Consider the following 109,955-nt stretch of genomic DNA (forward strand, 5'->3'; position numbering starts at 1 on the left):
TGGAAATTATTTTTTAGTTTTATAGTAAAAATATAATACGTATAATAATATTATTGAATCAGCTTAATCAGGTTAAGGTTTGTTTGTAGTAATTTTTTACAGACTGATTCCAAACATTCAAGGAAAAGTAAAATTTTCAAACATGTACTAAGTGTTATATTATGTGTTTTAAAATGTTTCAAGTTAATATTTTAGTAATGCCATAGAAGTATAATCCCTAACGTAGGGAGAAACTTTAAAGCATTAAATTTTTAGTGAATTTTAACAAGATGGACGATATTTTAATAGAATTCCTTGTTGAAAAGTTTACTTGCGACATGGACATGAACATGAAAACACATGAATTTGCTCGTTACCGAGGTTAGATGTTTAATCATCACTGTCACGTACTGAAAGACTAGCTCACTTTTTTTTATTTTTTACAGATATGCTCATCTGTATTTTTTCTTTCTATATACCTGCTTGCAACAACTTGCTTTGAATACCATTGATATTCCTGTTAAAACTTTAGTGACGTTTGACAGATCAAAGACTTTTCAACGTATCACATTAAACACATTAAACCTGTAGATGTTGAAAAATTTTTATTAGGAAAATTAAAAAGGATTTTAGAACTGAAACTTATTTGGTTTAGGGGCAATGTTTCTGACTACGTAATGGTTTAATGATATTGATTTATTTTATAAAAATGAATTTTATTTTTTTATTTTTTTAGATGTCAAAATTCTCACGATTTTGAAAATTTTGAACAGTTGTGAACTTAAAAATTTTTACTAAAGAAGGCTACAAGTTAACAGTTTATAACTTAAATATAAAATATGACTTGGAATGGGATGAATTCCCTTCAGTGTACAGACACACCTTGATCAAAAAGTTCTACTCCATTATTTCTTACTTAAAAAAAATATGATGAGAATTTTTGTATTTGTTTGTTGATGCTAGAAGAAAACATGCATCAATTTTCATTTTAAAAAAATCATAATTAGTGATTTTCCAACAATGATATGAGTTTGCATGTATATGTTAAGACACAACTGTTATAAAAAGAACCTTATTTTCTAGACTTTGTATTACTCGTTGAGAATATTCACTACCCTAGCAAATTCAATGTAATATTAATTATGAAATCTAGATAGATGATTTATCCTGGCAAAATGAATTAGTAAATCTTGCTGCACTGCCTTTCTCATGTAGCCTTAAGCATTCTCAACATCACACAAGGAGTCGGATGTAAAAATAGCAGACAGAATACAAGCAGGAAATAAGAAAAACTTTACACAACAGCAAACATTACACAATGTGCATGACTATTTCAGCATCATATGCAACCAGAGACATTACAAGATGACGACTATTAATAAAACTTACTAAAATATTAAAACTTAGCAACATCAGAAAAAGAAATTCATGGTTACTGATTACTCTTTCGTTAAGTCCATTAGTAGCAGAGCTTATGATAGCTATTCATTATAGGCAATAAATCCAAAAAGTAACACCATACAAACATTTTGAACATATGTATTATAGTTAATTCTTCACTGTGTAGTACACATTATCAGAATTTTTTCAACCCCTTTTATATGGAATTAGCGATGCGGAGAATGACACAAGCACTAGAAGCGGAATCTTGTCGAGACTCCCTCTGTCGGCAGGTGGTTGTGTTCGCCACGGACGTTAATCACCACCCCTTTCACGGTGGTCAGGCGGCCCTTGCAACCCCCCTTGTCGTAGTGCGTGCAACGCCAATACACCAAGTCCTTGTGGCGATTGCTAACGTAGTGCACGTAGCCACCGAGAACAAGATGTTCATGGCCGTTCCTGCTGCGGATAAACCTTACGCCTCCTGGAAACCAAATCATGCATATGTAGACACAAGACCTTATGGTTTTATTTTCAAGACAATTTTGTTTTTAAAACAGGTAATTTAGGTATTTATTTTTAAATATTTTTTTTTAAAAATTATTTTGAAACAAATAATACACCAAAATATTTCTAACACCAATTTCACAAAAACCGTGTTATTTTGACTGATGCATGAGGCACTTTTATGATGTAATAGTTGCAATAAGATTGCAATATTCAGAATAAAAATAAATCTGCAAGTGTTTCTTCATTCTGACAAAATTAAATACATTATAAACAACTTTTCAAAAAAACACAAAAGTAACATTAAGTTCACTAAAAAACAAAAAAATAAATATTTCTTACACCAAATTAATACTTACTTTTTTTTTTTTCATTAAGTGTGATTAGGAAATTATTGTTTATTATGTAACTATAATTTGTTTTATAATTTTGAAGTCGGTGCCAAGTAAAATAACAGAGTCCGAGTTACTCTGTACAGGTGATAGAAGTGAAACTTCCCTGGCATTTCAAACCTCAACTAATTATGTATACTAGTTCATCTTCATATCTCTTTGGCCAAATACCTTTTCTCTGCTCTGTTTGCGTCAGAAATGTTTCACAAAATAATTTACGAAAATGTTGCATTAAATATTGGCATTGAAGTTTTAATCTCATCGCGCCCAAAGAAGTTTCAATTCAAAAGTACAATATAATTGTTATTGATAGTCACTAATTTTCAACGACTGGTTAAAATCAGCTTTAAAGCTAGTTAGGAAACAACTGTCGCTAGGAGTGCGGGCGCAGTGGTTGCCATCATTTCCAGACAGTGTACGGTATTTAGCTCTGTAGTCATACATTGCTTCAAGTCTTTATTTATGTTGGTTGTGAGTGTTTGCAATGAATCATGGATGCTATATATAAAAAATATTATACAAGGTATATAATTTTATGTTATACTAGGCACCAACTTCAAAATTATAAAACAATTAATAATTACATAATAAGCAATAGGTTCCTCATTACAATAAAAAAAAATTATGTATAAATTTGGTGTATATTTTTTTGTTTTTTAGTTAACTTATGTTACTTTTGTGTATTTTGAAGTCTTTTTACATAAGTTGTTAATTTTTCAAATTTTAATGATGGGTAGACCTTGTAAAGACAGTTTTCAAATGAGGAAACGATGGCTAGTTGAAACTAAAGATGAAAGATGGAAACGATTACAAAAAAAAACAGAAATATTAAAAAAGATATAAGAGTAGAAAGTACACAGGAGCGAGAAAATTAGATTGTCGGGTGTGAAAGTTTATGTGTTAAAATAAATTACGAAACAGCAGTGAAGATTGAGACCATTGCTTTACCATGATACGTGATAATTTAACCAATGCAGATGTTCAACACCGTGCTCATCAACTTAGTTTAATTCGCAGGTGACTGGTCAATGAAAGAGGAAGAATGTGCTCATCGGCCTAGTCAAATAGCGAGGATTTTTTTAACAAATCAGAGAAAGAACATGCTCATCATTAAATTTGATTCATGAGAGGCTAGCTAATGAATCTGATAAACAGCGATTACAACAATTAAGTGCATTACGTAATTATTTCTCACACAGGGTGCTTAGTGAAACTTCAGAAGAAAGGACAGTCAATTATACAATTAAAACAAGCAGCACACAGTTCAAGAAATATATTAGGAGTTGAACAATTTTGAACAGCCATTGAAGGTTTTGAATATGTACCGTACTTAATCGGCAAGAGCGTGTTAATTTGCCTCCAGAATTAGTTTCGGTCAATAGGATAGTGACGTGTTCTTGATGCTTAAATACTATCTTAAAAAACAATAATAATTTCATGGTTTGAGTTGATTGCAGTGCTTTATGGTGTATTAACTTGCATTTCAGTGTTACATGGTGAATCCCAACTGTTGGTTGGCATGATACGAACTGATAAATAAATAAATAAAAAAAATATTATTTGTTTCATAATCCCAAAAAATGTAAATGTTAGTAGACAAAACCATCAGCAGCTATGCACTATTTCCAATCGGCTGTGATTATGAACTGCCAAATAAACAAAAAGAATTTGGAAAATTCTAGATAAAGTCAAAATATTAAGTATGCTTGGAGGAAATTAATCATATTGGCAACCATTTTACTAAAAACCAACCTTCTTTAGCTAAGCAATCTAGTCACTTCATCTATTTCATTGTGCCACACAAATGAATATACAAACACTCAAAGAAAATATTACTTAGCACTGGATAAGAGTGACCTTCTATACACAAGTTGTGTGTTAATGATAATGAACATGAGTTCAACATGATTTAAGTTCAGTATAAATAAACCAACAATAAAAATTCAAACAAATTTGAACAAATCAAAAACCCGTGTAAGCTACATTTTGCAAATGTAGCACTAATAAACTATCCAACATCAAGCATTTCTTAACAGTAAATAATTTTTATTACAAGCTTTTATTAAATATAATACAATTTAATGTATCAGAGTTGCCAAAGTTGAGAATTTACATGTATTGTTTATCATTATTATTTTCATTAACTTGAACCGCTACAACAAAATATTAGTCAGAAAGTAAACTTTCAAAAAATTTTATCTCAACTACACAAAATTTTAATCAAGGTTTAATTTTAAGAAATTTTTGTTTTTAAGAAGCTATTTATCTAAATACTATTTTATTTGTAATTGTGTTGTGAAATAAGTGTTTGTAATGCAAAATTAGTTTTTGTTTTCTTTTTTTTAATCAATTACAGCAATAGAAGATTATTTTTAACATTTTTATATAAGAAGATAAAACTACCTCCATTTTTGTAAAATAATCATAACGATTAGAAATAACAGTATTACTTCCAAATTCAAGATTGTGGGGTTAACATACTGACACCAACCTTTGTAATCCCTTTGGTTTCACTAAGGCCATTAGAATGTCCACGCTAATTCAATGTTCACATGATCCTAAATTTATTTTTGGAAACTATGATAGAAGAGAAGGAACTGAACTCTAACAAATACTAAAATCTGAAAATATAAAAATATTTTGAAACAGGAAAAAAGATAACTATTTAGGCAACAAGATGCGATAAGAAATAAAAATATATTTCTTAGCAAATGGTTAACATATGAATAGCCCCAGAACATAGAATTGTATGTCAAATATTTTGCAGCTTTGAGCCAGCTACATAATTTTACTCTGAAACATTCAAATTATTATTCAGTACGGCAAACTTACAGCGGCTAAATTCTTGACTAAAACCACTACTTTCTGGAGCCCATCAAATGTTTCCCACAATCATGACAGTGGATACTTCTCGAAGCTTCACTTTTTATGTTGCTGTCTTAACTCTAGTCAGGTGACCCATTCTACAACACTGAACTATATTCAAACTATAGTAAATCCTTAAGAAATTACAAAATTATTAAAAGGAAAAATGTTATTAAAAGGAAAAAATTGTATGTATTATAGGTCCAGTGCTAAACTTTTAAAACTTACTATGCAGGAAGCTATTTCTAAGTGGAATTTTCTTAGGAGTGTTTAACACTAACACTTCTATTTGAATACCATTATGATCTTTGTTGTTTGCATCACTTAAATAACTCACTATCACCTGAGCTGAATGTGGTGTAAGTGGAAGCTCATTACAAACAATCTTACTTGAAGCTATTTCTATTTTATTATGCATTTAAATACATATCTTTAAATTTTTACAAGACTATTTAGATTTCATTCCAATATTTAAATAACTTATATTATTCAAATTTAACTTCACTATAAATTATTTTGTTTTAAAGCAATTTTTACAGACGTTTAGCATCACAAATTAATTTTTTTGTTGTTAATTTTTACACTTTATTTCTTTTTGTAACAAAACAGGCCAATTTTCAATACATTTTAAATTTTTGCATAAATAATTGCTTCATGGTCACTCACTAGAAGTGTATTTTCCACGTTTCCATGGCTGGATAAAAACAAAATTTTGACTTGTAGAGATAAACTTTCAAAATAGCTCTTTGTAAATAACTCAAACGAGCAAGACGGGTGAAGCACAGAGGTCTCTCCAGGTTCACCACGGACCACTGGCGCGTCATATGAAAGGCAGCTTCACAATGGCATCAACGTGCGAGTGGTGGTTGTGCTGGACCCGGATGGGCAGGATGCGGTACCCGGCAGCGGCAGCCGGTCTTGTAGGAACCCCGTGCACGCCCAGAACACCTTGTCCCCGCTGGCCTTGTGCATCTTGTACAAGCAGTTGTCTACCACGAGCCGAGGGTGGCCCTTCCGGCTCGTCATGAACCTGACGAGACCTGCGAGGCACGCGACAACACGTGCTTGCTGGACGGTCGCACGCCTCTAGCACTGGGGAACTGTCCTATACAAGTGTGGTCCGTCACGCATAGTTATAATTTTTTTTCAATTCAATCTTTGGTCTAGTGCTATGTTGGCCAAGAAGTTGTCCTTTTTAATAATAATATAACTTATAAAATCATGTTTTAATCATTTTTTAATAAAATTATTTATGTTTGCATACACAGACACACACACTATGAAACGTTCACTTAAAAAATCCTGTCTTTAGGAGAAGAAAATATTTTAATTTTTTTTTATGCAGACATACTTCAAAGAAGACGAGTAGCAATTCTTTCCTGACGACAACTACGATTCACGGAGTCCACGGGCACACGGAACACCGGTGCGCTGCGCTACGGACAGTGGTTGTGGAAGCCTCTGACGAAGACGACCCTTTCACCCATCGTGACCAGGCGTGCCCGGCAGCAGCGAATCGTGTCGTAGCTGGTGCACTTCCAGAAGGTCCTGTCGGCGCTCGCCCTGTGCACGTTGTACGCGTAGCCTTCCAGCAGCGCGAGCGGGTTGCCGCGCTTGCTGCGCGCGTACTGCACCAGCCTCCCTGCGGGAAACAACACTCCATGGCAGGGGTCTTCGTGAGGCAGGACACCTTTATTCCTCCCTAAGAAGGAGTTAGCTCATTATGTCCTCTGCTTCCCTAACTTTGAGGCTCAGGCAAGAAACATGGCTTTATTCCTAGTTTCTACATTGGAATTATCGCACCTTTTCCAACTGTTTCTCACTCAATTCCTGAAAGTACAACTTAAGTGTGCAGCAATTGTTTTATTTCAGCATTTAGCAATTTACTTATTTACATAATGTCCGGGAAAATTAAATTATCAAATAAAACCAGTGTTACCATCCCCTGTGCTGAAAAAGACGTGAGCGCTAGTTTATACAAAAGAAACTAATAGGAAAGGGTAGCTTGCTGCCTTTTTTTCTATTCTGGAAGAGGCCTGGTTAAATCCCCTTTCAGTTTGCATGTCCTACCACATCAAAGAGCACCACATAAAACTAATTACAATTAATATTAGTAACACAATAGTCACCTCTCGATTCTACAATCCTTCATGGTTCCCAACAACATAATTGGAAAGATTAGCAATTGAAATATTAGCATATTATTTCAGGTTCATTACCCAGTCTCCGCAGTAGGCTTGAGCAAATACTACACTCAGCTTCACAAAAATCGCACCTATTAAAAAATCTTATTCAAAGTTTGAAAGGTGATTAAATCAACTTAATAAATAAATGGTATGCTTTTAAGTTTATCAGTGTTTAAAAAAGGGTTGAGGTCTGGACTTCTTGCCGGCAACTGCATATCAGTAATCCCAACCTCTTTCAGATAATTCCTTACAATTAATGTGGTGTGGGAACGAGCATTGTCGTGCATTAATGTGAAACCATCATCAACAAAACCCGCATATGGATGGGACCACATGCTTGTGCAGAATCGCTGTGATGTATCGATGAGCAGTCAGCGATCCTTGTCCGCGAGCAACACCAGTCCGGGAAACGCACACAAACTCGGTCTTGCCGTCGATGGACATGCTGCCCAGAAAATGCATGTGCCTGCCACCTCCATATTTCACTCACTGTCTCCTGAATACAGGCTTGTGCAAACCGTTCGCCCTGCCTTCGGTATATTCTCCTTCGCCTGTCGTTGCAGAAGAGGCACACCCTCTATCTTATCTTATCAGGCATTAGAGTCCAATTAACGTGCTCACGGGCGAACTGCAACCGTTCCTTGCGATGCTATGCAGTCCATTTCAGGCCGGCAGCAGGTTTTCGGGCCACATTTTCTTTTCTCGCGAACTTCTTCAAGCCATAGACAGGCTTACTGTTGTCCTGCAAGCTGCATACAGCTGCGGTCGCAGCTCAACAGCATTGGAGAACCAACTGCACAAAGAAGTTGAGACAATAAAGCGATCATCTCTTTTGGATGTGCAGCATTGTCCTGATCTACGCCTCCAAATGATGCAAACCACCAGTCTCTTGAAACCATTGGAAAATTCGTTTGCGTTAGATGTACTGGCTCAAAGAAACTTATGCTTGCGGTCTTTCCTCACTGTTTACTTCTACTGAAGTAAAGCCAAGTCCAAATAGCTATTATAGTATTTGCGATATTTCCGCTTTTTTTGCTCTCCCATTGTTGATAGTTGATAACTGTAACTTAAACTACTGACTTGCATATTTAAAAAAAAAATATTTCCATTTTGCAACAAAATTTTTACAAAAACACAAAGCGACACAATTAAAGCAACGCAACCGACATTCGCATGCTAGTAGGTTGGCACTCCTACTTAACTAATAGCCCGTGTGTTCAGTCAAATTAAGTAATAGGACAATATAGGAAATTGGTAAAGAAAACACGAGTCAAGTAATGTCAGCGAACTTGGCGGCATGGAGTATCTTTCAAGTGTGCGAACTAGTCAGTAGTAGCATCTAGCGGCGTGGTGTGGAAAATAGCTAGAAAGCAATGCAGTAATGTGTTGTATTGTATATACATGTGTGTGTATACTTTCAAATGTATAGATATTATTAAATATATTGCAATTACATAAAAACTCTCAATAACTAAATAGAAGTGATAATTACTGGCTCAAAAGATTCTCTATGGTTATGCAGTGGTAAATAAACACAACTCAAAATAAAATATAACTTTTCTGGCTGTATTTAACTAATTGAATTTACAAGACACAAATAGAACTTATTATATTTTAACGAAACACCAAATTATTACTCCACAGATTAACTAAAGACCATTCCACCACTTTGTCCAATAAAATGTAAGAAAATGTCCTAATCTAGCATTGCCAGATATGATGCACATGATTGTGCAACAGTTCATTCAATGTTCACAATTAATGATATAGATTTATTTTGATTTGCTGGCTATTCAGGTTGGGAGCAAAAAAAAAATTCTCTATAGACTACCGGACTTGGTTGTTATTATTGTATTTTAAATAAAACTTGTAAAAATGTGTGTTATTTTACTTTTAAGTCTCTCGGGGATTAAATAAATAAAGGTTATGAGTGGCATTAGTTACTATGAGTCAACAAAGTGTTTCTTAGTATCATTGACACAGGCACACTATTATTTATGCCAAAATACCACCTTGGTGGTGATTCACATCACAAATCTTGTTAATTAGGTAGGCCACACTGTGCATATGTGTTGACGTATAATTTATGCCTGAGCATGGATTTTACACCACGTTTGTTTCTCTGGGACAAGTCCCAACAGAGAAACCCAGCATTCATAAGCTGGACCCCAAAAACCTTATTTTTCCCAGAATCCTCAGCGCCTCCAACCACAAAGGTTTGAAACAGCCATGCTGCTACGAAACTCCGGCCAATTACAAATGGCTGTTTCAAAACAGTCTTTAAAAATTCAAAATAAAAGTTTGTTATTGAAAAAGTTCACTGGCAATGTCTTGAAATGTGTGCTGAATAATATATAATAGACATAAACATATACAAGTTATTGTTTTGTTAACTGTAAACACCAAAACCGAAGCCGCAATTTAGCTAATGACAGTCTCGGCAAAACGTAAACAAACCAGCGGTAATAAAAATTTCAGCAGCTCTGTACCACTGCACCAGTACAGTGTCTCACACTTCGCCAACGCTAATTGGCCCGAGTTTCCCATATTGTTGTATTAAGATATTTGGTTCAGCGCATGTAAACATTGTAAATCAGCTGATCAGAGATCACAGTTTTTATAGCACAAGTTGCAAGGCTCCAGGCCTCGTATCCACATCAGCTGATTTACATGTTTACTTCTGCTGAATGCACTGGCCATTAGTTAAGTAGAGCGTGATCCTACAAACTGTGATGTGCAATCTCATTTACGAATACAACCAGAGTGTGAGTACCGGCGAACGCAACGAGTGAATAATGCAACCTACGCGATTTGAATTGTTTGTTGCGAATATAAGTTAAGTTCCCAGAGAAGAGAGAAAAGGAGCACCTCACGATGCCCCTGTTTACTCCCCATGGCTCCCCAGGGCACTGTGGCACACACTTGAGAGCCTCTGTAGTAACCAATTCTTTCTTCTCTTCTGTTAAATAAACCTTTTATACACATGGATCTAACAGAATGTATAGCATAAATTTGAGCTTATGACTGAAAAGCAGTGAATCTTAGACTTTCAATTTTTTAAAGCTTTGCAACAAACGCAAAGCTTCACATTAGCATCATATTTGAAGCTTCAAATAAAACAAATAGAAAATTTCTGGCAAAGCCAAATGTATTACAATAAATAGTTTTAACTGATTCACTTAGTCGAAGATGGGTGAACCATTAAAAGTTAATAAAATATTTACTAAATGCCTCCATAAAACCAAAAATCATTGTATATGCTCTCCTTTAAAAAATATTTTTTGATCAAAACTGAAATACAGTAGTTAGAAGTACACAAATATTTTTATTCATTTTATAATTAAAACAGCGCTTAACTTAACAAATATGGACACAATGTTTACATGTTTAACCACAACTTCTCACCAACCAAATTAGTTTTTCATGCAATGAATGTCAGACAAGTGCTATTACCAAAACAAACCCTTATACACCCACACTTCAACACTGCTGAAAAGCATTACATCCCATAATTTAAAGACTTTTAAGGGAAAAAAAATGCTTATCACCACAAGAACTGTGGTTTGGTGGCCCTCCATTTGCTAGTGGTAAAACTTACATATTTTAATAGATATATGTATCAACAAGTGAAGAAAAAGGTTTTTAATAACCATATGATTATGAGTATTATGAAAAAAAATTTTTTTTGCCTTGGACCAAAAACTTTAACTTGAAAATGCCACTGACTCACAACTAGCAATCAAACACACACAACAAGTTTGCATGTTGCACACACACACACAGAAAGCACAATCAATGTTTGCAAGTTCTACCGGCAGATAAAAGAAAACTGCTCGGCTCAGCTGATATTTTGATGTGCTTCCAGGGAGAGTGAGAGGCTCAGAACAGGGCCTGGTCTCGCAGTCTGTCGAGGATCTTGCCCGTGTGAGGCGCGTGGTTGTGCTCCCGGCAGACGGGGATCACAGCGTCCCCCATGCTGGCGACGGTCGCCACGCGGGCACGGCACCTCGTGCTGTGGTAGTCGATGCACACCCAGAACGTCTTCACCGCGCCCACCTCGTTCCGCTTGTAGATATAGTTGTCCAGCACCAGCTGGCGGTTGCCCCGACGGCTCATGACGTACATGGCCGTGCCTGCGCCAACCAGAACCACCGTGTGGTTTCAGACTTCGCCAAATACATGTTCTATTCCATGCAGAACTTTCATTCCTTTTTTTTTGTGCTACAGATAGTAACAAATTTACAAAATAATATATACAAAATGATTTTTGAACATTGACATAAATCTTCTATTAGCACTTAACAGCCTCGTCTACGAGGACACACATGTGGTGTGCAGAGCTTCAAGAAAAACAACACAATTTGAAAAATACTCGAGATATCCGATTGAGGTCTGTTTACAAAAATACATTTAAGAATTCTTGAATGCCGAAAAGTTTTGCTTTCCGTATTAAGTTTTTAAACTGTGTTTTCAGAAGAGTGAAAACGGCTAAAAGGCAAGTTTTCAGAATAATTTTTAAGCATAAAACAACCACTACAGATTCTTGAAAGCACTTAATATACTATAATATTACTTATACGGTCACCGCTAAAATTTCATATTTATCCTATGCACAATGAGAAGACTGCGTGCCAGTTCAGAGCCTTGCACTTAGAGGAGATATCGCACTAGAAGCATCAGCGAGTGTCGCGCCTATCACCCTGCCTCACTGACAAAAATACAGCCCTGACGAGGCGGGCCCCTAAAGTTTTATGGACATAAAATACATCCAAAATGCACAAAAATATTACAGTTTAAATGAAAATGTGTTCAATATAACTATGTATTTCACACCTTTGAAAAAAGTTTAAAAAATATGGATGCAATGCACATTAATTAAACTATTTAAGTTTTTTTTTAACGTGCAACTGCAAATAACAAGTGTTTAACAGGAAAAAAAAATAAAGGGAACACAACTATAAAGAATCCCTTTTCTAAAAAATAAACTTAGTGACTACACAAAGGCACTCTATTTTCATCATCCACTTACCATAGTTCCAACACATGTTCCGTGCTAGACTACACAGAACGGTTGAAAACACATGCTCAAAGCTGCAACAATCTTGCGGGATTAAAATTTTATATTTCTTCTCCCTGTCCACTGGCTCAAGGTGAGAGCTAACACACCGCATTCAATAACCTCAGCTGTACTTTCAATTTAAAAAAAAAAAAGAGAGCTCTTACATGCTGCTGTTATTGACAGGAAACTATGTTACTTTGTCTCCCATCATTTCTGCAAAATAATTTTCTAATTATCATTTCATCACAAAATGCAACACTCAAATGTGAGACAAGTTACGTGGCACAGACTATATCAGTGAATAATAATGGCCAGATTTCTCTGGCTCTCAGAATATTTCACCAAGGAGGTGTTACGTTTCGATTTTGATGCAAATTGTGTTGCAGTAAAGTTATTCCTTCATGCTTGGTTTGCCATACCACTGTACCACGTACGTTACTTGACCTTGCTAGTCATGGAGTTAGGAACTGTCAGGAGACGGCATGCTGTGACGTAGTTGAAGTCACATTTTATCCTCGCCATCGCCATATAGTTCCACCCAAAACATTGCGGAAAACGTGATTGATAACGTTTGATGATGCTTAGTGGAGAGATAGGCCCTGTATGTACATATCCAACTTGTTTACCCAATTAGATGTGCAACCCTTTACTGTACATTTCTGACGTACCTTCAAGCAATTGGAGTGATACAAGAGTATGGAAACATGGAAACCTTTTCTGTCGTGCGCACACTTGGCTGACGGGAAGGAGCAGTGGCAGCTACCGAAGCTCATGAATGATTGAAGGAAGCCATGAGGGGAAGGAGGGATCAGACACCAATGTCCAAGCAGGATTCTCCCCAGTGCAGTGGAGGGAGTGCTGTGGAGGGAGGAGGCACTAAATGCACCTTAAAACACTTCAAGTCACTCCCTCCTTGCTTGCCTGAATCCACAACTGCATTAAAGAGTCAAAGGACTGAATTAGGCCCGCTAAGACGCAGCTTTGTAACTTTACTTTCTGCATTTCCATCAGTGGTAGATCCAGGAATTTGGTTCGGGAAGGAAGAGGGGGGACGTCTTATAAAAATTTAAAATTGAAAACATACTATACCTACTTAAAATCAATTAAGTAATAGTGATAACAATTGTACTGTAGGTAGTGTAGTACTAATAAAGCAGGATAATATCAAATTTAATATCAAATTTAATTACAGATGCTTTTGGGGGGAGGGGGGAGGCTTGAGCCCCTTAGCCCTCCCCCCATCCCTTCCGGAATGTGCCAATGATTTCCATGGAATATTAAAGGTGAATAAACAATGACCAACAACATGTGAGCAAATAAGCAAAATGCACGAGGCCAAAAATCAAGCAGACACAAGTCAGCAGTCATGATGAGCAAGCCAATTAACCAGTCAAGAATTTACTTAACTGTGAGTTCATGTAACTTGCATGGTTCTTCTCTCTTCTTCTTCTGAATGAACTTTCATAAGTGTGGATGGTCAGAGGAACTAAATAAATTGATGTATGTAGTAACTTAAAAGTATACTATTTAATTAAAATCACTTCATTCAGAACCATAATATTTGATTTATTTTGCTCTCTTTTGAAGGCAACATTAAAGGATGCATGTTATATCAATCAACAACCTTTTTTTTTTTAACCTTAATATTCCTTATAAACACATTTTATACAACATTATGATTTAACAACATTATCAAAAAAATAATCCACAACACAAATAAGAATTCCGTTACTAAAACACTAATTTCAAAACTTAATAACTATTGTCAAGAATCGTCACCAACACCCACAATTTGCTTGGTTGATTGACTGTTTTTTGTTAACACTGACTTAATCATATAACAATATTCCAAAATCCAAAAACAAGAAAAAATACATTATATGTTAAATAATTTTTTTGAACAATCGTTTTTAAGTTTCTCTTACGAATTTTATTTAAATACAGGGCCTTGCTCCTTGTTTTATTTATTTTATCACTTCGGAAAGGCCCTGATATTGCTGATAATAATGCATGCTTCTCAAGATTTGACCACATACAGCGAGTGCTATGCTTGCTATTTTCGTTACGTGAGTAAAATCTAGTCTGCTGCATCTCAGGTGTCACCAGACACACCAAGTTGTGTTTGCTATGTTGGTGAACCTGGCGAAGTCGACGGGTGTTTGGTTCTCTGCTATTTTTCTAAATGTCCCTGACTTTGCACATGCGCAGATAATAAAACAAACACATGTTTACATGTGGAATTGAGTTGTACTTCTGCCTTTGCTTTTTATAAAGTTTTGTATCTCTCAGTATAGTGCTTCAAATAGACATGTTGACGCAAAAATTCATTGAAGTATGGAAATATTGATTTATGGAATAAATCGACGGATGAATACAGAACGCAGGATATGCAGGACAATGCCTGGGATTTGATTTCAAAGGAATGCTATCAAACCGAGTCGTATTTGTTCTGAAATAATCCATAAATTTGGCTTCGTCCTGACAAGCAACCGCTTTATTATGATGAATTTATTTTATTTTTTGATTAACTTCATGAATCCATTTCTGTTTATGTTTACATACTGTGAGAGCCAGCAAAAAATCATAATCGTTGGAATCATCACTCAACTCCCAAGGCATGAGTCTCCGACATCGCAAACTAGACTGATCTGTCTGGCCACCTGACGCAGCAAAAATAGCATACATAGCAAATATAGAGAAAACTGTGTACATAGCCTAGCTTTCTGTGTGACCTCATCTTCATTGTGACACATTTGCAGTCATTAGAGAGCCATTCCAAAAACAAAGCTCTGTCATATCCATTGCGTCACTATCTAGAACGATGATGTGCTCAAACTATGAACATTTACTTATAATACACACACACACACACTTACCCCAAAAAATATATTTACACAAATAGCAAAAAAAAATCTTTTTTATTCCTTATCCTATTTTGGATAAAGGAAAAAAAAATTGTTTAGACGTCAAGTGCAAAATAAACCACTGTTGTTACTCATAACACTGCAGACATTCTGTACTCAAACAACAAAATATATTAATAATTTTTTTTTCCTGTTATTCTTATTACATTTTAGCTGAAGTACCTCAAGGTTATCACAGGGTTACTGGGATTTTTTTATTTTTAATCATATGTACAGAAAATATTTTTTTTAATTTTAAAGTCCAAAGTGCAAACTTTATCAAGAGTTGTACAATTCTGATTGAAGGGGTGTATGGGGGGAAGGGGGGGAGGGAGAATGAGAGAGGGGGAAGGTAGAGTGGGAAGGAGAGGGGGAGGGAGAGAGCTAGAAAGCGAGAGATGGAGTACCATAATACTGCTTTAGGTGTAGTAAGGTAAATTATGGGGTGGTTTTTCTAAGGGGGGGAAAGAGGGGGAGGGAGAGGGGGAGGGAGAGAGAAAGGGGGGAGATATATAGAGTGAGAGATGGAGTACCATAATACTGCTTTAGGCATAGTAAGGTTAATTATGGGGTGGTTTTTCTAAGGGGGGAAGGGAAGAGGGGGAGGGGGAGGGGAATGGAGAGGGGGAGGGGGAGGGAGAGAGAAAGGGAGGAAATATATAGAGCGAGTGGAGTACCATAATACTGATTTAGGCATAGTAAGGTTAATTATGGGGTGGTTTTTCTAAGGGGGGAAGGGAAGAGGGGGAGGGGGAGGGGAATGGAGAGGGGGAGGGGGAGGGAGAGAGAAAGGGAGGAAATATATAGAGCGAGTGGAGTACCATAATACTGATTTAGGCATAGTAAGGTTAATTATGGGGTGGTTTTTCTAAGGGGGGGAAAGAGGGGGAGGGAGAGGGGGAGGGAGAGGGGGAGGGAGAGGGAAGGGAAGTGATAGGGGGATGGGGAGGGGGAGAGGGGGAGAGGGGGGGAGAGGGGGAGAGAGGTGGGAGGGAGAGAGAAAGGGAAGAAATATATAGAGCGAGTGGAGTACCATAATACTGCTTTAGGCATAGTAAGGTTAATTATGGGGTGGTTTTTCTAAGGGGGGAAGGGAAGAGGGGGAGGGGGAGGGGAATGGAGAGGGGGAGGGGGAGGGAGAGAGAAAGGGAGGAAATATATAGAGCGAGTGGAGTACCATAATACTGATTTAGGCATAGTAAGGTTAATTATGGGGTGGTTTTTCTAAGGGGGGGAAAGAGGGGGAGGGAGAGGGGGAGGGAGAGGGGGAGGGAGAGAGAAAGGGGGGAGATATATAGAGTGAGAGATGGAGTACCATAATACTGCTTTAGGCATAGTAAGGTTAATTATGTGGTGTTTTTTCTAAGGGGGAGGGGAAAAGAGGGGGAGGGAGAGGGGGAGGGAGCAAGAAAGGGAGATGTATAGAGCGAGTGGAGTACCATAATACTGCTTTAGGCATAGTAAGGTTAATTATGGGGTGGTTTTTTCTAACTCTCAAGTAGACAGGGGGACGGGAGAATATTTTTAAAACGAAGATAATTTTAATGCCCAGTGTGCAAAATTTCATCAAAAAGGAACACAAATTTTGTTTTAGGGGATGGAAAGGGAGGTAGTTCCACAATGAGTGACCTACCTCTTTTTTAGAATTAAATTATAGAATGTAATTTCCTCTTATTTTGAATGCAAAGTGAAGAAAATTTCATCATAAAGTTCTGTTTTAAGGGGAGGGAATGGGGGTGGTTTATCAAAATCTCATGTAGGCAGTGGCCTCACACATTTTTTTCTAAATAATTGTTAAACAGTAATTTTCTACTTTGAATGTCATGTGTCCAACTTTTCATCAAGACGTACTAAATTTCTGCCTTAAGGGGTGGGAAAGGGGATGGTAGTGGTTTTTCACTATTCCCTTTTAAATCAATTGAAGACAGTAATTTCCTCCTTAATTTAAAAGCGAGTCTGCTCAATTTCATCAAAAAGTACAAAAAATCTGGTTTTAAGAGTTGGGCATAGGGGATAAGGGTGGTTTTTCGAAATCTTTTCTAGACAGTGATCTTCCTTGTGTTTCAAAGGTCAAGTGTGCAGAATTTCATGGAGATCAGATTAATAGTTTAGGAATGCATACGGGATAAACAAAAAAAAGAAAGAAATATTCATTTTCACATATATAGATTAGATAATTTACTCAAAGGAATGACTGAAAAAATAAATATAAGCGGTCCTATTTTTAAATTTGTAAATTGCATTACATACCATTTTAAAAACTACCTATATCAGGCATGGAAGTGACTGTTGAAATAATTAGGTAATTAATTCTGGTCAATTTGGACAATAAGGTACAACTATGTTGCAAACTATATGCATGCCCAGTCAACATTTTTTTTAAATTTCTGTTTTCTTATCTCTCTTTAAAAAAAAATATGGCATCACATTCAGTAAACTTTTGCAAGTAAAATTTAGAACAGTAATACAATAGTGCAAATGCCAAACAAAAATAACATTACTGACACCATGAAAATATTAATTACATCAAGCACCCCATCAAATATTGATGGTTTGTTTAATCAACAAACCCACTTCAAAATGAAAGGCAGCAATGTTTATGGAACCAACAAATTAACATTCTCAAATATTCTGTAAAGTCAGGAAAAATCAGGGAAAAGTCAGGGAAGTTGTACTGGGACTTACTAGAAATCTTGGAAAAGTCATGTAGTTTGAGGGGAAAATGTCATGATCCAGTCTGCCATCACACAGACTGTGACACCATTTTTTTTTCTCGGATGGTGTTCTTAAAGCACATCTTACACACTATAAAAAGGTACCTATCTGCAATGTTCTCTTTGAAACAAAGAAAGAGGGAAGAGAACTAGACCAGCTGTGAGATGGAAAATAAATTATACAGTTTGTCCATGAAAGAATATCCCAGTATAAAATTTAATTGTATCAATATTCTAAGTGTTTTTAGTGTGGTGGTTTGAGATCGCAATTTAAGAGTAAGGGTTATTACGATTGTCCGCACACATTTAAGTTATACTTCTATGGCAAAGCCAAAATATTAACCTGCACAATTTTTAAATACATATTATAACACTAAGTACACGTTTGTATATTTATTTTTCCTTAAACGACTGAAATCAGTCTGTAAACACTTCCTACAAACAAACCTTAACTTTATTGAGCAGATTCAAAATTATTATTACATTATATTATATTATGTTATTAAAAAAAAGCAAAAACAATTTCAGTGGAGAAGTTTGAACTAGTATGTCAAAAATTCCCCTTTGAGCTTTAAAAGTGCACATTCCACTGCTGTGCTACCAGCCTGTAGGACTTAGCAAGGAAAATATGTATTATAATCATAGTAAAGCCAGTTTTCTTAGGTATTTTTAAACTTTTAATTACTTTTTACTAAGAATTTTAGTTTACCAAATATTTTTCAGGGTAGTTTCACTATAAAAGTTTCATTTTGCACACCAATACGTTGGCACGCCCCATAATGTTTACGAAATTGACTATATACGGGTATATGTTACTATACGTGGGTCTGCTACCTTGACGACTTCAACGCTGCGGTTACACATTTACGTTCGTACAACTTCTGTTCGATTTACGAAATTACTCCTACTACATGCAGTATACTGAGAGATAAGATGTTTACTTATCAAAAATTTGCAGTATATTAAGTAGATTTACTGCCAACAAAATTGAAAACAACAAATCTTTTTGACACTTGTTTACGCATCCACCCATCAATAACACTAACACCTTTGGCATTATATATTTTTTATATATATATATATAAAAAGAGAGAGAGAGTTATTTATAATGTCTATGAAACAGACAGTCTGTGGGTTTTATTTCTTTATATTTATCTACAGTAAAACCTTTTTGTTGCAACCCCATTTATTGCGACCACCTCTATTACAATCCAATTTCGAGGAACCATGAAAAAATTGCCGAAAATCTGAATAAAATCTGACAGAAAATAAGTTTCTTGTGGTGAGTGGCGTGTTACTGCGTTCCTCTTGCCCAGTGCTGTACTGCCGTAGCAGCGCATGCCTAAAAATAGATACCACTTCCTGTCGACCAATGTCAGCGCTTGACAATCCCCATTCCACGTCCCTTTGCCGGCAGGGTGCAGATAAAGGTTTTTGTGGCAACGTGTTTACGTTTAGCTTTTTGCAAGTGTCTAGTGTGGTATGCAGTTAAGGCAAAGCTACCTGCTGGATTTCTCTCGATTTTGATTACTATTGGTTAACAATGTTTGCTTAGTTTTTGAAGTCCGATTTGGTATATTTTCTGGCTTGAATTTGTGAACTATTGTTGATGACTTATGCAGGTTTTTTCTTTTTTTTTTTTCTTTTCCGATTTTGTGTATTATGACTTAATAAATAAAATACCATTAAATATTAATTACTAATAATACAACGCAGGAAAAACCCTCCGGCCGCAGCGAGTGAACACCAGCAAATTGATAAAAGCTTTATGTGTCCCCAAAACAGGGCACAACACTGGCCCACCAGTTGTTTTCATTCAAAACGTGGCTAAAGAACTTGCATGGATCAGGCTGAAAACATCCGGCAATGCGTGTAGGTTATAAGGAATCTTGTTATGAATTGAGATGTTTTGTTTTTTGAGTAGATATACACAGCAACTGACTGGATGCACGCCCGCCTCGACCTGTTTTAACTGCCGCAGCGATGTTTATTTTGACAGCTCAAGCAATTATCTTTTCCCGTGGGTTGACAGAAAAAGGTCGCTTCACCCAGCATAAAAATAAAAAAAGCTACGCCACTTACTCCCCACGCAGGAAACACACTGGCTGCCGTCTGTCTCCCCCGCATTTATCTTTCTTCTAACATTCCACGTCTCGCCTCTCGCGCGAACAATAACGAAGCGACCACGCATTGGGCCGTTTTATGCTTGGTTTGGTGACAGTAGCTTGATTTTATTCAGTATATTCCTTTTCATAGGACCCTTGCTATTAAAATACATTTATATTTAAGTTTGAAAGCTTTTAAATTCCTTGCCAGAGATGACTGAACTCGAACTTGGTGTGAAAAGTGACATATTTTGACATAGTACTTTCTTTGGGTGTGTTTGTTGGGGAGGGAGGGGTCAGAAAATATTTACAACGCTCTTACCCCTCCCTCACCGCTTAGTACCCCATTCATAAAAGCCAAGGGAGGGTGAAAAGATAATTTTCTCACTGAAGGTTTTTCAAAGGGGAGCGAAGTTGGGGTGTTATAAGGGAGGACACTAGATGGTTTGTGTGTCTGGGAGGGATGAGCTAGCCTTGAAGAATGTTACCGAGGGGAGGGAGGGGTGAGCTTATGCGTCATGAAGCCGCTGCCGCCAGCCAGCTGAGCGAGCTTCTTGTGCGCCCACTCATGTTGCAGAACCTACAGCTGCCATATTTTTAAAGTAAATGACCCTTTTTTTTTTTTGTTATTCTTACATGAACATTATTGGAAGTATTAAAGCTGACACAAAAATATGCTGTCTGTTAAAATTAACAGATTTTAATATTTCATTACTTTTTTTTTTTAATTTTTTTCTGTTTTTCACATTTTGGTCAAAATGTCCAATTTTTTGACGGTTCCCGAGAATGTATTCGTAAAATTACTGCTTCGTTTAATCTGGGTTTCGTGACATCGGGGTTCTAGTGTATTTAACTACGGCAAGCAAGAAATCGTACATGTAAACTAACCAGTAAAAATAAACTGTCTTTTGACATATTTTCTTTAGAGGTGGCCTGTAGGGCGAAGGGCGACGGACTTGTCATGAAGGTTAAAGTGGGTTTAAAGCAAAGCCGTCTAGCATTGTGAGTGACAGTATCCTGCCATTGTACGGCTGGTTTCTTAGCGAGTAGCGGTTTGGGAGGGAGGGGGGTTGAAATCAACTGAAAATTTCGGAAAACATTTATTACTACCTCCTCTCTATTACGACCCTATTCCTGGGAACCGTGAGTGGTCGTTTCAGAGAGGTTTGACTGTACATTTATATTCAGAGCTTGATGAAATTTTGCACACTTGACATTCAAAATAAGAGGAAAATTATTGTCTACAACTTATTGCAAAAAAAAAACCCTACCCCCATCCCTCTAAACGAAGCCTCTTCACTCTGCATAAAGCCCAGACCATGCCAGGTACTTTAGCTAGTATCATCTGAAATCGAATTAAAGTGCGATTGTACTTCACTTGGAGGGACGCAGCAGCGCACATGGCACAGAGTGACCGAACGCATCGGATCATCCTCGGAAGTCACTTGGCGCCGGCTCTCTTCCGCAACTCGTCCAGGATCCTGGCCGTGTGCGGAGCGTGGTTGTGCCCTCGGAAGACGGAGTACACGGAGTCTCCCACCGTGCCGACGCGGGCGCGGCACCCGTTCCTGCGGTAGTCCTGACATATCCAGTACGTCTTCGTCGCGTTCACCTCGTTCCGCGTGAAGATGTAATCGTCCAGCACCAGCTGCCGGCTGCCCCGGCGACCCGTGATGTACATCACCGAGCCTGCAGCCAAAGAGAACCATGGTTCGGTTCGAAACTGAGCCGCATTTGTATCCCACTGTAACAACTTGATTTGTGATGTCAGGAATAGCAAACAGAATGGACCTGTATACCGTTATTGTAAAAAAAAAAAATAACCACGTAGGCATGTAATTAACCAAGGTAAAACTTTTTCAGTGGTTTAACTTTTATTAAATGAAAAGATACATATTATATACGTTTTGCATATTAAATGTTGAAGTTACATAATTAACATTTCTGAGGTGTACAAATAAAGAGTAATCAACTGTATTACAGAACTTAAATTTTTTTTCTCTTTAAAAACAATGCTACTGGCAACTTCCATGATATGGTTTAAATACTTTAAATTCCTCCCAGAAAAATGTTATTTTATTTTACTTTGCGGTCAAATTCCTCACAAATTTGAGAATCTTTGTTGCACGCTTTTTTCATATTTAGCTGCCAAGATCACATTTTTCTTACTTTTGGACATTAATGTAAAAACTAAGTGATACTACAGACATCAAACTTAATAACTTTTAATTGCATTGCTACGGGCAAATAATGCAGTTTAATTTATTTGAGGGGAAAATTTTCAAACTATATCATGAAGTATGCAGTTTACATTTACATTTCAACAATTTGTGAAAATAATACACAAAACTTATTTTATTATAATTAATTTTTTCTAAAAATAAAATCTATACAAGTTTTGTTTCACAAAAATATTGAATAAAAAGCTTAAAGGCCACAAACAACCTTAGTTCCAACATTTTATAAAATGGTTATTCTGCCACAACTTACTATTAGAGGCAAAATTATAAGGTGAACCATAATTATATTAAAATACCACCTACACTGAAGTCAATACACAGCGTAACACCCAAATTCCAGGCAAAACATAAAATCTAATGAAATTAAATTGTTTTTCCTAATTTTATTTATTAAGTAATATTTAATTTAATTTCAGCTTTTATTTAAAATCCCAAATATAGTTTCAGTTTAGTTTCAGCTTTTATTTAAAATCCCAAATAATTATTTACTAAGTACAAAACACTTTTAAGTTATTACGTATGGTTTTTTTATATGTTTAATATGGAAAAGGAACATAAATAAATATGAAAAAGAATTATTAAAAATTTCACTACTAGTAAAAATAATTAAATTTTGTCTTTAGATATTGCATTAAAAATATGTTTAGCTTTACTTTTTATTTTCAATTATTTAGACTTTCTCCTGGACTAATAAAATTACAAAAGAATATAAAGTGTTAGTGTTACAAAGTAGTTGTTCAACGCAATTGTCCTTGATATGTACATATAATTACATGTGTTTTACTTTTAAGCGACAAAGACAAAATCCACTAATTTAGACTAAATTTGATTTTTAACCCGTGGTGCAAAAAGAGGGATGTTATAAAAAAAGTCTTAAGCCTTCGTCAATGGTATTGCAGCTACCAAACTGATGGAAAGATTTCAATTTTTTTTACATAGGCTGGTCTTTCTCTTTTAAACACTTTTGTGTTTGGTAGCATTGAGGTAAAAAAAAAATAACATCTCTTATGTTTCTGAACACACACCGACACATAGTAAACATAAAAAAAAAGAATACGGTTACAACTCTGAGTTAGTTGTAATGCCCTACGGAAATAAATATTATGGAGAGAAAACGTTAAGATCACAACTAAATAAAGACTTTATATCCTGGGGTTACTATCTGTGTGCGAGTTTCAAGTCATTAGCATCGGCAGTTTTTTTTTTTAAGAGTTCATTTTGTTGTGATACTGAAGAATCAGGTGGAAAAAGGGTCTAACTAGAATGCAAAATACTTTCAATGAATAACGTTTTTGCTGTACCAATGAGGAGGCTCAGAACATGGACTGCTCCCTCAGCCTCTGGAGGATCTTGCCCGTGTGGGGCGCGTGGTTGTGCTCCCGGCAGACGGGGATCACAGCGTCCCCCATGCTGGCGACGGTGGCCACGCGAGCACGACACCTCGTCACTGGGTAGCTGGTGCAAATCCAGAACGTCTTCACCGCGCTCACCTCGTTCCGCTTGTAGATGTAATTGTCCAGCACCAGCTGCCGGTTGCCCCGACGGCTCATGACGTACATGGCCGAGCCTGTGCCAAACAGAACTGCCGTTTGAGACTGCACCGACGCTCATTCCACAACAGGAGCTAGGCTACTTCCGTCGAATGTCCCGCCTGACCACAGACCTGGCTCTGGGAGAGGGTTTTACTTTTTACTTGTTATAACACCACTCCAACTACCAATACAAATCTCCAACAGATCTGATAACCGATACAAACCCGATTCATTACATTTTTGTAAATAATTTACAGTGCAGGTCTCCAGAAAATCAATATTTGTAATTAATAAGTCAGTATCTTAGTAAAATTCTTTACCAAAAGAGTTTTTGGTAGATGACACAAAAGTATTTTACTGCATAAAATACAACCATGGCACAATACACATTATGCCTTTGACTAACTAACAAACATAACATTCAAATAGTCTTAATTTCAAAAAGTTGGATTAATACACACATTCAAAACTATAAACAGGAAAAGAAAATATGGGTGACACCAAAATTTATGAAGTTATTGTACTTTTTCCATCAATATCTTTTTTCCCCAGAAAACTGGGAATATTGGCCGATACCAATTACATTGGTACATAAATATTAACTATTGCTAACACACAATAACACATTTTTCGCTATATCATTTTCAAACAAAAATCACACTGTGCACGGTATGAAAAAGTGATTGTAGGTATATTTCCTGAACGTTTTTAGAGTAATTAAATGTTTTTTTTTGCAATTTAAAAAAAAAATTAAAAACATTTTTTGTAATTTTTCTGTTATGTTTTTCTCTTTGCTATGCACAGTATGGTTTTCATTTTTACAAAGTTATATTGTGAAAAAATTGCAGAATCACACCCAATAATATTTATCATATAAAACCCAAGACACTTAGAAAGGTATTTTTTGTGATACATAATGGAAAAAAAAATCAAAAATAAATGTCAATAATTCTGTACACACTTTATTGCCAACAAAAAATATATTAACCTTTAAAGTGTTCAGAAACACTTTCAACGGTTGATCACACTTGAACACTGGCACTGAATAAGAAACTGTTCGGTGGGTGCGCAGCTGGCCTCAGTGGTGCAGTCGACAGCACCCTGAGGTCCAACTCGGCTCGTAAGGCGTGAGGCTCGGGCGCTAATGTCCGAGAAGCAGGTTGTGAAAGTTGCCTGCTCCTGCATCAATCAAACCCTGTCCCCTCCCTCTCACAGAGCAGGCTGCCAACCCCAGACAGGGTGCCTGAACACACAGGGATGAGAAAATATCTAGCCTATTTACTTTATTTCTGAGACGAGTTCACAATTTTTCGTCCACACAAAAAAAAATTAAGTTCTGCAACAACTTCAAATTTTCTTGGAAACCACAACTTTTTAAACTTTTCTCATAAAAACAGGTAAATACCCCACAATTCTTTCAATCATGGGTCTAAATTAATTCACAAAATAATGTGGCCTAAAATGTAACACTTCCAATGTCAGCTTACTATACTAGTCTGGCAGAAAAAAATCAAAGAAAGAAATGATAATGATATAAAAGAAACATTAATTTGGATATCTACTATCTATTTACTAGCTGATAGTGATTTCAGATGCATGCTACCAGAATTTTCATGTGTGACTGTTCTCACATTTATGCAGTAAAAACTCATCTAGCCAGGATTGACGTGGATGAGATGAGGCTAGTTCTTGGTTCAGACAGCTGCACAATTCAAGTGACTGACTTCATCTACAACCAGCCTCTCTCGTAGACATCAGGGTCATTCTATTAGACAACCGATTGCCTTGGCGAGCCTGAAGAATTGAAGTACCGAGCGAGGTAAAATTAATTTAGTGAAATTAATCAAAACGTTATTGTAACCAATATATCTTCATAAACATTTGAGCAAAATATTTCACTTCAGCGCTGTACACATTTGGGCCCCAAGTGGGAAGAGCACATAGTTAAAATAATGCAGAAGAGTGGAGAAGAATGGAACAGAGTCAAGGAGGAGAAATGGTGGAGAGACAGTAAGATGGAAGCAATTTACTTTGCTGACTTGGCCACAGGCTGGAACCAGTTGGTGGTGATGATAATGTACACATTTAGTTTTTATAGTACACTAATTGATTTGTCAGGACTTCTAACACACTATTTAAATGGTTTCAATTTTCTATTTAAATGTTCCCAATATAACTTTTTATTCCCAATAGTGATTCAATACATTTTTGCGAGAAAAGTATTCATGTTCTTAAAACAACTGTTTTTTTTTCTCTAAATATTCATAATATATTCTGTATATATATACTATTTGAAAATTGGGGAAGAAACAGGAAAAAAACAACTTTTGTTAGTATTATCAAAAATGATTCTTACTCTGAGCTGTTAGACTTGTCAATGACAAACAGTAATATGTTTTGCAAAAAAAAAAAATGTGCACCAAAAATATGAATAACTAAATATACCAACATTTATTTGCTCAAATTTCATGTTACACTATTTCATAATAGACATACATACCCTTTATATAACAACTTATGCAATTTTCCCCTCTAATGTTTACAAGTGAAAAAGGTATCTTCATATTCATTAAATTATTTTTTTTCAGTTGAATTGCTCTGCGTAAACTGAGCTGCTGAACAATCCCCAGCCAGCTCCGGCCCGCGGCTAGTGCGAGTGCGGAGAGCCACTCTTGATCACTGCCCCCTCCAAGGTGATGAGGCGCGCACGGCACTTCAGCCTCCTGGCGTTGGCGCACTTCCAGTAGATGCGCCTGCCTCGCATGTAGTCCACGCTGTGCGCATAGCCGTCAACCAGCATTATTGGCGCGCCCTTCGAGTTCTCCAGCATCCGCACGTGCAACGAACCTGCAAAGAAAAAGAGCAACACCATCACATGATCGTCAGTTCAAGGTTACCAATTTAAAATACATTCCGTATAAGGAAGTACCATTTTACTGTGCTCAACGTGCTCAACGTGCTCAGCAGCAGGTCGTTTAGAAACGATGAAATACGACGACAGACCAGGGATGATAGGAAAGAAACTGGCCACTGCATGCAGTAAGGTGAGGAAAGATTCAGTTTAATGAAGCCCAAGTAAATCTTTTCTGTGTTTAGTGACCTTTTTCTCGGAAAAGAGTATTCGCTAAGTAAGCTTCTTGAAACAACCTTCAACGAAGCAATTCACAATATTGTTACTGAGAAACGATACTCTTGGCAGGCTTGAATAATTCTCCTAACACAAACAGCCGTAACCACAGCTCCTTTTTTTTGAGCAAGATACTTACCCACACGACACAACTGCTCTGCACGTTGCCTTCAGTTACAACCATATGTAAAATGCCATTTTTAAGCAAATTTTATCTTGGAGTGTTTCCAGGAAACAATAGGAACAAATGAAATAAGGAAGGTTGGACCTGAATTATAACCCCGGTTCTCTGGAACAAGAATCAAGTGCCATCTCGCTCCATAAGGAAGCATAAGTCTTAACAGCTGCAGAAAGTTGATGTGAAACATGTACTGCAATCTTACACCATATTTTTAAACATAAACATTAAATAAGAGAAATGATAATAAATTAGAGACAAAAGGTAATAAATATTATGAAGCACAGTGGTAGCAACTTGGATTTAAAATAGGGGTTAAAAAAAATATATGCTTTGGAATAGACATAATAAAAAAAATTTTGATTCGGCACATTGAAAGAGAACTAATACAGACCCAGGAAAATTGTTTGAGTTGAAACATATTAATAAGGTCCTAAAGGTGGGGGAAGAAAGAGATGAGGAGGAGTGTGAGCAAATACACGGTGAGATAGCTTACTTACTATGTTCACCTCACCACAGCACAAACTGGATTTAAATGCAAATGACAACACTCACACTTTTAATTACTGTAGTACATAAGAACTCAAACCAACAGGATATACATGACCAAAATAAAACAACAATTTGTTTTTTCAATGTCTGTAGTACTTCTTGTTCTATTTGTCATTTGACCCAAAAATTCCAGCTGTCTAGGTTCTTGAATTTTTACAATTAACTTAACTTACTGTTTGAACCCTAAATTTCATATTAAAATCTTATCATAAACCAAAACTTATCTTAAATCATTAATAACAGGAGAATTTTTTGAAATTTTGCCACTAAACTTTAAATGCTTATAATTTACAGGAGACATTAAAAAGACTATAAACTGTTTTGATACAAACAATTATAAATGCAAACATTATCAACAACACAAAGAATGTAGCAGACAATTGATTATTGTAACATGCCGATGGCCAAGTACAGTAACAGTGAAAGAACCTTCGACAAACAATCTTACAATTTTATCTATGAGAGATGATTCCACAACATGCTGCTAGTTTGCAATCAAAAAATTATTAGACGAATGAAAAAAGTTCATCATACACTTGAGAGTTATGAGTTCAACCATCTCATAAAATTAACTTAAAAACCTTCAGGCAAATGGCTTTCGGTGATTATCACATACAAAAAAAAAGATTCTAGGGACAAATGTACGTTGAAAACATTTTCTGAAAACAATTAGCTAAGCATTTTTTAAAGTCTGGATTAGTATGAAAATGGAATTGACATTATTTTGCAGTATTTTCAATTTTAAATTGTTATACGAAGTTATTTTTTAGCAAGACATGGCATAAATAATATATTCCCTACTTTTTCACAGTTTTTATGCAAAATCCAACCTGAAACCATCACAATGGCAAATGCATATCTCATACTACTTGTGCTAGAGCATAGACACAACTTCAAAGACTGTTAAAATTAGGTCCCATGTCCTTTCTGCTGTACACCTAATAGCACTGTCACCAGCCTGGTGGCAAAAGGGTCTAGCAATGCGAAACTGTTGTGTTGCTGAAACAATACAAATGCTGATATCACACCAAATCTTATTCTAATGAAAATAAAAATTACAAAATTTGAAAAAGCCAGTAGTTTCAAACACAATTTTTTGAATCGAGCAGCAAGTGTTTTCGACGGCTGGTTTCAAAAATTTTCAGATAATCCTAAATTGACTGAACCCATTTCAGAAACTTTTTCGGAAACTTTTCTTGAAATTTTTTACAATTTTTTACATCACAGGTTCTTAATTACATATAATAAACACAATTTAACATAATCTGAAATAGATATATTATTCGCAGGAATGTGACAGAAAGATAAAAATTTTCCACAGATTATTTCTACAAGTCTATAATTTATAATTATTTTATACCGTATTTACCTGAAAAAAAAATGAGACTAAATATAATGCGACCCCAAACTTTTTGATTATGAGTTTATGAAAAAGACTTTATGGATTGGAAATCGCAATTAAAATACATAGCACTTGAAAATTATTTAAATTTTTTAATTTATTACATTTTTACTAGACACTTTCTAGTGCTACTTTCATCGATAGAGTGATTTACATGGTCTCTTGAAACACTAAGCTGCAGTTAGAAAAACCAAATTGTGTTTTATGATTAGTTCAAAAGCAGTGGTGTTCAGAAAGCAAAGAATGTGGTGATATACAGCAGATGTGCCTTCACCAGTAGCCACAGTGAAGAGAAGCAGAAAGGACCCTATGACAAACTCCATTTGCAACCTCCCTCTCATCCTGCTTTAGAAGAGTTATCCTCTCTCATCTGTCATGCCTTGCAGAGGTTCAGGAAGCCCCGGACTAAAGTGGCATAAGTGATGCAGTTTACAGGCAGAGCATGTAGTTTATCAACTAAATGGAGATTCAGGAGGAGGTAATTAACAGGGGTCTAAAGTGGCAAAAGTGACACATTTAAGAGTCAGAGCCTGTAGTTCTTCAACTAAGCTGTTCCCAATGTAAAATGTTACAAGTTTTCGACTATAATACAACCAATACAACCCCCACTTTAAGTTTCCACAGTTTTGCTAAAAAAAAAAAAAAAAAAACATAGCATTATACTCAGGTAAATATGGTACAATAAAAGGGGTGAATAGAATCAGTCGGGTGAATAGGATCAAAAGTTTGTAACATATTTTGACACATAATATAGCAGAAAATAATTATACATATAACTATGTATTAGAACTATCATTAGAACTATTAGAACAATCTAAATTATTTTCTGCTAAATTATGTTTCAAAATATGAAACCCCTCTGATCCTATTCACCCCAGTTAATGGTATTTAACGTGCAACTGCAAACTGAAGTAAAGCATCAAAAAACCAAATGCAAGCTAGCATTTCATGACTTCCAGCACTGTTACTGTTTATTCAGGGATGTTCTCGTGAATTTTGTGACCAGTACTCGATATTTCTTACTTTTTTATGCCTTGTGGATGCAGTGTGTGCACAGGTTGATAGGAATTAATGTCAGAAGTTAATTTCAAAATGTTAAAATTACTAGAATGCTTTAAAAGTTTGTGTGTTATGTTGCATAGCAGGCAACGCAAGCTTGGTCACCGAAGTGAGAGATAGCCATGAATGGAGAGGGGAATATGAGACAAGTCACTGTTTCTGGCGAGTATTTGCACAACAGGCGGATGGGCAGCGACAGAAAGTGCTTGTTTTGTGTCTTCCCTCATATGAACACACAATAGAGGAAATAATAGATAGTTCCCAAAACATCAAAGTTTTTTATTCTTTATTAATAACAGATTTGTTTTCAACTGAGAGTTTAATAGTGTGCTTCACCACAAAATCACTTTATTGAGTCATCACCCAAGTGGTGGTAATATTACTGTTATAAACACCTCACATAAACAGTATGTCAACAGTGGAGCTCAACTCAGGTGAGTCATTCATGGTATCAGTATACTATTTTTATCAAAATGACATAATCTAAAAATATGAAGGGAAAAAAATGTAAAAAAATTCCCCCAACCACCTAATTATATAACATTTTAAGAAAAACTCTTTGTAGCTAGCATATATGTGCATTTTGTAACACAAATTATAAAATAAAGTAGATAAGTCACATTCATTTATTTAATATTTCTTTTTTACACTGAAAAATTTTTATTTCCAAAAATGCTTGGATCAAAAGCTATGCGGAATTCAATACAAAAACAATGCTAATTATTGAGAAATGTCCAGACCCTTTAAGTACCACTATCTACAGAGAAATTGGTGATGGCGGAGTATAGAGGTTGCAGGTCCAAGCCAAACAACTGGCGCAAATGATGTACATAATTAAATGAAACCAGCAGGGTATGAGTTTCATCATTCTAACAGTCTTAAAGGCACTGCCAACCTGGAGACCTGCTGAGTGCCAAGATAGGGTTTTACATGTTAAATGCTGTTGACTGTAGTTCACCAAGTTTTCACAATATTCCTTTCTAACAAGAACCACACTGTGTACTGTTAAGAGTAGAACATGGTTATATACAGAATGTCCACACAAAGCTATAATCTAATTTCCCTGTTGTTCGCTGACAAAAATTTCTAATTTTTTTAACTAATTTTTTTTATTAATTTACCATTATTTAATTTTCTGAAAAAAATAAAGAAAATCCAGACTCTACCATACCTATTGCTGGCTTAGATCTCTCTCCACTACCTTTATTTCTTTTTATATTTAACAGAACCTTAGAAATACCATTTTATAGTGTGTACAACAATGCACTTAAACCCCACCTTCAAAAACAAATGCTTTTTGTTAATCTGGGCGATTGTAGACTGGAGAATGGCATTTTCAGCACAAATTACTATCAGTGAGTAATTTCTATGCCTTCTCTAGAATTTAAAGTAAATTTTATGACTTTCCCTAACCTATTCCAACTTCCTTGACTTTCCAAAATGTACACACGCAGTATACAAAAAAAAAAAGAAATTGTTATTTTTTGTATATGTTCATCTTAGTTGTTAACTTGTCTAAATTTTTAAAATTTAGTGGTAACTTTTCCTTAAGTTTTATTTTATAGCAATAATCTTCTCTTTGTAACTCACAGGGCAGTTTTTGCTTAAAAATAACAACTGTAAAACATGGCAGAATCATGCTAAATAGTATTTACCCAGAAAAACCCTATTCCAGTGAATGGCTGGGTCTCCAGGAAGACAGGGCTCCTTAAATAACTACTTAACTCAAGTGCTGGCAACGTCAAACTTGGCAAAGTAGGGGACAATCCTCACACTTAAGAGAATAGCAATCAAGGTTGACCGCTAGCTCGATCTGACGAGGCAGACTACTCATGATTGTGGAAGCCGCTCAGGGACACGACGAATCCATCGAGCAAGGTGACTCTGCCGCGGCAGCCCTTGGAGTAGTACTGCTTGCACCGCCAGAACGTCTTGCCCGAGCGAGAGCCGACGCCCTCGTACACCGCTCCGCCCAAAACCAGCTGGCGTCTGCCCTTCTTGCTCAGGACGTACTCTGCAACACACACTGCAACAAGAAACAGCAGGCTGTAGACGCACGCACCGCCTCGCGCCGACTGCCGCTTACATCTTCACATCCATTCCGCGTTTTTAACACACGTGAAAACGTAACAAGTGGAAGCTGGAAAAAATTAAACATGTATCAGACAACCAATCATCAACTAGGCAACATTCCCCTTCTTTTACTGTTTTGCTTTTGTTTCACCGATATTTATCATTCACTTTTTAATATTTATAACATATATGTATAGCACTTTATAATTAATGTCTCCACTCTGAAATGTGACGTTCTTTAGTTGATCCAATTTGTAATCCAGCACCAATCGAGCAGCTTGCATTCGGATATTTTAGGCATGATATATTAGAGATTTTTTTTAAGCAATAATGCTCATGAGTATTTTTTCTTGCCACTCATTTTAAATATACTGTACTGTGTATTAATTTTTTTCTTTGATATTCACAAAAATATCAAGTAGTTCAATGATCTTTTACTTTATTTAAAAAAATATTATATCTCTGATTACTATAAGATTTTTTCCAGCGTGGTTTTATTATTCAGAGTTTAGAATTGGTGACGTCCTACCACTGACAACTGTTACAAATAACATGGTATTTTTGTGTTGGCTGAGTGTTGGGTTCTTACACTGAGCCTTACATCTGTAAATCAATGTGATTGACTGGCTCGACCAACAATTGCACGAGTCTGATTTCTTCAAGTGAGCTCTAACTAGACTTAGTCAAGCACATAAACTTGATTGAGGAGTGGATTGCGATACAGTTATCTTTGTCACCGCGTTTTCTTAAAATGATAAATTAAATGTCACCAAGTGACAAAATCCAGATCCAAAATGGCATACCACAAACTATCTCTGCTGTTTACAAAACCAATAACTGCAAACCATCATAGCCAACAATAAATTTTCAGGAAAACTTAATGTATCAGTTTGACATGCCAAATGAACCTAAGAATTGGGATTGACTTCCCTAGTTTAGATGTGGCTTTGTTGATTCATTATTCTTCTTCGTCCACCTAAACAGAGCAAGCCTGCTCAAAATTAAACCATTCACTAGCTGCTGGTGCCTAACCACCGGCAGTGCATGCCCGTAGCTTGCACTATCAAACCAAAATACGCCAGAAAAATATTGTACACTACACTTGCTCAACACATCTGGTGGCTTGGCAACACATACAGTGGTAAAAGTTGCCACATGAAACACTAAATTTTAAATATGCAAACAACATTGAATATATTAAGCAGATCTTAAACCACATAACTAACTTGTGTACATATATCCCCTGAGCTTATAACTGGATAAAAAGGAAATTGTGTGCATGTATGTACCTATGTGAATGTGTGTAAATTCATGTGTGTATACACATACATATCCCTGTACTGCATATGTTATGTAACCATGTACAAGTGCACATGAACATAGGTACACAAAAATATAACAGAAAAGGTTCAAATATATTGCAACAAAGAACATTTATTTACAAGGAAGTATTTACATGAGTTGTGACAAATTTTATACATGCAATAAGTACTTCTAACTTATTCACAAACCCTTAAATATAAAACTAACTTAGCCAATAACTACAGCTTTTATTTGGTGAGGGAATAAACCAAAAATATATTATATTCATTCACATATTATTGAAAGAACAACCAAATACCATTTCTTATAGTAATGCAAACCATAAAATGTTTATACTAGAACACCAAACCACATAGAAGTACTGAAAATATAAATAAAATATTGACCCTTCACATAGGAACACTGTTTACGAACTGTCACAAAAATATTGAGAGGACTCTCGTTATTGTCAAAGAAACATCACACAAGAGATATGGAAACAGAAGCAGCATAGTAGCACAAATGGTCACAAGCCTGTCGAATCAAATGAACAATATTACAGCTGAAATGACGAAAGACCCAGTGTGCAGCCTCAGAGCGTGGAAATGGTAATCCCTGCAAACGCCGGGGGGCAGAGCAGTTACGAGAGCTTTACTCGGTCCCAGGGCGCGGCCTGAACCTGTGCGGTCCGTGGTTGTGGCCTTCGCCGTGCGTGAACACCCGGCCGTCGCCCGAGATGAGGCGCGCCCGGCAGTTGGTGCTGTCGTGGTCAATGCAGCGCCAGTACACTTTGAACTTGCGCACGCAGTCCCGCTTGTACACAAAGTCATTGATCACCAGGTGTGACTTGCCCTCGGGCCCGTGCGCCAGCTGCACGCCAACTGGAAAGAGAAGCCACCCTGTGGTTGCCGCTTAACCATCCGTGACCCAACACAACCACTCCATACGCTCACTCTGTGGTCATGATATTTATCTGAATTTTAAAAAACCACATTTGGTCGAGAACCTTACTAACTCTTTCGCAAGTGAGAACACAGTGAGAATAGGGTACATATTGCTACTAAAATACAAAGAAGATTAACATAATTACATATAAAAATAAATTTAAACTACTTATTTCACTATTTTGTCATAACCCTTAAAAATAAAAATAAAATCTATGGTTAAGGATAATATTAATAGTCATTATGAAGTCAAATCTAAAAACCTTTTATTTAATACAAATTGCATAATACAAAAGACAATAAGAAAACTAATAATCTAATGTTGAATACAAAAAGAATCGTTTAAACTGAACACTCACATTATCTCCAGCTATCAACATACTAAATAGTTCTTATTTACGTATCATAGATTCACACTATTTTCACTACACAGCAGATTAATTACAATGTATAGTTGACAACTGTAACACAGAAAACAGATGCAAACCTTATACTTTGATCACAGTTCCCAGCAAGCACTGCACTGCCAGACTAAAACAACAGAGCGTTCTGATACTGGATCTTGCGAGTGTGGGGCTCGTGGTTATGCACGGCACACGCAGACACCAGCTGGTTCCTCACGGTCGTGACACGCCCACGACAGTTCAGATCGTGGTAGTTGGAACACTTCCAGTGCACCTTGTCCCTTATCACCTTCTCCTTCAGGTAGACGAAGTCGTCCAACACCAGCTGTGGATGGCCCCTCTGACTGGTGATGAACTGCAGCAAGGCTGCAAAAACAACAAAACAACCATGCACATCACGTGCTGCCTTCTAGCACTCAAACACATCAATACACCACTTGAAATTACAGCCAACACAAGGCTGTGACAGGTGTACCAAGTAACTTCAGTGAGAACTTTACTAAAAAAAATGCAACAATCCCACAAAACAGTAGCTGAGTCTTACAAAAAAATTTATTACGATAAAATCTTTTTTTTTCCGGATCTTCCAGTCTTGAGTCTGCTGTGAATCACATCTTTAATAAAGAACATTCAGAGCTGACAATTATCACATTGTATGAAAAACATTCACAGCAAAAATTATGATATAAGTAACTCAAATCAAATTATTTGATACTCAATATTCTAGGTTGAGTCACAAAATAATCAACACTGATTCTTTGAGTGCACATACCATCCCTCAAGAAACAAAGCAAAACTTTACGTTGTAGTACAACTGTCATCGTACACACGCTCAAGTTGAAACACTGTAAAGACAGTTCAAGGTCCCCAAAACTTGATGTGTTTTGTGATATATGAGTAAATTAAGAAATTGTTTGTCAAAATATAAATCATGGATTTAAGAACATTGTACCATTTGAATCTAGGGCCGTGCCAACACGAGGGGGTGAGGTGGGAGAAGTAGCAAAATTTGTTTCTTCCCTCCCTCCTCATTCCACACATTTATACTTATATCAAATAAATACTGTTATGGTTACAAAATCAACAATTGTTGCTTAAATAACAGTAACTCATTACCATTTTGTGCATTCTCAAAATAATGTATGGAAGCAATGAAGAAACAGCGTGGCTTTTCCTGGAACAGACCTGTCTCACAAATCCACTCCTCACCCATGCCAATGGCAGCACACAGCTTTTCCCTACTTTTTCTTTTGTTTCACTTTCCCTCCTGCACTTCATACCCCTAAAGTGCAGAAACAGACAAACCTGATTGTTGCTTTAGTCTTCAAATGTAGTGTGTTGTGGTGGAAGTGTTCAAGCAATAGGCATTATGCTGTCTGCAACTACAAGAACACATCCCTGAAAAAGTTGGTACTCAATATAATAGCTACAGTAACACTACCGTTACAACAAAACAGCAGCAGACCAATTACTGATCACATTTGCTCCATTATAACGATAGGGCATCAGTTACGATGTCGAACAACAAAATGTGACTACCCATCCATGGCATCTTAAAATTATGGCATGGGCATCAAGTATCCCAAATCCGGCCATTGTAAAAGTTGGGAGAAATAGTTCTGAAAATTATTTGCCCCATCATAACGATAGGGCGTCATAGTTACGATGTTGTACAACAAAATGTGACAACTACACTTCAATGGCGCTTTATTATTATGGAATGGGCATCAATAATACGTATCCCAAATCTCGCCATTGTAAAAGTTGGGAGAAATAGTTCTGAAAATGATGGCTGACATGTTGACTGATCATCACTTCAATCGTCTAAGCAAAAATTCCAAAGAAATTGCAAAATTATATATATATATATATATATATATATATATATATATATATATCAAACATAGTGTTAACTGGGCCACATTTTTGGAGACACATATCACAAAATTTATACAATATTGACTTTCAGTATTATCATAGAGTAATATTGTATTCCATAGAAGAATGATTATGATTAGCCTATGAATGAAACCATGCCCTTTGTAAATTATAGTTAGTAGTGTAGGATAGCCGCTCCGAGCCCTGGGTTCTGGATGTGGTACCGGAGCCGGGGTTCCAGCTGTGTCGCCGGTGGTGCGGGTCAATGACCGACCACCGCTGACGTCACCACAGCCATCTTGGATGACCTTGAACCTGGCGGCCATTTTGTATCCGTCATCTTGGATCCGCCATATTAAAATTGAGTGCGCCGCTCACTAATGCTGCACTTTTCGTTATGCCCGCCATCTTGGATGTGAATAACATCATAGGATTTTGAACATTATTTATTAAATAAGTATTTTTGACGATTAAATTAAATATTTTTTCATCAACCAGGGATTGAACCAAGGACAAGAACTAATCTAATCAATCAGTATATTAATTGCAAATTTATTTAATGAATTATGGAATTTTTCCCAAATTTCTGGCTAAATAATTTCAAATTTACAAAATGGCATCCAAATTTCAAGATGGCGGACGCCACAGTACTAATAAATAATTAATACATTCTAGAGGACAAAGAAAACTAATATGATGGTAGTGCACTCTAGCAGATGGCATGAGTACTACATGACGTAAGCGCTCCTTGTATCGATTGATGAAAACAAGATGGCGACAGCACTCCCTAGCAGACGCCATGTGTTAACTAGCGCTCCTAGTAGCAAGTACTGAAAACAAGATGGCAGTTCTGTCTCAAACACACGATGCTATTATTCCTTCAAATTAAAAAAATTACAAGTCCGAATATGTATGTTATTTTTATATACCTTATTTAATTCTCAGCCTGGTAAATGTCTCGTTGGCCATGTGGTTAAAGGTGTATGTTTTTCTACCTAGAGGTCAGAGCTGTGATGGTTTGGATCACAGCGCTCCCAATGTATTTTGTAAAAAAAAAAAATTAATATGTCCAGAAGGGCCATAATAGATATAGTAGGTAATGGAACACAACCTTATATGATGAGATTGAGCTGCTGGCGCTCTCTAGGAGTAAACAGAGGAAACAAAGACGAAGGTATCCAATATGGCAGCCTCCATCGGAACATAAAAAAACCAAGATGGTGGACGTGTCATCTAATATGGTGGCCACCAGCAGACGAAAACAAAATGGCGGATACATCAAAATCGATAAAAATGGTTTTGAAATCAAATCCAACATTGTGGACATGTTATTAGAATTCAATATGGCGGCCGTACCGAAATTTGCAATGTACTTGAATTCAAGATGGCGACCATAACGAAAATTGCAACATACATGAATCCAAGATGGCGGCCATAACGAAAATACAACGGTGGTGTCATACACATCCAAAATGGCGGGCGTAACGAAAAGTGCAGCATTAGTGAGCAGGGCGCTTGATTTAAAGATGGTAGATCCAAGATGACAAATCCAAAATGGCCGCCGGGCTCAAGGTCATCCAGAATGGCCACTGTGACGTCGGAGATGGTCAGTCATTGACCAGCACCACCGGCGACACAGCTGGAACCCCGGCTCCGGCACTGGCAACACACCCAGAACCCAGGGCTCGGAGTGGCTACACTACTATAGTTATACCTCGGAGTGGCTACACTACTATAGTTATACCTATCCATGCTTCTGATGACACAAATTGATCCAGTGCATTACGAGGAATCCATAAAAAATTTAATTTAATATCAACTAAAAAAAAAAATTATAAAATCTAAAAAACACGCTTCCTTTTATAATCATGTTTTATCTATTATGCATATAATGTACTTTGTTTATGCTAATTAATTAATAATAGGTGTTAATTTTGGTTAGGTTTTACATAAGTAGTAGTTTTTTTCTGTTACTAATTGTTTGATTTGTTAAATTAACTTGTGTGTTAATTACTTTTGGATATTTTCTGGTTTACTTCAAAATTTTAGAAGGTAATATTTCAAAAAGAAAGGAGTGCAACACCTTGGCACCCTAAGTTAATTTTATCTCAAAGAAATGAGTTGTTGGGAAAACCATAATGTGTGTGACTGCGCAGTAATGTAGTAGGATGTTCACTGGGCGTGATTTATACAGTCAATCAGGACTGTGGGGTGATATGACGCTCCAGAATTGTATGGAACATTATTCATATCCATATATAGTAATGCGTATTGTGATTGGCTGGTTGGCCCACGGGGCTGCATCTCTTTGTTTATACCTTTGTAAGGGTAGGTAGCTGTGTCTTTTAACCAGTTGTGTCGCTCTATTGCTTTCCCTCGCAATAGCATCATTGGCAACTGACGAAAATTCTCGTGTGAAGGCGCGATGGAAAACTTAATGCCTCCTGGTCAGGGCCAAGCCAATTATTAAATTTTTTTTCTTTGTATTGGGCAAATAGTAAGTGGAAATTTTGACCCCAGGCATCAGCGTTGGCCCAGGAGGACCGTGATCACCCCCAGGACATGGGAGTCTCGTATCATGTACTCAAGTTAAAAAAACTTTAACTGAAGGATTTTTTTTTTTTTAATTGAGCGACGAAGTTAGTGTGAAACGAAGTTATTGGAAACTGGAACTGTAATTGGTATGTGAGTTTTGATTTAAAATGTGTGGATAGTAAAACATAAAACAATGTTGATCTTAACTTTGGGTGAAAGACTAACCCAAAAATTTTTCATAGTCATTATATATAAACAGGATTAAATTTTCAAGTATCAGGAAATTGTTCTGGTCGGACCAACCTGGAATGTAACCAGTACAGACATAGATTCGCTATGTTTCTTCAGTTGAAAGTGGCTGTTTATTGTCTATTCACTTTGAATTTACTGTTTCTAGTATCCTACTAACATCATTTAAATTTCATGTCATTAGTGTGCTTTGGAATTGCCAAATGTATTTCTAATTCTAGCTATTTAAAATTAATGAATCAATATGTTTCTATTATGACCTTTTTTAATGTATGTGTGTGACTGCAGTTTGTCTTTTATATTACATTTTGCATTCACTTTAGCAAAGCCATCAGAATAAATTTGTTAGTGTTTCTTTTATATAAGATATAAATCTTTGAAGTCCTTGGAAAACTCACCAATTAAGACATCTGGGTAAGTTATAACAAACTCCAAAATAAATCTCTGTTTGTATATTTCTTTCAGTACGAACTGCATGATCAATATCTGCTAACATAATCCAGGGCATATTTCATAACACTTTACAATTTTAATAGGTAATATGTGATTTAACAGCCTCTAATTTAATGACGTACTGTGTATGGGTCTTTGGCTTATGTCTGACACCACCAGAGTAAACTCTGAAATGAAGGGAGTGGGGAAGGAGGGGGAATGAGGTTGGGGAAGGTCAGTATTATATTGGGTGGAATTTGGATCTCTGGATCCTCTCCCTCATTGGTTAAGGATTTGCCTTAGTATGGGGAGTTGTGATATACTCTCAAAAACTAGTTCATGCCTGTTCAGTTCCATAAACACGCTATTTATAGACACAGATGTGCTCTTTACAGCTTCTGTCACTGTATGCTTCCACACACTCTAGCATCGAACTGGATACATATAATGTGTGTGACCTGAGTGCAGTACCTACTGAGACTATCAGGTAGGCAACCCGCTATACTTGTTGATAACTATCATTCTACTATAAAAGTACATTTTAAGCACGTCTGGTACAACTATCATTACTCTTGCTCTAGTTAAAACATTAGCTCCATCTGCACCACATCCAACGGTAAGTCAGTTAGTGACCTCTCGTCGTTGTACCACTAGGAGTGCCTGCAAGTTGCAAGTCACTGAGATTCCTGCACAGTGGCCTGTAGGTGCTGTCTGTCATAACAGCTCTTGCGGCGGAAGGCCAGGGCGACGAACTCTGAGCAGGACGAGGCAAATACACACACTTTTGCACTGCGGACTACCTTAATAATTCCAATATTAATTTCCCTTACAGTGACAGGAAATTTTCCAACATGATTAAATACACATAAATCTGTGTTTCATATAACCTTAAGGGGATTGGTGCAGGACAAAAAACAGTCATTCGTCAGAATTTGTTGGAAATGAGCTTAAGTGTTTCATAAATGCTTGTTTATTACTACTGTACGGCCAGCCAGCACGTATATAAGCTAGCGGGTGAGATTTGGCAAGTTAGTGGCGAGAGAGCTTCAGTGAGGGGAGGTTGTCGAAGGTTGCAGCTCTGAGGCCTGCCATCTAGCGGGAATCTTTCGAAGGTCTTCCCCAATATCGCCTTTCTCTCTCTCTCTCTCTCTCTCTCTCTCTCTCTCCAACACGGACACCCAACCAGCTCTTATCTTCGCTTCCCATCTCACCCTATCCTTCATTCTCGGATCAGGTAGCCGCCCTTCCCCGCGTAGACTTTCGTGTTACTCCAGCAAACCAAGACAACCTGTGAAAAATTTGTCCAAAGCTGAATTTTTGTATTGTGGTAGAGTTGACTATGCTTAATAACATACTGAAAGTTTACCGCTGTAGACCTTGTGCGTTATCACCGAAAATTTGCATTTAAGTCCTAGGTGACAGCAACTTGCATCAGTCCATTAAAATGCTACCCATTTATACAGTTTTTAATTTTGACTGTCCGTAAACTTACCAAAATAATCTAGAAACTGTAATACACCCATTAATGTTAGAAGAAATTTAAATTTTTAATATTTAATATATGACACAAAGCGATTAATTCACGACATATATATTTTTTATCTTTGCCACCCAGATAAAAATACGATTTACACCGATTTGAAGAGCCCAATGCGAAAAAATGTCTAAATAAATGTTTTTAATTATACTTTTAGCTTTAAGATAGTATCTTTATAAAGAGTCTAGCATAATTAGATGCCTCATTAAAGCTGCCCGAGCGTTGCAGTGTACTGCGGCCGTACTGATCTTTCACGGCCAGCGGGCTTTGAAACACGCTGAGTACTGCGACACTCAATAAACTTGGTCTTATTTAGGGATTACTTAAAATATATTTAATGCATATGATAGGGTGTATTCATGTTTCATCTACTGATATATACATATTTTTTCTTATATGAATGATTTTTGATACAATGAAATTAACAATAAACAATTTCTGCTTGGAACTTGTAAATCAAAATTCTAGAGGACCTCTGGTTTTATATATGTGTGTTCGTATTTTGTTACAAAAATTTTATTATTAAAAATTATGTTAATACCAAAATATATAATTTTTTATTTCTAATACATTATATTATTTTAGATCAGAACTGTGCAAAATTTTAATGTAGCATATATATATATATATATATATATATATATATATATATATATATATATATATATATATATATATATATATATATATATATATATATATATATATATATATATATATATATATATATATATATATATATATATATATATATATATATATATATATATATATATATATATATATATATATATATATATATATATATATATATATATATATATATATAATTGTATGAAATTAGTTTACTACATAACAATTGAAGAAAACGATACACTGTAAATGTGCTTATTGAGTTTTGTCACTTTTATAACATAATTTGTATGATTTTTTTTTTTTTCAGAAAATAAATAAAACGTAAGTTGTGTTGTAAAATGTATTGATAGAATTACATATTTAGTATTTTTTTCTAAGTTAATTCATTGGAGTGCTGCGCCTAGCACTACGCAGCTAGAAATACATCAGTGGTCAGACTATTGTACCAGACACTCAAAATATACACATTTAAACCTTTTTAAAAAAAAAAAAAAAAAAAACAGACAATATTTATGAAGTGATTTTGACGTTACGCTCAACATATTTATGTAATATGTAGTCAAATTTCTATAAAAAAAATTTTTTTCTTACCTTTTATGATTAAAATTACCAATTTAATAATAGGACGTTTAAACTTTGAGGTGTTTATCACAGTTACCATGTAGGAAATTATTTTATATTATTTTGGTGCCATAATGAGAACCGACTTAAAAAACTATTAAAGTTATTAAATTTACAAATCATTTTTGTGGATCATTGTAGAAATTATCGTTAAGGACTCGACTGCTCATTATTGGTGTGATCACAAGGTTTGATCGGTAAACTTTTGACGTGTTACTAAGAAATGTTCATTCTACTACTGTACAAAATTTTTGCTTTGGGATAATTTTCCATGTATTAAAAATTTTTGTTTCTTAACAGCGAAATTCGTCTCGACCCGAGCCTACTTCGACAACCTCGCAGTAGTATACACTACGAAGCTCGGGTCGCTTTAGTGGTCAGACTAATTGTATGAGACACTTAAAAAATATACCAATTTAAAGATGAATAAATATGCAACAACGTTTACTTTAAGCGATTTCCACGTTGGGCTCTTTAAGTTTATGTAAGATGTATTTATATTTCCTTAAAATTGAATGAAAGTGAATTCGTTAACTTTAATGATTTAAAAGGTCTATTTTATAGAAACATGTTTAAACTTTGTGCTTTTTATCACTTGTTTTGTTAGTGTATTATGATGTATTTTATTTATAATGTTACTGACAAAACCTGGACATATGTACTGTCAAATATAGGACGCTAATAAATGAAATGAAATGAAATGAAATCCTCAGATAGGGCAATGTTTCTAGATTATTTTGGGTTCCATACTGACGGGCTACTCCATAAACTGCATTTGCAATATCCATTATTGTGGATCGTTGCAAAAAATTGTCATTTTGGACTGAACTGCTCGTTTTTGGTGTGACGCACAAGGTTTGCGGCAGTACTTAAACTTTTGACGTGTTACTAAGAAATGTTCATTCTACTACTGTACAAATTTTCGGCTTTGGGATAGTTTTCCATGTATTAAAAACCTTTGTTTCTTCACAGCGAAATTCATCCCGACCAGAGCCTACTTCGGCAACCTCGCAGTAGTATACACTACGCGGTTCGGATCGCTTTAGTGGTCAGACACATTGTACCAGACTCTCAACAAATAAACTAATTTAAAATTTAAGAACTAAATCGTGATCGTAAAATGGCCGCCATGATGATTTGCGAATTTATTGAGAAATAAAAGCAGTTAAAATCTTATGTAGTTTCCAAGAGACATTATTACATCACCAATCATCTAAAGTAACAGGTTTACAAAATTTCAACATATTCAGTAACTAGTCAGTTTTTTCACATGTGTTAGTATTAACAATCTGGACCATATCTAGTCGGTGAGGTCTGTATTGTTACAGACTATCTGTATTCTGGTATTTGGAATTTGAAGCTACTTAATGATTCGCTTTCAATGTCTATTAAAATAAACCTAATGCTAATTGCAGGAATATTTCTACTCGATTTCAAAATTATAATTCCTGAACATTTGTAGCGGACACATTTCAATGTAACACTGACTGATTTTCGAGTTGTGTTGAGGTTTCACATGCCACTTCGTGTACACGAGATGGCCCCTGCTCTGGTAACAATGAGTCATCACAACCGGTGCCGTCTGTACGAGCGTCTTCACAAGTTATCCTGAAATATGTTCTTAAATATTAATTCAAGTGAATTCTTAAAATCCTACACACCTTATCTTAAGTGTCGTAAATGAATCGTTATATTTTGTAAATCCATATAATAGGAGCCAATATGGCGCGAAGCGATGGACGTGATACGAATAATATTTTTTTTACGAACCACTACATCAGTAAATATTTGTGGTTTCCATTCACTATGAATTCAAGCATGTAACATGTGTACTGCTTCTTCAATTCGGCCACAGTTAAATGGGAGGCTCTGAATCACTGAAAACTCCTCAACAAAATCAACGATGAATCACAGGCATTACAACAAACAGTTGTCACAAGTCAAGTAGCCAATGAGCAGGTGACATTTTTCGAGTCCGTAGAGGATTGTTGAGACTATCCTACAGGTCAATGGCAACGCGCCCTTACGCGCATGGTTAATACCCCGCATGAGTAGAGTGTAAAGGCGTAAGCCTGAGACACATCTAGGTCCTCATCTAACCGCGCACACTTATATTTAACTCAGGATAGGGTGAAAAATGTTTACTAATTTTGCAGTTCTAACAGTCACCAACGAAACGCCAGCAAAATAAATAAATAAGCTCACGAATATTGTTCGTGAATGAAGGCGAAGCTGATACTTTGGAAACGTTACCAGCAGATATTAAATACTTTTTAACTATTATTTACTTAGCTTACTTCTTAAAACTGCATTCATGTAAACTGATTTTGTGTGAGACTATGTTAAGTGTTTTCTGCTACACTTATTTTTCTGAAAAAAGTCTATTGTGGCTTAATAAACTTGTTAACATTGATGCCTGTCATTAAAAAAATTCAAACGTAATTATACGGATATATGTTGAGTATAGTTTATGAATGGTTCACGCATTTCTGGAAAAAAAAAAAGATGTTTACAATTTTACACATCTTTTTGTTGTCGCATCGCGTCCATCGCGTTGTACATACGCAACTCTGAAAAATAAATGTATGGTAAAAAAAGCTATAATAAAATAATCTCTTATCTTTCTTTATTCTTTTTTCTAAGCGCTCTAATGGCTTTCGATAGTTTTGTTCTTTTGTGTACTCTGCTTGGTGGAGGTTTCTTCGGCATTTTATTCCTGAATAAATCTCACGCTTACAACAAAAAATATCTAGCTAAATCACTGTGCTAAATAATAACAGAGAATAACCATTCAATTATACGCCGAGCTAGACCAAACGCGTTCTCTTATCTACTGAAAATGAATACGTTGACCTTCATATCAGTTTCGCGCGAAATCCCGTCTCCCCTTCGTAAACAGCAGACAGCTGTGGCAGGGTGGGAACCAGAGAAATCACTGGCTGCAAAAAGTTGGGGAAACTGTCGCAAGGTGTCACTACTGTCCAGCGCGCTCCATAATTTCTCGTATCCGAGCTTGCACGCTGCTCAAACTTCTACAGCTACGTTTTTACTTTAGGTCTGACTGCAATAAGCTAAAGACTAAAATAAAGTCAATCATTCAGCCGACAGATATGTTGGCGTTTCAATTACAAATGAAAACGCGAATGTTATTAAATTCGCAAATGAATATCACGCAATTTCGTAGCAGCTCATTTATTAAAATTCAAACTGTAAATACGTTAAATTAATAATGATTACAGATAAAATAATGGTCACAGTCATGTCTCCCGTGTCTGAAAATTTATCTGCGAAAGTTTTACCACTGAATTCTTTATAGTTTTTTAATAAAGCTTGAATTTAAAAAATTCCCGAAAACCAGCAATAACTTGATTAAAATAAAAAATAAATTTTACACCAGAATGGTTCAAATCTTCTCTAGCAGCTGAATCATTATTAAATATATTGTTTTTTATAATACGATGCTGGTGCACCAATCCCCTTAAAACTTCAAGATCACAAAATTTGCATGAAAATTATGGATTTTTTACTAGAGTTATTTTACAAGAACTTATTTCATAACATTTTTGATATGACAGATAAAAAAAACATATAAGTTGGGCCAATCTTAACATACATATTGTTATATGAAACATACATGTCACTGTTGACGTGTTAAAATTTTCTCCAATCATAAAAAAAAATGTAGAAAGGTAGGTAGGTAGGTAGGTAGGTAGGTAGGTAGGTAGGTAGGTAGGTCTGCATTTATAACCAATTTTTGGAGCATGTAATTGTAACTTGGAAGATTATTTATATGGATTTGAGATGGTGTATTTTTTATTCATGTTGATAACAACAGTAGTCAGTCTCATGAAAGAAAAAGAATTGAAATTGAGTTTTCAGGCAACTGATTTGAAACCGGATCTCAATCTTAAAATTGATTATAGCATGCATACTTAACAGCCATCTAAGTACTTTGTAACAACTGTAGCTGATTAGATTACACTTTGACTGATTACTGTCACGTCCTGAATTTTTTTTTAAGTCTGACAATTCAAAATAGGTAACCCATCTTGTAATGGAAAATTTTATTATTTATGGAACATGTACATTTTATGACACATTGATATGTTGGTTTATACTGACATATTTGCATGTGTCGAACCTTATGAGTTCTGCTAAATAGGCTCTGGCCGCTATTCACAGAGAAAGTTGTAATTTTTAGGTGCCTGACCTAGTCAAATAGAGTGCAGTAGCCTTGTAACAGCACTGCTGGTCCACCTGTTATCCTGGGTGCCATCTTGTATATTGATATAAGCAATGCAGAACTAATATTGAGTGTCAGATTTTCATAGTATTTTAGAATTTTCTATTAGAGAATGTATAGGGGTTTCTGTAGCTGTAATCCATTATTTTTTGACGTGATGTCTAATAAATCGATGAATGCCGGCTGCACGCACGAAAAAGTGTCCTGTTACGCACATTGCCCCGTTACTGTGTCCCGTTACGCTCATTGTACGCTTGCACCGCATCTATCTCTCTTCCACTCGATTGGAACAACCATCGATTTGACTTTTTCGAGGCAAATTAAACTTGAAACACTCCCATTCGTTTCCTACTTTTCCTATCATTGTCCTATCCTTAACAGAATAACACAGATTGGAAGAAGTTAAATAGCAAACATGTATAAAAGTTATAGTTAAAATAATCTCTTCGTTAAAGTAATAAACATATTTGAATTAATGAGTGCTAATAAATGTAAATTTATCAATTAAATTGTAGATTTCATTTCACTCATTCTTTGTATCCATACAAAATAGTGATAATTCAATAAAAATGATTCAATTTTATTAATAAAAGTATGCAATCATTTCATCAATGTTTTGTTATGGCGTCACGTTAGACTATCGTCCGTAAACCGACTTTACAGACAACCAATATTTTTTAACTAAAAGGGTTGGTAATTTTTCCTTTGTACAGATTTTGACATGGTTTTTCTGCTGATTTTGTTGAACTGATCTAGCTCCTACATTTTTGTTGGGCTTTAGGATTTAGTGGAAGCTGATTTTTCCTTTCCTTTTTTACTTACACACCTTCCAAAGAACACACATTTTTGTATGTGCACATTCATACATGGCTGCATATGAGAAAACTTATTTTATTATGATAGAGTTAAAAAATTCAGACATAATATTTTTTTTAAACAAATTGAAATGTGTATAGTATATTATTTGTACATGAACATTTGAAAAACTGTGTAGATGCACCAAAAAGGACAGTTTCCAAGTACTAGTATGGATAGTGACAGTGTGATGTGTGTACCAATAGTAAAAAAAAAAAAATATGTAGTTGGATACAACAAGGGACAAATTAATTGTGAGTGTGTAGACCATGTGCAGGTATTTAAACTTAACACTAAGAAAAAACCTTTTTGAAGGAATTTTTGTGAAAGTTTTTTCTTTCTTTATGGCTTAAAAGATTTTGTCATCATTGCAATACAATGTCCAAATGTTCTCATATTTTATTACATATTTCCTACTTTTTTCGTATTGATAGTGCCTTTTATGATTGTTACCAAATGTCTTGGTGGGGGAAAATTCCTGGCATGTAACTTTTACCATTGTAGGAAACATTAGTAGTAATCTATATACAAATTTTTTGTAACAGTCTATACAGCCAATCCATCATGAATGTAAGCTTACTGATATGTGCCTTTCCTAGGACCAATGTGCAGGCAACTATAGTCTGTTTCAGGATTGGATTGCCTTAAGAAGTAAATGGTGAACACTGTTGCCAGAAATATTAAAGGACATCGATAATTGTTAACAAAATCAGTTTAAATGTAAATGGCATCTTTCAATTATACCTTTGAAATAAAAATTAATTTTAATCGGATGCATGCTTTCTTAGTGAAATACAACTGGAAAATGCATTTCCAAAATTATCATTCCAAATTTTTTTTTGTACAAAATACAATGTTTATGATTTATTAAAAAAATTTTCATTAGATTTCAAAGTTGTGTCTAAAACTTTGATGCTCTCTAGCGTATATCTGGCAACAGAGCACACTGAAACAAGGACAGCGGTAATGGCAGAAATAGTGCATACGAAAAAGAGTAAATGCCCGTTTAAATTCACACTGCAGTCTAACCTCCAAGATAGTGGTTTGGGCAGGGACTATCAACTATTCTGAGTTTTGGGGAGGGGTGTGAGGGCAAAATAAACTGTGATCTCTCTGAATAATGTTGATTAGTGGAGTGAGATTTTGAATGTTATATTATAGGCATTGCTATAGAAAAGGTTTCCAATGATACAAAAAATTTTTAAAATAACCATGACAAAAAACTGGAACCGTGTTAAAAAAAAACAGTCTCCTACAGTGTTTTTCTTAATGAAAAAGGTTTTTTTTGCTCTTGTTTTATTCATATATTTCACGTACGAAATGGAACCAAGAATGAAAAACTTGTATTCAGCAGACTTAATTGCTCTAAACAGATACAATATCACGTAATGGTATTGTACAATTTTAGCATTGCACACGCAATCATGCTGGCAACAATATTTTATAAATGAATGGACATCATTTTTCTGCAATTTTTATTTCTAGGAAAAAATCCCAATACATTATAACTAGTTTATGGGATATGTAGATGTAGAAACAAATACATGAATACTAAATTCCCTTCTGTTCAGCTAATTCAATTATATGACTATCGTGGAGTAGAAGCCGTATGGATTAATATTAAAATTGCCTTTAATAAGTACTTAACATTGGGTAATATTTATCTTCCTCCAACTACATCACCTAATCTATTCACATTGTATTTTGAAGCTCTTGAACAAAAACTCGTTAATTCTCATGATAATGTGATTATCTTAGGTGACTTCAATGTACCTGGGATAGATTGGAAAGGAAATCACTATTTCAATATTGCCCGTGCACATGTCAGATCCAAGGCTCAGTGCCTGCTTGATTTCATATCTAATTTGGATTTATTTCAGCACAACCTAATACAATCTTCCAATAATCTTCTAGATCTTTGTATTTCTAATCTATCCCATTGTGTGGTTGAAAAAGCTGTTGAATCTCTGGTCAAAGAGGATATCTATCATCCTACCCTACTTATTAAACTACTTATTGAGGCGACCTCACACAATTTTACTCCAGATTCTATTTTCAGAAACTACAAAGCTGGTGATTACTTAAGCCTTTATAACTCTCTAAAAACCCACAATTGGGATGAATATTATAACACCACTGATGTAGATGCTCTTGTAGATCAACTTACATCTTGTATCTGTGATAAAATCAATACTCACATTCCATTATCCACACGTAAGGCCTCTAAACATCCTTATTGGTTCTCTGGTGAATTAATTCATGCCTTAAAATCTAAAAAACACTTTCATAAACTCTATAAAAGAAACAATAATACTCAGTATTACCTTCTTTTCTCTAAATATAGAGCACTAGTTAAAAATCTTATTAAGCGTGATAAAACTAATTGGAATCGTAGTATCAATAATAAGGTTAAGAATAACCCTAAAAAATTCTGGAGATATGTCAATGTTATGAAAAATGGTTATAGTGAATCCCATTCTCTTAATGTCAATGGTGATATCTGTAATGATCCTGGTATTCTTTCTAATGTCTTTGCTAAGTACTTTGCTAGTGTATATGTACCATCCACCAACCACCCTCGTATCATTGATCCCGATATTATTCACGATTCAATTCCTGTATCATTCTTATCAGAAAGCCAGGTCTTATGGGGAATTAAATCATTAAAACCAACTATGTCTACTGGTCCTGACGGTATACCAAATTTCATTATTAAAGGCTGCTCTTTTATTCTAATGCCTCTATTGTTGCATCTATTTAATACAAGTCTAAAATCACAAGTATTTCCCACTAAATGGAAAATAGCTAAGGTTATTCCCATACATAAAAAGGGTAGTAAACTCAGTGTATTTAATTATAGGCCTATATCATTATTAAATGGCTTTACTAAAATCTTTGAAAAAATAATATTTAAACATATTAACTTTCCAATAAACAACAGATTAGCTCCTAATCAGCATGGCTTTAGAAATAGTATGACAACTTCTACTAATCTTCTCTCATTTATTAATCCTATATACAATAAAGTTACAACAAGGGGGCAGGTTGATGCATGTTATTTTGATCTGGCTAAAGCCTTTGATACTGTCAATCACTCCATTTTACTAGCTAAACTTTCTAACTTCGGTCTCTGTAATAATTATATAACCTGGTTTACTAGTTACCTTAAAGATAGATGTTTCTTTGTTTCACTTAATAAAAAAACTTCTACTTTATATCATGCTACTTCTGGTGTGCCTCAAGGGGGTACTTTATCTCCCTTATTATTCAATATTTATATCAATGATATTTTTAAAGTTCTTCATCATACTACTGGTTTTCTGTTTGCTGATGATCTTAAAATATCCAGAGAAATTTCCTCCTTAAATGACTGTCTGCTTCTTCAATCTGATATTACTGAAATTGATAATTGGTGCAAAATGAATTTAGTTTCACTTAACAAAGATAAAACAAAAATTATTTCTTTCACAAGGAAAATTCATCCAGTTAAATATGATTATTTTCTTGACAACTCAAAAATTTCCAAATCTCTTAGTATAAAAGATCTTGGTGTTATTCTTGATTCCAAACTATTCTTTCATCAACATGTTAATTCTTTAGTATCCTTTTCCCGTAGAACCTTATATTTAATAAATTATATAACTTACTATGCATCTAATATTGAATCCATTCTTACTCTTTATTTGTCCTTAGTTAGAAGTAAACTCGAATATTGCTCAGTTATCTGGAACAGTATTAACACCACCGACAGTGACAATATTGAATCCATACAAAATAAATTTTTCAAAATAATTAGTTCTAGACACCATCAATTACCCAAATTAGAATCTCTTTCAAATCGTCGCATCCATCTGGATGCCCTGTTTGTGTTTAAGTGCTATAGTTCAAAAATTAATTGCTTATACTTACTTGATAACTCTGGTATTCGAGTCCCGCAGTTCAAAAGCCGCCTTCGATCCCTATTATGTTCCTTACACAATAATAATGATTTAATTTACAGACTTATCTCAAATTTCAATAAATATGAAAATTTTATTAAAAACTTCAAATTTTAATTTTTATGATTACCCTAATATTCTGAGTAATTTTATAATCCTGTTTATTCTTCCAATTTTAGATCAATTAGTTAAAATTATCTCAGTTGCTGTTTTGTTTTGTTTTGTTTGTTATTGTGTCGTCCTTTATTTTCCTGTGTAGGTTGTATTTATTCGCTTGTATGTGTCGTCTTTTATTATCCTGTTTATGTTGTATTTATTCGTTTGTATGTGTCGTGTTTGTATTACTTGTTCTGTGCACACCTCTAAAGCTTCGGCTGTTGGTGTGCATGTCACAAATTTTAATAAATAATAAATAAATAATAAATTACTATATGCATACATGTATATAACACTTTAACACATTTAACAGTATACAGTTTTGTATGGCCTTGAAAGGAAATGATTTCAGCATGCTGCACACCAATAAATTGTCTAATTGAAAACCATAAACATCATCTTTATTAATCATGAAACTGTACACTAATTGATTATTCAGTTAATGAACTCACAAACATGTTTCTGTCTCATGCTATGTCACATACTCGCATGCAAAGCGTTCTTGTTCATCAAGGAATCTAGGGAACTTATCAGACTAATCTTCAAAACATCATAATATACTGTCCCAATGGCCCAGGAGTAGAAAGTTGCGCACCAATAAAACGTCTCGACTAACAATGCCTGATGCAATTTCGTAATGTCCCAGTGCCCCAGAAGTAACAAGTTCTTGCACCAATAATAAAGTCAGCTAAGTATGTTTTAAAAAAAAACTTCTTTATTAGTTACTAAACTATACTTAAAACAAATACTTATGCTTAATACACCCACAACAATTTCTAATTTATGGTTTATTCACACACCTGTCTCTTATGCACAAAAAAAATTTGCAGAGGATGCATTTTCTTATTCATAGCTGCCTAACAACTTCTTACATTATCTGAAAAATCTTCAACTTACCCGTTTACATTCCAGGAACTTCTCATTTCAAGTCTTATAATAGTCTATTACGCATCAATTACAAAGCAATCCTATTCACTGTGGTGCTCCTCCAATAGGCTGCTTGCAGGAAACACACTGGGTTTGCATGAGCTGTCTACAGTCACAGCGGAGACGTCAGTAAGCCTTAAATATTGTGCTTTTATTAGTGATTTAATGACTCCAGGGATTTGACCTCAATGTCAACTCAATAAATTTTAAAAAAATTCCATTCACTGTGTACCTATTTATTGTATTGAAAATAATTAGAACACATGCATGTTTTAATATGCCAGTGATATTGTTTCCTTGAAGGATATAGTGTTACTGTTCATATTTTAAAGTGACATAATATGTTGCTGATATACTATATTAACTAGTAACAGATCTAATAACACTATTGAACACTAGCAGACTCATTCAGGGCATTTCGTAAATAAAAATTTTAATACCTTAATTTGTTAAAATTGTTATGATTTACTGGTGAGAATTGCTACTTAGGGCTATAGACTATGAATGGTAGGCATGGTTACTTCATTCTTTTAAGACAGTTCACTGTTGTGATTTCATTCAATTATGAAAACTCATTTACACTGTAACAATTTCAAATGAAAATTTGCATTGTTTTTAAAATCATGCTGAGCTACAATTGTCATGTTGGCTTTTCATTTGTTGCAGTTAGCGAAATATGTAAACAAAAAAAAAGATCTGGTAACATCTACATCATCAATTTGTTTCTTACAAAGTCATTTGTCAAAAATTCCTCTCAGACTTGCTAAAAAAAATAATAATCTCACACTACATAATTACTAAAAAAAGTTAACTTTCAGAAATACATATATTTTATTAGCTCAAAAATATACACAGTCTATACAGCCAATCCATCATGAATGTAATCTTACTGATAAATGCCTATCCTAGGACCAATGTGCAGGCAACTATAGTCTGTTTCAGGCTTGGATTGCCTTACGGAGTAAATGAAAAACACTGTTGCCACAAATATTAAAGCACATCAATAATTAACAAAATCAGTTTAAATTATAATACACACACACATACACACACAAAAGGGGGAGTTGACTTCAGGCAAATTTCCCTCCATGCACGGACATACAAAAAGCATGGTTATTGCCCATAGCATGAAAAGTAATGGTTTTTGACCCCTATGTCCCTCCCCGACCCTTCTCTCTTCTGGTCAAAGTCATGAAATTATTATATTGTCATCGGGATTACATAAACTAGCAAAGTTTCAAATCGAAATGACAATTAGAAGTAAGTTAAAATTGACTTTCAAGATCTGATTACATAGTTACAAGTTAAGCTAATAAAAGCGTGTTAAAAAACTGATAAATACAATCAGTTTAACTCTAATATGATTGGAAGTTTTAAAGTAGGTATTACTCATGCTTTGATTTTAGGATTCATTTAAACTATTAATTTTTTTTATTAATAATCAGAGATATAATCATGTTTTTTAAGAAACAAAACAGAAAAATTTAATAAATCATTATTGCACTTACATTCAAATAATGTAATTCATTAAGTATTTATATATACATATATATTTTTTTAATAAAAATTTGTATCCCTCAAAAATAGTTACATACACTGCTGAAAAATGTTTTGAGTAAGAAAAACTAAAAAAAATTTTAAAATCTGAAATTTTATAACAGGAAATAATATGAAAGTTGGTATTTTACATATTTGCCAAACAGTTTTTTAAGAAAAATGAGACTATTATATTTAAAATTGAGTGGAGAAAGGTGTAGCATTGTAGCCCTTACTCTCTGCATATAAAAATCGGCATAAAAGGCTGGCCCAAACTACGGACTTGCTACTGTAGATATTCTCTTCCTTCGTGCCAGAGCCACAGCTTAGCCTACTGGACAGCCTCGGTTCTGGCAACATGTACAGCAGCGGTAGGCACGGCAAGCCTTGTCAGCGGGTAAACCCAATGATTCACCAGCACAAGTGCCTAGCTCCAATGGCCAAGAGCACGAATGCTCTGAAGTGGGCAGACAAGCCAGTAAATAGGCTCCAATTGCGGGTGCATGAGGTTCCAGGCAGTCCAGCGATGCTCCATCTTCTAGTCAACAGCCAGCTACCTTTTGTGCCAGGGTGGGGGAGGGAAACGACTTCTCGGTTCCTCTAACTCCTCAAGTCGGTTGACTGCACGCCGCTCAGGACTACCACTGCCAGCCATACAGTGGCCCCAGCTGTCTTCCTTCAGAGTTCCGACACTATTCAGCTCCGTTGCGCGCGCAGCATTCTGCAGCTCTGCAAGTTCGAGCCCACAGTTCGCTACACTTCGCATCCAGGGCACATCAAGATCCCCTGCAGTGCCTTTGCCGATAAAACTACTTTCTGCTGCACGCCAATCTATTTACAAGCTGCCTTTCACCGCCGATTGCCAAATACCCCACCAAGCCAGGCAGTGGTCAGCGGACTGCTATTAGTTATTATTGTCACCCCAGCAAGGTTACAAATCTCGCTGGAATCCTCTGCCACCGTGGAATGGGTTGGTAGCAGATGGCAATGCTTGTCACCCTCGGTTAGCTCACAAAGCCAGCCTTTGGCAACCCAAAATGTCGCAGGGCATATTCTGGCCTACAACCCGCAGGAGCGATGCTTACACCCCGAGAGACTACAGCCAACCTAGAGGACACTGGAAAACAAGTGGTTTATATACCTTCGACCTCCTATTCTGGTGTAGCCAATGACAAGAAAACGTCCTCTGATTTTCTGTGCACCTTATAACTGATGCTATTGGCTGATGTCTTGCTGCAAGGGTAGTTAGTTTGCAATTGTGTTTTATGGTAAATAAGTTTCATTTTTATCAAATTAAAGGTATCCATATTTTTTTTCAATCCATGTTGACTGATAACATTTTTATTGCTGACAATTAATCCTGATTCATTTATTTTCCATTTAATTGGATGTTCTTCCTGTATGAGTGTAGTAGCATATGTTGTGCAATAATGGCTACACAACAGACTGGCCCTGCTGCTAAGAAGAGCAAGCGTTCTGTCGCTCTTGCTGTACAAGTTGGGCCAGTGGTGTTCAGACATTGTACGTGTGCTGAACTAGCCAAAATCTTCAGCTGACACCATCGACAAGAATACTGAAAATATTAAATCCAGTATAAAAAATAGGACATATACATGCAGCTCACTAGTGGAGACGTTGGAGAAAATTTCTGCAATGTTGTGAGTTAACTTTTTGTCTGCCATGAATTTTTGGTACATGCAGAACTCTTAACAAAAGTTGCACAATTGTTTACATTTGATTCTTCGGTAGTGTGATGTTAAGTCACATAGTAAAATACGTAGTACATAATCACCATAAGGCTCCAAAAAGAACATAATAAATTGGTCTCTAGTTACAGCAACAAGAAAGATTTTCTGTAAATTTTCCCTTCTTCATTGTCTTACCTCCTCTCCATCAAAGGCATGTGAGGAACAGCCACTTGTATGGCACACACTCACTTCCTCAAGTTTTTCTTTATCTCATCCTCGCTCTTAACTATATGTTTAAAACCTTACACTTGCTTTATCCAGGCTGACAGGTTTTGATTTTTTGACTGTGCTGCAACACGTCACCCGGCAAGTCACAAACTGAGCGTAAAGTTTTTACATCATGTGTTAATAAGACTTTCTACCATTCACTACACACTGGGTTGCATTTCTTAAAAATCAAATTTTAATCAAAACTTTATTATATATTGATAGTCGAATAATAAAACATACTTCACTTAAAAGCCTTATTTGATAATGAAATTTTAGCAAAACAAAATTGCTTAGCATGCAATGAAAACGGGTTTGTGCTTTGTGCATACAAAAAATTTAAGTAAATTTTTTATGTCCATACATAATACAGTTGCAAACTTTATTTCGTTTATTATTTACTTATTAATTCACTATTTTCGAGAAATGGTGCAAAATGTAGGCATTTTTAGAAGGTCTAGGAACCTACCCAGGACATAAAAAAATTTCATTATGATGAAACATGATTTAATAAATGGATCTTTTGCTTAATGTTAATTGTTGGTTAATAGAGGAATGACTAGCTATTTTTTTCTCAAATTTACCTATTTCCAATTTTCTGAAAGAAAAAAATCTGGACTTCACTATCCTAGTCTATTTCTCTGTCCAATTTCTTTCTTTTTTTATATTTAATTTTTTATTTAAGCCTATCAAATACAAAAAACTAGAATTATATATCAAAAAAGAAATTTTGCACTGAAACTTGTACACACCATTTTACATTGTGGATATGACAATACACTAAAAATAATTCTGAAAAAAATTGCTTCCACAGAATGGATAAAGGCATATTGAAGTATGACATTTTCCCTTCAAATTACTACCACTGGCGAATTTCCTTTACTTTTCCAGGATTTCAAGAAAAATTTCCTTACTTTTCTTAACCTATTCTGAATTTCTAGAATGTGGACACTTGGTTGGGTTAGGTAAATGACATTCAAAATACTTAACTGCATTTCTCAGAGCAAGTAGTACTCAAAACCAAAGTTATTGGAACCTTTAACTTTTTCAGAATAGATCCTACTCAAGGAAATAAATGTAACATTATAAAAATGGCTAAAATTTTCATATTCTGCAATTAATATATTTTGTAATTATCCAAGAAAGGGGGTGAATCCAAAAATAAAGCAAATACAAAAATAAAAATACATTGTTACTTTTTATTTTTTTTAATAATTCTGTAAAATTACAAAGCCATAATTGTATTACTTCATTACCTAACGCAAAATAATTTTTCCACTATCATGTTAATAGACGGATATTATTTCCACCATTAATAATTCTGTAAAATTACAAAGCCATGATTGTATTACTTCATTACCTTGTAACAACCCAGATTACAGCCTTCCTCATGCAATTTAGCAATAATAATTTGTTATAAATTTTTTGTCATATTTCAGGTTAGATTTAAAGTTTTTTCCTTTTTCGAAGTTATTTTGAAAATAATTCTCCGGGTTTGTTTTTATTTTTAAAATTCATAAGTTTATTTTTCTGGTAATTTTTTGCTGGCTTCTTTGTGTGGGAAGGCATGCTGACGTGATTCTCCTTCGTTTTTTCACGACCGAGGCTTTGTTTCACACGCTAGGCGTGTGGGTCACGGGAGTGTGAGAAAGAGACAAAATCGCTGTGTCATGGGAACAGAAATAAGCATTTCGTAGACACTTCTGTTGCTACGCGCCGTGATTGGCTGATAATTACGTCAGCGAGCCCAGGACACTGCCCGCACAAATGAAAGGAAGGCTGTAAGATCAGTCATTGTCTGAGCACCGTGCCGAGAGGTCGTGGTCGGGCGATGGCTCGCATCATTTAGCTATGTTAACTTGAAGAACAACTTTGCGACTACGGTCCGGGCGACGCCTGAGAACTTTTTTTTTTCTTTCGGACATTTAAATTAATTTGAATTTTTTGACCGTAGTCATAGGCAAAGCCCACAGCGAGGCGACAAAGGGTTTTGTCCAGCCGTCGCTGCCCGGAACTTATCCGGGCACTATAATGTAATTTGTAATAAGTCTACGTGTTTTTCTTTTTTTATGGAGGTACCATTTAATTTTTTGTTGTGTGCTCTATTGTATGAAATATAGTGTGATTTTTACATAAATTAAAAAAAAACAGGTAATACATTAAACATTGTTTATAAATTTCTTCTTTCTTCGTGACCTGCAAACCTATATGTTCCACTATCACTTAATTTTAGCCAGCCGGAGGTAGTGAGTGGTAACAACCTAAGACCAAATAATTTTTCCACTATCATGTTAATAGACGGATATTATTTCCACCATGTTGAATATTTTATATTATTTCTATCATGTTCAATATTTTAAACAGACGTACACATCTTGGAAGTCAATGCTAAGATGAGTTATTTAATGCTTCTTTGTATTTTGTGGGGAGCCTAAGGTTCACATTTGTCCATTCCAAGGTCCGAACAGTTCCTAAGATCACAGAACTTTGCTGCTCACTCGTGCTTCTTCAGTATCACCTATTATAGGATTATTATAATGTTTTAAATCTAGCTAACCTAACCTACCATTCTCAATCTATATCAAAAATACAAAAATAAATGCACTATTTTTCACGAATTTCATTTTTTTTGAACATATTTTTTTTAGTAATATAAACTAGACTAAGACTCTAGTCCTCCCTACTTTAGTTTATTCTGCAACCCCAATATTTCATTATCAAAGAAATTATGTCTGTCGATGTTACGAATGATGGTGGTATAAAGAAAATAACAGTGTGCCCTATTTATTAGAAAACTTTAGATACTGAAACATAAAAGTTGTGTGAAAAGTGATGGATTATGAAGATAAAATGCCGGTATCGCAAAATAGACTAAACCGGATGGGAATGTAGTCTACTTCACGATACCAATAAATTACTACCTTGAAACGTCTCATTTTCTAAAAATTAAATACTGGTATTGTAAATTAGACTATAGAGTAGGACTCTTGTCTACTTCACGATAACGCCAAAAAAAATATTATGGCAAATTGTCTCATTTTTACCATATGAAATATCAGTATGGCCTAGACCTGATAGAATTTAACTCTTACTTTACTATTATGTACCTAAACTTATAATTTACCTAAATGAAACATGTGAAAATTACTGCATTTACACCCTCTCTCTCTCCAAAACCCATAAATTTTACTGCTTATACCAAAAATACATACAGGAATTTATTCCTTCGGCACGGCCTTGACTTCATAAATTTATCTACCCTATTGTGATGTAAATTAAAATATAGGTATATATTATTAGATGACCTACCCTCACCAAACCTTTTGCTCTGTTTTTTCACTTTAACAATTACAAAACTAACCTAACATAAAACCAATAGCACATAAAACAACTACAGTAAATATTTACTTGGGCGGTATTTCCGAAAAAAAATGTTAAAAATCCGAAAATAACTTTATTTTATGCTCTTCAACTTCCTCTTTTCATTAAAAGTGGCGGAGGTAAGAAATTCCAAATACTTTAGGAGATATCGAATTTTTAAATTTCATCATATGTAGTTGAGCGGTATTTGCGAAAATAAATGTTAAAAATCCGAAAATACCTTTATCATATGTTCTTCAACTTCCTCTTTTCATTAAAATCGGCGGAGATAAGAAATTCCAAATACTTTAGGAGATATCGAATTTTTTAATTTTGCAATACAAGACCTGTGGAACCATTCGAGCGGCGCCATTTTTTTTATTTTGCCGTGTGTTCGTGAATACGTGAATCGTGAATGCGTAATTAATAAAATGGTTGATTAGGTCAGGTCAGTTACATTATTAATACTTTCAAACTAAGCCGACATTAAAAATTATTTTGTGAATTAATTTTAATGGCTGTTTAGTTTTAAATATTTATAATGTAACTGACCTGACCAAACAAACCCGGACAGAGGGTGAACAGTAAACTAAAATGGTCGATTAGGTCAGGTCAGTTACATTATAAATACTTTCAAACTAAGGTGATATTAAAAATAATGTGAATTAATTTTAATTATTCTTTAGTTTTAAATTATTTATAATGTAACTGACCTTACCTAACAAACCCGTAACGAAGGATGTACAGTAACAACTCACGTAAATTTTTTTGTTACTTATTACTTGCGCAACAATATCAAAATAACAAATAAGACTTTAAAATTAGAAACGTTAAAAACTCACCTAAGTTGGAAGCGGTAATTAAACACTGTTTTAAACAATAATTGAACTAAATAATCACGTATTAGTTCATTTGAATTCTGGCCTATCACGAACAATCACGTGACATCATTATCCAATAAAAAAATAGATACTCGTACGTAAACAAGAAACAATGGTGCACGCACGCCACAGGAATGCGCTGGTTTTGTGCTGAAATTTAAAAATTCAATATCTCCTAAAGTATTTGGAATTTCTAATCTCCGCCGCTTTTAATGAAAAGAGGAATTTGAAGAGCATATAATAAAGGTATTTTCGGATTTTTAACATTTATTTTCGCAAATACCGCTCAACTACATATGAAGAAATTTAAAAATTCAATATCTCCTAAAGTATTTGGAATTTCTAATCTCCGCCGATTTTAATGAAAAGAGGAAGTTGAAGAGCATAAAATAAAGGTATTTTCGGATTTTTAACATTTTTTTTCGGAAATACCGCCCAAGTAAATATTTACCACAACTACAAATCACATACATTTTAAAAACATAAAAACCCATTTACCTTTCTTAGCTCTAAGACAATAATCTTTTACTGTCAATATTTCTCATGTAGGTAGATAGAAAATTTACATAAAAAACAAATGCCATTCCTCCTATCAATATATTCTATATAACTTAACGAAACAGAAACCGCTGTTTACCTGTGCCTAACTGCAATAAATAATTCTTTCTCAACACTGCACCGATACACTTATTTATTATAAACACACATGACCTTGCTCTTCTCTCATGACTACTACACTTATTTCCACGCATTTCCAATAACTATCTTAATATCTACTCAATACTTTTTGCTTACTTATTCACTTCATAAAAACATTTATTTACTTGACACCTCCTTGAACCATTCGCCCTGAAACTCACACTATGATTATTCTTTTCCTTTCACGGCACTATTATGACATACACTGTTCCCACTATTAAATATTATATTTTCCTTTTTTGCACAATTCAATTTATCATTAGCATTGCAACTTCCATGATATACATTTCCCCTACTTTATTTCCAACCAATAGGAATCCAGTAATGTAAACTGAACTTGATCAAAAACAGAATATGCACAAATGTGACCTCGGAATGGATAGATATGTATCTTAGGTTTCCCATATTTTGAAGCATTAATGATTTCTGATTTCATTAATATATAACTACAAGGTATGAGTTTTTTTGATTAATGATTCTTGCAAAAAAAAAAGTTTACTGCGGTAAATATGTAGTTGGACGGTATTTGCGAAACTAAATGCTAAAAATCCAAAAATACTTTTATTCTATGCTCTTTCACTTCCTCTTTTCAAAACAACCGGCGGAGATAAGAAATGCCAAATACTTAAGGAGATATCTAATTTTTTTAATTTTGCAACACAAAACCTGTGCAACCATTCGACCGCTGACATTTTTGTTATTTTGCCGTGTGTTCGTGAATGCGTAATTAATAAAATGGTTGATTAGGTCAGGTCAGTTACATTATTAATACTTTCAAACTAGGCCGACATTAAAAATGTGAATTAATTTTAATGGCTGTTTAGTTTTAAAATATTTATAATGTAACTGACCTGACCAAACAAACCGGGACAGAGGATGAACAGTAAACTAAAATGGTCGATTAGGTCAGGTCAGTTACATTATAAATACTTTCAAACTAAGGTGATATTAAAAATAATATGAATTAATTTTAATTATTCTTTAGTTTTAAATTATTTATAATGTAACTGACCTGACCTAACTAACCGAGACAAAGGATGGACAGTAGGAACTCACATAATTTTTTTTTACTTATTACTTGCGCAACAATATTCAAATAACAAATAAGACTTTAAAATTAGGGTAAATCTGTATTGTACGGATTAGCGCCAAAAAAAATCGTACAAATATGAAATAACTTTCATTATATGCTCTTTTACGTCCTCTTTTCAAAACCGCCTGCGGAGATTAAAAATTCCAATTACTTTTGGAGATATCACCGTTCTTATCTTGCAATACAAGCCCTATGTAATCATTCAACAGACGCCATTTTATATTTTGCCGTGTGTGCGTGAATGCCTAAATAACAGAAATTTTCCATTAGGTAAGGTTAGTTACATGATAAATACTTCAATATAAACGGAAATTAAAAATAATATTAATTAATTTTACTTGTATAGTTTTAAGTATTTATAATGTAACTGACCTGACCTAACAAAACGGGACAAAGGTAGATTAGGTCATGTCAGCTACAGTATAAATACTTTGAAACTGAACGGACATTAAAAATAATAAAATTAATTTTAATGGTTGTTTACTTATAAAGTATTTATAATGTAGCTGACCTGACCTAACAAACCGGGAAAAAGGATGAACAGTAGGAACTCACGTAATTTTCTTTTTACGTGATGTAGTCGTTCAACTACGTCGCGGAAAAAAAAAAAAAAAATCATACTTGTAAACAAGCAACAATGGAGCAACAAGCAACAAAGCATCAGTGCACATCACGAAAATTAAAAAATTCCATATCTCCTAAAGTATTTGGAATTTCTGATCTCCGCCGGGTTTAATGAAAAGAGGAAGTTAAAGAGCACAGAATAAAGGTATTTTCGGATTTTTAAAATTTTTTTTTAAAAAAATCGCCAAAAAATGAATATTAAAAAATTCGATATCTCCGAAAGTAATTGGAATTTTTAATCTCCGCAGGCGGTTCTGAAAAGAGGACGTTAGATAGCATATAATGAAAGTTATTTCATATTTGTACGATTTTTTTTTGCGCTAATCCGTACAATACAGATTTACCAAAATTAGAAACGTTAAAAACTCACCTAAGTTGGAGGCGGTAATTAAACACTGTTTTAAACAATAAATGAACTAAATAATCACGTATTGGTTCATTTGAATTTTGGCCTATCACGAACAATCACGTGACATCATTATCCAATAAAAAAATAGATACTCGTAAACAAGAAACAATGGTGAACGCCACATGAATGGACTGGTATTGTGATGAAATTAAAAATTCGATATCTCCTACAGTATTTGGAATTTCTTATCTCCGCCACTTTTAATGAAAAGAGAAAAATTGAAGAGCATATAATAAAGGTATTTTCGGGTTTTTAACATTTTTTTTCGCAAATACCGCTCAACTACATATTTACCTTTACTGCATTACGCCAACTAAATTAATAGCATGTATTTCATATGTAATAAATACATCATACATAATTAATGCAGTTTATCTAACCTAACCAAATGTTAACACCTTTTACAGTATTTATAATGTAGTCAGAATGTAACCAAATATAAAAAAAAGTAAACACGTGAAATATCTTTTTTCTAATGCACCTCTCAAAACTGCCTCTCAAAACTAGGTTAGGTGAGTTCGTTATATTCAACCTCTTATTGAATATTTACGAATTTTTGAATCATTAAAAGAGGTGTTTCACTAATTATATATTAAATACTGTAAGTTCAACTTACAATCAAACCCCAGAAAATTAAACAAACTAACATACGGCTATGTAAGCAATGTGAAGCAATCTAAATCCACTTACCTTACCATTTTTGGGATCGCAAAAGTTACGGCACTATTTTCCTTAACACACTGGTTGATTCAGGTTACGCCACTAATACATTTACTTCGATGACAATTGTAACCGACTCCTACTACCGGAAAACATTTCCAAACACGAACCGACACCATTTTTAATTTAATAAACGACATCAGTGACGTCAAGCCAACGAATAAACAGTGAAATATTTTAGTAGAACAATAAAGGAAACTCAAGCATTTTAAAATGACGAACGCTAACGATTCACGATCAAAGCGATAATAGTGGCTTAGCCTGAAGAACGCCCGCAAAATTCAAAAACCCATGTGTTATAATGGGCGGACACTGAGCAGATTTTCTCTCACTGTTTGAAATATTTTTGTCGTTTATTAATGAATTAACACTTTAGGTTGTATGAAAAAAATGTATTCATAAAGGAAACAAGTTTTTATAATCTACAAAAATTTATTGATTTAACAATCTCGAAAAATTACCTCACTTTTAACATGACACATATCATAAACATATAAAAATTAAATATACTTAAATTTAAAAGTGAATTATTTGTAAATTGATTATTAAGGTATGTTAGTTTTGTGAAACATGACAAAATTTCTATAATTTTTTTATTTTATTTTATTGGTGCTCCACTGGTATGAATTGACGTCGTACATCCGTGCCTCTGGGTTAAAGCCCGGATCACAGCCCTGTCCGCAGCGCGCCGCGGCTTTGGGAATGACGTCCATTCCGCTCCGTGCGTGCGAGAGCAGTGCCCCGGCGTCCTGGTCTCCAGTACCGTGTGAGCCAACTTCGAGGCTAGGCGCGGTAGCGAGACGCTTAATAAACTCGCCGCTATTATCGCTTTTGGTTCTGTTCTAAAGGGTGTTATAATCTCTTTTATCGTTTTTTCTACCGTGTGAGTGTTGTTTTGTATCTGGCGTGTCCACGGGACAAAACACGTGGACTAACACAACTAGCCTGCACCGCACTTTTCTCCAGCGCGGGAGACGTCCCTCGGCAGCTACAGGGCCGGACGGTCCACCCCTGCCTCCCCGCAGGAGGCTGCTCTACACGAGAGAGCTGGCGCTGGGCAATACAAGAAAACGGCCGAGAGACGTCCGCCACGTCTCCACGCGTCCTACGGAGACGGGTACACGACAGTATATACATACTTATTTATCTGAGTAAATACTCCAAAAGTGGTATTTTCGAATACAAGAAAACTTCGTTAAGAGATTTAATGTCACTAACGAAAAATAATAAAACATTTACAACCTTATACAGCATTTGAAATATAGCTAACCTAACCGCATACTAGTATTGTTTTATTACTATAAATATCGCAATGCTGTTTAGTAGTCAAGAAATAGAATGAAGGGACCTTTAAAATACAATTTTCAACATTATGATTAAATTTTTTAGAAGAGCACATATTATAAAAATTGCCGTCACCCGCGGTCTTGGCTTCGAGACCTGGGCGGGGCCTAGTGGGAAGTGGTGGTGTGTGGGTATGTTCCGGTGGGCGCCAGGCTAGCACAGTCGCTAACCAATGGTTTTGGGCGTGGATACTTTCTGCTCCGGCGTGGCCCACTAGGCCTTCGGCTGTAATTGAATTTAAGAGGGGGGTTTTCGTAGAGCTAGTTATCCAGTACTGACGTGTCCCAGGATTGAAAACCCCCGAGGTGTAGCGGGTTCAGGCGCTATCGAAGAGTTCCTTCTTGTCCAGCTGGTGATTGCCCTGCCTGGAATGTCGTCTGCCTGCCCTCTTGCTGGGCATGAGCGAAGATAGGGGAGAAGGGGGGGGAGAACAGGAGCCTAGAGCGAAATCCCCGAAGGGCCGCTCCAAGGGGGGGAGGGAGTCTAGAGCGTAATCCCGAAGGGCCGCTCCAGGGGAGGAAGGATGCTAGAGCGTAATCCCGAAGGCTGCTCCAGCAAAGGATTCCAGAGCGTGGCCGGAGAGAGAGAGAGAGAGAGAGAGGTCAACATTGCTATTACACATGAATGCTAATTGGTGCCACAGTTTAATAGAGGCCAAGACACATCATTGTTTAGTCTGTATGTGTATAAATTATAGTTGCCATCTATGGGCGCTGGCTGAACTACATTCCATAGAAGCACCAGGTCGGAGACATGTACAATGTCTTTCAGACAAGGGCCTTTTCCAGAAAGAGGTGGGTTTACTGGCGGGCGGTTGCAAGTCGGGCTTGAATCGGCCTCCGGCCGGACTACGTCAAAATTAAGTACTTAATATTTACGAAAATACTTTTAAAGTAGGATGACGTCGTCCCAAGTGCTCCTCCGGCTCGCTGAGGCCATTATTGCCCATTGCTGCTTCAGGCTTGCGTGTGCGCCGGCGCCCATGCGCAAAGGTGTAACAAAGGTTTTGTTTATGTAATTATGTGAGGGTGTAAATATCTATTTGTCTTGTTGTGTACCTGTAGATGTGTTTCCCGGGTGACTGAGTCGCGTCTCCCCGCCTGTTACCATGTGGCTCCACGCACTGTCAGTCGTGTCACCGTTGTCACGTCACCGTCATTCGCGTTGTCAGTCACGTCACCGTCAGTCACGTCACCGTCGTTCGCGTCGGCAGTTACATCACAGTCTTTCGTGTCATCGTCATTCACATCACTGTCAGTCATGTCACCGTCAGTCACGTCACAGTCGTTCGCGTCGGCAGTTACGTCACAGTCTTTCGTGTCATCATCATTCGCGTCACTGTCAGTCACGTCACCGTCAATCACGTCACCGTCGTTCGCGTCGGCAGTTACATCAGTCTTTCGTGTCATCGTCATTCGCGTCACTGCCAGTCACGTCACCGTCATTCATGCCACTGTCAGTCGCGTCACTGTCGTGTCTCCGCCAGTCAGGTCACTGGTAGTGTCGTGTCGCGCTCAGTGCGTGGAGCCGGGCCTCGCCCTGATGGACTGTCACAGAGGGGAGCCGTGACAGCCCATGTACAGTGTGTGACGTGTGCATTAAACCCAGCTTAATGTGTTAAACTCTTTTATTTCATTCGAGTTAGGGTAGTTCCCTTGCCACGTGGCACGTACCCTCTCTACCGGAGCAGCTGGGCAGCGACTCCGAGCGACGGGAACGGCCCTAACGTCGACAAGGATTATATGAATAAAATAATTAATATTTAAAACGATGAAAGTTCCACATATGTAACTATTTTATTTCATACTTAGAAATTTAATTAAAATTTATTTTTTATGACTGTTGACATGTGATTTTATTTAATTTTTTTAATTTTTAGATGTAGAGATAAATAATATGTCTTTTATTTTAAATACAAGTTGCACAACATTTCACCAAAAAGTCCCAAAATTTCGCTTTAAGCGGTGGCTAAGGGTAATTACCGGCGTTTTTAGGAATCTTATGTAGACATTAAAATTCCTCATGTTTTGAATGTCAAAAGTGCAAATTTTCATCATACTCGGAATCAAACTTAAAATTTGTACAAAAAGATGTACACAAACAAACATAAACTCTTGTTTAAAAGTATGTATATTCACATATTCGCTTACACCTAAACAATTTTCGAATATATTTATAAGATTAATTTTTAGTGCCAGTATAAAATTAATGGTATATGACTATAGTGTAGAGTGACCAAAACAACTTACTGAGCTATGTATTTTAAGTATGATTTTAACACTTACTACAATAAATTATATCAAATAATTTGATTTTCTTCAATTGCGGTGTCAAAATGTAATACTGGATCTATAAGAAAATGTTAAAAAAAAAAAAAAACAAAGTTATTGACCAGGACTTCATCCCATAAATGTCCAAATATCACAATGCTAACTATACCAATCTGTATCTATTGTAATAAAATGTTGAATTATTTGACTCTGGGTTGCCGTTACGTCCCAACAGCACTGCCTCGAATAGCATGTGCAACGAACACGCCCGTGAGTTAAAGTGCGCCGCGACGAACACCAAGTCGACTACAGCGCCCGGCCGGATGTAGCAATGCGCTAGTGTGTAATTAAATAAGTAATTCCTCTTTGCAAAACCAAATTATTAACAATTAAAATATACTGAAATTATATGAGAATTATGAGCAATTGTAAAATAATCATGTAATATCAAATTTAACAACTAAGTCCAAAACTGGTCGGGGCTGTTTACCCGCGCAACACGCGTCTTGGCGCGAGGTCGCACGGCGCTCTAGTGCCAGTTGCCGCCGGGAGCTCAGAGGGGTCCGTCGCCATTGTCGTAAGTAATCTTTTCAATTAGATCTGCGACCGACCCCACTTAGCCGTACGTTCTTACGTGCGGCTCTTCGCTTAATCATTTAACAGGAATATTTCAGTACCTATATTACGTAAATTTTATGTTCAAAGTACCCAGTGGACTTGAGCCTTACACATTTTTCCAGGCTTCGACGCCAGTTAATCGTTGTTTGATGAGGGCTTCTGGCAAGCCTTTAGTGTCATGGTGTACTAACTCTTAAATAAACGTGTTTTCGAGTTAGCTAATTTTGACAGTGTAATATATGTATTGGCAATCTAACCTAGTAATAACTGTCAACCTTTAAGGTGCTACTGTGACTAGTATAATTTTCATCTAGCCGAGCTTATGAAAAATCTGAAACATTCGTATTTTAGTAGGTTAGACTGCAATCATGTTTAAGAACGTTTGATCGTATACTTTTGCCATTGTATGTTTAACTTCAATTTCCATATAAACATAGTTGCAACTTATCAGTTCTACAATAATTTGCCATAGCCTTCGTGTTGTCAGTATCGGTCTCAGGATAGAACTTTATACACGTGTTTGCAGCCTATCCTGTTTGCGCGCAACGTCGCTGTGTTAAACCGATCGTGAAGCGACGGTCTGACAACAGACTCGGCCAGGCGTTGGACAAGCAAGTGTATTAAGTAGTAATAAAGTACAGTGTTTTCTGTCATTTCCCTTTTTATTTCAAGGCATCCTGGGTGGCCTAAACAGCCCGGGTATTTTAAACTAACGACGCACTCCTGCCTGCAGTCACGAGGTTAATCCCCCTTTCCCCCCTTGAGATCATTTTCAATTCAATATTTATTCTAAACATAATCAGGCAGCGGGAGTGGCATCATATTAACACTGTAATCCCATAACTCTAATTTTTTCTTTTAAGTTGCTAATATTTCTTTGTGTAATTATTAAGGCCTTAATTTATTCCAGAATATTTTTTGCTGTCATGGAGTTTTATTCGGCACACCGATACGCTTGATATGTCCCACGGTTTTCATGTAAGAGAATATAAAAGAGGTTATTGCCGGCACACGCAGACGACTTCGGCACAAATATACCTAAATAAATTTAACTTCAATAAACAATTTAGAGTAGTCAGCAACATCGTAATTATTGTAACCAAATATTATAAGAACTTTTCCAGCCATAATAATTAATTACAACTGCTAAAAAAGGGGTGCCGTCGGACAGGGTCTCGGGTTCGAGTCCTGTGGCGAGTCTAAGGGGCTGGTGGTGCTTTATGGTGTGTTTTTCCAGGAGGGCGCCAGGTTAGCTCGTACGTTTAACCAATGGGATGGGTCTATCAGCCCTAGCGTGCTTTCCTAGACTGGGTGGCTGTATCTTAAGGGTGGTATTAACTGCTAGTAGACAATTGTAACACTTCCTGTTCAGCATAAGGTGGCTGGTGCCTAACTACAGATGTAATACACACACTGGAACTGAAAATGTGTGGTACACGTATTTATTAACGAACATATTTGGGTACACGATATTGCACGACACTACTCTTGGTTAATAATTTGGACATAATTGATACACGATATTACACGACACTACTCTTGATTAATTATGATTGTCTCTCCGTAAGGCAGTCCGTTAGAGGGGGGAGTTCGTTGGTTGTCCTGGAGTCGGCCAGGTCCGTAAAGTGACTGACCTTAAGGCGGCCCTGTGGCCCGTGGCCTTAAGGCAGGAACTACGACGGCCGGTTTAAGCCCTGCTCCGTAAAAACCGACCCGGGGAAATGACGTTACAAAGGATTTGTTTCATGACTATATTTACCAGAGTGAAGAATCGACGAGTTACTAATTTGAAGGTTCCCCACGGAACGAACACACGAACACATCCACCCTGCCAGAGGGGGCTGTCACACTGGGGGGGGGGGGAACAGTTCTGCCGCACGCCAAACCAAACCACAAGTGAAGAAAGAAGTTACAGTTATTCGGTTTTTAATTGAAAACTTACTTGTTTATTGTACATGACCCTTGTTTGAATATTAATGCTGACATTAGATCTATTATGAAATAATGATTAAAGTTTTAGTTTAAGAAATTGAACAAATATTATTTAAAAAGATGAGTCAACTTAAAGACTACTGACTAGTTGGTAAAAACCACTGGTTATGTTTATGTTTGTGGGTTTGTTCTGGATATTGCTTCAGCACCTTGTTTCTTACTTAAATTAAGGCTCTAGGTCGCTATGAGGATTAAGGGTGCTTTCACGCATTTCACTTGCTGAAAACAGAATGGCGAGGGATCGTTCTATTCAACTTGTAGAAGCATGCTGTTGTCAGAGTCAAGCAACTGTCGCCATCTATTCTTCCAGGGACAAACGAAATGCTCATAGGCATTGGTTTTCACCCAGTATATGGTATTTAAAAACTCACCAGTCATCTTGTGTCACAGCTTCAAAAAGCCCAAGCAGTGAACCAACCTCAAAACAAGCAGTAGTCAAACCATGTTACCAGGATCATCTCACAACTCTATACACAACTCTTCCAAGGTCTTAAGTATACCATCACAGAACTAATTAATTTCTCTATTATCAATCAAATAAGTACACTAATCAAGTGGGTAAAAGTTAAAATGAATGTAAATATTAAATCAACATATTAAGGTTTGGCACACATGCTAAAATGCAGCACCCATCAAGCTATTAAGAATTTAAATTTCTAAGTGTGGAATACAGCTGTTGATCTTGGCTTTAGATCACATTACTGCACTGCTGGCATTTCAGGTTCACCAAATGTTTGTTACCATGGGCATAAAGCCCACAGGGGAAAATGGAGCCAAGCTGCAGTGAAATTAATACGCCCTTCTCTTTGGGGACAAGCTTGCACGTGCAAAATAATAACTGTGCAACAGAAATGATGAACATTAATCCCGCAGCTACAATTCATCCACTGGAATCCTACAGATTTTCACCTTTTACTACAATTTACATTTCAATACAGTTCCCTATTTACTAGCAGATTTCATTTCACATTTGGTATTTTGTTTAAATCTACACAGACATAAAATAATAGGACAAAATCCCTAATAAAGAACGGAGTGGGTTACAATTGTGCTGATTTTAGAAATCCCACTGTAGTGAAACTATACAAAGACCTGAAATTTAGTTTCATATTTTTTTATTAAAAAAAAGTTGAAAATATTACAATTCCTGTAAACTTAAGTATACATGTTTTGACTATTTAAAATTTTCTAATCACAGGTTTACATAATGTAAAATAAAGTAATCATTAAATACTTCTATGATATTTGATACAAAAATTTTAATATATCATAGTAGAGGATTGTAAACTCCACTTAAAAATACAGTGTACTGACTGACTCCCATTCAAAATAAGGCAGGAAGACATTATGACTTGTCGCGTAACATGAAAATTTGCACATGCACACACACTTAAAAAATCAACATTTTAAATGGATAATTTAAAAATATATACATGAAAATAAATAGAATTTACTTGAGGTGAAACTTCAGATTTTAGAATAGCGTTTCCTTGCACTGAGACTTAAAGAATAAAGTACCTATGTTTCATGCCACTTCAGTAACACTACAGAAATGCCATAATTTTATTGTACAAAATACTGGAACCCTAAGGATGCCATACTTAAAATTTTAAGTGATTGATACAAGTATTCACAGAAAGACAATTAAGCCAGGTTGTAGTTCTGACTTAAGTATTTGATTAACCCGCAAAGTTTTTACTTATATTTTACTTACCTGATTGCAAATGTTCCTTACACTAGTTGTTTATTTTTCACCTAATACTTAATAAGTTATTGAGGGAACATTAGGTTCAAATATGTAATTGTAAGAAAAATCATATCAATAAAGTCAATAGAGATTTTCTTAATGCTAATCATACATTTTATACAGTTTTTTGTACACAATTTTTATAGCATTAACAAAAACTTACATTTTAATTTTTAGTAGTTAAAACTTAAAAATATTAACTCCATAAAATCTTGACTTATACAACATTTGGCATAATTTGACTGCTTCAAGTACAAAAGTCAAAACAATGCTCCACATTAAATTACAGGAATTCAGCTGTCAACAACTATGTCCTCTACATTTTCAATCCCAAAAAAAAAAACAAAAAAAAAACCTGTTTTTCAACTACTAACATGTTAAATCTGCACTAAATACATGCAGCAACATAATGAAAACTAAATGCAGCCAAAATTTGTTTCTTTACACTAACAATGCAGAACATTTTCCAATATATACCACAATAACAAGACAAACAAGTTATCATACTATTTATATGATAATCACACATTTAAAGGCAAGCCAGACACTTAAGAAACAGAAAAAAAAAAATGTTAAGAGCTGGAAGTGAAACGTTGCCAAATTACACTTTAAAACTTTCAAAACAACAGTATCGTAAATCAACTACCTAAACACTTATTTCCTACACCCCATGATTTTTAGATTCCCTAAATTTTAAATATTACACTTGATACTTCGGACAAAGATTTCATGTTGAATTGCATTAAAACGGGGGGTTGGGGGGGGGGGGGGGTGGAGAGAGAGAGAACAGAACAGAAATGGGAGTAATTACACCCTATAACATCTCAAAGCATGATAATACAATGGATGTAACACCAGAATATGCAATAAAGTCATTAAATAAAACAGAATTTTAAAAAAAATTTACTCAATTTACTAAAATTTTATTTTGTATTTAAAATGAAAATCCAATGAATACCTTTGTTTTACTTAATTGTATGTATGTAGTTTGTAACAAAATGTACACATCAAAAGGATTGATGCACAACACATTCCCTTATTTTTATATGCAATATTCTGATGTATACTTGAAATACTTGGATTATCACAGATTTATTATTTTTATCTTAGTAATTTGGCATTTCCATTCACACCACCAATATTTTATTTTTAAACTTCAGCTTGAATCGAATTAAAAATAACATTGTTTTCCTGAAAATAACATTAGGAAATAGTTTATTGTTTAATGTGTTTGATATTGCATCTTCTTTATAAATAAAATCGTATTCATAAAAATAAACCCATAACACTGAAATCGTGCTTCTAAAAAGAAATATTTAACTAAAATTATTACCATTATAGCTTGTCTTTAATTCTTAAGTCAATTATAATTATCATGCAGTAAGACTAAAGGTTTGGACATTTTCTTCTGTTTATAGGGAAGTTCAAATAAAAAGTATTGTACCACAAGTAAGAACTTGGCAAGCATAGCCACTGCAAGTTTAGTTTAGAGTAAGATCTCATAAAGTATGTGAAAAAAAAAAACACCATTCTGGTACTTCAAAATGAAATTATGTATTTCACAATGAACATATAACATTGGGATCTGAGAATGTACCTACACTTTAAAGTTAAAGTGAGAAATCCTATACTGTAGTCAACAGATTTTTTTTTGTGTGTACAAGTTTGTACAGAGTTTTTAGCCTAGTCACATTATAACAAAAAGCTTCTTTGCAAACTATGTATATAAATGCATATAAATACATGATGTAACAAAATTAACAGCAACAAAATCTGAGGATAAAGGGGGTAGTTTTGTTGAAAACTACAAGTCGATAATGTGAAGCGACGACTTGAGAGGCGTAAGATTATGATGTTCTGAAATGCAGGAAAAAACAAAAGGGCCAAATTTCATGCCTTGACATCACCAAAAGAGGACCAAAGGTGTTTAATGCCTGCCACAAGGTAGTGCCGGCTGTTAAACGTTTTGGGCCAAGTGTGATCTAACCCTGAGTGAATCAGACAACAAAGAAAAAATTATACTATAAATAATCTAATAAGGATAGTGGTTGTAAATGGAGCACCACAGCAATTTTACACCAAAATATTTCCGAGTCAACATGCACTACGTCATCTGTGATGAACTAACTAGCTAAAATTGCACAGCAGTGGAACCAGAATTGTTCTAAGACAGTGCCTATACAACTCCAGTGAGTGTTACTAAGAGCCAGCACATTCCTCACGACACTATTCCAGTGGTGCCACGGCATGAAATGTTACACTTTCTAGGCACTCCCAAACTAAAATTCTGACGGCTCTCAAGTCATTTCTTTACATTTTTTTTTTTTTTTTTTAACATTCTGTACATAGAATATGTTACTAATTGGCTTGTTGGTATTCACTAAACACACACAAATTCATTTTATTGTTACAAGCTTAGGAAAACAAATCAAATGTTCTTAAGAACTGCACTAACACAAAATCTGTAGTAAATAAACAGTATATAAGACAATGTTTTTCCACAAAAAAAATTAACTGTCACGTAGGAAACTTGTAATTGTGGTAAATTAGTATGTATGGCACTACATCAAAGTGAAGAATTTAATGCAAGTTAAAACCATAAAATTTTGCAGGTAAAAAGAAAAACATCCCACACAAAATGTTTTCTGCTAAACTTACTATTCATCTAAGCTTAAAGACTTTTTCTTTTTCTTCTTCTTTTTCTTCTCACTCATCTGCTCTGCTTCTTCACCTGTTTCAGTGTACAGTGATTCAGCACCCTCCAGTCCTAGTATTAACTGTTTCTTCTTTTTCTTCTTACCTTCTTGCGGAGTGCCTGATAACATCTCTGGTGGTGGAGTCTCATCGTCTTCCTCCCCTGCCTCTAGCTTCACGCTCTGAGAAATCTGCTCTCCTTCAGATTGCTTGCGCTGCTTTTTCTTCTTCTTTGAACTTCCTGGTTCCTCGGGTGACCCTAACATTGCACTCAGGCCAAATGACTGGTCTCCACTGAAAGAATCTTCCGCAATTTTATGTTTCTTCTTCTTTTTCTTCTTTTCTTCACCTCTTTCTTGATCATCCTCAGTTTTCACAACACTGCTTACATCCACCGAAGAGTCAAAACCCTCAGACAAATGTTTCCTCTTTTTCTTCTTCTTTCCCTCACCTGAAACCAAACAAAATTCGGTAACATTATTAAAAATGTGCTTCAGAAATACGAATATTTGTCCTTACATTAATACAGTAAAACCAAATTTCCAAGTTACATGCTAAGAACTTTGCCTGATAGGAAAATTTAAATAGTTTTACGCTTGATCCACAAACACACTTGATTGGATACTTTTAAGATTTCCTGTTATACAAATTATAGGTCTTATATATATAAGTAACTTTTGCTGTATATAATTCCAGCATCTATATATAAACAGGTAACTTATAACAATTCAAAAAAGCATTAACCACTAATTACACAAGAGTAAAATTACAGTACATTAAGATCTTATGAATACAGTAGAACCCCTGTCATACACTTTCAATGGAGGGCACAAAAATGGTGTATGATGCGGGAAAGTGTATGAAAAAGGAATGGCAATAATAAAAAATTTTTCAATCTAGCGTACCAACACAATCTCAGATTAAACTTCAATACATAATGTGTGAATAATTGCATTATATTAATGAAAGATATGAATTCATCATTATATATACATACAATAAAACCACCAAAAATGTAAAATATTGTCCATAATCAAGTAAAGCAGTCCTTTCTTGGAAAGTGAAGGGGGGGGGGGGGGGGGAGGGGGGAAGTCACCAAGCCTAAATTAGAAATAAAAAAAATTAGGCTATTGTAAAAAGAAAATCAGAAATTTTTGCGTGTTTGCTTCATTTTACAAACAACTTTATGCAACAGAACAATTTTCAATAAAATTTTAACTTGAGAAACGTAAAATATAAAACAATCCGATCGTAAGAAAACAATAACAAACGGGTATATTTAGTTGAAAGATTAATGAATGCACAAAATATGAGATCCGTGCCTTGGTAAAGCGCGACATCATTTTCATAATCATTGCTAGTTTGCGCGACTAGTCTCGCTTGGTGCTGGCCATAGATGCTACTAGCGAAGTGCACAGTCTTCCTGATACTATCCATATCTATGGTGCGATAAAGTTATTTTCTTACGTTTGCAAAGGTAAACAATGAACGTTTTTCAAAATAAAAGCATTAAAACGTATTTTATCAGGAGGAATACAGTAGAACCCTGTTATAATGTTTTTCAAGGGAGCACAAGAAAAAAACATTATAAGCAGGAAAACGTTATAAGCAGGAAATCTCAATTTAGCACTTAACAATGTTCGAGCTTTGTACCAATGGACTCACAAAGCTATGTAAACAACTTTAATGTTAAAATTAAAGATAGTATACTTGATACATGAATTTTCTGAAACAAGCCAACAATTTTTCAACTTCTTCTTTTTCCCTGGTTAAATTTTGTTTGTCTTTAAAGATACACTGCCACATTTTTGTAAAATTGTCTCACGATTCATGATGACAACATTAAGAGTGAGAATGTCTACTCCTTCGCCACCTGAAAATGTTTAATTTTGGGATTCCTACGTATGAATGGAAAAAAAAAAAAAAATTATTTGTAAGCAATAGAAAACACTTATAGTTATGCCCTCGCTCAATGGTTGGCAACTTAAATATCGTAGGATTATGTACGTGCATCTGAATACCCACTGGAATGGCAAGGAAGAGAAGAGTTGACTAAGGATGCCAACTGACACGTAACTATGAACATTGTGTACCTTCATTATATTGCATAAAATTGTATTTTAACAAACTTCATGTATTGTATGGCAGTGATTGTAAACATACATAAAGGAAAATTTTTATCTTAAGTGTTGGAATAATTTGGTTTTAAAACATTTTTCCCCATTTATTGAATGAGAAAGCAAACATTATAAGCAGGAAATTACACTTTATGAACATTATAAGCAGGAAATAAATACATTGTCCTTATGGGGGAAATATTGGGACTTTAAAAATATGACATTATAAGCAGGAAAACATTATATGCAGGAACATTATAACAGGGTTCTACTGTATAACAAAAAATTTTTGTGAATTTTAGGACTTTTCCACTTTGGGAAATTAATGATTTTAAAGTGTATGTTCCGGGAAAGAAATTGTAAATATAGTACTTTCGGCAGGACCAAAATTAATCGGCGTATGACACGGGAAAATGTATGAAACGGGAACGTATCATCGAGGTTCTACTGTATTCTGCAGTAAAAAATAAATTTAAAAAAATACTCACCGAAAAAAAAAATTTGTTTGCACACATGGGCGTAAAAATATGTTTTGTGTATTTTTCTCTGAGCATCACCTTTCAAGTATGAACTTGTGCTACTGTACATTTTTCACTTTGAAGTAATTTTCAGTATGATAATTAGAAACAAGTTTTAATGATTTTATTTTTAGGCCAGTAGTGTTTTAAAAACAGGTGATTTTAGTGTGAGACGCATCCCATGGGATTCCGATTATGCTGGCACTTGTACAAAAACCAACATACAGCTCACAGTACATTCAGCTCAAAATAATTTCTGTCATCTTGCCTGAGAAACAAGATCCATACACAACACCGTGGTGAAAATGCACACTTACCTGGAGTTGTCTCATCAGTGACAGAAACATCCACACTCTCTTCCAAATCACGTTTCTTCTTTTTCTTTTTTATCACACCATCATCTGACAAGACAAAACGACACCAGATTTTCAGGCAACATCCACGCTAATCAGTTTCATAGTGCCAATCAAATTTAAATTGAAATACCGAAATATGTTCGCATTGAAAACAAATAAATTGAATTTCAATTGCAATAGTACAGAATAATTTTTTGTTAAAATACTTATGATAGTAAAAACTAAATCTTTTTTGAAGTGAAATTTCTTTGGTTGAGATGAACATTATTGTGAAACATTTCTGATACGAAAAGGACAGAGAATAGGTATTTGACCAAATATATATAAAGAGAGCACAATGCTATATATGTTGCTGGGCTCGTTTTCGTTATCCTCTCTGTGCAATGATTCATCCCCCCCCCCCCCCCCCCGCAAAAATAGAACCGACAGTGATAGATGAACGAAAGAATAAGACAGTGTGCACACACATGCGCTTGTTTCAAGAAATAGATATAGATATCCTATGCATTCAGCTGTGAGTGGCTTGAATTTTATTTGCTACCAGTGTGCTTGTTCAACGAGCAGCGTAGAGTGTAATGCTGAGAAAGTCTCTGCACTTGCCAGATAGATAGCACTAACTGTTATGAATTTCTATTTTTTTTTTTGGCATGTTCCAAATGGCAGAATTGTTTGAAGAAACAGTCACACACACAGTTTTTCTTTATGGTGTATTTCAACAGTTGCTTGCATACAATCACAGCACTGCTGCACTTCTTGGCACTGAATATGATAAAATACCACTTATTTTGGGTGGTGATTTTAATGTAAATTTTGCAAATGATGATTCAAAACCATTAATTAACATTCTGCATGAAAAATTTAGTCTAAATATGAATAATGATCCTGAAATGGCAACAATATCTGTAACTACAATAGATGCTGTTTTTACACAATATTTGGTATCTATAAAGTAAAAAATGTACATTTCATATTTTAGTTAAGCAATAATATCAACATTAGTTTAAATATCAAGGAAATAAATTAAAAAATTTAACTGATATTTGGGCTATAATGTTTTCCTTTTGATCCTTTAAATACTTTCCTTAAATCCTTTTTTATAATAAGTCTTATTTAGAAAATTTTATTTTTTCTCTTTTCCACTCTCTCTTTGATATTTTGTTTGTAAATAAAAATTAAAAAATTGAAAAACTTTTAAATTTTGAATGTTTTTATTATGGGATTCCAACCATCTCATTCTTATTATTCAAATTCAAATTTCGTATTCGAGAATTATTTCGTATTAGAATTTGATTTGAACTAAAAATACTGATACTTGCACAAACCTATTAATTTCCAAGCACTGTTAATACATCAGAAATCATTCCTAATACCAACAGTCTGCTACAAGAGCTCAAGAAAAAAGCACCTATACATGTAGGTTCTTCAAGGTGTGAAGATAGATCTCTTTGCATCACTATCTGAAAGATATGGGTCACTGGAGTAAGAAGAAGTGTACAAAGTACAAGCAAGGAAAGACTTGATGCAGCAGAGGAACTTCTCACCACAACAGCAGAAAACCTTGACCGTGAATTCATCATTTTTGTGATATTTTATAGTTTTTGATGATAGGTAAATGCTTAATGCATTAACCACACCATTCTTTCTACAAACCGGTGCTTACGAACTTTTTGTCAATCAATCAATGGTCTGTAGTTTAAGATTTAATTCAATATTGAAATGTTATTTTGTGATTAACAAATATTAATTTTTTGTGGTTTGGGGTGAATTTTGCGTAAAAATTTGTGAAATCGCATAAAACAAAATAATCTTGGCCCTATACATAAGTATTGTGGGGTAAAATGGAGTAAGTAGAATTTCTCTTTGTAGTTATGTTTATGTTCCTGAAGTTTTGTTTGTATCTGTTTTTAATATCTTTCATTTTTCCAACCAGTTAGTTCATCAAGTGGCATTTGGTCACTTTACTCGCATATAATTCCTGAACGCCTCACATCCACTAAGTCGGATTCTACACCCTAGCTCATTAACTGGCATAAAATATTTGTGTACACCTCCAGCGACAGTGGTCTATGAAAGTTTGTTCAGCACTGCAGCACATGATAAAAAATGGAATTTTCTTGATTCAAAATGGATTAAAACTATTTTTTTTAATATAAATTTTAATGTGTAAATCATCATCATGGTTAATTTTTAGTAATACAGGGTGTCCACTTATAAACTCAAAAAAATTTCCAGTACATGAAAAACATTTCAAGTACATTTTCCACCAGCCAAAAAAAGTTTCCGTCATTTCTCAGCAGATTTCTACAAAAATTTCTTGGGAACTACACAAACATGAATCTGTCTCAATAAGAGGCAAGTATAACAAATTAACAATATACAAGAATGTAATACAATTAGCTAACTTACCAAGTAGGTAGTTGAATAGTATGTGGGCACTGCATTTCATCTCTTCGCATCACAATTAAAAGTCACATAATAACAAGTGCCACAACTATTTTCCAAGTTTATCATTCTTGAGATTAAAATACCTAGTACCAAGACTTGAAAATATGTGAAATAAAATTATTTTGTCCCAAATTCTACCTTCTTTAGAAGCAATTCCATCTATAACAAATCCTAAATACAAGAATATACACCTACACACTGTAGACATCTCTCATGTAAAATTAACAAGTGAACCACCTGCTCTCACTTCTTTTGTCACCACTGACTCTTTTCTTCTCCCCACTTTTAATATTCAGCCCAAAGACACGTCAGTATATAATCTTTACGGGAGTGATAAAGGAGGGGCGAAAACAGCAACATAAGCTACTTCGTCAAGACGTGCCCGTGCCCGGGGTCTGGTTGATAAGCTGGAAGAATTTCCATCCTTTCATTTTTATACGTGCTTCCCATATCAGCTCGTCTTTAAAAATGTTTACCAAATGTAAACCAAACTTGAAAATCAAAAACGCTATCGTAAAATATATCTGAACTCACAAACACCGTACAAAGACTAAGTGACGCTTTTCAGAATAAAATAAGGGGCTTTTGGGTGGGGATGTGACACGTGTTGTAGCTGTGCACTGCACACGATTGCGGTTGCTATGCGTTACGCCAGGAAATGTTGGACGGAGGGAAGGATGAGTATAGTTCATGTGCGGTAAAATAAATATTTTTTCGGCCCTGCTAAATTTTTCATTCAAGAAATCTCAAAGTTTCAGTGATTTCTCATCGAAATACTGCTGTGTGACTAGTAAACAAATTGTATCATAATAACTTATACATTATACAGTATCTACTAACTTAAATGGCTGTCGCGTGGGCCTTAAAATATTCGTTTTAGCGGGAATGGACTATACAACCCAGCTTTTGTCACGCGGTTGTGGAAACAAGAAGAGAGGGAGGAGGGTGTTGACAGTTTCTCACGCAAAAGGTTGCACGAAGGGAGGAAATGCTGGAATGATATTGGGAGAGAGGAGGGGTGACAGGATGGTCTGTGTTTCTGGGAGGGATGAGTCTTGAAGAATGTGCAGCTGGGGAGGGAGAGGTAAGCCATATGATGTCATGCTGCCGCTAGCCGGGCTGGACGAGTAGAAGCGCACGCCTACTTACGTCGCAGCATTCTTAAACAGAATGTCCGATGTTTTTTTTTTTTTGCTTATCTTATAGGACCATTAGTATGAAGGATATTAAAGCCTGCACAAAATATATAATGCATGTTAAAAAATAACATTTACATAAGCTTTCATTGTGATTTATTCAATTCTTTTCTCATTTTTTTGTCAAAATTTCCTATTTTTTTGACGGTTCCTGAGAATGTATTCGTAAAATCAATGCTTCGTAAAATCGGGGTTCTAGTGTATTTTAAAACACATGCGTTTGTCGGTTAAATTCAAATTCATGTAAATCATTGAAAACACTAAAGTCCCATATGTGATATATTAAATTAATCCTTTCTACACCACGCACACAACAGCCCGGCCGTGAAGGCGTACAAGAATTATCGCACGTATTGTCCCACGTTAGCCGAGAACTGAGTGTATCCGAGCGAACACGGACTTGCAACCTAGCCATGCCACGGCCATGCTCACGACGCACTCTGGCAAGGCAAGCCAACAGTTTTTGACGTTATCGTTCATTGAATCTCGGTTCGCAGCGGGCGTAACTCATGTTCCGCGCAAATTCGTATTACCTGTAATTTGAGTTGCAAATGCACCAACTTTTCTTGATCATTTTACCTTCCCTCATAAACTTATCTTTGTTTGAAATTCCAGTACAAAACAATGACTTTCCCGTACATTCGCGTATTTAAAAAATATCCCGTACTTTTCCCGTACAGTGGACACCCTGTAATAGGTCGGTACCTGTTCTTGATTCCACCGATTCTTAGAATGGAAACGTACAAAAAATACCCAGAACTGAAATCAAAAATTTCAAGTGTGTTCCGGGTCGGGTATTTTAAAAGAACAGAAACCGGACAGGAAAAATTAGGGAACCGCAAAAGTTATTAATATAGTTACCTTCCTCCTTGATTTCTACGTCCTCTGTACCTGTTTCTAATTTAGGTTTCTTAGTTTTCTTCTTAGGAGTTTCACTGGGACCTGAAAAAATAACACTATTTTTTAAATATCTATTAATCTTAGAAACAACATGCAAATAACTTAGGGATATTAAAACTATTATTTGTAGTTTGATTTAGGAGATGTCGCCTATGTTTAACAATCACTGCCACTATTTTAATATTAATTATCCACACTTAATATTTTAGTTCAAAGATTAATTAGAATCGCCGTATGTAAGCAAAAGGAACAAAGATTTATAACTTTCAGTAACCTTGGACCCATGATGCTATTTGTTGTACACAAGTCTTAATAAGTAATAAATATATTTGCATGTAGGGATGTGTGAGTACCCAATATTTTTGAGTACGGTTAGAATCCACAATTACCCGAATCCGGAATCGTCGTACGTACATGGATTCGAACAGTATTACGAATATTCACAAAAATTATAAATTAATTTAATACGGCTCAAAAATACTAGCAGTGAAAAATAAAATTAGGCTACTATTACGTAAGTATTTATAATATGATGTATCAAAGAAAGATATGTAAATTAAATAATTAACACAGTGACATTAAAATAATTTCGAGATGTCGAGAGCTTAAACTATAATTACGAATTTCGTCGTATAGCAAACTATAAACTAAAAACAATTACACACCTACAAGAAAAAAAGTCTTGGCTATTTATTGGAGAAAAATGGTTTAGTTTGCTGAAGCGTTTATAAAATGAGATTTCCCTGTGGCGTGCAGTTTATTATGATTGAGTTGGAGAATCAAATATGTTTTGGATTTCATATTTTAAAGTGTTTATTATTAATGAAGTTTACATAATTATAAACATTTCAATCTCAGTGTAATAAACAATTGCCAGTAGTTACAGTTAGAGAAAAAAGAGAACACACATTATTTTTAAATTCATTAGTTATTTTTAATTATTCTGTGCTTAATATTCGGAATCGGATTCATATCTCAAATATTGCCAGGGATTCAAATCAGATTCGAACCAAACTGAAAATCAAGGATTCGCACATACCTATTTGCAAGTATTCCATGCATGCACAAGTGTGCAAGTGAGTGTGTATGAGAGAGTGTGAGAGTGAGTGTGCGAATGAGAGAGTGTGTGTGTGTGTGTGTGTGTGGACGTGATTCTTCAAAAGCCTCTTCAATGATTTTGCGAATTGGGGCACTCCTGCGCATTCTGTACATTCACTTGTATAGCAATTAATGTTTGTTGGATTACACAGAATTTTTGCCAAATAGTGTTTATAAGTATTTAGTTGTCACAGCTCCTAATTTCGTATTTTCTGTCAATAACAGTTGCTCGACTGCAATAGACAAGAACCTACATATTCTTCTTGTGATGGTTTGGGCAACACACTGTGAGCACAAGACGGGGGCAGGACTGGGCCAGCACTGGAAACAGAGAATGAGGTTGCACACTGACGACAGAAGTGGATGAACCATACAAGCAACCAACCAACCTGCTTCTGAGCTTGGCAGTTCTTCAATGAGGACTTTTTTATCGTCATCAAATACATCACTATGTTTTCTCTTCACTGCTGGTACTGTGAAATCTGCTGCAGCTTGATACTGTTTCACCTCACTACAAAAAAGTAAGAAAAAAAGATCAAGTACATGAGAATCACCAGGGACCAAAAAATGAGTGTCAATAAAAATGTCCAAAAACAGAGACAAAACAAATAATAGTAGTGCCAAATTAGATGTGAAAACATAAAAGCAGTGCAAAAAATTGGTGTAAAAAGTTCGTGAACTTAAAAAGTTCAATAAGTCTATATACTTAAAATTTGTATTCTATAGCCTATGCATCAAAAGTAGCATTTTTATTTTAGTTGTAGCAATAGTTTTAAGTTAACCCTAAAAATCTCATAGTTCCTGATGAATTATGTAAACAACTTATGATAACTTTTAACATATGGCTAAAACTGGGCAGGACATACAGAATTTGTATGTTTTTAGAATTTATAAACTGAACTACATTAGATGTAAATAAAGAAATTAAATGAAAATGTAAAGTATATGAGTAGAAAGATGCACTTTTTCCAACAAAAAAACAAAATGCAAAACTACACATAAATCTGTTTTGATGCAATATGATATATAATGCGAAATTGAAAATGAACAAACAGTGTTATCTATGAGTGAACACAAACATTACAAATACTTTTCGTACAACATAAGCTTTTTATACTAGCACCACATTTTAGAATGATATTTAGAAAATTAAAATATTCTTAACCAAAATAATACCATATAAATCTAAATAAAATAAAATTCTGTATGCACATCCTCGTGCCTTTGTCAAAAAACGGGGCAAAAAACATAAAACAGAAAATTTGTTTGTAGGATAATCAAACTACAAAGAAAAGAATATTTTAACTAAATCAGGGTTTGATTCGTCACTTCTGCCAAGAAGTGTGGAGAGGGAAATACCTAAAACAAGTGAATTACAAGTTTACCTCTATGGTAGCTAAACTAAAACACCCAATTAATATTTATCTCTCATGTTGGTGTGCTTGTTTCCCCTTCAAAATATTTTTCTTCTCAAATTTAATGTCAACCTCAATTGTACGGTAGACATGTTGCACAAAATGGAAATTTACATTGTGGTATTTCGTAAGATTTACAATAATTTACCATCTCAGGTTCCAAAACATGGTGTATCAACTAGGCCACTGCCCTCTCCACTTGTTAAATGTAGTGTTGTGCTGATACGAATAGACAGAAGACAATTTTGCCAATATTTAATTGAATTGGCGATTCTGCAGATTCACGATACACTTGTTAATTTTTGGCCAATGTTATTGAAAAATGAAAGTGCCTGTGATAACCTAAAATTCCACCAGAACCCTTTTTCACTTTACTTTGAACTCACACATTTCTTAGTTACTTGTGCCAGCTGTATACATCAAACTTTAACATCCTGTAGGTATTGGCTGGTTAAAAATGATGTCACCAGACATGATTTTTTTTGTTGTAATCTCTGTCAAAAAAACCTCCTTGCAGGGTATAAGAAATTTGTAGACTGCTATGTTATTGTACGAGACTTACTGTGATTGGTTAGAAATAGTGTGCACCTGCTACTTCCTTTGGGCAATACGCAGATGCACGTAGCCTAGGTAGTCAGCATCTGAACGAGGCATCGAGAGGTCGTGTGTCGGTCGTTGGCTCACTGATTATATATTAATGTGAGTTAGAGAGAATTTGCGGCTGTGGTCTGGGCGCTACCTGATATAATCAAACTTTTTAACTAGAATTTTTGGAACCATAGTCCACAAGGATGATCCTTTGTCTTTGTTCAGAGGACATTTGGGCTTGTACCTTTCCACAAGCAACACATGCATTTGTCTTTTGAATTTCCCTTTGCTAAATGCTTTCTCATTGACTCTGTCAAACAGAAAAGCACTTACCATTTAAAAAATAAAGTAAAACATCTAAAAGGTCTATGAAACAATAATTTTCTTGCAAAATACAATTATCTCTTATGTCAGTCAAATTTACTGCAAATAAGTTGTCTTTAACAATTGAGGATCATCTGTAGTGAAATACAGTGGAAAAGCAAACACAACAGTTTCCTGCTGACTGGAATGACTCACCTCTTACCATGGTACTTCTCAAACCTCGCTTTCGCTTTGCCGGTACCGCTGATACGATAACTCTTACCCTCCTCCAGAAACTTTATTCGCCTCTCTATCTTCACCTTGTGCTCCGCACCCAAGTCTATGGAAGCAGACTCCTCTCCTAGGGCATCAACGCGTGACGCCAACGCGGTCTTAGCCGCTAGCATGCGCGAAATCTACAACAAATCCAACGTGCCAGAAACTTACACATGTCCCGGTTCAATCAGTTTTTTTTTAACCAACCATATTAATGAACCTAGGAATTTTACTGCCATCTAATATAAGCCGGAATTACAATAGCCAGTCACCTCTGTTTGCCTTTTGTTTTATTCGTCGACATTATGCAACTAGTCGAGCGATTTACATGACTTCATCTGCCTGTCAAAATATTTCCCCAAATCGGTGCTGCCAAAAATCCATGTTCACTTTGTCAGTGTTTATCTCGATGATGTTTACGCTATTTATTTTGTTTTCCAGTACATACTGTATTAGCGAATCCCCGGAAAAAAAATTCATCATGATTAGACAGATTGGACAAGACTTTTAACATCCACTATGTTATTATGCAAAACACCTGAAGAACAAGTACAAACTCCCCAGGCCTGTATGCTGATGACAAATGACTGACACAACTGAACGAACTAACAAACGGACGGACGGATCCATCCATCAAAAGTACAAGTTTATCAACTATTGGCAGGCGGACGCATGAAATTTTTTGGGCCTTCCAATTGGCTACGTCACCTTATCAACTGAAGGATGAACAGAGTTGACGAGCTATTGTTGGGACAAGCTTTTATGGTTTTATGTTTAGGTTTATTTTATTTATAGAACGGGATATTTCAGAGTTACTGAAAATATAAAAATTATAAAAGTTATAAAAATGGTATATTAAACAAATTTAAAACAATTTAAAACAATAATAGTTTTATTTTGACCAACACATAGTCAACATTCAGTAAAATAATTTGTAATAAACACACCTAAAAAAGAATTACTCAGAATAATTTAAAAAAAATCAGAAAAGTTTTGTTGGTTTGAATGATGTTTTAAACATAAGATAATTTTTTTTTTCAAATTAATTTAATACATATGTACATTATGGCACATAATTCATGCCAAATAATTGCATTAAGTGAATTGACCATAATTAAAGATCAAATTTTTATGGTTTGATACAAGTTTTGTCAACTTGCAGACTGATTTTCTATTTTTAGTTACATTTTGGTACTAAACAATATATTAACTCGTATTTAGGTGTTATAATGTTATAATGACATTAGTGCTGTGCGGGAAAGAATTTTTTGATTCAGAAATTTTTCACGTGGGAAAATTTTTTTCCATGGGAAACGGGATTGGAAAAAAAAATTATTTCAATATATGCCCCCTACCACTTTTGTATCCTGTTAATAAGATTTTTTTTTAATATCCCTCATAATAAAATATGAATTTGACCTACTACGAGTATTTACTGAGAACTATTCTAATATCAAATAAGGTAAATCAAATCTTTCTCCAAGAAATTAAATTTATTTGATTTAACAATTTTTAAATTTCATTAACTACATCAAGAAGACGTGAATTTCATCCTTTTAAACTATCCACGGGCACCAATGCTACAAATCTAAGTATGGTGTTACAGCAAGGTACAATTATGCTAAGTTTGAAGTAAACTAGTACCGAAAGCTATGTCATTTTGAAATACTATAATTTCCTCTAAATTAGTTCAACAATCGAGAACATAAGAAGTGACACTGAACCTTAAATAAAATAACGTGGTCACGTTTAAAACAAAATAACAATACCCTTCTTAATGATGTTCAAGTTTAACAAAAAAATTAATATTAGCATCCTAATTCCTTTGTAACTGTGCTTACTGTAGCATAAATATGTATTTTATATTAATTATAGCACAATATTTCTAAAACATGAATTTACTTGAGTCTAGATCAAAGAGTAAAATTGATGACTCTTACCTACGATGATATCCTCTAGGTGTATTTTAAAATAATAGCATATAAATTTATTGTGCAAGATAAAGGCAAGACAAATATATATAGTAACCAGAATTCAAATGAAATTAGAGGACTTATCACATTTAGTATGGGAAGTTAAAATTAGGATACTAATATTTCCCAAAAGCTAATTAACACTTTCATCAGGGACATACCATGTAGATCAATCTATGATCACATATAACGATTGATCAATGTTGGAATTCTCCTGACGATGTATCAGCACATGTAATTCAACAGAAGTCCTTCTAATGCTTCGATAATAAGTAGTGTTGGGCCGATTCCTAAAATATACCGATTCCGATTACATTTTTGATTCTTAAATTAAAGGGTCGATTCTTCGAATCTGATTCCTTAATTTTCATCTGAAATGTTCAACAGAGTATGTAATATACTAAGAAAAAAAAGGTTGTTTATGATTTTAAAAATGTAATTGCATTGTGTTTCATTTTCTGTGCAGAAATTAACATTATATACACATAGCTGCCAACCATTACGGATTGTCCGTAATTATTACGGTGTAGTGACATACATTACTGAATTACGGGTTGGTAAGAAAGTATTACGGATTTTTTTACAAAAACCACAAAAAGCTGTTTACGTGATATTTGTTTACTATAGAACGATATCGCTGACGCTGTGAGTACGATAGCTATCGCTGTCGATATCTTGCAATAGTAGCGCTGTTGCGGCGATTTTTTCAAGCAGTCTCTGCGTCCTTTTCGTGTTAACTGTAAACATGGCCGTTATATTTGGATTGTGTGGGCGACGCGTCACTTATTTTACCGTTTAAGAGTGGCAGCGTCACTTATTTACCGTTTCAGAGTGGCATTGAAAATACGATGAAGCGTGCTGCTGTGCGGAGTGAAAGTACTAGCAAAAGAACACCTGTATTACAAAAATACCGGGACATTTATGCAAATGAATGGCCGTGTTTTTCACGTTCATCTGTGTCTGAGAATCATGTATTCTGCAACGTCTGTAATAGTGATTTTTCGGTTGCCCACGGAGGTAGAGACGACTGCCGAAGACATTTTGAATGCAAGAAACACCGAGATTATGTGAAAGTGAAATCAGACAATAAATCAATTTCGTCTTTTTTTTGGTAAACAGTGGCGATACGGATGTTACGAATGCAGAGTTATTGTTCACTTCATTTCTTGTTGAGCATAATATCCCATTATCGGTCTCCGACCACGCAGGTAATTTATTTAGGGCTATGTTTCCTGATTCAAAGATTGCGCATAAATATGGTTGTGCTAGAACCAAGACGAATGCATTGGTTCAGCACATGGCAAGTGAATCAAAAAGAGAAATAGTTTCTATTTTGCAGCAGGTGCCGTTCTCGTTGGCAACTGATGGAAGTACTGATTCCAATTCTGTGAAGCTGTACCCTTTGGTTGTTTCGTTTTTCAATCCAGCTGGAGGTCAGGTATCTGTTGTACTTTTGTCGGTTTTGGAAACTAGTGACAACACCGGGTTAGGAATTTTTTCAGTTATCATTATCAATAAAGAGCTCTCTTCTCTCAGAATTCCATGGGAAAACTGCATTGCATTTTCTTCAGATAATGCAAACACAATGACAGGTAAAACAAAAGGAGTAATATCCTTTGTAAAAGAACACCACCCTGCAGTTGTAATGCAGTGCTGTTCATGCCATTTAGTACATTTGACAGCTCAGAAGGCATCCTCACATCTGTTAGTAAATGTTGAAAACTTCTTAGTGCAACTATTTTATTACTTAGAAAAAAGCTCTAAGAGGAAGAATACTTTGAAGGTGTACCAGGAAATTTGTGGGATGAAAAGTCACAAAATTTTGAAGTATGTAAGTACACGTTGGCTTTCTTTGCTTGATTGTATTACTCGGGTTGTAGAGCAGTGGGAAGCCTTACAAATGTTGTTCTGTCATGGTCCTCTTCTGAAAGTGGATTCAACAAATAAACAGCATTCAATGTTGAGGTCATTAATGCAGGATCCTGTCACAAAGCTGTACTGTTATTTTTTGGAGTCTGTTCTCACAGTTTTTAATTCTGTTAATGTGTATTTACAGCAGGAAGCCCCTGTCATACACATCTTGAGAAGAAAGTTTGTTGGTCTTCTGACAGACTTACTTATGAGGTTTATCAAACCATCTGCTCTGAAACTTGGAGCCACTTCAATCACAGAGGTTGAATTTCAGAAGGTTAAAAATCAAAAGTCTGATTCGGAGCTGGTGATTGGTGCGAAAACTAGGGCATACTTACAGGAAAAGTCTGTAAAAGATATAGATGTTAGAAATTTCTATTCTTCTGTGAGGGAGTTTTATGTTGCAGCTTGTATTTACATTTTGAAAAAGTTTCCTCTTACTGACGTATTCTTAAAACATGCAGAGGTAGCTGACATTTCTGTTAAGCAAGATGTTTCATTTACTTCTGTAGAGTATTTCGTCCATAGACTTCCAAAACTTATAGAAGAAAGTCAGCGTGACAGGCTCGAAGAAGAGTTTGCAGCCTATCAATTCGAAAATTTCACAGACGACATTGTAAATTGTTCTAGGTCTGATGAAAGTTGGTGGAAAATAAGTCAGTTGAAAAATGAAAGTGGTCAAATTAAATACAGTGCCCTAAGTAAAGTAATGTTTGCATTATTGAGTGTCCCTCATAGCAATGCCTCCACAGAGCGAATTTTTAGTTCTGTGCGAAAAAATCATACTGAATTTAGGCCGTCATTGTCAACAGAGTCTCTTTCTGCACTTCTAATTCAAAAAGTAAAGACTGCATCAGATGGGGAAGTGTGCTTCAAAAAACATTTTTCCCAAAAACAGTTGCAGGCTGCAAAACATGCAACAAAACAACATCTGACTTCAAGAGATTAATGTTAGTGTAAAGTGTATGACAATTACAACATCGACGTTTTATGTGAAGAGTGCATATCTTCATTTCAAAATGCTGTTATCAGTGGGCCTATGCTGAAAAATGTAGTTTGATGTATGTTCTGTAGTGTTATTAACAAGGGTGTTGGGGATGGGGTGACTAAACACCCCCCCCCCATCCCCCCGGAAACTCACCACACCGAATCCTGGATATGCCTCCGAGTGATTACTGATGACTGGCATGAAAGGTTGGCAGCTATGTATACAGCTTATATAATGTTAAAAAGTATGTTCATTACCATCAAGTTACGCTACCTTGAATTTCTAGCACAATTTGGCCTTTTAACCTTGCACATAGACGAAACACGTGTTCAAATACTGCCAATAATCAAAGATGTCTTATGACTAGGGATGGTGATTTTTAGTTTTTGCTAAATAGATGCTAAAATATGCTAAATTATATTTTTTCCGCTATAAAATGCTAAATCTAGACTATTCCGAGATAAATGCGAAATCAAGGTAAAAAACGTAGATTCGTCTTCACTCTACACAATTTATTTACGGATTGTATTTTGATTCAGTTCAGTATCAAAAGAAACCATCATTTTATGGCGTATTCAACACAAGTATCTTATTGTCACGTCATTCACAACTACTATTGTTCGTAAATATTGAATGTAGAATGGCCATCCGTGCCTCGCGATTGTAAACAAAGCAAAGAACAACTAGCTGGAAGATTGTCCATCATCCTGCAGAGTACAAGTTTTTAGGCCACCATATTGCGACATCTCTGCTTCTTTGCGCTAACAATTGTAACAATTTTCTGGCTGTGTTTCACTTGAAAGCCGCGTTCTTGTGTAGTCTGTGGAATGTTGCGTGTTTACAAATACGTGCATACTCGTGAATGTGTTGTATACTGTTATTTCTCGTGGTAAAAATGGGACGAAACGTCATTTCCATTCGCAATCGCATAAATGTTATACGAAAGTGATACCAATATTTTAATGCGCAATTTTAATTTATGTAATCGCCATCTGGAATGGAAAAAAAAAGATTTACTTGAAAAGCACATTAAATCTGAGAGACATGAGACTGCAAAAAAAAAAAAAAAAAAAAAAAAAAAGATTCACCGAGAAGTCGGTTGAAGGAAAAAAGTCGGTAAAACGGCAAGCAACGGTTTCTTTTTTAAAAATATACTTTTCTTCAGTAATGCAAAATGAGAGAATTGGCTAAATTGTGTTTTTTAAATGCTACAAAATGCTAAATTTCAAATTCAAAATACTAAATGTCATTATTTTAAATGCTATAAATCACCATCTCTACTTATGACGTAAATTGTAAATAATGTTATAACTTAACCAACTTTAGATACCTTACATTATCAACTCAATTAATCTATTGATTGTAAAAAAAAGAGAGGTTTGTACGGATAGGTTAAGAATTTTATTTTCATTATGATGGAAATGACAAGAAACAAATATGCACCACACTAAAATAAAATTTCAGAGATGCTTACGTTTTAATATATTACCTAGAACTTAATTATCTCACTTGTTGAAAAGAATAAATCCATCCAGTCTTGCAGTTCTTCACAACCGCAAAGAGAAAATAAATTTTCGGTTCTTGAGTAAGAAAGTTCTGTGCATGTTTTAGCATCTCAAAATTTCCACATTTTATGGTGAGATTTTCTCACATAAAATATTTAAACTCTTAAAATAATTGCGTGTTAACATTAAATTCATTTCAGAAATTTATCAGAACCAATTCTGTTAAACTAACACAACTACTTTCAAAAGATTGTTTATGTTTGGTAATAAAAATATACGAACGTTTCAGCAGCAATGTTTGGAAATTCAGATTAGCCAACTGCCTTTCCAAAATATATCTCATGTAAAACGAGCATCGCTGAACACGCACAAGAACGCCGATTTACAGCAATTTGGTTATGTTGCTTTTAAACTTATTTTAATATGGTCGCAGTAATCCACTGTGAATTTGGGTAAAATCTCATTCAAAAATTTTTTCATTTTAATTCTTAAAAGTTTAAAGTGCAGAGATGTGAAACATTTTAATTTTCACGTTCACGTCACCAAAGATTTTTTTCATGGCCGTATGGTTTACCATGGCAGGTAGCACAAAAAAAAATTAGGTTGTTTACAATGGCAAATGTAGCTGCCATGATAAAATAGTTAACGTTTACATTATTTTACTTGCCATTTACATTTACATAATTTTCTTTAAACATTTATGGTTTTGTCTAATTATTTTTGAAGGTTTACTATTTAAATGCAATGCTGCTGCAACGTAATTTCCGAAAAATGCTTTCGCTTAAAGCGGGAAAGTAGATACTGCATTTGTACTGTAGGGAAAATGGCGGTGCAAGTAAATAAATACGTTAATCACCGTAATTCGTAAATCAGTTCCGTAAAAAAAGATTGTATCATGTAGTTTAAAAATTATATTTGCATGCATTTTAATATTTTCTTACATTGTGTAGGAGATGTTTTTTGCAAACTTAAAAACAATGCAGGAATCGGTCATGGTCGATTCCAAAACCATTGTATTCTGAATCCCACGATTAAACTGGAATCGGTGGAACCGACCAATTCCGGAATCGGAATCGACCCATCACTAATAATAAGTCCTCAGGAGACCAGCACATTATATAAATCTTCTATTTTTAGCAACGATGCATATAAAATATCTATTATAGATGATTGCAATACTTCACTAAACACATCTATATTTCCATCATATAATATTAGTGGCTCTTGATTTGTTAACCCAGTATTTAAATAAAATAGTCCATTTCAAAATAGTTAATGTGGATACCATATTTATTTATTATGCAGTAGACACAAACTCAATTCCGTAGGTCACTCTAAATTTATTTCACACGAAGAATGTTCAGTACACTCTTCAGATATGAATTTCATTACAACATCCAGATGCACAATACATGTATAAATCTCTCTTCAAGATGTTGGTTTCAATAGTAATTTTTCTTTGAATGAATATATGATCATACTTATTAGTGGTGCACCGATGCGGATACCGATGAATCGTAATCAGCGATTATGGGTACTTACCGATTAATCGTAATCGGCGATTATCTTAACGATTACTTTGCCGATTATTTACGTCCCGGCGTAATTAAGTAGGTTTTTACCGTGTAATATTTTGTTACACATTTTAGGACGAAATACGGTAACAGACCTGCCAACATTCAAATTTAAAAAATCATGAGGTACTCGATAAAAACTTTCAGGCACATAAATACAGGTTAGATATAAAAAACAACAAATGAGAATCTTTAAATTTAAGTGACATACCTGTAGGCACATATGTTTTGTTACATGGTCTCTGCTTCAAAATTTATTTCAACAAATTATAGGTTGCAGATTTAATTTAGTTGAACATAATTTAGCGCTGTCGTGTAGTGATCATGCAGGGCCGCAACTAAAAAAGATGTAAAATAACATTCTGCTCGTGTAACACTATTATCACTGTTCACAGAAAAATTAATTTTTTTTTTATTGGAAGCAATACACTTCATGTGTTAGTTGTGTTTTTTTTGTAGTGACATGTTTCACAATGTCTCCTCTTCCACTATGCGAGATAGAAAACTCAGCACGGCACACGCTACAAAACGCAAAATTGCTTCCTTTACGTGACTCGAGTATTGATGGAAACTCGTTACTGTAAGCTTTCGTAAAACTTGTTTTGTAACTTTTACAAACAAAATCTTGGGGCCCCGAAAAATCGTGAGGAAACACTATTTTGGCGTGAGGGCGTGAGATGGACCTTAAAATCGTGAGCCTCACACCAAAATCGTGAGAGTTGGCAGGTCTGCGGTAATATCTGTATATATTACAAAATTCATCTAACTGCGTCATATCATAATTACAGATATTTAGTTACGTTTAATAAATCTCATTGCCTCAAACAATAAAAAATGCATTTTTCCTACACGTTTATTTACGTTTCGTCTTTTGTTTAGTGGCCTTGTACATTACGTATAGCCAGAGAAGTAAAATAGATGGCACGCAATCAAAATACCACAAACAGTTGCAGTGGATTCTATGACAATCGATCTTTTCGAGTCGTAGTAGCGATTCAAAATCGTGGTCCCGATACCTTCTAGTTTTTATCACTGCGTTTTACAAACTCGTTATGGGCGTCTTTGGTAACATTTTCCGTTTGTTATTTGTATGTGACGTGAAAAGTGAAAAAGAACTTATAATTTTATATATTCAGTCAACATAAATAAAATCACATGTGCTAGAGTTGGTTTTTAGTCATTTTTATATAATTATAGTGAGATGGCGAGTAGGGAGAAAAAAAGTGAAGTGTGGAAACATTTTTATATAAACTCAAGTGAACAAAATAAAGCAGCATGTTTACATTGTTAAACGGTAATTTCTTGATGCAACCTTATGTGATAGTCGATAATAATGCTAGTTTTCCGCAACAAAAACTTAGCCATTGTAAATTACAATTATTAGACTGTAGTTCAAGTTGTTTACAATAACAAATATTTAAATAGAAGTTAATTTAATTTCCCCTTTCAATAACTTAATAGTGTATTTTATATATTTTTATACTGTTGTTATAACTGTATTCTCAATTTTACCTAATCTTGTTATTAAATTCACATGGGAATAAAAAATTTTGTGTGCATTATTACACTTAAAAAAAATTTCATTATAATCGGTAACTGAATCGGTATCTACCGATTATTGCTCTCACAATCGGTAATCGAATCGGTAATCGGTAAAGTCATATCGGTGCACCTCTAATACTTATGCTTAAAATTTTATTTCTTATGATGGTTGAACACATACTAAAACGTTCTAAAATATAACAAACTCCAAACTTTTTCACCAACTTGTCACCTCGTCAAACAAAAGATTTCAAAACAAATTAATGGCCTGAAATAATAAACAGTAAAACACGTGAATGTTTAATAAGAGTTCCCAAATGGCTTACCTTTCCCTTGTTCAGCGTGCTGGTTTGCCCCACAAGCCCCGCGTGGTAAATGAGACCATATTTGGGAGTATCCTTCCTGGCCTTCAGAGCCCTGAAGAGAGCCTTCTCTGCACCCAGTATCTGAATGGTCGACGCAGGCTGCTTGGCTAGGTTTATCAAGGAACCTGCAAACAGTTTCATTAATGTCTCCATGAACATTTATTTTATTTTACAAAATAGGTTACATACTTCACTAGGGATTTGTAAGGCACCAGTTGAAATTAGACGATGCCCAGGCAAATGGCTAACCCAACACTAAGATGTAGAAATTGTAATTAAACTTCTCTATTGGCTTAATTATATGTCTTTTGATGCAAGAAATATACTACACTTAGAACTGCAACTCGTCAGCGGCCAATACGAGGAAAATTAAGCCACGGTTCGCTACTTTATCACTGGGGGAAAAAAAAAAAAAAAAGGACAATCAACCTCGTTTAAATATGATGCTATGCCATGCAAGCCCAGAAGTATCTTCAAACAATTTTAAAATTTAAAACATCATTTTCACAGCAATAAACAGAACTGCATAACCATTTAACATGATGCTTTTTACCTTGCATAATGGTAAACACACACTTCCCAGCTTAGCCATAAATAAAATATTTACTGCCTGCTATCTCAAGAGATGTATAATTATTTACATAAATCATTCATCTGGCAATATTGCAGCTTCATTTATTAACACTTAATGGCATAAATTAAGTGTGCTGAAAAAAATAATTGGCAGATGTCAGCACTGGGAATGCTATTTGTTGTATAGTAAACTCAAAAGAAATATTTTTTTTAGGGATGGGCCGGTCGAATCCTCAAATCCTCGAATCCCACCCAATCTCTAGTATTTGAAAGATTCTAAATTCGAGGGAAAAGATTCGGGATTCGAGGAAAAATATTGATTAAAATGTAGTACTTTAAAAACTTAAATGCTTACAATTTACTTGGCCTATTTACGTTTTCCTTGGAACACATCCTATTGAGGTACAATAGAACCTCGTTAATACGTGATGGTCGGGACCAAGATAATCACGGATTACAGAATTTCACCGACTAGAGATTAAAAGCCTGGAAGGTCTTGTTAAGCTTCTCAAACACCGGCGTGCAGCTGGGTTAAGGCCAAGGTCATGTAACGTAACATCTCCCGAGGCTTACTGCGCCTTGGCAGCAGATGGATAAAAAATAGTAAAATCCCCATGTTAATTGGGACCCGCCGATGCCCGGATAATTGAAATCATGTAAAAAATAAATAAATAAATAAACCCGGATAATCCGTTCACGGTAAGGGCCTGCCGTCTTCGAATTAGTGTATCCGCTTAAAAAAATACAGCACTGCCTAGTTCACGGTCATTTACAACAGCCGAAGAGAGAAAGATAAGATCATGCTGACCTTGCACCCCCCCCCCCCCCCCACCCTGCCCTTCGTACAGCCGAATGCCAGCCAGACACGTCACTCGCCAGGCGCCTGCTGTGCGTTGGCGGGTGGAAACAAACAAAGGGAGACGGGAAGCAGAAGTCAGGACATCCCCCTCAAGTTTAAAAAGTGACAAATGTGACAGCTGAAAGGGGGGGGGGGGGGACACAAAGGGTCGGTACAAACAGCCTTGTAGTGTTTGCCAGCCGGCCCGCGTGACGTTAATTTTAAGCGCTGACAATTTTTACTTCTCTTTTTTTTCTTCTCTTTTAAACCGTCCCGGATTATCCGATTCCCGAAATAGCACATCACGGATTAACGATGTTCTACTGTATTGTACTTTTAATTCGTTATTATATAAAAAAATTATGAATTTGGGAAACTTACTTTATATTCATGAACATGGATGCATTGTTGCTACATTGGCATTAAATAAGGCATAAATCACAGATGTATTCTCAGAATATGCTAAAAAATAAAATAAAGCACATTTAGGATCTAGACTAGTAATATGAATCGTGTTTTTTTTAAATAACTTTACCGAGAAATCTGTTACTTAGTAATACAACAATAATGCTGACTTTCATCACAAGTTACGGTCGCACATGTAGTAATAACAATGAAATAATGAATGGCAAATTTAATTCATTATACAATTATTATTTTAATCGCAATTCAATTTTAAATATTCTGAAACACGTTCCATTTATGTATTTTTTTAGGACCAAGTTGGGTTTATGTAGACTACCAACGTTAAAATATGTATTATCTGAGAATTCCATGATGGCCAACCAATGAATTTGTTAGCCAATCATTTTGAGCAACATAAAAAATAACTAATATTAATATAAAGAATTTTAATGGGTAAACTAGAGAAAACACCCCATCACTTTTAACTTCGGGCATATTAATCACTATGCTTTAGTGAGGCTTAATTTCAAAGACGCACGACAATATTTCTTATGGCCTAAAACCATTGAAGCCAAGATTGGGCCTTTCAGTTTTCATTAAATATTTCAGGAAAGCATTTACCTTCATTTGGGACTTTAAACAAATGTCAAGTTGGTAACTACAAAATATTGTTCCGTCGGATGTTGAATTTCGTTTTCCGATTTCTGTGGATACATGAATCACTGTACTCACAGATAATGCCTGAATGCCTTAAATCCACCAAGTCGGATTCTACAGCAATTGATGAAGTGACCAGATTCTTACGTGATCCTACAGTTAACCCAGAAATAAACATCCTCGAATACTGGAATATTCAGTCTGTGTGTTCACCCAGGCTACATACACTGTCCAAAAAATATTTGTGTTCACCACCTGCGACTGTTTTCTGAACGTTCGTTCAGCACTGCAGGAAACATATGTGACCAAAAACAGAATCGTCTTGATCCAGACTGTGTCAAAATCCTTGTTTTTTTTTTTAAATAAAAATTTAAAGGGTTAAATAATTCTGCATAATGTTTAATTTTTTCTCTTAACTTATAAATTATTTTATAATTAACCCTTGAGAACTGGATTCGGATTCGAGGGGTGGATTCGAGGTACTGTTTGGGATTCGGATTCCAGATACGGATTCAAGAAAAATGGGATTCGAACCATCACTATTTTTTTTATAATTCCCAGAATAAATATTTAATATTTACTTAAATATATGGAGACAAGTTCAGTTTTCAAAAGTTTTTGCAGGAGGCATTTTTGTAACAACAAATATTTTTGGTTACGAGTTAAATATTAAGGGTGTGGCGCTAATTCAAGAGCTCAGGTAGTTTAGGTAAATATGGTATTACTTCTGAATAAGGTTTTGTTAAAATGCTGATTAAATTCACGATTTTAGTAACATTTTTGTTTGCTTTATGAGAATATTAACTTGCATTTTAGTGTTGTATGGTAAAGTGAAACGGTTTTCAGTGTTATTTAGGTTTTATAGCTATTCACCATAAAAATCTTGCCCCTGCCTAGAATCTACAATTATGTGTTTCAAAGGAAAAAATTAAAACTGGGAGCTTTGCTGTAATACACTTGCAACACCCGTGGGTACTGCCAACGGCAACACGTACCCGAGTGCGAGATGAGGCGTGCTCCAACTAGATCTCCCACCAGCACCGTGAGATTCGGGGCAATGGCCATCATCCGAGCTTGCAGATAGTCGTACAATTGCGTCCGGTACCCAGTCATCTCGATAATCTGCACACACACAACCACAGGGCATCATCACCTTGGTTGCTTCCGAAACGACTCGACCCCAAAACAGACAATCTTTCACTGACCTCATCGCACAGGCTTTGTATGTTGAGGACATCCTCCTCGGAGATCTCCGTGCCCATGGAGATCTCTGCCGCCTCCTTCACCTGATCCTCTATTTCCTGAGGCAAGATGTCGGACAAGTCAGCTGAGGCCGTACAATCTCTAGTGCCTGCATACAACAGCCAACATCAATGCAATTATACACAATACAAGTATTAGAAGGGACTGAACACAAATACAGTAGAACCTCGATGATACGTTCCCGTTTCATACATTTTCCCGTGTCATACGCCGATTAATTTTGGTCCCGCCGAAAGTTCTATATTTACAATGGTTTACTTTCCCGGAACATACACTTATAAAATCTTTAATTTCCCGTTTCATACGTTTTTACGAAGCGGAAAAGTCCTAAAAATTCACAAATTTTTTTGTTATATTCCTCCTGATAAACTACGTTTTAATGCTTTTATTTTGAAAAACGTTCATTGTTTACCTTTGCAAACGTAAGAAAATAACTTTATCGCACCATAGATATGGATAGTATCGGGAAGACTGTGCACTTCGCTATTAGCATCTATGGCCAGCACCAAGCGAGACTAGTGGCGCGAATGATATTGAAAATGGTGCACGTGATTTACCAAGGCACGGATCTCATATTTTGTGCATTCATTAATCTTTGAACTGAATATACTTGTTTGTTATTGTTTTCTTACGATCGGATTGTTTTATATTTTACGTTTCTCAAGTTAAAATTTTATTGAAAATTGTTCTGTTGCATAAAGTTGTTTGTAAAATGAAACAAACCAGCAAAAATTTCTGTTTTTCTTTTTACAATAGCCTAATTTTTTTATTTCTAATTTAGGCTTGGTGACTTTTCCCCTCTCCAAGAAAGGACTGCTTAACTTGATTATGGACTGTATTTTACATTTCTGGTAGTGTTATTATATGTATATATAATGATGAATTCATATCTTTCATTAATATGATGCAATTATTTACACATTATGTATTTAAGTTTAATCTGACATTGGGCTGGTATGCTAGATTGAAAATTTTTTTTATTATTGCCATTCCCTTTTCATACACTTTCCCGCATCATACACCATTTTTGTGCCCTCCGTTGAAAAGTGTATGACAGGGGTTCTACTGTATACCAGACAAAACACAACACAAATCCAAAAACACAACACAAATCACTAAAATTTTTAACTAAAAGGTGCCCCCCCCCCCTTTTTTTCCTTCTGTGATTATTCCAAATCAAAATAAAATATGTAAGAAAATTTATAACCACTAAAAAAACTTTAACATTCAGATATGTCATGATATGCACAAGATTAAGTAATTAAGTAAAGTAAAAGTAATTAATTATTGTTTTCATCTTAGTGAGATACACCTTGCAATATGTAAATAAAAACGTTCTCATGCATATCAATCAATTCGTATAGGACAACCTAAAACAGGGATCTAAAAACTACAATTTGGCCGGACATACCCGGAGTTCGGCCCTCCATAGTTGTACAGTATGTTCGGGTGATGAGCTAGGTCTTGGCCATTGGGCTTAGTGAAGGAGTTAGTGTGGCCCTTAGGCTAAAAGGTTTGGAGACACCTGACCTAAAATATAGGGCAACATAAAATATATTAAATAGTTTTAAACTGGGACGACTTCAAATGCAAGACCACCTGGATTGTAAAACGACTCGAGATGTAAGACTATCTCATTTATGTAAAACAAATTCAAATTAAAGAAAATTTCAATTTAAATACAAACTTGAATATAAAGCAACCTCAACTGGGATATGACATTTTCAAGCGTGTAAAAGGCTGTAAAGACGCTATAATATTAGTGAAATAATATGCTAACACAAACCCCCTGTTTTTTCCACAGTAGGCTACATATTTAAAAAGAACTTGGTGTATGCTCATCAAAATCATTTGCTGCACACCATGTTTACGCTTATTCTGAAGACAAGAGAAGAACATATATGAACTTATTAAACTGTAATAGTTGCATGCCATCTGCATATTAAAAGGAACATTCCAATAAGAATGTCATTTTATGATAGAGAAGGATTTACCATTCCATGACTGCTGTTTATGAATTCTACACAACATTCACATTGGCAAAAACAAAATAAAACCTAAGCTGTGAAGCTTAAGACAGATTTTCCATACAAACCTGTAATAAAATTTCCCTAATTTATAAAAAAAATCTACCTTTATCTGCAATTCTCTGAAAGAAATAAATAAAATGTAGATCTATCAATTCTAATTTAAAAAAAAAAAATTATGTGCAAAAAATACAAGGTTTTACTGAACATTATATTTGTAAAAAAAATGAACAGTCGTTGTGCCATTTTCTTTAGTCTTTCAAACTACAAATTTTAGGAAATCAAAATGAATAATAACATTCTCCTCTCAAATTACTAAATTTCCAGTACTTTTGAGGACTGTTAAGTAAATTCTTCGACCAATTCTAACTTCCTGACCCTGGTGGAGCATATTCATGCGTAGTTACCAATGATCTTGATGGTCTTGGCGTAGGCTATCTGGTCGGTGACGAGTCTTCCCAGCTCGGGGAAATGCCAGCCATACCACTCGCGACACCGCATCACGTACTTGTTCAGCTCCTTGTCAAGGTCGTCCAGCAGACAGACTGCCTGCACTATCATGGTGTCCACCTTGTCCGGGCTGAACTTCAGCTTGTACCGCGACAAGCTATCAAACACACCACCGCAATTCTTCGAAATTCATACAAAACAATTCAGACATATTTATTACGTGAATGTATTTTTCACTGAGAATTTAATTGTCCGACTTTGCTTTTGAGTGCTAGGGCCAAGAACTAGAGCTGGGTTGAATCCCTGGTTTACCCACCCCACCTCCCCCTTCCCCAAAATGTTTTCCCGAAACATGGGTAAGAAATTAATTCTTCCCGTTTTCCAATTTTATTCTGGTTCAAGACATGCGTGAAATCGAATAACACGCCATACTTAGCAGTTTCAACTCAACCTATTAACGGTCACTTAAAAAATGTTCACAGGCACATTTGTAAACAAGCACTTTATTCAGTATATTAAACACAAACCAAATAATTACTCTTCTGATAGTAATTACAACCTCAGAGGTGTACACTATGCCAAACCGACAAACAACTGTGCAGCAGTTATGGGTTACGAGAGAATAATGTACGGCAGTGAAGGATAAAGAAAAACAAGCGGATTTAAAAAAAATAGTGAAAGTGACTCTGATGTCAAAAAATTTATTACCTTTCGGAGGAAGGGGACATCCACAAGTAGGGTCGGCCTGATTTCGGGGTCAACTTCTATTCAGGTTAATACAGTACTGTCTATTTCCAATCAACGATATCTGCTATTATCACTGTCTTTGTTTCAATGTGCTCTGTTGCTACATATACACAAAGAGCACAAAATTTTGGATGCAACTTTATAACCTAATGAAAAATATTTCAAATGTATCTAAATAATTGTATTTTGTAAAGAAAAATTTTGAATGAGAATTTCGGAAATTAATTTTTGTGTTGTATTTCATCAAGAGCATCATCCGATAAAATCAGTTTTTACTTGTACGGAGACATAACTGAAAAACAACACCTTGGTTTCAACTGGTTTTGAGAAGAATTTTTTTTATATAATTTAATATTAAAAATTTGGCTCTTGATTGACTACAGCACATAATTAATGGAATCCCTTCTTATTAAGAGTTATCGACTGCTACAATTAGTCTCTCCTGTTCAATAATAACTGATTTTTAGAGACCGGAAAAATTTGCGATTCATTTCGTGGTAGGCTAGACTCCAAACTCGTTCACCTTGATTCTGAGTCAGTGATTGGACCGCCGTTTACCTGAAGGACTCCAAGCCAGTGAAAAACCTTCAACAAAAGAAGTATCAAATCACAAGCATCCCAGGTAACACGTGTCACGAGTCATTATCCAATGAGCAGGTGCAATTTGTCCTAGTACATAGAGGATAGTGGAGTCTATCCTAGAGGTCATCGAAACTGCGAATTTTTCCAGTCTCTACTGATTTTAAAACTTGTGATGATTATTGATGGTATACGAAATAGAAATCTTAATGTTAACAAGCCAGGTTGTATCGAAGTGGCAACTCGGCGAGAAAAAGGACCACACCTGTGGGCCAGCCCCAGAGCCATGGCAGCCATCTCCTTCTTGGGAAAGCCGGCAAGCAGCCCGTCCATCTGCGAGCGGATGCACCGCATCAGCTCCTGGACGGACGTGTTGGACATGCAGGACAGGTTCAGCTTGTCCTTGATGGCGTTCCCCAGCTTCGCGTCCGCCACCAGCAGCTGCTCCTGGGACAACACACAGCGGGGGCCTCGACATGGATGACACATCAGGGTGGCCCTGGTCGTAACGCACCCGGTCTTCTTGAAAACAGTCTCAGCCACGCCATGTACCTATGGCTCTCTGGAGAAACACAGGCTCAAGACTTTTGAAAGAGTTTGTCACGTGGAAATAGTTGTACACATTAAAAGGCATAAACTATTGAAGGCGAGGAACATTTACAACATTTCGATTACAATCAGTGCCATCAAGAAAATAAATATAATCACTTTCTAAAGAAAAAAGTTTGAGCACACATGTTGAAGTGCAACTTCACATTTTATACATCTAATTAAACAAATAAACCAAATTATTTTATTCACTACAACGATAAAACAAAATATTCTGTTCATTTGAACAATAGAACTAAACAATAAAGTGCACAATGGAGGTTTACAATCGTAACAAATATGGCAACGGGAGGAGAAAAAAAAGTCTTAAAATTGTTTACCCCCCTACTTTGAGTAGTAGAGACAACATTTAATGGTTTTATTTTCAGGCCAATTTTGTTATTAAAAGAGAAAATTGTACTGTTATTGTTTTTATTTTTTGTAAACTCAGTTTATTCATCAAGATAGCACATTTTTTTCTCAACAAATACCACACTTAAATGTTAAATGATACTAACTTAGTCAAAACAGCATCATTTCGACCGGTACATGATGCTCTTTAACCAAATAATAATTTGTAACAAGCATGTCTAACTACTGGGAACAAAAAAAATAAATCAGCAATTATATGTGCATTTAAAAAAATATCAATGTCGTAATATAAAAATCAGTTATTAGCAACAGTTGCAATATCGAAAAAAAAGCAAAAAATTGTTCCCAGTCTATTGATGTAGTGTACATACATTTGGGTATAAACGCCATGGTAAAAAATTTACATTCATTGAATTTTAACACATTAAAATATTACATCTTTGTAATTTAAATTGAGTTTTGATTAAATATGTTGATTAATTTCATGATTCTTGGTTACATTTAGGTGCTTTATGGAGTATTAACGCGCATTTAAGTGTTATATAGTGTATTGGCGGCGTTTTCGGTGTTATTCTGGTTTTATCACAATTTACCATATAATCTTGTCCCTAATTTACCCTATCTTATCTATTGATCGCCCCATTCCTTAGACTTTCCCTCTTTGTTTTCATTACGCTCTTATGAATCATCACCTTGACTTACCCTGCCAGCTTTAAAGATTCTCTTCAAAAATTCAATAATAAAAAAAAAAGTATCCATTCAGCAATAAGCACTGAAATAAATGTCAACTTGTACTAGTACAAGTTTTGCTTGTATGCTCATCAATCAGGAATGGATGCAGGAATTTACGTTGGTAATATATTTACCTGTAACTCCTTGCCCACCAGCTTTTTAAGCAGTTTCTTCAGACCTTTGCCTAGCTTCCCTTCCACAGTAGCAGTGGTCGCTGCCAGCGCTTCTGTTGTGTCCAAAAACTTTTCAAAATGTTTCAGCTTCACACTGTGAGAAGAAAAAAAAAACATTCGTAAGGGAAAATTACGTTTTAAGTCAGCGTTTGTCTTATTATGCTCTAAGGAAATGTGCATTAGACACTTTTACAACATAAGTACAGAAATAATTTGGTATCTTTTTTTGTTTGTTGGAAGTTTGCACACTAAAATTAAACTTTTATTATAAAAAAACTACCCTTTATTTTTACCATCTTTACCATTGATACTGAATTTTAATTGTAATCTTAACATCAATAAAAAAATCTGACTACGGACTTCTGTTTCATCTCACATAAATGGGCATACTATCTACTCCAAAACTGTTAGTCTATGATGCTTAAAAAAATGCTATTACTCTTCTATGCTTAACACCAGCCCAAACAATTCTGTATGTCTGCATTATTTGAAGTTTATTAACAATATTAATAAATTTCTATTTTAATAAACTAGCTTTATTCAATTGTATATTATGTCCATTGCAAAGATAATGATAAATGTTAAAAGGTCAAAAGTTTCTTAAAAATAATTTTAAACCATGAAATTTCATATATCCATTTAATAGCTAATTAACTACCTACTTTGCTGGTAGAATAAAATTTATTTTTAGACGCTCTTATACGGTTCTGTGGAATACCAGAATGCCTGCAAGTGCAATCCATTGAAAACTATAATTATTGTACCTCAGAAAGATCAGCCCAAAAACAGTACGAAAGAAAGATATAAAAAGACGTTCAGCCTGGCCAAAAATAAATCTGCAAGGAATTATACCTCAGTTAGTCTTCAAAGTCCTGCCTTTTCATTTTTTGGGGACAACGCTGAAGCCCTCGTCTGTTGGTGGACATGTGACAATGTGGCAATAAATAAATAAAAGATTGAAATAATTTTTTTGGCATATACTATTAACACTAGGTATTATAAGTAAGATAGGTTCAAAGAATAGTCCAACTGCTATAACCCAACATATTTGCAAACTAGTCTATTGCAAAACGATAGGAATTTTACACCTTCATACAAATTGTTTGTATTCACACTTAATCATATCAACGAGCAACGAAATATAAATGAACATTGAAAATCTCAATACAGCAATAAACTTGGTTATTGCAGACTTGGCATCACAAAATCCAATATTTACTCACATCTTGCTGGCAGCCTCTGGAGTTTCGAAGTCCTTGTATAAATTCTCTGTCTGTGCCAACTTCTTCTCATCCAGAAGCTGTAAACCAAAGCAATACTTTGTCACAAGAGAAAATAAATTAAATGGGAGTTGGAAAGAAGAGAAAAAAAAATACAACATGCGGAAAATGGCATACAACCTATATACGTCTTACGATTTATAGTAACACTGATACAATAGCAGAGTGGACAATTCTAGTTTAACGTTGTGGCAGTACATATCAAAGCAAATAATAAAATAATTATTTTAAACCCTGAGGTTTCCAAATGCAGCATATTTCGTGATTGTGTTCTACTAATCAGTATAACCAAAAATATAAAGTTTAAATTTTTTTTTGACCTTTCATTTTTGATCTATAATTTTTTTGAAAAATTAAAAAACAATAGTTTGTAGGAACGTTTTGATATATTATAAATAATGTAACTCTAAAACTGTTTGTCCTAGAAAGCTCAACTTTGTACCATTCTCTTTAGAATGACATGGGCTTTAATTTGACATGTAACTTAAGTGCATCACGTCACTTTGTATTTTTTCTAAAGAACTAAAAAAATTTTTTTATAAAAAAACAAAAATAAATTTTTTTTATTTTGATGAATTAATATATTTTATACCAAACATCTTAGTAAGTTGTGTACAAAGTTTCATGATGGTATTTCAATGGTATCATATTGAAATGATTTTCCCATGACATCAAGAGGGTCACATGGACCAATCAGCGATTAGTGTGCGTCGGACACAATTTGGAACATTGCAATTGTAGATAGGGCTTTTTTAAACCACTGTGGTTTTTCTTGCATTTATTGAATGTTGCATCTCTTGCATAGTTTATAAACCCAGCCTTAGGCCTGGTTTATAAACTATGCCAGAAAAACAATAACGCAAGAAACAAAATATTCAGCAACCACATTAATTTTAGATTACCGGTTTATAAACTACGCAAAGTATTCAGGTTCATGCCATTAGGTTAAAAGGTGCCACTTGGATACGCAGTACGAAACTTTTACCGGAGTGGGGAGTGAGAAAAGGAGAGGACTCGTTGCCACCAGGTAAAATCCCAATTGCGAGAACAAATAAATAAAAATAAATGCAGGACATTGACTACAACTATACATCGTAGAGTTATAGGGTCTAATGTAGTAAATACATTAAATATATAACAATCAGCTATTTAACTTTATCACATCTTGTGCTTCCTTCATAGTTTATGATTCCAACATACCGCGTGCCGGTTTAACTTATAGGTTAGAGCACATGGACAACCTCAAACATTACATACCTTGAAAATAGCATAGCCCGCAGGCGTTTCAAATAGAACCAACATAATAATCCTTTAATTATTACTGAACCTAAAAGTTGAAATATCAGAACTCTAAACAAATTTTTCGAAATAACTGCCTGCATATAGGTACAAACAAAAACATTACAGGATTTATTTAACTTAAACAATATCGTTATTCTTTTTCTAATTTCCGGTTCCGGATGAAAACAAATATAAACCAACCAGAGATAAGTAAATCGACCACATAGAACATAACCGATACTTCCTGAAGCTGGCATTCACTAAGTAATATGGCGGATCTTCCCCCCCTCAATCGAAAGGCTGACTTCAATCACCTCACCAAAAACGATGTGTTTATGTTCCATCTGGTCAATTTACTTATCTCTGACAGACACAGACGACGACAATATGTTATTTACATTAATAACAAATATACGCATAATAATTTCAGTAGAATTGAAAAATAAAACATAATTCATTTAATACTGCCATCACCTGCGGTCTTGAACTCGATACCCGGTAGAGCCTAGTAGTTGCTGGTGTCTCTGTTGAGGTGTTTGTTCTCCGGGAGGGCGCCAGGCTAGTCTTAAAGCGTCTAGCCGTTGTTGTGGTGGGTCGTCGGCCCCAGCGTGCACTACTAAGCTCCTAGGCTATATGGTATCTGAACACAATGAACACACGCACGTAATTACTTGACGGTTTTTGAACGAAGGGGAAACGCGGGGAACGGCACGTCCGTCCTAGTTGATGACCCGTTGTCGACTGCCGTTGACCGCGGCTGGCCTAAGAGGGGGGGGGGGGGCAGCGTCAGCCTGCATAGGCTTGGCTAGGGGTATGGTCTCGCAGCGGGGTAAGGTACTGGCGGGGTGGAGACCGGGCTTCACTGTCACAGGTGGTACGACGTCAATACTCATAAAAAATATGTGAGTTTGGGATGAAGTTAATGTATTGTTGAGTATCGTGTGGATTTAAATTTCAAATATCGAAAAGTTTCTATCGAAAATAATCTGGCTTAATAAATGCTGTAATGTTGGCGAGAGACCAGACCGCGATGCCAGGTTCGCAGTTGGCTGATAGCCCTGCAATGACACGTGCGGCCCTCTTGGTGTAAGGCATACCACGCGCGCCTGACCAGAACACAAGGTGTCGTTGCAACACACCTACACCCAATGGCGCTCGTGCATCGTCAAGCTTCAGCACCAATATCTATCTCTGAACAGCCTTGGGAATTACGCTGCCCCAGTCGTGAGCAAGTGACACTATTCTCGACGCTTTGGGCGTCGGGTCGGCGCGGCATGACGCTGCTCTCGTCAGTTCTAAAAGGACATCACAGACTTATTAAGCAGGGACGCCGGCCTGTGCGGGAGTTTTTGGGGCTACAAAGTCTCGCGATGGTGAGGGCCGGTTAGTATCACAAGTGCGGTAAGATTTCGGATATGGAGTGCGGCGAGAGTTCAGTGACAGGTGCCACGGGTGCGTCGAAAATTTGGCAATGGAGTTCCGTGGGGAGTTTGGCAACAGGTTTTTGGTGCCAGATTTTCGTGGGGTGTGCCGCATGAGTTCCGCAAGAATTTCGCGAGGGTTGCGGCCCAGTGAGGAGTGTGGACGGTGGAAATTGAAAGACACTGAGTGACTTGAGAATAATTATTAAGTGCGATTAATTGGTGATTAGGCATTTTAAAATAAGATTATTTATTAGTGATGTAAATATTAGCAATCAATAAAACTGTAATAAAACTTAATTAGGCTATCCCTTACAAACCTAGTAGTTATTGCCCACATTATTAAATCTTAACAATACTTTAAATTTAAAAAAAATTTAATTATCATAATATAGAAAAATCTTTAGTCTCTGATTCGATAGATTAAGGGCTGCCGTCACCCGCGGTCTCGTGATTGAGACCCAGGGCGGTCCTAGTGGTTTTAGTGGCTCTTAATGAAATCTCCGGCGGGCGCCAGGTTAATTTGAGTATTAACCGAGGTGGTCGTGGGTTTTTTGCCCCTGCGTGTTCCACTAGGATCGGCGGCTGTTGATGGTGGAAGGGAGTCCCTGCTTTTAATACGCACTGGCCCTAAACAGTGTAGAGGA

The 109,955-nt window shown here is 35.3% G+C and overlaps 2 protein-coding genes and 2 long non-coding RNA genes across 4 annotated transcripts; 1 reads left to right on the forward strand and 3 right to left on the reverse strand.

Moving 5' to 3' along the window:
• Positions 1-21,691: 21,691 nt before the first annotated feature.
• On the reverse strand, positions 21,692-23,984 carry LOC134534012 (uncharacterized). The gene is made up of 2 exons (XM_063371901.1): positions 23,632-23,984; positions 21,692-21,779 (listed from the first exon to the last, which is right to left on the reverse strand). The coding sequence occupies exon 1, from the start codon at positions 23,887-23,889 to the stop codon at positions 23,644-23,646; it is 246 nt and encodes an 81-aa protein (XP_063227971.1). The 5' UTR covers positions 23,890-23,984; the 3' UTR covers positions 21,692-21,779; positions 23,632-23,643.
• An 8,232-nt stretch (positions 23,985-32,216) lies between these two features.
• On the reverse strand, positions 32,217-64,443 carry LOC134534013 (uncharacterized). The gene is made up of 3 exons (XR_010075424.1): positions 64,158-64,443; positions 34,987-35,269; positions 32,217-34,436 (listed from the first exon to the last, which is right to left on the reverse strand). It is a non-coding gene; the product is annotated as an uncharacterized LOC134534013 (long non-coding RNA).
• A 3,688-nt stretch (positions 64,444-68,131) lies between these two features.
• On the forward strand, positions 68,132-84,417 carry LOC134534009 (uncharacterized). The gene is made up of 2 exons (XR_010075423.1): positions 68,132-68,378; positions 83,708-84,417. It is a non-coding gene; the product is annotated as an uncharacterized LOC134534009 (long non-coding RNA).
• On the reverse strand, positions 74,717-108,074 carry LOC134534008 (nucleolar protein 58). Its single transcript, XM_063371897.1, has 13 exons — positions 107,864-108,074; positions 106,550-106,626; positions 105,288-105,420; positions 103,727-103,908; positions 102,093-102,292; positions 99,601-99,746; positions 99,391-99,517; positions 95,884-96,047; positions 86,005-86,204; positions 83,872-83,993; positions 82,346-82,426; positions 77,805-77,888; positions 74,717-75,303 (listed from the first exon to the last, which is right to left on the reverse strand). Exons 1-13 carry the CDS (start codon positions 107,906-107,908, stop codon positions 74,816-74,818), a joined length of 2,049 nt encoding a protein of 682 aa, XP_063227967.1. The 5' UTR covers positions 107,909-108,074; the 3' UTR covers positions 74,717-74,815.
• Between the last annotated feature and the right edge of the window lie 1,881 nt (positions 108,075-109,955).

Source organism: Bacillus rossius, chromosome 7, assembly GCF_032445375.1.
Source record: "Bacillus rossius redtenbacheri isolate Brsri chromosome 7, Brsri_v3, whole genome shotgun sequence".
NCBI lineage: Eukaryota > Metazoa > Arthropoda > Insecta > Phasmatodea > Bacillidae > Bacillus > Bacillus rossius.

Bases quoted from the DNA above. Each gene is read 5' to 3' on its own strand.
- LOC134534012 (XM_063371901.1), bottom strand. From the start codon at position 23,889: ATGTACGTCATGAGCCGTCGGGGCAACCGGCAGCTGGTGCTGGACAAT.
- LOC134534008 (XM_063371897.1), bottom strand. From the start codon at position 107,908: ATGTTGGTTCTATTTGAAACGCCTGCGGGCTATGCTATTTTCAAG. The intron at 86,205-95,883 runs GTAAGCCATTTG...GATTTGTTGTAG, and splicing joins GCACGCTGAACAAGGGAAAG to ATTTCGCGCATGCTAGCGGC. The intron at 82,427-83,871 runs GTTGGTTGGTTG...TTATTTTTTCAG, and splicing joins ACTGCCAAGCTCAGAAGCAG to GTCCCAGTGAAACTCCTAAG.